This window comes from Amblyomma maculatum, chromosome 8, assembly GCF_055883805.1.
Source record: "Amblyomma maculatum isolate TAMU_Amacu chromosome 8, ASM5588380v1, whole genome shotgun sequence".
In the NCBI taxonomy this organism is placed as follows: Eukaryota; Metazoa; Arthropoda; class Arachnida; order Ixodida; family Ixodidae; genus Amblyomma; species Amblyomma maculatum.
Window position 1 is genome coordinate 42,333,266 of NC_139351.1, and position 144,179 is coordinate 42,477,444.

Here is a 144,179-nt window from a genome sequence, read left to right on the forward strand (position 1 = left end):
GGATATAGCTATTCGAGAAAACGAACCAGCGAAACGAAAGTAAGACACTAGATTTAGGAAAACTAGGACAGCAGCCCCGCCATTGTGGTGGAGCGGTAATATGGCACTCAAGTACTGTGAAAAAAATGCGGGATCGAATCCGTCCGCGGTGGGCGCTTTTCGATTGAGGCGAAAATCAAGGAACCTGTGTGCTGTGCGATGTCAGTGCACCTAAAAGAACCCCAAGTGGTCTAAATTTTCGGAAAATTCCTCTACGGCGTGTCTAATGGCCTAAGTCGCTTTGAGACATTAAACACCAAAAGCCAAATCAATCCACCTAGGACAACACAAAAAGACTAGCAGGTGAACTTAAAGTCATACATAATCTAACGAAGGCTTCGAACGCTGCAGGAGCCTCACTCAAGCCAGCACCCAGGCATCTGATGTCTGTAATCAATGGCAAACCTATAAAAGAGTGCGTCGACCTCTGTCAAGCCTTTTTCTGGCTTTTTGTCAAAGCTCCAACATCTTCACGATGTTCAATAAAATTTAACTGAATTGAATACCAACAAAGAGCTATCATTCGACCTTTTGATTAAGCAAGCTGAGCGACTGCAAGTTTTTTCTTTGCAGGCTATGCTGACAATGCTCTTTGAACCGATGGCCGTGCTCATGGGCATTGAGCTCTCCGAGGTGCACTGCGCGGCCAGGCTGCTGTCCACAGGGGTTCTTGCCAACGAGATCGTCGCCTACCGTGACCTCGTTCAGCAGCCGTGCAGCGCTAGCCTATCGGTACAAAGCACACTTGGCCTCAACAGCAATCGTATGAATTATAATGTGAACAAGATGAATCTCACCTTGGTCGCAACAGCTATCTCAACCGCCATTCTAGATATATAATGTCACGCATACATGACTTTACTGACAACGCCAGAGCTCGGTCAAGGAGTAACAATGCGCTCTTTCTTCCTATTACAGTGCACTAAAGGTTCATGTCTTTAGTGCTGCAGAACTAGATAGCTATAGGTTAAGCTTTCGTCGCCTTAAAATTATGCTTCCACTTCTTTGCAGATAGATGATAAATAGACTGTAGTAGGAAAAATAAGTATTTCCAGTAGTACAACAGTGCTTGTGAAATTAAATGTTGGATGTGCAGCGGTGAGTTATTCAGAGCTATAGAACCAATAAAAGTTCCAGCCTAAATCCTGATGAATTTGTTGCCTAGGTTACTAGTTTTATGATGGGCCTCAAATGTCATCATTAAGAAACCGACTGAACTGCATAAGCTGAGACATGTGAACAGATACGCATTACTGGCCCCATTTTTTGAATTTACCAGGCCTTTTGCAGCTTTGTACTCAGCACTGTGAGATTGCTAATATTACCAAATTATGCAGGTAAACTTCTGCAATGCATAACTAATCATGCTATTTATGACTACCATGAATATGTGCATTAAATAGTTTCAGAAAGTACAATAATCAAGACAGAGCTTTTTGTGTAGCAAGAGCTATATAACATAGAAAGACGGGCTAGTTGGTCTTGATAAGTAGAGTGCATAATTTGTCAGCGTAAAATTAAAGACAGGACTACAGAGCGTTTCAGCGTTTGTCCCTTGTCTTTCTTCTTTAGTCCTGTCTTTAATTTTACGCTGACAAATTATGCACTCTACTTAAACAGCTATAATTTCTTATGCTTACTTGTATTCAGTTTTGAATGGCTAAGGATAACTAATATAATTGTGAGAAAATACAAGATTAAATTAAGTAAACCTCAATTTGCAATCGTGTCTCTGTAACTGTGCGCATGTAATATGTGAGTAAACTGTAAAAGAAATACACGACTGCGCTACACAATGGCATTGCCGGTGTGAAACGAGGTTGCGAAATGATTGAAGAAGATACAGTTAACAGTGGGAAGAACTATTGCTTAAAGAAGTGTGAAATTACGAATCTTCAAGTGTATCTGGGATTGAGAGAGGTCTATCATATCTCATGACTACAGAGGAAGCTAAAGGCACAAAGAAGATTGGAGGCAGGTTTCTTCTTATCATAACCTTTACTGGAGGTGTTTTCTTGAATAAAATAAACAATCCAGCTACCTGGCAATGACATCAGCTGATTAAGCACTCCTGTTTTCAAACAGATTGATACATATGAAGATATCGGCTTGTGTTACTTGCCTAGTAATGTAATTTTCAGCTTTCCTGTGCACATATATGTCCGTAAAGTGTACTTGATAGAACCAGAAACAACGGAGATTTCTGCGTATCGGCCTGGCCGATCTTAGATGGCGTCATCTGTATCTCTCCTAATACATCCACTGCGACCAATGGAAATGGCTCATCTCTCCATTTATTCTGTTAAGCGTCAGTTCCGGCTTTTTCCCCGCCGCATACTTAGTAGGGTAAGAGGCCCTTCCAATTTTCCACAGCTCACGAAAGGCGCCGCCATGAAAGATGAACGCTTTCTTCGGAGCGCAATGATGAAATAGGCGGCACCAGCGGCAATAATGGCGGGGGGCATAGGCATTGTGGCGTACAGGCTGGAATAATATCTCTCCTCTAGACCCTATCTATTTCCAGAGGTCGACTCAGGAAAGGGTCCGAGTAGGTTCAATTCAACTCGGCTGAACGGCTCATGAGTGATGTCGATGGGCTGAAAAAGGACTGCTGAAGGAGCTGCAGGCTGCTTGTGACGCTGGAATATATCACAAGCATCGACATAATGGCGGAGTGAGCATTACATACCAGGCAGAAGGGCCGACGACAGAAGCAGGGTTACATCTGCGGAACGCCCAGATGGCCAGCGGTTGGAAGATCATGAAGTTCATGAAAACAATTGTTTGAAAGTTCTTGAGGACGACGAAGAGATCAGGGCCAGCGGGGTGATTGTTCTGATGGTAAAACGCCCTCACGAGTGCAAAATGTCTAAGTGAAGAATAGGTTAGGGTGGACATTAGGCGATATTGATAGAGAGGAGTTCCGCATCCCGAAGCTGTTCTTTGCAATAGTGGTAAAAGAGACAGAACGTCAGTCTCTCAAGTGCTTTCGGGAGTATAAGTTTCGGCAAGACGGTAGCGACAGAAGCAGTGGACATTTTTGTGCATCTGGCTTTAGTTGAAGAGCACGGAATAGCCGCATTTTACGAGTCGTAACGTCCAATGCTCGAAGGGACATCAGACGCTTTAGAGAAGAAGGCAAATGCACTGCGTGACGATTTGTGACAAGTGGGAATGGGCTGACATGTAGTAAAGTTCGCAATTTTGTGACAGACCACACAAGGGCTAAGCAATCTCTTTTGGTATGGAGTAATTATTCTCTGACGGCGAAAGGCGGCAGCTTGCATAGGCGATTACATCGTCAGTCCCGGATTGTTGCTAGGAAAGAAAAGCTCCGAATACTGGCCACTGGAATAAGTAAAGTCGGTGTCACCTATTTGTACAGTGGTCGTGCGGATCATATCGTGCAACAAGTTTGATTAGGAAGCAGCCCACGGTTTCCAGATAACGCACTCGAGCTCCCCTTATCTACAGGTGTGTTTGGATATACGTCCATACAATTGCTACTTCTAAAAAGTGCAGACTGCAACAAAGTGTCGACATTTAAAGAGAAGTGTGCCGGTTGAGCGCACTACACAATGGTGACACAGTCTGTACTTCAGATAGGGTCTCGTGCATCAATATGTACAATGTAGTTGCGGTGGTAAGCTTTTGTCATAAGTTGATCAAATGCTTGGTCATGAAAGAATGTCCAGAAGAAAATGGCACCTCTTTTATTAAATTTTGTGAGCGGTAGAGAAACGTCGGCGAAGCCTTCAACGAAGTAACGAATGTTCCAGCAAAAATATCTCAAAAGTCGTGTATCTTTGAACGCGGCACCGGGATTTGTTTCACTGCTCGGAGCTTATCTGAACCTAGAGGATCGGCCATAAAATCGGCATGAAATACTATACTGAGCTGGCAACGTCTAAATTGCACTTTTAAGATTTCGGCTACAGTAGGACAAACTGGAAAAGCGTAAGAATTTTGTTAATATATGCGCTCTGAGAAGAAAACGTTTGTTTAAACACAATGACGTCGTCTATTAGCAACTATTAAAGGCTTGCAGTAGGGAGCCAATCATGCGTTCGAATGTGGCTGGCGTGTTACGTAAGCCGAAAGGAATAACCATAAGTGGTATAGCACATCTGGCGTGAAAATTGTAGTCTTCCCCCCCTCCTTGTCATTCACCGCAGCTCGCCACTAACCGGATTGGAGATCAGTGGAGAAGAAGAATTTGGTTCCATGGAGGCAATTCGAGGCATTGTCGATTTGAGGAAAACGATATAATGTTTTGATGACCTCATTGAGATTTTTGCTGGCCTTGTCCACGGACTGTGAACTGATCAAATAATGTTCTCAAAGATTTCGCCGCCTTTGTCTGAATAACCTCTCGTTCAGCACACTTTCATAGTTATGGCCGGTGGCAGATAGGAGTGCCGTCACCGGTTACGAGGCTGTGCATGGCAGTTAGACTTTGGCTCAGGGCGCTGCTTTACAGTTCGATGTCGTCATAAGTCTCGAGAAGACTAGAGAACTGACTGGAACTGGCCGGATGCAAATAAGCGGCCATCATCTTGAATCTGTTCCTTCGAAGATTTTGAGTAGGTAGGCTCAGCAGAAATTTGATCATGGGTAGTGTCCACTTAACCAACTTGACAGCAATCAAAGTGAGAGCGTCGCCGCCCAAATGCCGGATGAAAGCACTTCGGCTAGTTGCTGATGTTCAGGTATGGCGGACACACAGTGCCAGCAGTGATCAGTTTTCTGAGAGATCGGTCGTAAAGGGGGGCATCCGGGATGAGGGGTGGGGTGCGGGAATAAGAATGTACTGCCTTCTGGATATGGGGAGCGGGCAAGCGACGTAGGTGCAACTGGTCGAATTACTCTGGTCAGTATGGGTTGAGGAGTAAATCGGCGAGGTGTTTCTGGACAGCAGCAACACAAAACTCACTGCAAGGAGTCGAAAGCCACCTGTGACAATGCTACGAAATGTGGCCGACGGGGGAACATCTGATGAATATTTTGCGATGATCAGCCTGCCACCCTGCCGGATTTCTGCAGCGAGGTGAACGAGCCCCGGCTCGAAAAAAAACAATTGGGCGGACAGGTTGGAACACAACTGCGATAGCTGAAAGCCTCTATTGCGTTGTGGTCCAAAGCCCGGTGATACGGCACCTCTTTCCTTTTCATTCCCACCTCCCTCATTTTCTTTGCGGCTTAGTAAAGGTGTCCATGGAGCATTGTGACAGATAATGCACATTTCCTTTTCTGTAAACCAATTTGAAACGCCGCTGATGCCTGCTGTACTGCGTCTGGTCTGTATGCTGAATGATCCTGCGTCCGAGGAGGCGCCAAATGCAAGGCGCCGCACGGACGCCTGGCATGCGCAGTGCGAGGGGGGGGGGGGTAACTTTTATTGCCGCAGATTGAAAGAGGTTAGTTCGGACTGGGGCGAGTCTAGGGTGGCCTCCAGTCGGGGGCCGCCTCTTGGGCTTGCGCAGTGAAGGCAGTTGCGTTGTTTTTCTTAGGCTGGGCATCAGCTTGACCCATTCCTCCGGTGAGGGAGCTGGCAAAGGCAAGAATGTTGTCAGAGGGAGATTGCGGGCGCTTTCCCATACTATATGGTTTTTGGTGGCGTTCGTCCTATCACCGCAGTGACAGCATCGAAGGGTGTATTCAACGTTTGTATTTATATATAATTGGTAGGGGGTAATAGTGACGTTTGTTTGCAGGCGTCTGTGTCGTGGCTTGCACCCGCTACAGGTCGGAGTGATGAGCGGGATACGTGCATCTTAGCTCGCGATAAAAGTTGGTAATCTCCGCGTACGTGCGCGGCGCCTCGTCTGGCGCGTCCGTCCCGATAAATCTGCCATCCGCCGGTTGGATAAGCCTAGGGCTAGACGATCGTCCGCTTCGTTTCCGTGGTTACCCGCGTGAGCCGAAATCCATTCGAGATTGATGTTGGGATCGAGAGATCGGTTGCACATAATGCGTGTTGCGAGCGCGCTTACAGAATTATTGGCAAAATTTTTGGAAGCCGCTCATTGAGCAGCTTAGAAAAGTTTTGGTGCGCGGAACCGCGATGGCAAGTACTATCACGGTCCTCGCAGAGGATCAAATGGAAAGCGTCGTATGCAATTCCTTTCAAGATGTTGCGCATCTTCCCCTGTTCTCACATAGCGGCATAAACATAGCGGCATAAACATGGTGGCAATGAACTAGCGCATCATACATGTAGGTGATGTAGCCTACAGGCCAGGACTGCACACGCGACTGTTTTTTGTTCGCGGCGAGCTTCAAACCACCTTCTAGTCATATGGGATCCCTAAGCTTCTCTTTCAGAACTGTCAGATTCGTTAATTCTTTCTCGTGCATGTAATGGCTGTGTGTGGCTGTGCCGGACAAGTATAAAACTTTCTCCATCTTGAATGGGATCCAACCTTTTCTTGGTAGTGCCACGTTCGTACATAGACATTTTTATTCAACGTTGGCGCCATAAATGATGTCACAGTCACCGTGATGAGCCATGGCCATGAAAGTAGGGGCAACAGACTTCATGGGTCGCGGTGGTGAGTCAATAATGTCCGTTTCGTTGTAGCAACCTCTGTGAAGCTCCATAGTGCAGTGCCATAAGATCCAAGAAGCACAGGATTGGAAAGCGCACACCTCCACCAGGATGTTAGGAGGAAGAAGCGTCTGCAGTACGTAAAACACTGATGTACAGACACCACGCAAGACAAAAACACATGGCACAACAGAGTCAAAGCAGAGGCCACTGCGAAGGATTCGGCTAACGAGCCCGCGCCCAGCGCACACATGCAATTCGTCCGCCTCATCTTCGTGCACTCGGCGTTAGCTCTGACTGACCCCTCCACCAAAGTAGTCGTCAGCGTTTCTCAACAAGCAATTAGTAACTTTGATGCAGGTCGTATATTCCGACAGGCACACACTATCCTCCGATCTCTCCCCTTACCGTCTACACCTCGTCTTCCCATATGGGCCCCAGCCCACTAGGCGCTCAGCGGAAACGCACAGGCGCATGTTCTAGCCCGAGAACTCAGCTGCCGGGCGGAGCACCCTCCTAGGTCTGTCGCTTCCTTATTCACGCCTTGTTACGTACATTGAAATCATCCAGCATTATCGGCTCGAACGGTGTCTGTACCACCCTGCACAGCGGGAACTGTCAAGACGCGAGGCCGTCCATTGGCGCAAAACAACAAACAGGACACATTCCAAACCCATGGTAATACAGCAAACTTTTCCCAAATCTAATTGCACCTACGGGCAAACACTGCTCACAACCGGGCCACATTCATTCACATGCTGTGGACCTGTACACAACACAGCTCCAACAATTAAGCTAGACTGGATGCGCGGGAATCCCTCCTGAGTACCACCGAGCTCGCCCAACCGCGCCAGCTCATTTTGCGCGCATTGGAGGTCGCAGAGTTCCAAGCGATCCCTGCTGACCTCCTCTAAGCAGTGCAACCAGTCTTTCGGCTCCTGCCCTATTTTGCTGTAAATAAAGAACTTATCATTATCATCGGCTCAGCAATATTTTTATTTCAGTCATGCTTTGCTGTAAGCAGGAGAAAAAGAAAAAAAAACTGCATACTTCATATTTTGTAAAGTGCCGGCTCCAATTGCGTGTTTGATTGAGGTGCGGAAAGTTTCGTAGCAAAAATGTGAACTTTTATTTCGGGAACATGCACCTTGAAAATGTGGCCTTAATGCCCACTATTCAGTTGACTGTGTTTTCACGATGCAGAATAAAACTGCATGATCAAATAAATGCTCCTCAAATTTGAAAGGCAGTTTGCAAACCCAACAAAGTATCCAGCTACCACATGTATAGAAAATATGCACAGGCTTTCTGAGCTTTGATGCTGCTGAGGCTTTTAGACAACCTTGGCGTTTTCAATACTGGTTATAAAAAACCCTCTACTGAATAAAACAGGGCATTGTGGAAGTACAACAAGTACGATGCCCTGAGAGGTATTTGGAAAAATAATTACGGTGTCAGATATTATTTTCAGGAATGTGGTTTTGAGCTTTAATGCATCATCATCATCATCATCAGCCTGATTATACCCACTGCAGGGCGAAGGCCTCTCCCATATTTCTCCACTTAACCCGGTTCTGTGCTAGCTGCATCCACTTGACCCCTGCGAACTTCTTAATCTCATCCGCCCACCTAACTTTCTGCCTCCCCCTGCTACGCTTTCCTTCCCTTGGAATCCAGTTTGTTACCCTCAGCGACCATCGGTTATCCTCTCTTCGCACTACATGTCCTGCCCACGTCCATTTCTTCTTCTTAATTTCCACTAGAATGTCATTAACTTGAGTTATTTCTCTGACCCACTCTGCACGCTTTCTATCACTTAATCTTACCCCTACCATTTTTCGTTCCATAGCCCTCTGGGTTGTCCTCAACTTAAGTAGAACTCTCTTGGTTAGCCTCCACGTTTCAGCCCCATAGGTGAGTACAGGCAAGATGCAACTGTTGTACACTTTCCTCTTGAGCGATACCGGTAAGCTGCTAGTCATAATCTGCGAGTGCTTGCCAAATGCGCTCCATCCCAATCTTATTCTTCTTGATATTTCCTTTTCATGGTCTGGATCTGCGGTTACTACCTGTCCTAAGTAGACATATTCGCCTACTATTTCCAGTATTTCGCTACCTAATGTAAACTGCTGTTCCTTCCCGAGGCTGTTGAACATTACCTTAGTCTTTTGCATATTGATTTTCAAGCCTACCATTCTACTTTTTCTGTCTAGGTCATCAATCATTATTTGCAGTTCATCCCCCGAGTTGCTTAGCAAGGCAATGTCATCAGCAAATCGCAGATTACTGAGGTATTCTCCATCTACCCTTATCCCTAACTGCTCCCATTCCAAGTCTCTAAATACTTCCTCTAAACAAGCTGTGAATAGTACTGGGGAGATTGTGTCTCCTTGCCTAACACCTTTCTTTATGGGAATTTTATTGCTTTCTTTATGTAGAACTATGGTTGCTGTGCAGCCACTATATATATCTTCCAGCACTTTCACGTACGGCTCGTCTACCCCCTGATTTCGCAATGCCTGCATCACCGCCGAGGTTTCAACTGAGTCAAATGCTTTTTCGTAATCAATGAATGCTATGTATAAGGGCTGGTTATATTCCGAGCATTTTTCTATCACCTGATTGATGGTATGGATATGATCGATAGTAGAGTACCGTTTCCGAAACCCTGCTTGATCCTTTGCTTGATTGCAGTCTAAGGTTGTCCTGATTCTATTGGCGATTACCTTAGTAAATACCTTATACGTAACAGACAGTAAGCTGATTGGTCTGTAATTTTTAAGGTCCTTAGAGTCCCCTTTCTTGTGAATGAGGATAATGTTTGCATTCTTCCATGCTTCCGGTACCGTCGATGACACCAGGCACTGCGTATACAGGGTGGCCAGTTTTTCTAGCACGATATCCCCCCCGTCCTTCAGCAAATCTGTAGTTATCTGATCCTCTCCAGCTGATTTCCCCCTTTTCATAGTTTCTAGTGCTTTCTTGACCTCGTCCTTCGTCACTGGTGGAACGTCTGACTGTTTTTCCCTACCGCCAATCTCACTACGGTCCTGACTACTTTGGCTACTGTAGAGATCTGTATAGAACTCCTCGGCTACTTTGACTATCTTGTCCATATTAGTGATGACGTTGCCCGCCTTGTCCCTTATCGCATACATCTGGTTTTTGCCTATGCCCAATTTCTTCTTTACCGCTTTAAGGCTTCCCCCGTTCTTTACAGCATGCTCAATTTTCTCCATGTTATACTTCCTTATATCGGCCACCTTGCGCTTATTGATTAGCTTTGATATCTCGACCAATTCGATCTGGTCTGTTGGATTGGAAGCTTTCATACTCTGCCGTTTCTTAATCAAATCTTTCGTCTCCTTAGACAGCTTACCGGTATCCTCTTTAACTATCCTACCGCCTACTTCTACTGCGCACTCAGTAATGATATCTCTGAAATTATTGTTCATTGCCTCTAGGGTAATGTCGCCATCCTCAGTTAGAGCTGAAAACCTATTCTGTAGCGAGATTCTGAACTCTTCTGCCCTCCCCCTCACCGCTAATTCGTTGATGGGTTTCTTTCTTACTAATCTATTGCGTTCCTTCTTCAGATTTAGGCTAACTCGGGACCTCACCATCCTATGGTCACTACATCGAACTTTCCCGATTACCTCTACATCCTGCACAATGGCGGGGGTTGAACACATTATGAAGTCGATTTCATTTTTAGTCTCTCCGTTAGGACTTTTCCATGTCCATTTCCGGTTCTTCCGTTTGCTGAAGAAGGTATTCATGATTCGTAAGTTATTGCGCTCTGCAAACTCAACTAGTAACTCCCCCCTGCTATTCCTAGAACCAATGCCATAGTCACCTACTGCCTTGTCTCCTGCCTGTTTTTTCCCTACCTTGGCATTGAAGTCGCCCATTAGTACAGTATACTGCGTCTTTACTTTTCGCATTGCCGATTCTACATCTTCATAGAAGCTTTCAACTGCCTGGTCATCATAACTACATGTAGGTGCATAGGCCTGTACAACCTTCAGTTTATACCGCTTATTAAGCCTAATTACGATGCCTGCAACCCTCTCATTAATGCTATAGAATTCATCTATATTACCCGCTATATACTTATTGACAAGAAAACCTACCCCTAGTTGTCGCCTCTCTGGTAAACCTCGATAACACAGTACATGCCCATCCTTCAATACAGTATATGCCTCATTCGGCCTCCTAACCTCACTAAGCCCTATGACATCCCATTTCATGCCCTCTAGTTCCTCTAACAGCACTGCTAAACTAGCTTCACTAGCAAGGGTTCTAGCATTAAACGTTGCCAGGGTCAGTTTCCAATGGCGGCCTGTCCAGCGGAGCCAGGCTTTCTTAGCACCCCCTGCTGCGTCACAGGTCTGACCGCCGCCGTGGTCAGTTGTTCCGCAGCCGCTGGTGACTGAGGGCCGGGGTTTTATGGAGCTTATCATAGGAGGTGCATGATAATGCACCTCCTATGATAGGAGGTGCATTTAATGCATAATGCTGGTGAGATTAGAAATAAATCTGAGAGCTGTGGAAGTTTTTCACTGGGTGCAGTATGGTTTGGGCTTTGCATCGTTCGAAGTATGCGAATTTCAGGATAAAATACTATACGAGGAAAGCCTAAGGGGCAAATTGACAGAAACAATTTGGCACCTATAGTATTTTGATAGCACTTAAATTTAAATAAAAAGAATTAGCTTAAACGGAGAAATGATCTAGGAAACTGATGAGTAAATATATAGGGAATATGGGCAGATAAATAGCGATAAACAGTAGGTAAAGGTCCCAGAAGATAAAAAATGGCTACTCGAAACTGGAAAAGGCAGATCAGGAAGGAATATTTCTCACTCACTCAGAACTCAGTAGGAAGTGCTCTATTTTTTGAAGCCGGATCTTGGAGCATTAAAAACGCAGGTACAAAAAGAAATTTTATCAAGACGATTACACATGTGCAGTGAGAGGTAAATCCTTAGAAACTGCATTTCTTATATTCGAACGCAATGGTATCCATCCGAGTCTCGATGCAGGCGTAGTCACTGTAACTGAGGCATTAGGGCATAGATGCACCAGCGATTGCGCGAATGAATCTGCGGCGCAAGTTATCAAATGTCGTTTAGGACATTGCTGGTTGAAAAGCAGAAATATGTCGTGGTTGAAAAGCAGAAATGTGACATATCTGTAGAAATAATCATTTAATAGATTAAATGAGAAAATAGTTTAGAGGTTTATACCCGCATTCAAAATATACAAAAAAAACAATCATGGTTGACACTGCTACCACCTCCTTTTAGGGGGTGCTTTCATGATCGATTCACCATCTTAACAGTTCATTTAAATGGTACAGAATCGTGTTTTCTTCGCATAGTATACCTAATGCAATATTCAAGCAAACAAATAAAAAAAAACGTTTTTATGAAGCTGCATTTTTTGCTACTTAGGGCAGGTAGTTAGCGCAGATCCGGACCATGAAAAGGAAATAAGAAGAATAAGATTGGGATAAAGCGCATTTGGCAAGCACTCGCCGATTGTGACTAGCAGCTTGGTGGTATCGCTCAAGAGTAAAGTATACAACAGTTGCATTTTACCTGTACTCAACGTGGAGGCTAACCAAAAGAGTTTTCTTAAGTTGAGGACAACCCAGAGGGCTATGGAACGAAAAATGGTAGGGGTAACATTAAGAGATAGGAAGCGTGCAGAGTGGGTCAGAGAAATAACTCAAGTTACACACATTTTAGTGGAAATTAAGAAGAAATGGACATGGGCAGGACATGTAGGGCGAAGAGAGGATAACCGGTAGTCGCTTTGGGTAACAAACTGGATTCCGAGGGAAGGAAAGCGTAGCAGGGGGCGGCAGAAAGTTAGGTGGGCGGATGAGGTTAAGAAGTTCGCAGGGGTCAAGTGGATGCAGCTAGCACAGAACCGGGTTAAGTGGAGGAATATGGGAGAGGCCTTCGCCCTGCAGTGGGTATAGTCAGGCTGATGATGATGATAATTATGATGATTATTATTATGATGATTGTTTTGCTAAACCCAAAGCTACAAATTCAGGGTGGCATGTATTGCAAATACAGTCAAATCCACTCTTAACAAATCGAACTGCGAATGAATATTAGTGCTAAAACCGATACCTGTTATTACCGTATTTTACCAAAAAACGAAATTAAGAGCTTCAAATTATTTACTGACACGTTAGTAGCTTACAATATTGACTTCTATGCAGGAAAGAATAAAACATTCCATATCAGTCAGCCATGACTAATTCAAAAATGTCCTGTTCTCCAACTGGACAAACTAACTACTGCAGATACACCAGGAGAAGACCAATAGCAAAGATGAAGTCCGGCTCCATCGTTTACATTTAACTTTGATTCCAGTTCATTGTTGCTTTAAGCACTGTTTACAGAGAAGAGGATTGCCGCAACGATGAAATCTTCACGTTTCGCAACTGAATCATCGCCAGGGAAGAATTCAACTCTCGACGCGCCACTGTCATCAATACATCAAGTAAAAAGAATTCCGTGCTTGCAAGGAATTTGCACCTCAGAGATTGGCGCAGTTAGGTGTGGTGCACGTGACCTCATCAGCCGACCATCGGCGCCGGAACTAGAGTGTTAAGTTGAGGTGCACTCTCAGTGATCTTACTAACGGACAGGTCGAATATAGAAGAGCACTGAGTGTTTTCTCACCCTCAGCGCCGATGTGGCATGTTGTCCTCCCCCGAGCGCACGAGTTTCGTGCGCTCAGTAACAAGGTCTCTTCATACGCTCGCTTTCGCATTGACAGCGCAGCTTTTCCTGTGTGATTGCAGCATTTCCTATGTTTTGTTTCATGTGAAGTTGGCTGTTAGCTACCATACTGATTTCTCATTGCCTCTAATGTATCTTAACAGCATTGTTATAAGCAGTATATTCTACAACAGAAAAAGTGCAGAAGGGCATGATTCTGTGATAGTTCATTGTTATTTCCAATATGTTGTTTTTGTCGCTATCGTTATAATTTGGTTTGACTATGCATTTTTTTTTCTGATGGTCGAGAACATCGATATTTACAACGGAAGGACTACAGCAATAGCTCAAAAACCTAAATTTTGACGATACCTGAGAGCACTGCAACGTGGAATGAACGTTACGTATGGCGGATTTCCTTCTCTACATCCGGTTGCGGTTCTCAATTCGAGCAAAAACCCTATCCTGTGTTATCCACGTTTCTGTCGCATATGAGAGTAATGGCAGCACAAAGCGGTTCGATGAATCTTTTTTTTTTCTGAAAAGATGGCTATAAATTACCGTTAATGATCCCGTAGATCGAAAACCGAGCCACCCTATTACCTTTCCTCTGATCATTTTGTGCTCCCTATCTGATTTAACTACCTCTCCAAATAATTTTTTCACCATGTTTAAAATTTTAAAACTTGCTGCAAACTGCTTTTCTATAGATAAACTGTTAAATAGTATACTATTCGCTTACGTGACTGTTACGTGACTGGCCAGGAACGATTTGGCCAGCAGGCTTCACTATGTTCAGGGGACTACCATTGCTTTTCTGGGTATTTCGACCACTATGCAGTTTTGTATTTGACGCGGAAGCTTTAATACGCCAGCCAGCTTGTACCTTCAGCGTCAGCGTCGGTGAGTGTCTGAAAGAGCGCCAACTCGGGTGTCTCAATTCATATGGAGGGTGACATACCCTGCACCATGTAGGCAAGTTCATAACAGACATGAAACTGGGCTCAGCGTAGAACGCCGGTGAACTTTGATGGGTTCAACGGAAGGCTGGTTGTGTTCGCTGCAGCCCTCGTGTTCGTTGTTTTGCTCAATGCAGCGATAACTTTCGCTCTACATTCGTTTCCGCAGCGTTCAGTCACTGTAATTTTTCTTTTACCCTGAATTTGCCACCTAATTGTTTTGCTTTTAACCTAAGCCGGATACACTACGTCAACGTCATCACTCTGCCACCATATATGACAGGATCCAACATTTTAACGAAGCCGCCATTGTTACTCAAGGACCGTTTAGCATGCAAAGCATGGCTATTAGCCTAAAAGCAATGCGTTCACTCGCCTTGCACTTTTGTTCGATTGAATCGGAGAGATGCCTCAGATATGAAATTTTGTCACTTTTTCCTTGATTGTAATCCTCTTGTTTTCAATCAAGAGGAAAATGTACCCAAATTCATTTTCACGCGTATGAGGGGTATTTGAGAACGCCGGAAGCGGAAATGTTTACAGCGCAAATATAACCCAGTGTCTCCGCGCATGTACTTTGTTCCGTAATCCCGTTATAATACGGCTTTTAGGGCCTTGCACTCGGCTCGTATTGTCCCTCAAACGGTAACGGATATTGTTGAAACGATCAGGCTTCATGAGATTTCTCCAGTTGCCATTAAGGCCTAGCCAGTATTCCTCATAACCACCACGTACGTGCGAAACGTAACGCATTTAAATATCTCCTGAGTGCAGGTGCGCACCCGACGCCTGATGACGTACGCACTCTGCAGCTTTGCCAACGTGGGATCGACTGCTGTGACGATGGGAGCCCTCAGCGCCATTGCGCCCAGCAGGTCCGCCGACGTGGCCTCACTCATCTTTCGGGCACTGGTCGCTGGATGCATCGCGGACCTCATCACCGCATGCACTGTCGGTAAGCCTGCGCTTTGCACTGCGGTGTAAGTCGTTGAGCAAGCGATTCGTTTCGTGGGCATAAAAAGAGCTTAGGCCGGCAAGATAAAACTGCACGGAACCAAACTCCTGTAGAACTTGTAGACGCGACCATGCTTGTTGATTTGTCGTTGATTAGTATTTGTCTGATTATTAAAGGAAATACCTCACTCGTGCTAGCCGATTGTTAAGTTTGCTTTAGTTATGGTTGTGTACAACGGCGTTTACTTTGTGTGGAAAAATTGGGTGCACATAAGACAAGGAAACTTCAATATGTATGAACTTTGGGGAAATTTTCCACCCGGAAAGGGGAAGCAGATTTCGGTACTGGCACAAGCCAAAATACACGGCTCAGAATGAATATGAATGTGTTTTAAAGATGTGACCACCACCAGAGTGTATATGTATTTTCTTGGCGAAAACACGTTTAAGAATAAGTTTGTAACGGAATGAATACAGAATAAAGCGAAACAATTTCATCTCTCATGAATGGCGCCAACAGATTCCGTCACCATTTCGCGTCTACAAATCGAAACTTATACTTTAAAAAGGTATTTATTTCCACGCCCTGAATCGCAGCCCCCTTTTTACCGTGATGCTGTTGTAGACAATGATGCTGTTGTAGACAAGAAATGCTGGCTGTGCAGAGTATTTTGCTCGCCTGTTTGACCTAATGTTGATTGGCGATATGATCTGTCATCAGCTTTAATGTTGAACGCAGGCAGTCTGAGAGCCGCATCACAACCTACTCTTCAGTACATTTGCCAATTTTCATACGTGCGAAGGCGCTTCGGTTCCGAGCCGCAGTCATTTCCCTTTAGTCACTACACTTACCTAAAAACAGTCATAAAAAAACTTTTACATAGGACTAAATATCTTGCTTGAGGTTGCTTGGCTTGAATTTATGTTTCGATAATTTTGAGGAGAGAAGGAAAGCTATCACCTTCAAATGAGCAGATCTTTGGACGTTGACGTGTAAAATGCCGATCACACTTGCCAAGAGCTCTTCAATGCAGCTCTACGAAGAAAGGTTTGAAGCATATGCCGACTCTTAAAGATTACATGCGCAGCGGCAAAGTAATTTTACCCGCATATCCAGAAGTGCATTATTCTTACTCGGCAGTTGCATCAAAGTTGGCATGATTTGTTTTCCAGTGCACCGCTCGAGCACTCTGAACAAGCCTGAGCGACTCTGCATTAGATGATCGATATTCCGCTCAGGAGGCGCAGTGTTTAGTCACTCGCCTGTGTGTACCCAAGGACGCAAGGTCGAATTCCATCCGATGGGGCCGAAAGCTCCTGTGTCTTGTGCAATATCGGTGCTTTTAAAAAAAACCAAGGCGGTAGAATTTTCCGGAGCCCTTCTCTACAGCTTGTCTCATAGCCGGAGCCGCTTTGAGGCGTTATACCCCATAAACAAGAGTAGTTCATTGAACAGTAACTACACGGTCACTGGTGACTGTGGAGGGATATCTGAGAGCCTTGTTCTTAGAAAAAGTATTTTTAAGCAACACAGGTTAAGAACAAAGCATAAAAATCAACGTTGCGCCAAGCGAGAAACCTTATTTTTTCTTCGCTTCGCAGGGACCATGATAACGAACAAGTCAAACCCTGCTGTGGCCAAGTTCAACGCCACAGATTTTCTCCACGGATGACCTATCCCGCATAGACGCCACATTGCAAGCTACAACGCGAGCGCAGAACACAACTCTCTACCTGCTCACAAAACTAATAGCTACCTGCTTACTGTCACTGGTCGCATCTGCAGATGCATACAAAAGATTTTCGGAAGTTCTACGTTACAGCGACGAAAAACCTATTTCACTTTACGATTTCATGCACGAAAGGAAAAGTAAGTTTTGTTGTGTTTAAGGGCAGTCGGAAGCGAAAGCAACATATTTCATCTCATGGGCGGACATTTAATTAATTCAAAAGCTCACGTGATGAAGCGGAAGATACCCATAATTGTAGCTGCTTCCTCGTTTCTGATGTGTCCGACTGCCATAGTCGGTACCACTTGTGCCATTGACGGCGAATACTTAATGGCACATTTAATAAACAGATTTCGTCGCTCGCAAGGTCTCGGTGGTTGAGACGGTTGACGGTTTATCCAAAGGATACCGTTCAATACCTACTCGGGCAGCCGCTTTGCTATTATCGATTAACGCCAAAAGAAAGGCGCCCCAGTATATTTTCAAAGGAATGTATGTTAAAGAAACCTAAATGTTCGAAATTTGTGAAGCCTTCCATAATGGCGTCAATCATAGCGACAGTCAATTTCAGAAGTTAAACTGTATAAACAAACCAAAGCAAACACTTTTTTAATCACTTCTAAGAATTGCTAATTTTCTGAAGTGCGACCAAACTACCAGTTGCTTACAAAAGGGTATGCATGCAAACTTACTCTCTCCATGGTGCATTAAATAACAGATGTCCTCATTTGAAGCAAGAATAAAGAGGTAAATTCTTGGCTGCAGATTGTCGCATTGATTTCATTTTTATTTTTTTTATGAACTGTTCAGCGAAAACATGGACGTCAGTGCTGGTTATATTGAAAAAAAAATGACCTTTCCTGTGACAGATGATGACTGACTGGCAGTGCCTCATGGTGAATTTTAGGACGCCACGAGAGAACATCACAGAGTTTGGCAATTGTTGTGGGATGTGACGGCGCACTGAATATCTGGTTCTGCATAAGCGTCAAAAATGTTCGAGTTATAAGTGGAGTTTTCATGTATTTGGAAGTTCGGCGTCTAATAAAACTATTTAGATGGGAATCGAGCCCGGTTCCTTGGATAGCCAATTTCACGGTACAGCATAAACTGGAGGACTAGTTGGTCAGCTATAACTTAAGATGACGCAGATTGTCACCACCTGAAGTTGCAGTGCCACAGCAAAAGCGAAATTGTAATCGAGTAATCGAGGCTTCAGAAATCATGAAGCTTTGTGCGAAAGGTATCAGCACACAGCGCATATTGTCATATCTCAGAAAAAGAAAAAAATATCAGCTTTCTTGTAATTGTCGGACATAAACTTCTCGACAGTAGAGTGATAAGAGGTGATATTTTTGCTACATGTGTGTATTTTTTGTTTTTCTGCGTTGCCGAAGTATATATAGCGATGGTATCCTGAATAAACTCATGTCACTTCAGCGCTGAGTTTGTCCCCTTCTCTTTTCTAGGGTTTGCGCCGTTGCGCTGCACCACCTGAAGAATCGGGTGGCCTACTCTTAAGCTTACAGTTAGTCAAAGCGGGGCTCTAAATTTATCTGTTGTTTTTGAACATGTATAATAGTTTGGAATGCGAATTAATGCCAATCCTCATGTGTGAGATGTTCTCTGCACATATTAGGGTGATTTTAAGAAAATATATTAGCGAGTATCTGAGCACCGAACGTCAGCGAGGATCAGCAAGAGAATCTGTAGACGGGAGGAAAGCAACGTTGTCGCTACGTCTTGCGCTTATGCCTTTTAATACTGTTTGGAGCACTAATATGTATGAGCATGACGGTTACTGCGTGCGGAGTTGTGTTTCAGTCATATTCAGAGAGCATAAATGTATTCTTTATTTGGAAAACAATGTGTTCATTCCACAGTCGCCGCTATGTACAACGGCTGCCATTTAAATCAAGGCCACCGTCATAGCTCGGCAGCACAGTAAAATACATTCGTTGGAGCCACTCAGAAATATCAAGTGCGGAGAGACGAAAGCTTTTCTTGCGAATTTTTCCACTTATTTTTCGCTTTTAGATTCATTTGCATCTTTCTTCGTCTGTTTTGCTGTCATTATTTTTCTTTTTTACTCTTTCTACGTTTTCATCTTTGGGTTGGTTTCATCTTTTGTTACTGTTCTTGCTATTGTATTGCTTTTTTTGCTGTTACGTTTGACTGACTGTTTTTGATGTTGTGAAGCTTTTCAACGTGTTTGAAGGTTTTTGCACGATTTAGACGTTGTTTGAACATTTTTTACATGCATAATTTTTTTCACATCCGGACGCTAAATCGACGTTCTTTGCTATTTTCACGTCGAATTCAGGTTCCTGACTCTACTGAGTTACTAATTAATCCATATAAAATGAATTATGCACAACCATTACTTTACTCATTTATCAATGCATTATGCGAAAATGACTGACACGTACCCTCCGCGCAAACACAAATCCTGCCCATACTCACGAGCCTATAAAAGCTTTCGCCTTAATGTCTAGTTGCATCGGCATTGGCGGCCTAACACAAGCATGTGCAAATAACGCGTTGAATTCACACAGCGGAAACATGTTATTACTTTAATTTCCGAAATTGTGTTATTCAGAGTGTTCTGTGCTCCAACGTAGAACGCTTTATATGTAAGGTTCTGACACACGAAAAAATGTAACGGTCACGCGCAGTGTTCTCTAATCGCTCAAGCGGTGCTTTTTAAATTGAACCTCATTTGCTCTCCTCATTTAGCTATCCGAGATCAATCACTCGCTTAACGTTCGAATGAAGATCTCAGCATTACCAGCAAAATTCAGGCCAAGGCTTGAATTTTTCTTGCACAAAACGCCATTCGGGCAAAGAAAGCAGGCAGGCTCTGAACTGAACCGTAAGGCAAGGGAGCCAGGAGGGAGTGAAAGAAGAGCGAGAGAAAAAGGCGCCATATTCCGTATTGGAGGGCTGCTGACCAAAGCTATAAAGGCTTTCTCCTCCTAACTCTTTAGTAGTCTCATGTGTGCCCTAGATTTTTTCTGAAATCCCTGGGAGGCAAGATGGCTATCTTCCTGTTTTATTATCATTATCACTTGGTAAGCTTATGTTCAATGCTCAGTGCTTTTGTAACCCAGATAACAGCGTAACGGCGTGATGTACCTGAGTTCGCCAGACCACAGAAAGGTGACTTTTTTTTGCAGGAGTGTAATCTATGTACTTATGGAGTGAGTGATAACTTCAGTGTGTGGCCGGGATTAACGCTATCGAGCATAGGACTCCCTCGTGAGTACGTCGAGAGCCCTTGTCTTCACAGTTTATTCTGTCATGCTGTCATTGTGTGGTGGTAGCAGTATTTAAGCACAGTTTGCTTCATGGTAGGCGCTGTACAATAAACACTTAAGCATGTGTTGTCGTGCTTTACTTTTACTATGGCAAATGTAAATCAGGGGTAAATATGTGTATGCGCCGGCTGCCTGCTCCCCGACCAACGATTTCTTTTTTCCTTTGTCACCTTTCTTGGACAGCTATCCATTTTTGCTTGTGCAATTTTAATTGGGCTTAATATTGACCTTGATACATTTGCAATTAAGGGCGTCGATCAATGACGCATACTGCTTAGTTGCACTCATGGTGTCCTCTTCCTTGTATGTGTATGTGTTGTGCTGAAGAGCTAAACGAAGCTGACAGAATCCCACCGGCGTGTTATAATGTGAGCTTAGGGGAATAGCGGTCACCAGAACGCAGTCATGTCTCCAATTCCAGCGTGATTGCTACTCCTAACTGTTATGTTAACAAGCACTCGTCGCTGTAGCATTGCGGCTCCAAACGCCTCATTATCGATCAAAAGGCATTACGTCTTACACTAGATGACGTCACCACGAAAAGAGCATCGAAACAAGCCGCAACAGTGCTGAGGGAGGATGGCGAGGAAAGTTTTAAACGACGCAATATAGAACGCGTGTTATACAATTGTGTTCTATGAGCTGTTTTGCTACGAACAGTGTGACACAAGCACAGAATGCTCAGAGCGTGTTGCGCACTTTGCTTGCAATCTCCAATGCTTAGAGGATGACGGAGTTTTCTCGATCATGCGAGTACACTGGTAGTGAAGTGTAGGAAGCCATGCACGGCATGAATTCTGGCATGTTCCCGGGAACGGACGACCACCCCGTAGAATTTTAGAGGGCGGTTTGGCCCCAGATTCAGTAAACTCTTATCTGGCCGACACTGAACGTCGCACTGAACAGAGAGTTCATCCCACACTCTTTTGACCGAGGACGTATTATGCTGCTTCCCAACCCTGACGCGAACCAATGAAACCCATTGGTACGTCGTTTTATTATGCTGCTCAATGTCGGTTACAAGTTCCTCACAGCCCTCCTTCTTGCCCACGCCAAACGTGTCTTACTTAAACTAATTATAATCTACAATTTTTCTGTTTCGGGCCTAAGCTAAACTCTATCTGGGATCTGATAGCCAGCGTCCAGCAATTGTGGGGATAGGGTAATGTAAGTCATCGTTGACCAAGAGAAGAATTTGATTGTCTGAAACATGCCTATCGTGTTGACGTCCTTGCAGGTTACATTCCCTTCTATGGCTTTAGTACGTAGCAAAGTCAGCTGTACGCCATAACAACGGCAGATATCTTTCATAACTTGCCACGCCGAGCTTTCCGGTCACTCGGGCTGTTAGGCGGGGCTGTCCCCTACCACCCATTATAATCGTCCTTGCTATAGATCCTTCTTTCGCTGCGAATGGTCTCAAAAGAAATGCGCGGCTGTCAATGTCAGGTACCGCAAGTGTCACAGTGCTATCATATACAGACGATGTCTTCCTGTTGGTTAGTTATAAAGAGCGTTTTGTGGAAATTTCGCTCTTACGCAGAGTACGCCCTCCTTTCGAACGCCAAGATCAACATATGTAAACCTCAGACGCTATAATAATGTCGTCACGTTGCCTCACTGCAGATACTCGCCCTCGTTGAGCACGTCACTCTCCTCGGCATGACGTTCTCTACGGGCGGCGTTAATCGGTCGCGAGGCAACTGATTGTGAATGCCAATCGAAATTAGGCAGCCGCGGTATTTGCCGCGCACTTTCCGCTATAGGATATTTCATATTTTGTGAAAAATGCCATCTGTTCGAAACTTGTACCACTCCCAAAACTCCGGTCCTACGGAAACTTGACTACTAGCCTTAAGCCCAGATTTGAGAAGGCAGAGCTCGTTGAGCACACACACGTTCGCCTCGCCCGCGAAGACGGGGGATGAAGCCCACTGAGCCTTGTTAAATTATGCCGACTGTTGTGTCTTTAATGGGTATGCGAGATAGTCGACCATAAACATTACGTTGGGCGGCCTTTACACTTACACTGGCTTGGAGCTAGCCAGACGATATTCGTACCGCGTGTTGTCCAGAACGACGCACCTACATCTGTCACCCCTCTTGCATTATCTGCCGCTTTGGCGCTCATGTCCGTACAGTTAGAGGAGAAAATTGCAGACGGAGCATGGAGAGCAATAGCCGTGCGGAGATCAATAGCAATAGCTCTGCCAGGTGCTTTGTTACTCTGCGTTGAGCCTAGACATGCGCCACAGGTACGCGCCGAATCAGAAAAGGGCAGATGCCCATTGCTCCAACTTTCCGCACGCTGTGAGAGATTTGTCACACTGATTGGAGCCTCCACCACACAAAAGGGAGGCTTTACAAAAGGGTCATAGTTCCTGATACGCGCTTTATTTACAGTGGCCAGGTTGAGTCTCACACGCAGGATTTGAAGACTGCATAACAGCTCGGGAGATTCTGCTCGCTAGCGCTGGGAGCTTTTTCCATTCCGGTGTAGTGCTGAGGAAGGCCGCGGGAATCTTTCGAAAAGCATTTAGCAAAATCCGTAGGGTTGATGATTTGGCAGAATAAGAAAGCGCCCGTATACTTTCGGCGACCACTTCATTTAATTTATCTCATGCTAGTCCGTCTTTCAGTACTGCTATGGGGTTACTTAATTTGCCAGCTGTTTCCTCCAGGAGTCAAAGCTTTCCCCGGAGGTTGTCAACGTTTTATGTCTACAACTGCCGTCGGAGGGATATGAACAAGATTCTTGCCTCGAAAATCTCGAGAGCTCACCTACGTACTGTCGCGGACTGAAGAATCTAGATCCCGCTTTGACAATGAGTCTTATCACGTGTTAGTTAGCAAAACCTAACACATGCTTTTTGCATACGCTTGTAATATTTACTTTTGTTTACTCACGTGAGGACAGCAACCTTTTATTTTATTCTAGGACATGAAAGAAGCGTTTGAATCTGGAAGCGTGGTCTATTTTATTCTTTCCGCGACTGTACATCTATGATCCCAAAGGAGTACGCACGGCAATAAATATGTTAGGCGGTCAGAGCTCCCGACGGTGTATGTTGCAGCTGCAGTTTTGATATACGGGGTGCGACCATATACCCACTGCAAAATATTTTGTCGCTTCCTTATTTATTTAGTATTGTGTGCTCTTTTACAGTAATATTGTACATTGTTGTCCCAGTGTGTTCTGCTATTGTCATGTTTTTGAAACTTTTTTCGGAAAGCACACATTGAAGATATTTTGTCCACTAATTCAATTGTTCCATATTCCCACATTTTCTGGTCAACCAGCCAACCTATTTCTCATTCCTTCTGCACTGCTAGTTATGATTTATCATTTCACCTACTACAATGCTATGCGCAAATATTAGGTCTAGAGCTCGTTTATCGCTTTATCTTATACAGATTGTTCAGCCGAACAAGTGCTGCCAACGCCATCGCCCATGGTTAAGAAAAACATGAGAGGAAACACAGGCGACTTGTCACTTGTGACACAGCAGCTGGTTATGTAGCCTGTAGGTTGACATCATACCGCAGCGGGTACTGTTTAGCATCCATCTAGTGGTTAAGATGATCGCAAGGATCAAGTCGATGAGCTAGCACCGAACAGGGTTTATTGGAGCAATATGCTGGAGGGCTTTGCTGCCACATCGGCGACAGTCCGGCCGATGATTATTAGGATGACGACTAGTTATTTTGAAGTTTTGTGTGTGGCAAGGCCTCAAACCGACAACAGTTGTACCTCCAATAGGAAGCGTTCAAGTGTAAGTGTAGGTGTACTCCGCGAACTCGATACACACTGCGCCTTGCCGGGAAAACGAACACTATTGCATCAACTATTAGGCATTTTCGATGAGTATTCAAAGGTTTTTTCAACACCTGCGAGTATGTGGCAAAAGTTTGCTGGTCCAAAGTGGCGGTACCCTCTAAGAAAATTGCACCATTACTGCGTCTATAACACCCTTCAGGATCGAAGGGTGGCCTAAGGCAAGGGTGTAGCAAACAACACTAAAGCCATTAAAAGGAGCATAAGTGCCTGAAGCACTCTTTTCCGATACTTCTGAAGGTTGTCAGTTATAGATAAGAGATGTGCATTTTGTAGTATGTGTGAGTTCCGCTAGGTTGCACCACTGCTTCCCCGACTATGTATTTGGGTGCAATAAAGCCTGATGGTCTTTGACTTGCTTAGCGGGGATGGGATCACGAAGCTATTGATTCGGCGCTCTTCAGCTCTTCTCAATGAACGACGCCGCCGCCGCCTCACTCGGGGCGGTGCTTCGCCCACCGCAGCTGTTCGACTTTAACAGCCCAGGCACCTGGCCGACATTTCTGCTACAGTTCGGCGACTCCTGTTATGGAACGAGACTGTCCACCGCTGCACATGAAGTCCAGGTGCGTTCCATTCTATACTGCATGGAGCCGCAAGCAAGAACGGTTCTTGCTTCAACGACGCTAGCAGAGGCCGATGCCAGTGACATAGCAGCTGTCAAGAAGGCGTTAACAGACCAGTTCGTCCACCCGCTCAACGGGTTGTACGAGTATGCCCGTTTTTATTGTCGGACGCAGCAACCGGGTTAGACCATTGATTCATTTTTCACCGCGCTTTGCACCATGGTAAAGCACTGCAACAACTCATTGTCAGCTACTGAAGATAGGCTGGTGCGCCACCATTTCGTCGTTGGTTGTGTTGGACCTCAAGTTCTCAGACCAACTTTGTCGAAGCCCGAAGTTAGTTTTGCAAGAGGAATTAACGCAAGCACGTCAGCACAAATACGCTGATAAACAACGCAAAATTCATGACTAGAACCGCCATCGCTCGCTGTTGATGCAACGCCCATGCGAAAAGGGAAGCCACCGTCGGTTAAGCCTACCCATCATTGCTTATTCTGTGGCCGTGCGTCGCATCCGCGTACGGACTGCATCCTGTACATTCTGCGGCAAGAGTGGTCACTTTTAAGTCGTCTGCATGAAGAAAAAGAAACGCGGAAAACAGGCTCAAAAATCTTCGGCTAGTTTGGCGGAGCTCCACGCAGTCGCGGAAGCACTTCTTGAAGGGGTTTTTAAGGTTTTTAAGGCATTCTGTGCATTCTGTGTTTCTGTGTTCTGTGCATTCTGTGTTTCATGTATTTCATGTTTGAAATACACGATGCCCAAGAGTTTATAAAATAGAACGTGCATTATCTTCCAAACCACGCGGTCACGCTGTGAGCGTGACTGTAGCAGAAGACAGAAGATGAAGTTGACCTACAGAAAATCGCAGGGGCTCGTCTTTGAAGGCGTTCGATGAGAAGATTGCAGCAGTCCTACATCGCGCACCAGGTAACGTGCTCAACTATTGCAACTTTTCTACTCCACAAAATCGTATTCCTCAACACTGATGCATCGTTTACAGTTTTAGAAAGTGTATTCTGTCGCCTCAAACTAGATTTATTTGGTCGCGCAAAGCGGTTTGCTCCCTGCCTTACGTCCTGTATTGATTGGCCTTGAAAAACAAAATCCTTAGTTGGTTCTTCTAGTCTTTGACAGAGGGCACAAATCGCTCATTAAAATCGCTTTTTTGGCGCATCACGTATGCTTTTCAATACGCCATTACTGTACTCTAATACTGGGCACATGTCCTTCGGTTATCAATTCTATTCAATTGCCGGCAGATCTATCAGTAACAGTATGACTGGACTTTCCGTGGACGTAGAAAACAAATCAGTCACTTTGTGTACATTAGTGAGAGCATCTCGCACATAACGTTACATAAAGCATCACCCTCTGCCGACCTCTATAATACCTGTAGTGCGTCAGATTTTGTTAGATACAGCATATCGTTGATAGAAGTAGCCAATGAAGGAACAGATAGATTAACCTTAATGGCTTATATGATTTTATTTCAATGTTTTATTATTTATATAACTTTTGTTCTCGCTCTTTTATCTTCTTGCATTCTGTAGTGTCCAGCTTGATATTGACCGGAAAACGTCACAAACAGAGACTAAAATGGCGGAAATGTCGATGATGCGTTCGGGGATGATGCGATCCTCCATGCGATCGGGAATGTCAAGGATTGCCATCCAACAGCCCCCGTGAGTATGTCAGCAGCCGATTACAGAATTTCACGAGGTAATTATCATTTATTGAGTAAAATGATTCAATCGAATTCATCAATGACTCCTTCTAAGGGGCGACATGTATTAGCGCTTAGACCACGTTCATGCTACTGTCATTTGTAATCTTTAGCAAATGAAGCTGAATAGAGTACCAGAGTTGAGAGCTGCGGTAAGCAGTCGCGATTAGCTTTATGGTTTTTGATAGTGCGTTAAGCAGGGTCATGCGTGATCATTTACCCTGATACATCAGGTAGGCGCCCGGTTGGGTGAAAGGACGTCCGGCAAACTAACGGAGGCATGATTGGGTGCAACTTGCGAAGCACACCTGCGTTATAAAAAGACATTGCTGGAGTAAGAGAACCTATTCTAGCTGCACGAACGGCAAATAGATTCAAATGCTAACCTTGTCGGCTTCGCCCACTAGGGGTGACGACAGAAAGGTTAAATACATTAGTCTTGCGCAATTAGTCATACTAGAGGCAGATCACGGAGATATAAAAGGCTAGACAAAATAAAATTTCCGCAAACATATGTTTAGTACCCTAGAACGTTTTCCCATAAAAGCAAAGATGAACACTTTTAAAATTTGGCTCATTAAAACATCGAAAAGCGTCTTCATGTTTAGAACACGTCATTGCTTCCCGGAAAACAAAACATGAATACGTCGCGAAGGTTAAGCTTACATATGTGACATCCGAGGTAATAATCAGGGTCGGCTGCATAGTCGCTACTTGCTCACCAAGATTTTCTCCTGATATCTGCATATCTGACCTCATGTGTCAGCGGCTGCGGTGCAATTTACTGGACAATAAGGGCATAATCTTACTCTACACTCCTTCTTTGCCAAGATGAGAATATTTGCATGGAACAAACTGTCATTCGTTCCTAGGGCAACGCACAAAGTAAGTTCTTATCAAGAAAAAAAAGTATTTTTAGCATCGAATCGTCACTCTGTTTTTCTTACGAATATGCGTTCAAAGCAACACAAATATATTGTAAGATTGGTTTGGTTAGGTTCGGTTTGTGAGGTTTACCGTCCCAAAACGACTCAGATATGTCGACGTCGTAGTGGAGGACACCAGATATTTAGAAATCCTGGGGTTCTTTAACGTACACTGACATCGCACAGCACACGGGTGCATTGATGTCCGCCTGCACCGAAAAGCTACCGCCGAGGCCGGGATTCGAACCCGCATTCTAGGGCACGGTAGTTGAACGCCGTAACAAGTGCGACACCCCGCGGGTTATATATAGTAACACTGAACCAGTCAGAAATAACAAAACACTCCGTGTTAGTGGAACGCACAAAACGCAACTCGAATTAAATGTAATATAAACTCAGAGCAAAAGTCACCACACGATCAAAATTTTTTGACATCGTATTTGTTGCACTTGAATTCCAGGCCCGCCAGCAACGTGGTAATGCAGTACTGCGTCCTGATTCTCATCATATTCATGACCATGTTCGTGGTCGGCGTCGGTGTCTGGTTCGCCTTCCTCAAGAAAAGTAGGCCCATTTTAAAACCTAATTTTTTAGTGTGTTCTCAGTCTGTTCACACCCTATGCACAAACCTACGCCATCTTGGAGCATTACCCTAAGAAATATTTTATCTATCATTAGAGAGATTTAGCTTACCGTGATCCGCGATCCGCTACCGTGCGTGGGCGGGGAGCACAAGCTGATTGGTCCCGACGCGGCAGGTCTATGGGCGGACGTCAAGTATGTGGCGCTATCTATCGGCCTCAAGGGGATCTGGGCATGCGCAGTGGAAAGCGCGGTGGCGGATTATGGTGGCGGATCGCGGATCACGGTAAGCTAATTCTCTGTATTTGGATGCTTGGTAGACAGCTAAAATGGCATGAGCACAAGAATAGACTGGAACAGGTTCATGAAGCACTGCTCAAATATTTTCAAGACCTGTATTTACCAGACGGCCAGTAGAGCCACATTGCCCCTATATATGATGCAGTTTCCGTAAATACAGGTACTGACCGTGTCAGAGTTGAGTGTCGCCTTTATTATGTGTATTTACTTGTTCTAACGCCAATCTAGCTAGAATCACTCATGCCACATCCTGAAGCCTCACTGTGCACTGTACTCACCAAGACGCCATACTTCACCTACAAAATACTAAATGCAAAACTTCAAATGAGTGGTGGTTCAATGCACCGGATTCAGAAAGCGTGGTTTTGTAATAATCATAGTTTTAGTTGCACTTGGTCAACTGGCATTGGTCGCCGAAGTGAGAGCCCTCATTTTTCCAGGAAGCATGGTTTTTTAGTTATTCATTCTTTAGTTGTACTTTGTCCCCTGCAATTTATCGGCGAAGTGAGAGCGCTCATTTTGCCGCTACACTGAATAAGCGCTTGAGAGCCCATTGGCGCTTTCGCTCACCACCGCCCACGATGCGTATGATGGAGCACGACTAAGTGCTTGACACGCCTGATATACTTCACGGAACGCCTTGTGCTTAGAAAACCAAAATCTGCCATTATTTTACCTCAGATTCCTGCATGGGCTCTCCGAGACCAACCGAAAGAAACCATAGGCATACTAGCGGTATTGCCACATCGCGATCATGCTGTGCTTAGCGTTGGACATTCACTTCTGTACTGCTCTTCCTCCTTTCATTAAATTCCATTCACTTCCCAACGAGACAAGCTAAATTAATGCTAAAGAACTGTAAGAAAGAACGCATTTTTTCTAGCGGCTGGTTTGGATGTGCTAAATGACACACCATGAGTCTTGATACCTGTCGTCAAATAGGGCAATTGATATAGAGTGACTCACAAAATTTAGACCATTGTCACTGTGTATCACCATTAGCAAGGTCATGGCAATGTCATCCAATATATTCCACTTTGATAGCCTGGCCAATAATCCTGGGCATTATTATTTTATTTTCGAAGTTTGAGCTTCCTAAACGTATTCGTTATTTCGAACTAAATGAGTAATGTTGATACCGTGAAACTCCTCCCACAGACAGCGATTGGCATGTTAAAATGCTTAGTTTCAGACAACGGCCGCCACGTCGTCTCCTGCGGAACTTTGTCTGATAGACTGGCGATAAAATGTAAAGCAATCCTTCCAGCTTACACAATTTGCGGCATAGCGCACAATGGCTTTACTCAGAATATTTCCCAAGCAGAAAAAAACAGTTAAACGCTGTCTAGTGTTTATTTCCCAAAACATCGACCTCGAGCCCCCCCCCCCCCCCCCCCCTTGCTGCCATAAACCCACCTAGTTGACCGAACCGACCGTGCCTACCGTGCCGTCTGCGCAAGTGCTGCGGCGGATCCCCTGCGCCAGTAAGTGAGAAAATTAATCAGAACAGGTGGCAGGAAAACAATTTAAAAAATAAAAATTCTTGAGGAATCTCCCTTATACCGTGGGAGTTGCTGCTCCCAGCCGCAAAGCCTGTGTCCCCGGTCGGGCTCCAATCATTGCTACAACCGCTGCTAAGGCCTTGCCGCAAATAATCTCATGTTTCTTTTGCTACGAAACTGCGGGTTTTAAGCGTAAAGAAGGTTCATCACAGAGTAGCCCATTTACTATATAACGAGGTGCTGATCATTCACAAAGTACTGTTCGCTGTGTGTACGATGCGAAGAAATACAGGTCTAGCTAAGATTCTGGAGAAACAGTCATCTAGAGCGCCGCCATCCGCCACACTCGCGGGCCGCACTATTGCGCTATGTTTGCGACATCCTGTGCTGTAATCCTTCTGCGCTTATCGTCGTCTTCCATGACGCGGCTGGTGGCAGACCTGAGACTGAAGGTTTCAAACGATACTACAAGGCACGGGGTATTCGGCGCGCGGCTTTCTCTATGGCACAGCGCCATAGACCGTACGCTGCTGCCAACGTTATTACTGCTGCGCCGTCGGCTGGTACTCGAAGATTGTACAAAAACGCGGTCGGTCGGCGCTCGGTCGGCGCTATTTTGTCTGTTGATGTTGCGATGTGTTTGTTTATATTGCGTACTATCTGATTGAGCGTGCCAGGACGCGCGCCTTATTTCGTACTTGGCAGTTGACGTGCATTTGAATTCCACCCACAGACGCCGCTATTTTCCAGGCTAAAACCTCTGTCAGCGACCACAAACCCCGTTTGCAGCACCAGCCGTTTGTTCTGCCGCAGTTGACGCTACGAGTGCACAAAACATGCAGAAGACGACGCGGCGTCGATATATATGTTGTCGAAGGCTGCGAAGGTGGCCAGATCAGCAAGGAGCACACGAAGAAACGAACATACAAGCCTAAAAATCTCTACCGCTCCAACTGAGCTTAGTCTTTGAGGCCTAATTGCTAGGCACATCAGGAATAACAGGCTATAAATGGTGTTTGTTCTAAACTTGTTGTTAAGACCCCTTTCTGACGCCATCTTCCCAGCAAATAAGTAATGCTTCATTTGAAAGAAAGCTGTAGTGTCTTCAGCTATAAACTTATACACTATGATGCTTCCAGCTATTTATTTGTCTTGCAATTTTTAAGTTAATTAATCTCAACAGATGAACTTATGAGTTCCTATGTTTGCCTGTGCTTCAATTGTTCGGTTGTTTTTGGCGAACGTGACGGTGCCTGGAGCAGTGGAGATGCAGTTTATCACTACGCCGCTAATACATCGCCTTTCTTATCCCACAGATCCCAAGCCACCCACTGACGACGGTATGGTATCGAATTATTTTGGCACCTCTTACTCAGCGCTGTCACTGAGAGGAGATTCCAGAGGTGCACATTTTACATGCTCCTACTTTTTTTTTTTAATCTTAGATGACGTGACTACCGTCTCCCCTGAAAAATGTAAGTCGCTTACATATGTATTTATACCATTTGTTTCGAGTAGAACATATAATCCCTAATCATAGAAGATAAAATGCGAAAATAAATTAAATATAGACGCAAGCTATCCTCTATTTTCTTCGTGTCGCTCGCCTTACTGATTTCCTCTTTCTGATCCTCACTATCTCTTTGTTTCTGCAGCCCAGTTCAGGTGCTTGTGGCGATTAATACCAAATACCGGGGCTGGTGAACAACTTTTTACTTTTTTGAATATTTTGCAACAAAATACAACAAAAAAAAGAGAAGCAAACAAGCGACGGCGCGAAACCTAAAGATCGAACGATGGAGGCAGACTTCTAGCGTGAAATCTACGTACAGTCTTTGGCAGTAGTCGCGTAGTATCTTTTGCATTCCAGTCGAATGGTGGAGCACGTACGGTGCTCCTCAGGGCTTCATGATAGAAAGGAAAGCATTGCACCAGCTTGTAAGGATTTGTTAATTTTAAAAATATTCTGTAGGCTACACTATATAATTCAGAGACAAAGCATGCGTCCAGGTTGCTTTCTTCAAATACGTTACATAATATCTTCTCTCTGTGCCACTAACAAACCGTTTGGTGAATTACACAAAACCTGAATGCATTTCGTGTAGCAATACAAGCACTCGATGTTTTCCTGTCGGTTAGTTTTCCGACGTCTTCGCAAAAATTCCTAGGCTTCAAGCTGATTTTAGCGTTCTTGCTTCAAGCACTTAATTAAAGAGCCTGTGCTGTTATATAAACATATTCGGTAGTACTGCTTTACTATCTGCATATGTTAAACCCATTATACAATTCCTTGGCCATATATGGCTATATAGGCTATAGGCATCGCCTCTATAGACTATAGGGCCGTATAGAAGGTCGGCAGCGATTTTGCACCCTCTGTTTTATAGCCATTGGTTGCTTCCTTATAAAGAAATCTTGAAATTGGTTTTGTTTAACGCGAATGGTCAGCAAACCGGAACTTGGTTTCCAATTTTGGAAGCGAGAAAGAATTGCAAATACAATTTAGCATCTAAACGATCGGCGTGACCCGGTACCTTCACGCTAATCTCCCCCGCAATATGGCTATATGGCTGTAGGGTGATCCCCGTAGCGCGATCTTCTCCACAAACGGCAGTTTTTAATGCTTAAGGTTCTCTTTTTGTTTTTGGTGACGTCATCACGACTGTTTTCTCTGCAGCGATTTTTTCGTCATGCGCTGCAACTTCGTCTAGCTGCATCGTCTATCAGCGTCTCAGCATCTGTACGATGTCAATGCACAATAAATAACACCAGGTAGTCGAACTTTCCGGATGCTTCCACTGCTGCGTCTCTTACAGTCTGAGTCGCCTTGGGTTATTAAACGCGATGAATAAACTCTTCCAACTGAACTCAAGGTTCGTATACAGGCAACATTAATACCCAAGAAAGTAGCAGGGGGGAGCACCGGAAGCGATATTCGGAGATCGTGAGTTCGGTTCCCACCCTCGGCCCGTTGTTTTTCCTTCTTCTTTGTGTTTAATTATCCTTCCCCTAAACAGATTACATTACTCATTTATGTGATAATAGAAGTAAAAATAAAAAAAAAGACAAAGTACAATCCCCAATGCTTTCCTTAGCCTCGCCGACTGTAGGCTATATATATATATATAGCCTACAGTATATATATATATATATATATATATATATATATATATATATATATATATATATATATATATATATATATATATATATATATATATATATATATATATAGCTACCGCCGTGCAGAAGCCAGTAACCAGTCAGCCATGGAACATAGTAAAGCGGCTGAACTGCGTAGGAGAGCCGAAAAGCTTACCTCTTAATAAGGGAAGTGTTTGCTTGGCAGATGGCTCGGTGGATAGTAGCCCTCCACTACGGCACCTCCATCAACCTCTCTTTCACGTCCACGTTCGTCCATTTCTTTGCGGCTTGGCACATGTGAGAGATACTGCACCTTTTTGTACGCTGTAAATCAATTTCAAACGCCTCTTATGCCTGCGGTACTAACGAGCCCTAGGCATCTGGGTTTTACTTCTGTTAGCTGTGTGGTGCAGTACTTGAAGAAGCCACAAATTAAATGCGCTGCACAGACGCCTGAATCGAACGCTTCTTATATGCATGAATCGCATGGTGACGTCATGGCCTGTCATGACGGTATAATGTGCGCCCCTTGTCGAACACAACCAGCATTTCATTCAACGCATCAAAGTTCACCGGCGTTCTTGAAAAAGGAAAAGTTAAAGGAAAAGTGCAGTATCTGTCACGCGGAATCTCGCTATCATCCTCACGGTAGACAAGGGGAAGTGTCAAGAGCGTTTCACAATCCAGGGCGTGGCGCAGTTGGTAAAGCGCTGGGCGGGGAATACAAGGGACGGAGTGCCAATTTTCGGTGGACCAAGATGAAATGTGAATAAATCACCATGACTAGCCTCTTTAATTCAACCATAAGCTTCAACCATAGCGAAACAATAAGGCCTAGCCATAGAAACACAGCAAGCATAGACATGCAGATGTTGCTTTCGAATCCTCCAGGTTTAACCAGAATTAGGCCACAGCCGATTTTTATTATTTCCTTTTAATGCATCTTTCCTGCCCTACTTAACGGCGCGGCTCTGGTGTATAAGGAGAACGGTGAGAGGTGATGCATATTTCCTTTACAGAAACCAATCAGTCAATTAGTGCTTCGCTCGTTATAGGTTGGGGAAGCCAAATGCAGCAAGTGATTTTTACTGCAATTCAGCTACGATTGATAAGCTTTAACACAACAAGGTGGGCCAATTTAAGAGAAACACCGATTTAAAGAGTAGCCAAACACCCCACGAAATGTGGGCATTAGAACATTTGATTACATCACGCAATGGACAGGTGCCTTGTTTTCCGGTTTCATCGAAGAACAGCTGCCGTAGCTGGGATTGAGCCCATGACATCGCGTTTACCAGCCGGCCGCCCTAAAGACTAAGAGACCATAGGGATGTATTGTATTCTAAGTTATTCCGTCATTTATCGCATGAAACCTATAAACACCTTATGCCTGTGAAGAAACAGATGATTGATTACTACACCACTATTCTCGCCGTACTCGGTTTAAGAGAATTTTATTTGTACTGAAGGTTCTGGTGCCGTACTGGCCAATTTCGCAGATGAGGGGCAGTGTTGTATTAGAAACCATGATATCCTATTTTGACCTCTTTCCTCAATCTTCAGAAACGCTCAATACCTTCATGAGTAGTCGCAGGTTCACGTGGTGGCATAGCTGTTTACAGAATATAGCCATCGACCGCGTAGCTTGGATAAATACATGGTTTAATAAGCGGCTTTACCTTTTTACAGGCAACGAGGTGGATTTCACGCGTAAGTTTTCATATGGTGTATTCCGCAGATATTCCAGAGTTCTGACGTAACGCAGAGGTCGTGGTCTTTAATAAAGCAAGCAATGGTATACTTCTTCATAAATCAGCTTTGGGTCACAAAATCAGGTCTCGATATCGTACTGAGCGCAAAAGACAACAGAGGTATTGTACTCCCCAGATGGGGCTGGGACATGTAGGTCACCGCCACTTGCAGCGGTGGCTAACCTGCCACAGAATTTTTCTGTTGTAGGCCGTCATTGCATACACCACAGTTTCGTTGGTGGACGACGGCTGTTGTTGTGGCACACGTCTTTCTCGCCCTCTTCCTTTCTTTCTTCTCTATTTTCTCTTCTGTCTGCCCCGCCGCGATGGTACAGTGGTGAGACGCCCGACTACTGTGCCGGAGTACCCGGAATCGAACCCGACTTCGGCGGCTGTGTTTCGATGGAGGCGAAACGAAGAGGCGTCCGTGTGCTGTGCGATGTCAGCACACGTTAACGATCCCCAGGTGGTCGAAATTACTCCGTAGCCCTCCACTACGGCTCCTCTTTCTCTCCCACCTTCCTCCCTTCCCTTACGGCGCGGTTGCGGTGTCCACAGAAAACAAGGGACACAGTTACCGCGCCTTTCCCTTCCTATAAATAAATCGTTTCTGTCTGCACGAGGCAGCGGCAGTGCCTTTGCTACAAAGTCAGTAGCAGGCCCGTGCCTTTTCTTTTCTTCCTACAGCCACAATAACAAGAGCGCAAAATATCACGCAAACGATAGACGGCCTCGAATGGCTTATAACTAAACTGGTCTCTTCTGTGTTCCCTAATGTTGCGGGAGCGGGGGCAACGAGAAGATATATCATAAGGCTATTTTATTTAATACATGGTTTCTCGACCCACTTGGCTGCGTGGCACCTACTGTTTTTATCCTGATGCCTCGCTCTTTGTAATTTTAGCATTTTGACAGCCGGATCGTATTCAGACTGCTTTCGTTACCAAAATGCTCACTTCACCTTGATTTCAAAACACCTCCACACTGATATCTTCATAAGGAATTATAGAGGGTCGTCGATGCAGCAGATATTCAGTAAGCATTAGAGCTCTTTTCGGTAAAGCTGCCATTGTGGAGGAAGAGCTATGATCAATTGTCAGTGCATGGCGTCGTGCCGTCTGTCATCGCCATATGAGATGCCATCCTCCGTTGCAATCTACAGTTCCGTGCTACTAATCATGTAATCACACACTGTGCCTCTCTGCTAGGCTGTTTGCCATATGAGGTGGAAACACAAAGCTAGAGGTAGGTTTTGCCATTCAATGAGCTAGAGGGATACCTCATATTCCTCCTTGCCTGATACATTCTCGTAATTAGCCTGTTTTTGCATTACTGTTACTCGCGGGCGTCCGGGATTCAGTTAAATACATTTTTTTGCATGTTATTGCGCAGCCAACAAAGAAGAGCCACCTCTGTTGTGCTCTTTGGATGGCAGCAAGAAATATGCGTATCCTGGTGAATTCTGTTCACATTTTGTCATCCTTTCCGCTACCATTGATCGAACGAAGCTGACGGCTGCCCCCCTGCTTGGAAGTGAGCTTGTGTTTCATTTCTGACTTTTCTTTCCTTCCTTCGTTTAGTGCCTCCTCCTGAATAAAACTTGGAATTAGTCGTTGCGTTTTATAAATGGAAACAACACTTATACGCCTCTCTACGTGACTAAGTGAACGTTAAATCCTGTTTAGTAGTGGTGAGGACGGAAAGGCCGGAAGGTAGCTATGAGGGAATATGCACCTCCTCTGACAGGGAGGAATACGTAAACCCGTCAGTGAGCAAGATTACCTTAGAACGACTCAACAGAAGCAAACATTGCTCAGCAAAATTCAATAATAATCGCTCAATAAATAATGAAAGCAACCTCGAATTACAAAGAAAAACGCACTGACGAACATTTCGCACAGGAAAATGTAGCAGTGACACATTAATGGTATATAACTATATCCAAGAAAACATCAGAAGATAAGCGAAGCTAATTAAAACGGTGGGCAAATCCAGCTCCAAAGCAATAAAATTGGTCCATCGACAATGACGAGGGGCAGCAATAGTTATGCGCTATGGTTCCAACAACGCCATCATCTGCAGCCTAAATACTAGTGGGACAAATTCTAATGTTATTTAAACGTAAACTACAGGTTACGGCAGGTATTTCGCTGCATTTTACGCCAACTGAAAATAATAATGAAAGAGGAAAAAGAAAGAGCGACACGAATGCTGGTTATATTTCGGCGGGTCGTGTCTGTTTTTTGCTCGGCTGCCTATTTATTTCAAAATAAACAGCTTGAGGGGCAAGTTGGTGCTGCATACTAACCAGAAATGTGGCGCAATCAGATAAAAACTCAAATGACGTTCTTTTCAATCTAGAGGACTTGCCCTGTCTACTGTTGTCACTCTGATATAATTTTTCATGCCGAATTGAATCAATAAAGCATGTTGCCGGGCTAGTGTGCGTGTGAATGTTTTTACGCCACGATGTCCGATTGATTATTTTAATAATTCCCAAAGCAGAACGAACACTCAGCATTAATGAAAATGTTTCATGCTATGAAAATATGTTCTCTGTGAGGTGTTGTTACACGCGTATAACGTATAAATATCAAATTTACTAAATAAATTATGTTGCCAAAATAAAAGGTGTTCGGTGTATCTGACACTTTGGCACATAATTAGGAAAACATCACTTTTCAAAGCTAGCATGATCAATATACTGCCCATTATTTTATCGGCAGTTATCCTCAATTTTACGCTTAAGAAAATGCGAGTCGTATATTTAAGGTTCCTGGGGTAAACATATCACGTTCTGCATGAGCGATAGCAATGTATTTGCAATAACGAACAAAATTGAGGTGAGTAACGTATATCTACATGTATCTTAGCAGAAACAAAATGCATCACTTTCTCTTGTTAGAATACTGGCATACAAGTAAGAACAGCGAAAGAGTATCTGCAACTTCTTTAGAAATATTTGCGACTATTCGAAGCCAGTGCTTTTTTTTCTTTCACTGTGTAACTGACTGTTAATCTATTTAAATATGTTCGATACGAACTAATAATTAGCAATTCTGGGTGTGAAGAGCTCCCCTATTTTGAAAAAAAAAATCCACAGTTATCAGCTCTCAATAAATTTACTGCCATCTTAGGATATTGCTTTCTCGTTCTTTATGTGCATAACGTCATAGCAGGAAGTTTTTCTTTAAACTAATGCCGCTACTATATGTTTGTCATGTAGTACTAGCTATCAATTTGCAAAGGCAAAACAATGTTTCTGTATCATAAGAGGAAAACATTTTTATCGAGAAATTCTAAGCAATCAGAAAGGGTGCGTCTGAACTGATAGATCCACACCTCCTCTACCACGCTGTGAATGAAAATGCCAATAAGTACGATTCATTGGTGGTTGGTTACTGAGGCAGTTGTGGTATATTGTATAATGATGTTGAACAAATTGAAGGGAATGGTCCAATCCTGCGAGGAAGAGCAAATTTTTTCATCTTAAGTTTCTCCATCACTCGTATTGAGCAGCAATGTCTGCCATATAAACACAAATTACAACAGTTTTCATGGCAGAAGAGTGGTCAAAACGAAAGCCTAGTAATCTTCATAAGGAAGATCATATGATAAATTGAATATTGTGGATTATAGAGAAACTGAGTTCTTAAGTAAGTCAAGTAGAAAATACAGTCCTTTAGAATTTATTTAAAAATGCAAGTAGTGTAGTATTTGAAATGTAAAAAATACTCAAACAATTTTAAAACCAACTTTTTTGGACTCATTCTCTTAAACAGCCCTAAAACATCATGGTAAAGCGTAGAAAACCAGCATGTAAATGTTTTTCCGGGAAAAAAAATCTGTGTCACGCTTGTGCGAGCAGGCGCTGTACAAAATATCACGCCTTACTAACCCTGTTCGCACTCTGCTCAGGTGGCCCGAATTTCGGCGCAATATAGCTTTTAATGGCCACTACTCTTACGAATTTTTATAAAGATACGCAAAATCAATTATTGTTTAGTCACTGAAGCAAGGAAACAACTTATGTACCATGCCGAAACTTTGTTTTCAAGGCGAGCAAGGATTCCAGAGACTGAGGGAGTTAAGACGGCATATTCCCATCAAGAAGTTGGTGTCATTTCCCCTGCACGAAGTTGAGACAATGCCCATGGCTGACATTGACACCACGTTCGCCTCAGTGCGACAGAACTGGCTCGACGGAATTGACATCCGCTACATTCAAGGCACGGAGCCATCGATTGAGTTGTTTAAGGTAGGGTAAACAGTATTCGGTCACACATTAATGAAAACGGCACTCGACAATGTGTTTCCAAAATATGGTGAATTGCTCTCGCCGGATGGGTTTTCGTCACCCTCAACTAAGGCTTGGTGGCCTTGCTGTGTGGTCGGCAACTGTTGCGGAATGCAGAGAAACAAAAGGACATGAATATTTAGAAGTGCCGAGCTTCGAAAGTGGGAAAACATTTTGGTAAAAAATAATAAAACAGTTCGGAACAACCACTAAATCCTAACAGAATGTTTTATGTTCCATCGACATAAATAGCATAGTCGCTAATTTTGCCACTATTACAACCTCACTGTTAGCAGTGGAAACCTTAGTGCTAAAGTCCTCTTTTGCTAAGGAAATATTTCAATGAAGGTACTAATTTGGTGCAATAAAAGAATATGAATAATTCATCCAGTATTAACATACTGGGCGAATGCAGAATCCATTGTTATAATGTGCTAATAGTCGCTTAATACTTATTCAAAAATGTTGCAGTTATTTCGGCTCTCAATGTTAGTCTACTTGCCACCATTAGGACCCCGTGGTCTTTAACTGCCCCCCACAAACGCCGGGACGAAGGCTGATTCAATGCTTCAATATGCATTTTTATAGCGCTAAACAATATTTATTATCTGCAACTATTCAGTAGCTACCACACTAGTGGGAGACTCGCATTCGATTTGAGAGAACCACTATTACTAGTGAGAATAGCTGAGCCTTCATCACACTGTGAAAAGAAAGAATGGCCTATACTTTCAATGGTAACACAACAAAGCGTCTCGAGGGCAATGTTTGACTCCATGTATGAGTCGATCAACTTTAATTGTGCTTTTCATGTTTCATTGTTTATGTTAGAGCTATAAAAGCCAGCTGGACTGATATGATGTGTAGGGCTGCACAGATGGAATTTCTGGCATGGGTCCTAAATATTAAATATCGAAACGTCTTGCTACGTTTTCTGAATGGCGCCCGAGTCGCCACCAATCCGTACAACGGCTGAGCTAGATATTTCCTTCACTATAATTGCGTTAAAATATATATTCGTGTTAGATGTAACTTGCATGAGACAGACCAGTTACTTTAATTACTAGGAGACTTGGTGTGAGTCGTCTACTGACGCCTCCAATAAATCATTAGCTATCGTTTTTTTAGCCTTCAATAAAATTCGCTTCAATACCCCCTGAATTTCTTATCGAGCCATTAGCATGAACGGGAACAATATTTTAAAACTTGAACCTTCAAGCTTTGGCTCAAGTAAACTTGTTTTTCTCTTCCAAGGAACTCCATGACCTGGCACAACAAAAGGGATACATCATTCATGGCGTCTTCGACAAGGTTCACATGAATGTAATGAGGTACATACCAAACCGCTTTATGGAAAATGTATTTTCGCATTTATTTTTAGACCTTCAGTTGGAGTAGATATCGCTTTAATCAGTGCGGTGAACAGCTTTAGAATATCCGAAGCCACAGTGACTTATGATAAATTCATACCTGAAGCAAGCACATGCAAAACGGCTGCAAACGCGCAAAATAACATCGTAATCTATTCGCCCGGTACGTTTGAGAGTTCCGAGGTCTCAAAGCTGAGAATGATCAATTGGAGATGCTGTAGTGGAGGAGTGCCGATTGAATTCGACCACCTGGAGTTCCTGACATGAACTGAAATCGCACTGCAGGCGGTCGTTTTTGCATTCTGTCACCGTTTCAGTACTTTCTGTCGACTCACTTCTACAGGATATTTCTGCTTTGGTCTTCTTTAGCGACCAAACACCCTGGCCAGTACGTCGAGTCCTCACCCACAAATATACTCAAGAGCATCGGTATCTCCGCTAAATATAGAGGTGTTTAGCATAACGGTAACGTATGGCGCTTGGCGTGTACAAGATTACCGGGCTCTTGGCAATGGCATTTGTAAAGGCAAGGCTATGTGAAACAACTGCGCGTGTCCGGCAGCTGCCCAATAACCTTAGCACGTTTGTCACAAACGCTGGAGCGCGTGGCGTCGACTAAAGTTAGTGCTTCTCAGTACTTTCGGATGGGTTCGACATCATATTAAGGTGATTAAGGAACAACCATGATCACCATTTGGACCATACCCACCCTTCAACTGTTTTTGTACGTAGCCGCAAGCTTTAAGCGGCGGTTATGGGCGTCATATTCAAGTTTCCGAGAATTCCTGTTAAGCATATACAACGGGTGAGATTTCTTTGGCTAATTTTTGCTTCTTTTCCGGAGATAAAAGATTTCTGGCTGTTAGTAGATTTCCCACAAAAATGTTATCTCATAACGTGGAGAAGCCGGCAATCCTTTATCACCTTCGTAATTTGTTTTTGAGGGACAAATCTTAGTGATTCGACTCCCAAGTTCATGATACTCTCATCTCCTCCATCTCCAAACAGACGCAGAGAGTGTGGAAAGATATGCTTGATTCTACGAGCTTAAGATCAGAGCCAGATTGTGCACAAGCCTATTTAACAGTATCTGCACGCTATTCTTAATATCCTGCCTCAAAAGTCTATGAAATAAACAGTCTTTCCTATTTAAGAAAAAAACTTATGTTAGGCAATAATCTCACGTAAGAAAACTGGCTCAGTTCCATTCAAATTGAAGACAAATCTCATACACTGTACTTATTATCGTAACATATATTGAATAATTTATCGAAATATGTGAGATTATGATATTTTTCTATGCGACTAGATGAGAAAACTTTATGATTTTATGGTCTCAGAAACGTTTGGACTCAAAGATGTTTCATACCTAGACGTAGAAAATAAAGTAGTCTGCCCTACTATATTTCAGAAGGTACGTTCCTCACGCTATAAGTTTAAGAATTTGAAGACGCAAAACTAAAAAAAAAAAGTTAACATTTTAACGGCGTCACCTATATATTGCCTTGATGTGTCAGCCGTCAGAAAATAAAATCCGTACAAGCGTAAAATAGGCCTAAAGGAAAACAATTCCCGAACACACAATTAAGAGAACAACACACGAGGCTTGGCATGAAGCACGTTACTCAGGTCCAGGTCGCCCAACACCCGTGCCTCACTTGTAAATAGCAGTGATACCACCTGAAAGGGCATATAGGTGCATGTATAGTAATTAGGCAAATAATTACAGCCCATTAGGTCAATCGCATTCGGACCATGAAAAGAAAATAACAAGAAGAATGCGATTAGGATGAAGCGCATTTGGCAAGCACTCGGAGATTTGGTCAGCAGCGTACCACTATCGCTCAAGAGGAAAGTATACAACAGTTGCATGTTACCTGTAATCACCTATGGGGCTGAAACGTGGAGGCTAACCAAGAAAGTTCTACTTAAGTTGTGGACAACGCAGAGGGCTATGGAACGAAAAGTGGTAGGGTGTAACATTAAGAGATAGGAAGTGAGCACAGTGGGTCAAAGAAATAAGTTACTGATATTCTTATGGAAATCAGGAAATGGGCATGAGCAGGACATCTAGTGCGATGAAATGATAACCGATGGTCGCTTAGGGTAACACACTGGATTCCAAGGGAAGGAAAGCGTAGCAGGGGGCGGCAGAAAGTTAGGTGGGCGGATGAGGTTAAAAAGTTCGCAGAGGTCAAGTGGATGCAGTTAGCACAGAACCGGGTTAATTGGAGAAATATGGGAGAGGCCTTCGCCCTGCAGTGGGTATAGTCAGGCTGCTGCTGCTGCTGCTGATGATGATGATGAGGTCAATCTGACGTCGAAATAGCCGCGCAGAGTAACGGCGAAATCCAGACGGGTTCTTGTGGTTCTCGACTTCGTCCGACGAAGGCTTAACTTCCGGTGGGTGAAATTTTGAAATGTTTGATCGTGAACGTGAGGGAAAGGACGCGATTTACGTGCTAAAAATGAATTAGAATTGTTCGAAAGTGTGTAAAGAATGGTAGTCAAGCTATTGAAGATTAAAAATATATTTATTGCAAGGCACTGTGGGATCTGCAGTGGAAAAATGCGAAAACCTGAGCGTCGCTCTCGCACACGGTACATCGCGAGCGCGGTTTGAACACAACAGCGTTCCATTGAACAGATCAAAGTTCACTGGCATTCTATAACTGGTTTACTGGTAAGAAAGGCGCTGTATCCGTCACTCATGAAATCTCGCTGACACATCTCGCCGACAACACAGCAATGCTCAGGCTTACACATTTCGCCAGTGCAGATTCTGTACTGCTCTCGGAATTATTTGTAAGAAATACAATGAAAAAAAAAGAGATGTGGTTGACAAAGCAGTTTTACAAAGGGCATCGCTGCAAACTCGCAGCCTTTAATTGCCCCACTCCCCCGCCTCTCTCTCCTTGCTATGTTTAGAAGCTGGTAGCGCCTGCCAGGTTGGCAAAATGACTACAAACGCAACTAGCGGAAGACAGAGTAAACCTTTTTGCTGTGAATATTTTACCTCTACAGATAAGATTCAATATTAGTGGAATATTTGTGGGAATTAACTAGCACAACCATTCGCAGTAGCAGAACAAATTCAAAACGTTTATCAAGTGTGTTACTTATTTAGCAATGTAGACGAAATGTTTCGAAAAATATTCAAGTGGCCAACAGTTGTAGGATACGCATGGCAAGCGCTTCAACCCACACTTTGTAAATTCTAGCGCATCCCTCGTCTTTTTCCTTTCTCCTCTATTTTCTCTTCTTTTTGCACGAGGCAGTGGAGTTGGCTCAGCTACAGAGCCAGTAGCAGGCTCGTGCATTTTCTTTTCCTTCTTCCTACAGCCAGAACAACAACATTGTGAATTCTCGCAAGCAAATCTCGCTCAATCTTTCTCTCATGGCACGTATTCCCCGTTCCCTAAAATGGAATGTCATTAACCACATTCCTCATAAGCGAAAAGAAAATGCTGCAGTCAGGGAGAATTTTCGCTTCGCTCCCCTATATATTTTTCCCAAGTGTAATGGGGATTATCCATTTAAGCCGCAGGAATTCGATAATCACTCAAATCATCATGCACTGTTCCAATTATATTTCGAACTCTTCTTCTCTGCATACGGACAGACACTTTCACATAGCGTCGCTGCGAGTCTACAAGCCACTGGCACAGGGACCGTTCGAAGCCGGACCAGTGCAGCCATTACCAGCTGTTGTAAGTTTGAATGAGCTACACTCCGACACCACTTTCGCCATTATTTTGGAGTCCACCGCCAGTTCAGTGAGGCATCACGGCTTTACGTTTGAAAAGTTGGTTTTTAAACGGTCATGATATTTCGAACTGCATCGTTGGTAATAAGTTGTTCATAAATTAGAGCAACACTTACATTCCGTCGTTAAGGGGCCGACGCGATAGCGTATCACATAAAGTTGGTGTTTCTCTTTTTATTTTCATTTCATTGTGTTATTAAAAAAAAATTATACATCAATGCATAGCATCAGCAAACACTGGCCTTTCTTCCGAGCAGTTTCGCACATTTGAACGCATTTTTCTTTCTTTTCAGTTATTTCAATTATGTACTTGTTCATTAAGTCACTGCATTTTTTTAATTACCTGATAGAGCATTGCCTTCTTATTTTGAGTATTTTGCCACCTTTCATTCAGTTATTTCAATTATGACTTGTTCAGTTAGTCACTGCATTTTCTTAATTAACCTCATCGAGCAATTGGATCTTATTTTAAGCCTTTTGACACCTTTAACTCTCTTCTTTAATAATTTTGATCTCTTAAGAGGGCCATGATGTCACAGCTATATGACCACGGCAATTGCATGGAGGAGGCTACAAGGGGGCAATCATATTAGTTTCTTTTGGGTATATGCTACAATTTCAAAAGATGAAAAGGATCTACATTGCATAACATATGGGAGATGGGGCACTCTAGATCATATTTGGGAATGTAAAAACAGCCCAGGAGCTAAAGAAAATATAGATAGAGACGCCTGCGAGACCCTGCTGCGAAGCGAGGACCCCGCTCAGCAGCAGCAAGCCATCCGCCCGGCGGCTGAGGCCGTGAAGCAACAATGCATATTCACCAGACCTTAGTTCGCGAGGCTCCTAAGTAAGGCTCCATCAGGCCTGCGTGCCGGGGAGTCCGAAACGGAGCTTCTTAAAAGTGATACAAAGTTAAATGAAGCTTGCTAAAACATAGCATATTTAATGAGAAATGGAGGTCGCCATATATCCCCAATATTAACCTGTCATTCAAGTTATTGTCCCTTAAACAAATATTTACAGATCCAGCCGAATTGTAAGCCCATATCCACTCACGTTGCGAGACAGGACAACTGCCGTTGTACAAGGCACGGCAGTAGAGGTCGGGAACAGGTTCAATGTTAATATGCGTCGTATGGTCTTACACGTAGTCTTGAGTTGACTCTACCATAATAAATATGTGTGCAAATAGAAAGGTAGCAACTGTGAAAGTAACAGCTGCGCTAGTACAACAGTGCACGCTGCTGTCTCTAGTCGGCCTTTCTATTGAAATGTTTTCGCCCGCAGTGGACAACTGCAATCCCACTCGATTTGTTGCACGGCAGATCCAAAACAGATGCCGTATGCAAGCTATGAAAATTAGTCGACAATTTTCATTAGTAAAAATTGCTACTGCTCTCTGAGCATAGTATACAGGCCGCTGTCTCGTCACGTTAGACAACTTTAGCAGACCCTGAACCCTTTCCATTCTGCTTTAAATAAACCGTCTATGTCCACGATGCTTAATTAGTTGCTGTCTTAAATTAGTGAATATGAACAGTAAAGAAAACACGCAGCACAGGAGAAACACAAAGGGAACTTAAGACAAGAGAACGAAATAAAAGGCATTACAAAAGTCACAAAATCACTTATTTAAATCTGCTTATGGGTGAAAATTGCGAGAGCTACTTTACGGCCGAGTTATTGAGTCATAACAGTTGGATGGATGGATGGATGGATGGGTGGATGGATGGATGGATGGATGGATGGATGGATGGATGGATGGATGGATGGATGGATGGATGGATGGATGGACGGACGGACGGACGGACGGACGGACGGACGGACGGACGGACGGACGGACGGACGGACGGACGGACGGACGGATGAACGGATGGAATGGATGAACGGATGGAATGGATGAACGGATGGAATTGATGAACAGATGGAATTGATGAACGGACAGAATGGATGGATGGATGGATGGATGGATGGATGGATGGATGGATGGATGGATGGATGGATGGATGGATGGATGGATGGATGGATGGATGGATGGGTGGATGGATGGATGGATGGACGGACGGACGGACGGACGGACGGACGAACGGACGGACGGACGGACGGACGGATGGATGGATGGATGGATGGATGGATGGATGGATGGATGGATGGATGGATGGATGGATGGATGGATGGATGGATGGATGGACGGACGGACGGACGGACGGACGGATGGAATCAACTTTATCAAAAAAAAATAAAAGGATAGTTCATCCAGGGTGGTCTCCTACTAGTCCAGGAGTCCACGACTTGTTCTTCACATAGAGCCTGATCCACCGGCTGTTTCTGGCCGGTGAGCTGAGCGATCCGCCAAACAAAATCCATGGAAGAATAAGTGGGATGGGGATTAGGGGTGCTGCCTGGGGGAAAGAATATTCCCGCAGGTATTAGAAAAGTGTGAATTTGGGCATGCCACATATGTCATAGTGAAGGGCCAAGCTGGGGTAAAAGCACGAGAAACGGTAGAGGGAAATGCAGCAACCTGTCGCCAGTTGTCGCCATGTGGCACTGGAATAATGGCGACAAGGTGCTGTAGGGTGGGGTGGCTTCCTACGGCTGAGCCTGTGGTTCACAGGAAGAGGAAGGCGCTGTAACTGTCACACTTGATCTGTGGTCACCTGAACCGCGCCGTAAGGGAAGGGAGGAGGTTGGGAATGAAAGTGGACAGAGAAAAAGAGGAGCCGTAGTGGAGGGCTACGCAGTAATTTCGACCACCTGGGGATCTTTAACGTGCGCTGACATCACACAGCACACGGTCGCCACTTCGTTTCGCCTCCATCGAAACGCAGCCGCCGCGGTCGGGTTCAAACCCGGGAACTCCGGCACAGTAGTCGGGCGTCTTACCACTGCACCACCCCGGCGGGGCGCTGAGCTTGTGGAATGATGTTGCGACGAAAGGAAGAAAAAAAGGAAAATGCATGCGCATGCTACTGGCTCTGTAGCGGAGCAACCTCCGCTACCTCGTGCGGACAGAATAGTAAATAGAGAAGGAAGAAAAAGAAGAGGGAGAGAAAGACGCGTGTCGCAACAGCCGTCGTCCACGACCGAAGCGATGGCGGGTGCAATGACGGCCTACAATAGATAAACATTCGGTAGCAGGCTAGCCTTCGCCGCAAGCGGCGTTTGCCTTCCATTCCTAATGTGTCTCAATGTCAACGCCACCATTCAGGGTGATGCCATCCTTTGACCGGCCCCATGCCGCCTCTTTCGCGCTGCGACGCCATGTTGAATCACGGCAGGCGCTCGGAGTCTTCCTTCCTCCATGCTTCGAGCGGTCGCAGTTGCGTGGTGCAAGCAGCTAAGCTTGCGTTGTTTAAGGCAGTCGATAACTCGCTGGTGGTTTTGTTTGAGAGTGTTAGACCGCGTTTAATGCCGGCTTGTAATGTCCACCGAGCGAGTATTACGAGCGTTTTTGTGTGCTGATGTGCGCTGGATGAACCTGTGAAGAACTAGCAAGTTGTTTTAATTTCCCTTGGCGCTCAAAAGGAAAGATAGAAATTTGATCGACCGAACGCCACTGAGAACCTATATACCGACGTGGTGAGTTTCAGGATAGTTTTGACCTATATTTCATTTTGAATATTATTTTTTTTTTGCGCGCGCGTAGTGTCGTAGTTGATGTAGAGCCGAATGAAGATGTTTTTTTGGCATCGCTGTCTCGCGGATCTCAAGTCAAGGCTCCTAGTGTATATCTTTAGATTAGTGCATATTGCGCCGCTGTAATCACAAGCAATGTAGTCAATGTTATACTGGCGGTTACATGTTCGCCATTCGATATATGCGACCTTCATTCCCGACCATGTTTCCAATTATGTTTCGGAGCTAAATGCGTAAGCATGGTGTGTCACATGTAAACACGCCGTCCACACGCATTATATTACTCAAATTTCTCCTGGGTTTTCTGGACCGGTGTCTGTTCTAGTCTGCGCATTGTTTATAAACATGCGAGGCTCGGTAATGTACAGCAACATTTTTATGAAAGCGCTCTTTTCAGCACTTGGAATAATTCAAAGTATTTTTTTTCTATCATTATAAATTAGCTTCAGTAATACCGTTGGGGGTTTTATCTTTCCTAAGCACCACTCTAATGAGAACGGGCTCGTGAGAAATCGACAGGATGGACGCCGCCTGGTATAGTTCAGAGGTTTCACCGTACTGTGACTTTGGCTGTAATCCTAGTACTGGACTGTACATTTTTTCTCAATTTTCAGTGATTCCAAACAATAATCCTTATTTTTTTATTATCCATTCAGCTCAACAGGAACCTAGTAAACTCTATGCGAGATTTCCTGCAAAATGTAAACCTCCTGGAGAGAAAGACTCCTCATCAGCTTCTACGGCAGAGGCTGGCTAAGCGATCCTGGCGATTCTGAAGACTATTATGCCAGCTTGACTGTGGCTGACGTCAACTTGCAGTAGACTGCTTTGTTCTGTCATACCATACTCTACACATTAGCTTTACCAGTCTTTCTTGGTGCAAATTTTGTTTATTTTTGTTTTATTTTTGTTGCGAATGTTACTTCAAACTGAACAAATCAAAAGTTTTTCTTCACGTTTGTCCCGCCACTCATGGTTTGCATCTCTTTTCACGCGTGCTTTCTTATCTTATATATAAAGGTTACAGCAGATTGTACAAGCACGATATATATGCCCTTCTGGTTTCGGAATTTATATTATACTTTACTGTTTTCCTATGTTAAATTGCACTCAACATTTGAAAAATGATTTGCATTGTACGGGAAAAATAATCCAGCGGAGACGACGCGTTCATAAGATACGTACAGGGGCTGCGCTGGAAGCTCAAAATAAACTTTCAAATAAAAAGAAAATTTCAGTGGTATTTTTAGAATGTTACGAACGCGCTGTTTCGGCTGTTTTTTATTTTTTTCCCCAAGTACCATGCATCAATTTGATCAGCAAGCTTACGCTTTTTCAAATTCGCATCGTATTCGGTTTTGCTCTCTTTACTCTCTGCTAGAGTGAAGTTGATAAGCTTCAATTCAGTCGGCAGGAAATACAATTCCACATAGCCATTAAAATACAGTTCTTACACTGATCCTTATATGGGTGCTTCTGCTTTTCGCAATGAAAAATTTTTAAAGTCTATTACTCTTATTTCGGTTTTACATGTTTCAGAAAACAACGTGTATAGTTTATGGTGACCTCAAATTCATTTTTTGTGTAGGTTCATAGCATACTTTATTATTCAGTAGAGATCACCGTGAATAAAGTATAAGAAAGGAATTCCAGTCGAGCAACCGGTGCGCAGGTCCATGGTGCAAGCGAACTTTGCATGCTTGCCAATGCACGGACTCCTGGCGAATGGAAGCCCATGAGAAAAACTAAACAAATGAGAAACTTGCATAATCATTTATGCTATCAACATCTACAAAAGTCGGTTTTCGCGGGCGCCGAGAAAAAGAAAAGGCGCTGTGGCAACGTTCGTAGACTGACGTTCACGCATGATTAGCATATACCAGCACCACCCGTAAACATGGATTTGCTTCTTGTAAGCAATATACGGCAGAATAACTCGCAGTTTTACTTCGAAAGGTTAGAAAGCAGGCCGACATCAGTTTCTGCGAGCACAAAGAAGAGAAACAGCCCACGCGGCGAAAGCGAATCCAACCGCACGGCGCGAGCGGCTGAGTGCGGCCGTCATCAAAGCAACGGATTTAAAAAAAAACAGCACGATTTGAGAAACAATAAGATATCTTATCTACTTAGGACAGGTAGTAACCGCAGATCCGGACCATGAAAAGGAAATAACAAGAAGAATAAGATTGGGATGCAGCGCATTTGGCAAGCACTCGCAGATTATGACTAGCAGCTTACCGGTATCGCTCAAGAGGAAAGTATACAACAGTTGCATCTTACCTGTACTCACCTATGGGGCTGAAACGTGGAGGCTAACCAAGAGGGTTCTACTTCAGTTGAGGACCACTCAGAGGGCTATAAAACGAAAAATGGTAGGGGTAACATTAAGAGATAGGAAGCGTGCAGAGTGGGTTAGAAAAACAACTCAAGTTACCGACATTCTAGTGGAAATTAAGAAGAAATGGGCATGAGCAGGACATGTAGTGCGAAGAGAGGATAGCCGATGGTCGCTGAGGGTAACAAACTGGATTCAAAGGGAAGGAAAGCGTAGGAGGGGGATGCAGAAAGGTAGGTGGGGAGATGAAGTTAAGAAGTTCGCAGGGGTCAAGTAGATGCAGCTAGCACAGAACCGGGTTAATTGGAGAAATATGGGAGAGGTCTTCGCCCTGCATGGGTATATTCAGACTGATGATGATGATAATATTTTTCCAGCATAGTGTAGCACAACATGGCGGCGAAAGGATCGGTTAAATATTAACATGCTTTTCAATTCTACGCACAAGTTCGGCTCTTCAGGCCGTAAACTTAGGTCGTACAATTGCGTATCCGACAATTGGGTGTTAAAATGCCTATTAAGAATGAAATTACTGGAAATGCGATATTGATGAAAAAGAATATTGAAATTGCAACACTGTGGAACGCCGAAATCAAGAACAGCGCCTATACGCATGCTAGCGCTGCAGATCCCGTGTACTTCAAAAATGAAAGATGACTTAGCTCTGCTATGCCTGGATATACGTAGCGACAAGCAGTGACTACCTCGGGATCAGATGAAGTTAATTTATCCAGCCTTCTGCGCCGTTCACCAGCAGCTAAACATTTTTGGTTTCTATGTCGAGCGCGTCTACGTTCACCGGCATTCTGTAATTAGTTTACAGGAAATCAAAGGCGCAGCATCCGTCACTTGCGGAAGGAAAGAAGTGCGGCCCGGCGGCGTTAGAGCGCACTCGTGCCCGCTGGGTCCTCATAGCTGACGGCAGATGGGTGACGTCACATGTTCTATGGTGCGGCCTTCGAGGAAGCGCCAAATAAGATGCCCGCATGGACACAAGGATGAAACGCCCGGCGGGGTCAGCTTTGTATATTCGGGAATCTCCTGGTGACATCACCACCAGTCATGACGTCATTACCGGATGTGAGGCCATTATTACCTTCGTTTCTTATGCACGACCAGGTGTGACGTCATGATGGCGTCACGGCCGATGACCTCACGATGTGATGTCTATGGACGCCTCAAACGTCTAACCATTACTATTGGTTAGAGATAGCTAACCATGACTTGTACTTTCTGAATACTAGTTGATGTCGGATTAGTGTTAGTTGCACACCCCTTATTTAGTAAGTGATGGTTAGTGATAGTTACGATGACCTCCAAATGCATGGATTCCTATGGGCATCTTCAGCGCCGACGGAGCTTTACTATTGATTAGTGACAGTTAACCATCATGTGCACTTTCTGAATACCAGTTAACGTCTGAATAGGGTTAATTTAGCACGCCTTATCTAGTAAGTAACGATTAGTGATAGTTATGGTGACCTCCAAATGAATGGGTTTCTATGGACATCTGCAACGCCGGCGGAGCTTGGCGAGGGGGCTGCGCAGCTCATGTGATGTGCTCAAAGTTTATTTTTCCACGAGATAAGGAGGCCCCTAATCCCCGCCTCCGGCACGCAGGCCTAAGGAACGGGTGGCGAGACCTCCGCGAGTAGAAGCAGGCAAAGAAGTCTTGGCCCTTCGCGGCTTCTTACGGCAGTCGGATGGCTTGTTGCTGTGAAGAAGGGACCTCGCTCCGCAGCAGGGCTTCCCAGGCTTCTCTACAATTCATATTTGGTTTAGCCCCTTAGGAGCTAGCATACTCCCAGATTATATGGTCGAGGGTCCCTCTCTCTCCACAGTGCTTGCATTTATCGTTTTTTTTCTATCGTCCATCTGGACACAATATGCCCAGACCGGGTTTACAAAGTTCCCAGCTTGCAGGCGCAGCCATGCGACTGCCTCCCTATTGTTTAGACTTTTATCCGGTGGTGGCACTAGTCTCCTGCTTAACCTGTACTATTGAAGAATCTCCGTAAAATTTTTCCTACGCTCGTTCATGTTCCGGCAGTCTGATGGCTCCACAGTTACCCAAAAGTAGAGAGCTCGGGCCAACTCGGGGGCCGCTTCGTTGCGACGAACGGGTCCAAAATAGGCGAATTTTTAAACCCTTTCGAAAATTCCAAATAGCCGTTTTGCTATCACTGATTATGAAATTGACTTGCGTTCCGACGCAAGTGAGCGCTATTGCAACTTCTTCAGCCGTTGCGGCTTCTAATGGTGGCGGCTGATACCGGGGCACCTCGGCCGTCGACCATCGAGACGACCGCCACGACCGTTTTGCCACTTGCCGCATCCACGTACGCAACCAACTTTCTGTCCATCGAATCGAAGCGTCTAATTAGGGCTTCTACTCTCTTCTCCCTCCTCTCTGTGTTGAATATGGGATGCATGGTACGAGGGAGGGGGGGAATGATGATATTTTCTCGGCAGTCCTGTGGGATACATGATTTTTCAAGTAGTCCCCTATCTGTCTGCAGGCCTACCGTTACGAGTATAGTTCTACCCGTTGTCGTTCAACTTAACCTTTCCAGCTGCGAAATTTTGACAGCCTCCGCTATTTCGTCCCAGCTAGTGTACACTCCCATAGAAAGGAAGTTCTCTGTGGATGTGGTAATTGGTAAGCCAGGGCCCTCTTTATTAACGGTCGAATTAGAGAGCCCAATCTCTTCTTCTTCTCCGACCTGATATTTAAGAACGGCGTGGCATAGCTCACGCGACTTATTACGTAAACTTGCGATATTTTAAGCAAGCTTCTTTCCTTCATTCCTTGTCGTTTCAACGCTATCCTTCTAAATTTGTCCATGGCTTGCGTGGCGAATCCCTCAAGCTTTTTGATTGTTCCATCATTACATCCATTCTCCTGAATGAATAGTCGTAAGATTCTGATTTGATCTACCTTTGGAACTGGTTTCCCTTCTACTTTAATGTCAAATTCCCAGCTGCGCTTGCGTCGGAGTGACTTAGGGTTATAGATTAATAATTCCTATTTTTGCGGAGAGCATGATAGACCCTTACTGGCAGCGTAGTCTGCGACAGTGTCCGCCGCAGCCTGCAGGTGCTCCTCAATGCTCGCATCACCACCCTGGTTAATCCAGATATTGATGTCATCCGCAAGAATACTGCGATTTAGCCCCTTGATGCTCCTCAGAGATTCTGGGAGGCTCTCATCGCCACGTTGAAAAGGAACGGGGAGAGAACCAAGCCCTGCGGCGTGCCCCTGCTCCCTAACTTCACTATGGGGGACTGAATGTCTTCATACTTCATAAAGGCAGTTCAGTTTCACAAAAAGACCTTGATGTAGTCGTATGTTCGTGCACTTTCTCCGATTTCTTGGTGACCCTCGAGAATCGCTTCGTGTTTTACTTTATCAAAAGCCTTTCTCACGTCCAGGCCGAGAATGACTCTGGCGCCAGTCGATTATGTCGTATTTAAGTAGGAGCATCACGTCCTGCGTGCTCAAACCCGGTCGGAAGCCGACCTTGGCTTCCTGCTTGGCAAAAACTCAGATTATTCGCTCTGGTCACAAGTGTGCGACGCCGCCTACAATACCTTACGCCGCTTCCTCACATCCCCGCCAATCCTGCGCTATTTTGACCCCCAGGCGCCCACCGAAGTGCACGCAGGCGCCAGTGGTATCGGCCTCAGCCATGTGCTTGCTCAGCGCCCCTCTAGCTTCGGCGAATACGTAGTCGCTTACGGCAGCCGCATTCTCATGAAAGCCGCAACGAACTACTTAGTAACGAAAAAGGAATGCTTGGCCATTGTCTAGGCACTCACAAAGTTGCGCTCTTACCTTTACGACCGTCCTTTTGATGTAGTCACTGATCTTCATGCCTTTTGCATGGCTTTCATCGCTCAAAGACCCCTCTGGCCGGATGGCATGACGGGCTCTTCGTCTCCAAGCATATGATATCCGTGTCGCTTACCGATCTGGTCGCAAGCATAAAGACGCCGACGCTATCTCTCGCTCGCCGCTTCAAGCCGACCTTGCCAGCCTCTCCGTCTTGGACCCCGTAGCGTATACGCTCAATGTCAGTGACATGCATGTCCGCCAAACAACGAAAGGGCACATGGATCGCCTCACTTATTGACTACCTCTTCAACAATTCGGAGATTACCCCTTCACGGGTCCTTCGCCGCCAAGCTTCCCACATTCAGATTCGGGATAACCCCCTTTATCGGCGCAACTGCAATTCAAGTGGACGGAAATGGGCCCTCGTGATCCCGCGCCATCTACAATACGGACCGAAATATGTGCAGCTTTCCACGCCTATCCGCAGTGCGGTCATGCCGGAGTTTCCAAGACGTACACAAGAATCCGTCTTCGCTACTATTGGCGCGGTATATACAACTCGATTCTCAGGTACTTTCTATCGTGCCTTACTTGTAAACGCCGCAAACCTGCCTCTCACAGTTCGGCAGGTGAGTAACAGCAGCTAATATGTCCGCTTAGACCCATCGCATTGGCATTGATCTCTACGGCCCTCTTCCCGACACGCCTCGCCGGTGTGGCGCAGTGGTTACGGCGCTCGACTACTGTTCCCAACGACGCGGGATCGAATCCCGGCCTCGGCGGCCTCTTTTCTATGGAGGTGAAAAGCAAGGTGCCCGTGTGCTGTGCGATGTCAGTGCACGTTAAAATAAATACCCCGGGTGGTCAAAATGCCAGGCGTCCACCACTGCGGCGTTTCTCATAGCCTGAGTCACTTGGGAACATTAAACCCCGCAAACCAACCAAAATCTTCCGTACACAGCTGACGGCAATCGCTGGGTAATTGTCACGGTCGACCATCTTACGAGATATGTCGAAACCGCAGCGCTAACAGCTGCAACAGCCACAGATATGGCCGGTTTCTAATTGACGAACTTCATTTTCCGTCACGGTGCCCCATGTGTTTGCTCTGCGACAGAGGCCGCATTTCTTCTTATCTGACGTCGTTCGAGCCCTGCTCGCTCAGTGCAAAATCACCACCGCACTTCCACCGCAGCCACCCACAAGCAAACTGTCTTACAGAACGATTTAGTCGCACCTTCGGTGACACGTTCGCGAAGTACGTCGGGTCCAACCACACCAAATGGGACATTGGCCTTCCTTATATCTCCCATGCATAATACACAGCTGCGCAATCAAGCACGGGTTTCTCTCCGTTTGTTTTGCATTATGGTCGGCATCCATCTGCTCCCCTTGATACTGTGCTCCCCTGCAACCCTGACGGATGTGTAAGTACCATTGTTACCAAAGCTGCACAGCACGCCGAAGAATGCCGCCAGATTGCGCGGTCGCAAAAGAACGACCCTCAATGGCGCCAAAAACAGCAGCATGACACCAATCAGATGAATGCACCACACTTCGATCCCGGCTCACTCGTATGGCAATGGGTTCCATCCGGCAGCCCCGGCCTCTCAACAAAACTGGTCTCCAAGTACCATGGGCCCTATCGCGTTGTCGAGCGCATTTTGACCAGTCAATTACATTGTTCAAACTCTTATGCCATCTTGTGATCTTCGGCGCCGTGGCCATGAAATTATACATGTGCTGCGCCTTAAGCCGTTCTACGACCCCATTGTATCTTCGTCCCCTTAAGTCGTCAAGATGGCTCCTTTTTCTCTAGGGGGGCATTGTGAAGAAGTTGGACCCCTTCGCTGGACTTTGACGAAGAGGACGCAATTGTGGAATTGCCATCGGGTAGATTGGGTTGTTCTTGATCGCCCCGCTTCCTCGCCGACCTTGACACTGTCCTCGACGATCCTCTTCTACAATATCATTGAATTTCCTGCACCAAGGACTTCACCCCTCGGGATTTCCATTTTCATTAACGGCGCGGATTCGGAAGGACCCCTGCTTGTAGTTTCCCAGATGCTACCTCTTCTCTCTTTTAGAGTTTCTTGTGTGCCCTTGCTTACAACTGCCGTTCTAAGCTGTAATAATTGAGACTCTCGTGATTCGGGCTCAACTCTTCAACAAGACACCTCTGCGATGCCGGAAAGTAAAACCTCAGGTCAGCTTGTATGCGTTCTCGTTTCCTTTTAACCCTTATTGAGCATGCGTCCAAACCAGCGCTGCCTGCGTTGTCAGAGCTTGGTCGACTGTGGCATATTTTGCGCCTATCGTAGATATTCAGATTGCCTCATTAAGAATCACTATAATCTTGGCCTCACATTGCGCCGGCTGGGAGGCGACCCTGCTAGGCTGCTATGACCTGCAGAACTAAAAGGCCTTGATCGAACGCTCTCGGGCAGCGGCCAACGCTACTGGGGTTCCGTAGTAGAGACCCCACCTAGTATTTGTAAGGAATAGATCTTCAAAGCCCGGCTCATGCATACCTCCACACCTTTTGAATCAATAAACGTTTTTCTGCAATGGCTCCCTCCTCCACGTTCGGTGCGTATCAGTGTGTGGTGCTGCATGACGACACTGGTTTTTCAATCTCCCTGGAAACCACCACGGCGTAACCCGTGTCATAATAGTATATTCCGCAGCTTTCGTCAGGAATACTTTCTGCCTAACTTCAAAACTAGCCGGTACTGTTCGCACTGTCCCTACGTCTGCTCTCGTTATAAACTGTGTGCAGATTTCGGGGAATTAGAGAATTGTAGTAACATGAATCAGGAATAATTAAAGAAGGTGGTCCTCGCCAGGTGTCAACGTGTTTCAGGTTTTTACAGATAACAAGATTTTATTGTTTACCGCGCAGGAGGCCACTGTGCAGGAATACGCCGCGGCGGTGGCCGCCGCACAGCTGTCTTCTGCCGGTAACCACTGCATCGCCTTCAGCGTGGCGGCCGTTCGATTTGAAGGTGCGAAGGATTCCGGCGACTATGGCCAGGCGGTTGACAAGATTGAGTACTGCAAGGTCAGTGCTGGCAAGCTGGATCCAAAAGGGCATAGCTAAGACAGCACGTTGCCCCTCGAATGTTGCTTGAATATTGAAGGCGTTTTCAAATGTGAATATATACTTCTTATCTTTAACAACAAACACTGGAATCATTTACAATATTAGGTACGGTTTAGTTATACATGACAAAAGAGGCGAAGCGCTAGAACCAAAGTGACTTATAAGGAAAAACGGTAGCGCTTGACTGTCACTTAAAGTCATATTTAAATATTATTGCCATGGGAAGAGCCGATTTACTTCACATGGAGACACTTTTGCTTGACCGCATGTAAAAGCTGAGAATAAAAAGCTGTGTAGACGACTGCCCTTTGAAGCGACATATAAGCAAACTCTGAAGGTGCACTGTAACAGATGTCCAAGTTTTAATATAGAAAAAACACTGTTATCGGGAATTCCACAGCATCATATGGAAGTTCGTTGCTGATGGCAACAACTTTATACATAATTTTAAATATTTCTTAAGTGAAAGATTATCTAGCTTAGGTTGACGGGGTCCTGTGCAAAGAACGTGTTCGTCGCCGTTGTGTGGTCCTCGGAAGGGTTAGGCTCAGATGTGTGGTTGGGATCGATAGAGGAAGATATGAGGCACCTGGATAAAAAAAAAGTTGTCAATAGGGTAACTAATTAATTACAGCCAAAAATACATGAGTAAAATCGATAAGATGTCAAAATATACATACCAGTAATGTCAAAGTCAAAAGGATGTGACATCACACCAACTGGAAGTGCAGGTGTTTCTGAAATAATCAGTCAAATAAATGCGTGATAGTGATGAGAGGTAGGCAATGAGTGTCCTATATTCTAGAGCGCATTTCAGACCACTAAATTGCGATGAGTAAAATGCCTTTGTAGCGCGGTGGTACTTAGCCCTCCACAAAGGCACTTCCTTCTCTTTGCATTCACTCACACTTTCATCTTTTTTTTACTGCTCCTACGGCGGCTAAATGCCTCATCTAGCCACCCCACCATACTTCTCTGTACAGGTGTCAGAAGTGTGACAGATACTGCGCCTTTATTAATGCCACTTCGTAAGCAGAAGCTCACCCTGTTGAACACTCTTGTCAGAAGAGCGATCAAGGCAGCCATGGGGCTTCCTCAAAGCACGTCTACAGACTACTTATCCCAACTTGGCATTCATAACACCACTGAAGATTTGCATGAAGCGCATCGCCTGCGCAACTTGTCCGCTTAGCCGCCTCGTGAACTGGAAGGCATGTCCTTCAAATTCAAAATATTGCTCTGCCCTATACCACCCAAAACCACGAAGATCTGCTACAGAATATCCGCCGAGCCATTGTCGTCAAACCTCTCTCCAAGCACATGCATGCAGAATATCACCAAGACCGCCGACAAGCAAGAGCCACTCAACTCTCTCGAATATAGGACAGCCAACCGAATTCTCTGTACGTAGACGCTGCTGGCCCTGTTAACGAATATCTTTCCATTACCGTTACATCTCCAGCGGGCACTTTCATCAACTATGCCTCTCTTCGCACCAACGAACCGAGTATTGCTGAAGGAGCAGACATCGCTCTGGCCACCGCCACTAATGCACAAGCTACCATCATGTCACATTAGCACACGGCCTGCGGTAACTATCTGCGCGGACGCATCGGTGCCGCAAGCCGCCGAATCCTCGCCGCATGCCCTCCAAAGAGGATCAGTGTGATCTGTATTCCAAGACACCAGTTGATGCCCGGCAGTGAAGCTGCCTATCGCTCCAAGCGCTCCTTACTCATGCCTCCCCTCTTCCGGATCACGCGTATTCCTCCCCGATCCTTGCATACACAGAACTGCTTGAACACTACAGGCTGTCTCGCCGTACATTAACACCCCCTTAACCCACCCTGCCTATTCAAGAAGCAGCAAGGGTGGATAACGACAGGGGTGGATCGAAGAGGCATACAAAGAAACGAAAAAAATTCTGCTGTCCACACGATCCTCCGCACGCTGTCGGCTCCTTCGCCGCAGCGTCGAGGCTCCGCGCTGGCGACCTGGTAACCGCAATACTGCGTGAATGCTTCGGGTGGTCGCTGCTGGTTTTGCGCATCTTTTATTTTGCCTTCCATGCTTGCTCTACATAGTTTTCTGAAGCAACATTACAAGGCAAATGTCGAGTGTATAGCCCCTCCCGCAACCAGCCAAGCAGAAAAAAAAATCCGGGTCGATCACGTACAAGCAACACCGACTGCAGCGCATAGTGGGCTCTAACCGGGAAACAGATGCATTAACAAAATAAATGCACACCTCACAGCATGAATTGCGACGTTCCGACTTGAAGTAGAGGAGAAATAATAAATTATTTAATTAATGAAATACGGTAAGCGTCTGTATGTGGCGGCAAAAAGAGGAAGGTTGAGAAAGTTCGAATTATGGACTAAAGAAGAAACCTGTCGCGATGTATAAAAGAAACAGCGGGAGAAACCTGGCTGCTGAGAGACGTGGGCCTTGGGAAATATTTGCCGAAAAGTTGAACATAGGGTTGTAAGAATATACGAAAAAAAAATGAATCAGAGAAGCAAAACATGAGGCCATTTGGGGGGGGGGGGGGGGGGGCAGGCCAAAAAAGCATAATTTAGAAAGGAGAAAAAGAACCACCAACGCGGACTCGAGCTACAAAGCGCACAGTGCATTAAAAAGCGTATCCGACGATTACGTTACTTCCTTATGCGAAACTTTAGCGCAGCTCATCAGCTGTTTGATCTTTTTGATAGATTGAGGCAAAGATTTCGAGCAAGACACGCATGCACAATTACAGACTTTTTTTTTTTTTCCACGCGTATGCCTTCAAGAAACACTTAATACACGCCACACGCAATGGGGACACACCTCAGACGCATGCAAAGGTAACCTAATATCTACCGCAATGGCTGATCATAACCTCGGCCTGATGACAAACCCCACTGTTCCCACTCGCATCGGCACAAGTGTCACTCGAGATACCACACCGGACCTCACATGGGCCTCACCAAATTTAATTGTTAAATCTCATATGGTGCTACAAGACAGCCTTGGGAGTGACCACTTCCCAGTGTCCACTACTATCGCTTACGATTCCAAGATTTTCAGCCCTCGCACACACCTTCTCACCGACTGGGATAAATTGCGCTCATACTTGGCAGCTGACTCTATCGAAGTCCCTACTGCCACCGACTGGACAGACCGCCTGGTGGAGGCCATCCGGGTGAACTGCAAACGGATTAAAAATACTCCTACTGCACCGCAGGTTGATCCGCACCTGGCTCATCTATGGGAGGCCCGACAGGGACTTCTCAAACGCTGGCGTCACCAGCGACACAATCGTAAATTGAGACTCCGCATAGCCGCTCTCACTCGTGAGGCATAAGAATACGCCAACGCCTTAGCCCGTGCAAACTGGGCAACCTTTTGTAACGACCTCAAGGGTACATTAAACACTAAACGCACGTGGGCCCTCCTACGCGCTCTTTTGGATCCAACAACCGCTAAAGCACAGACACAAGTAAACACACAACGTCTGATACAGCTAGAACTCCAAAAAGGCACCGACGTAATTGGTCAACTACGGGACATCTATATACCCATATCCCTTCAGTCAGCAGATCCACTAAATCCACCTCCGCCTAACTTCGAACTTGATGTTGACATCACCTTAAATGAAGTTCGCCGAGCACTCTTTAAGATTCGCCGCTCCACGGCGCCAGGACCGGACGGCATAACGTACAAGGCATTACTCAATCTGGACGAAGTCTCTCTCCAGGAACTCACGGAACTCTTTAATAACCACTGGCACGCTGGGACGCTCCCATCAACCTGGACCCACGCCAGCATGCGATTTATACCCAAACCGGGCAAATCCCTCACTCTTCAAAACCTGCGCCCTATATCCTTAACGAGTTGTGTCGGCAAGCTCTTCGAGCATGTCATTCTCAATCGTCTGCAACCGTTCCTAGAAGCAACAGGCTTTCTCTCCCATGTTCAATTTGGATTCCGCCCAAACCTCTCGGCACAAGACGTACTTCTCGCCCTTAAAGAGTCTCTCTTACACACTAAGCGCCGTACAGCCTCTACACGCGCCATACTGGCCCTGGATATTCACAAGGCATTCGACACGATAAGCCATGACCATATCCTGACGACATTAGCCACCACGGGCTGCGGCACGCGCATATGGCAGTATGTTCAGGCCTTTCTTCAGGGAAGCACGGCACAACTTTACCTTGGGGATATTGCCTCCCAGCCTTTCCCCCTGCCTAACCGCGGAACACCTCAAGGGGCGGTCCTATCACCGCTACTTTTTAACGTGGCCCTAGCGCCATTAGCAAAGGCCCTTGCTGCTATCCCAGAGCTCCACACAGCCTTATATGCAGATGATATAACCCTCTGGACAACAGGCGGATCCCTTGGAATAGCCCAGGATATCTTGCAGTCTGCCATAGACATCACCACCACCTATCTAGAAAACACAGGCCTCCGATGCTCCCCAACTAAATCGGAACTAATGCAGCTTAAACCCATACCCGCTGATCCCCCCATTGAACTTCACATGTACGGAAACCCAGTGCCCATTGTGTCTCAGATGAAGATTCTCGGCCTTCTCATTAACAACGCACTTGATGCAACCGCCACCCTTCAACTCTTGCAAAGACAGACTAACCAGGTTGCTGGACTAATCAGGCGTATGGCTGCGCGCAACCATGGGCTGTCGGAACGCGAAGCCCTCAATATGACCAATGCATTAATAATTAGCCGAATCACATACCACCTCCCATATCATATACTCACTCAGCGCCAAACAGAGCAGGCGGACATCCTAATACGCATGGCCGTAACCTCCGCCCTATGTCTTCCACGGACGGTTAGCACAGAACGTCTGCTGGCCACTGGTACTCACAATACCGTGAACGAATTATTAGAAGCTCAACGCACCAACCAATTAGTCCGCCTGAGTCGCACGGAAACAGGACGATGCCTACTGCGACAACTCCGTCTCAATCCACCCATCACCACCCCAGCAAGTGCTACACCTTTCATGATCTCTCCGGGCACGCAGGATCAAATATACCAGAAGCCCCTACCACGCAACATGGGCGCTTGCCTTTATCACGGAAGGCGGAAAGTTAGAGCCAGCTATTACACCAAAAGATACCGCAAGCGGTCAGATATCCTCTATGTCGACGCGGCACGGAATTCTAAAGTAGGATTTTTCACTGCAGTCGCTCCCTACGAGGATGGCAGAGTGGGGTCCGCCGCCGCTATCCGAACTAATTCGCCTGCAGAAGCTGAAGGAGCCGCCATCGCAGTCGCGCTTGCCCATTCAGCCATTGACGAAGCCATTACCGAAATTTGTACAGATTCTCAGGCGGCATACCGCCACTACCTAAACGGCGTGGCGACACTGGCCGCGCATCATATTCTTACCACCGCCACCTCTCTCGACCGAACGGTTAATCTAACGTGGAACCCAGGTCATGCCTCGATCCCCGGTAATGAACGCGTTCATGCGCTGGCTCGAGAACTCTCTACCCGAGCCCCGGATGATCAGGCACCCAACTCCGCGCAGGAGGCCGCATCGGTTCTTTCTACATACCACCAAATCACCACATTCTACAAACACAAGCGCATGACACTGCCACCACCCCACAGCATCTTGTCACCCTTATCCAGTGCTACATGGCGACAATTGCAGACTGCTTGTTTCACTTCCCCCTACCGTCTCTCATGCCATCACCCTGGCTTGCCCCCTCACTGCGACACCTGTGGCGAGCCAAAATCCTAACTTTTCCACTACCTGTGGGAATGTCATTCACCCCAGGCAGTGCCCCCATCCCCCATCCCACCTTTTCTTCCTAGAGGCTGCTTTGCGGACAGCTCAACCCGCCGATCAGAAATGGCTGGTCGATCGGGCTCTTTGTGAAGCAAAAGCCCGTGGACTCCTGGACTAGTAGGGGACCACCCTGGAAGACTTTGTTTTTATTAAATAAAGTTGTTTCCATCCATCCACTCCACTAACAATTCTTGGCTGTCATGATAGAAACTTTGGGGTCGGAGAAATGAAGAGAGCAAATAAGTTATGGGGAGGTTGCGGGAGGCAGCGCGTGGGCCCATGGGAACGTTGCGCGACGAACAGATGGCAGCGAATGACTGATGCCGCTGACGCCGCTTGCGAGTGAAGCAAGTGAGAACGGTATGCACGCACCATGATGAGCCGGCGTTTCGGTAACCGGAGAGCACCCTCGTCGCCACGCAGCTAGCGCTGCCTCCGGCGACCCCCCCCCCCCCCCCCGCTTCCTTTCCTCGTGCTCTGCGGCTGCTGCGCTCGTTCGCCGCTGACGCTGAGTGTACACTCCCACCCCCTCTTCCTGCAGGCTCCGGTTGCCGAAACGCCGGCTCTTGCTCGGGGGGTGAAAGGGGGAGGGGGGGGGGGGCAGCCGGTTAACAGGCCGACGCCGACGCAAAACGGAGGAACGGGCGCCACAGACGTGCACTCTAAAACGACGTATTTACATTATGCTTCAGGCTCCTCCTGATTCGCTATCTTCGAGAATATAACCCGCCGGGGTGGCGCAGTGGTTACGGCGCTCGACTACTGTTCCCAAGGACGCGGGATCGAATCCCTGCCTCGGCGGCCGCTTTTCGATGGAGGCGAAAAGCAAGGCGCCCGTGTGCTGTGCGATGTCAGTGCACGTTAAAGAGCCCCAGGTGGTCGAAATTTCCGGAGTCCTCCACTACGGCATCTCTCATAGCCTGAGTTGCTTTGGGACGTTAAACCCCACAAACCAACCAACCAGAATATAGGAGGGACCTCGATTCAGTTAACCTACATTCTCTATATCATATCACTCTTAATATTGATTTACAATCAGTAGACATGAGATTTTGGGCTATTCTTAGAAAGTGATGGCTGCAAGTATTTATTAGGGATAATTCAGCATGACGGTAAAGATTGTTCAGATATTTTTTACACGATAAGAAATGAAATAATTCTTGATGAATGGGTGCACCTCCAGTAAATATAGCGGCCTTAAAAAGAAAGAATCGCATCTAAAAAAACAAATATTTTTGTTTATAGACCCCCGCGGTACATAATATACACACGCGATTGCAGTATACGGCAGGAACGCCATAGCTAGGCGCTTCTGAACACGTATCCGGCTGTACAACCTGCGCCTGTGCGACACGTCGATCTTTGTTTCATTCTTGTTAAAATCTTCGAGAATATCAAATACCGCCAGTCCATTAAGCGATGACGCTACAGTAGTGCTCGTTTATTGGTCTAGCGCACTACATGAAATAAAGGCAATGCGTCATAACTGTCTCTTTTGACAGTGGGTTAAAACGATTTAGGAAGAATTGAGAGCCGATATTTCGACCTTCACGATGGCACCTAAACCTTGAAAATAGCAAATAAACAAATAATCTAGAAGTTGGATTATAATTATGGCAGGTACGAAAAACAAAGAAATTTTTGGGATAGTCTGCAAGTTTACGCTACAATGGGTCACTAAATCTGTCCTTGAGGCCAGCCAACTACATCGGCAAAATGACTAGCTGCGCCTGAGCACCATCTTGTTTAGAGCGATGCTCTGGTTGTACACGTACGTGGTGCTACATATGTTTGACTTCGGAAACGCTGTAATATGAATACTTTCTCTTTCTCTAATTACTCTAGCGATTGTGAATATAAGGTCGATTTTCCTGCTTCCAGCGGCATAAGCTGTTACTGGTCATGTCAGTTGATAGTCCTATAACTCTTTGTTCCTTCTTTCAGGAGGACGAATACAACCGAAAGGCGGGCACAAAGGAGAGCACAGATCCGTCGTATTTCGTCCGCACAAAACGTGGCGTATACACCTTCGATAAAGACAACGATTTCAAGACCAAGGTGAGTTCTGTACGTTGTGAGAAGAGCGGCTAATTCAAATAAATTTACCCATGTCTCATGTGCCCAAGCTTGCATCGGTGGTTTAGAGTCTCGAAATGTGCATCGTTACTGTTTTACGTTTATATGTGGACTAACCATGTGACTGTTGTTTTCTAAAATATCTGACACAAGGGGAGCTACGACGTAACAGTGCAAGAACAGCCATATGTTAAGCAACTTTGAAAACGCAGGTTTAAAAACCTCGTAAGATGAACTTGTAATTTCATTTATTAAAACTCTTTTCACTGAATAAGCATTGGAAAAAAATTAACAAGGCGTTTCACCTTCCATACGTAAGCCTTGTTTGCTATAAAGCTTGCATGGACAAAGGCGCTCGAGGCCGTTTCAATACTTGCAGAGGTGTATTACATACGTTGGATTGATTTTGGCGTCGATACGATTAAGTGGTTTTCCAATTTTGTGTATCATCAATGACTCGAGGTAGCGGCCAGAAAGCCTACTTCTTTTCTTGGCGATAATGGAGTCCCTTTTCCTGTAGATATCAATTTTAATAAGACGTGCTCCGTTGGTTCGTTGCAAATAACACTTTCCTTTCTGGACGACCCTAATACTCTCTTTGAAACACTTTTCAAATTTATCAGTTATAGTTCCACACAGAACAGTCATTTGCATAACGCTTGAAAATTTTCAATTTTAAACATTTCCTTAACAATCACCACATCGTGCTGCAACTTGCCGGTAAGAAAGTGTGTAACGCGTACGCCGTACGTAGGCAGCACATGGCACAGAACCTCTTGTACGCCAGGTACAGCGTCGTACACCCTTAGTGCGCACACTCGAGGTCTCTTTAAAGCGTCATTGCGCCTGAAGCCACCCGACATTTACACAGTGTTGCTGGCAGAGAGATATATGGAGCTTATGCTTTCCAAGGCCCATCACGTGCCTTCAGTGCGCAGCTGTGTCATACGTATTGGCTCAGTCAAGAGCCCTCAGGCTTGAGGGTAGAGGACCCTGTACATAACGTGTGCTGGCACATCAATGGCAATAGTTTCAGACCGAGTTATATGACTCTACCGACTGATATTCATAATATCTAAAATGACTTGGGTAGCCGGCAGGTGGAACTGGTAATCTTAAGGCCCAATTGCACTAGAGTCCGACGTATGGTTCCGTCATCGGAAGAAGGAGATATTTCGCGATAACTTGTTGAGCAAAGCCGCAATAAAGTGTTTTTGGCAAACATGGGTTACATAACTGAAATGACTGTGCCGGAGTTCCCGGGTTCGAACCCGACCGCGGCGGCTGCGTTTCGATGGAGGAGAAACGAAGAGGCGTCGTGTGCTGTGCGATGTCAGAGCACGTTAAAGATCCCCAGGTGGTCGAAATTACTCCGTAGCCCTCCACTACGGCTCCTCTTTCTCTCTTTCCACTTTCATTCTCCCCTTCCTTCCTTCCTTCCCCTACGGCGCGGTTCGGGTGTCCACAGAGCTAGTGTGACAGTTACTGCGCCTTTCCCTTCCTGTGAACCAATTTAATTTAATTTAGGAACTTGCCTGTGCGGATGCTTTACCTAATGATTATAGGGAGGAAAGATAGTGCCCCTCTCGCACCGATAATGAAAGTCCACAAAGGGCCGTCATTTTACGCACCCTTTTCGTTGACAGTAAAATAGGTGGACACCTACATGCGTATCCCATTGTAGGCCGGTAGTTACTAGTGCAGTATAGACTCGAAACGTAAAACATGGGGAGGACGTTCCCGCAGCTCTAGTTCCACCATAAAGTTAAGGTCCTTCTTGAAGGCGATATCGGTTCATACTAGCGTTTAGTAGAAGCTCTGACTTGTCTTTCTGAGAGAGAAAACATCTTGCAAGACACATGTCCTACTAAAACGGTTGAAATCTAGATTCCAAAACAAGTTATTTGTCCATCCAGGGACTTCCTACAAATGGGTCCGTGGAACTGCACCGGACACCGTTTTTTGTAAAGAGTGCAAAGCAGAACATGGAGACCAAAAAAAAAAAAAAAACATTGGCTCTGCCTTCTTTCCATCTCTGGGCTAAACTCCTCCTCTACTGCACTAACGATTGTTTCCCCATAATAAAGAACGCACTCGTCGCTTTTGCCGAGCCTGTCAATAGCATTGAAGATCCCATACGCTCACCCCCGATGAGGAGGTTACAAACCTATTGCCTTTACCTGTTGTATTAATGTTGTGAGATGGCCACAGGCTCTCCTTTCAAGTGTCAAGAAATCACACCCACAGAGGCAGGTAGTACTCCTATTCCAAATATACAAACTAGTTTTGCTACAGACCCGCTGTTGGGGCTTCGCTCATTCGAAGATCTCGAATAATTAGATCACAGGCATACGGCCACTCCTCGGTCCTGGTTCAAGTATGACGTGAACTGACCAATTTCGGCTACCCTAGAATATATTTTGAATTCACAAAATGTCCGTAGGTTAAAACAGAGAAATCTATCCGCAGCCATTGCCAACCAGGTTCTACAAAAAGTTATGTATATGGTATAATTAGGTGAAGTCCTTGAGTGTGTGCTACAGACAGTATGTCTGTGGCACACGGAACACGAGGAAGTTGCCTACGTTCCTAGCCACCAGTTACGGGACGAGCAGGTAGATATGAAGCAAAATCTCATATATAAAAAATTCAGCGCGTCGCTTAAAAGCCTCCTCGCGCTGGGTACTGCTACATTTACACAGACGAGGCCGTGAATTCCGGATGGCCATTAAAATGGCACATGAGGGACGTCCAAAAATTGCAGACGTTCAACTGTCCTTGAACCATAGAAACAAACACATGTTTTAGAGTGTTGTCCTATTTTTGTTGTTGTTGTTTTCTTGGCTATGGCCTGTATACGTGGAAACATACATGTGTCCTAAAATCGAGACATTATGCACAAAAAGTGTAGCTTTATTTATAGCGGCACCGAACAAAAACTGAGATGCAGATTTTTAAAGCTCGGGTCAAAGCTCCTGTATTTTGGCGCGCTTTCTATGCGCGGTGTAGCCTGACCTGGCGGGAATTAGAATGCGTGTAAATGTTGCCCTTCTAATGCCCGTACAAAAACAGTAGTATTTTAAAGCGTCGTCTAAGACAGGACTGTGCAGGAAGGAAATCGATGCTCTTTTTGACCTCTAATGCAACTCCGACGATGATTCTGAGGCGAGTGATTGGGAGAGAGATTCCTGCAGTTCAAGAAGCAGCTCAGAAGAGCACGGTAATAAGAGCGAGGTTCTACATACTAACGACGCTTCTGTAAATTCTGTCTAGAAGCTGCCTTGAGGGCTTCTACTGCGAGAAAAAGCAGCACAATTTGGATCGATAATAAAGAGAATCACTATGCAGGGAAGCCTGCTTGTATTTTGGGGGTTCACAGGGTCAACATGCATAACAGACATATCGATTGATTACTTGCAGTAATTGCTAAGTCTTTACTTTAGAATATCGTTTTCCAAACGAGTTCGTATGCAGTTCAAGTAGACAACAGGAAAGAGCAATGCAACCGAGGTCACGAGGCCGCACTCCATAGATGTTTACAAAACGCATGGGAGGTGTTGAATTCATGAATTCTTTGATGGCAATGTACACAAATAACGTCTGGAACAAGAAGGGTTACGTAAGAATGATCTTCCATCAACTAAATGCGGCAGTCCCGAACGCCTCAACAGTATGGAGACGCAACAAAGGCAAGAAAAGCTATGTGGGCCCAACTTGAGTTCCGAATTCTCGTCGCGATTCCGCTCATAAACCGCGTTGAACCAGCTCAGAGCTCGGGGCGCGGGGCAGCTAATCCCATGATCCTGCGCTAGGTTTTATATAGAAGAGAGTGCTCCAACGCGGGGTCTCTGGAAAAAAACATGCGACGTAGAGCAGCATTTTTTTAAACACGAGTAACTACAAGTAAGAGAACTGCTGTCCACGTCCTGCCTGCACCCCGCCGGGGTGACGCAGTAGTTACGGCGCTCGACTACTGTTCCCAAGGACACGGGATGAAATCCTGGCCTCGGAGGCTGCTGTTCGATGGAGGCTAAAAGCTGAGCGCCGGTGTGCTGTGCGATGTCCGTGCACGTTAAAGAACCCCAGGTGGTCGAAATTTCCGGAGTCCTCTACTACGGCGTCTCTCATAGCCTGAGTTGCTTTGGGACGTTAAATCCCATAAACCAACCAAACCAAACCGTCCCGCCTGCCGTAGCGAGACAAGATACCTCCGCAGCTGCTGCAACGTCTGTCTCAGTACGAAGTGATCCGAGTCCTTCCACAGGGCATAAGCGGCGTATGCAAAGCGCATCATCAATCTTTGACTTCGAATGGTTGTTTTAGGTTGTTGTGGGATGAGGGTCCTGTATATTTGAGAGTAGCACTTTTCTATTTTGTACTTAGACCAATTACCTCGACCACCTTACTGAATATGTCCGCATACGGGGACACAGTGAAAATATGATAAGGAAGTGGAATACTTCAAATCTCATTTTTTCAAGACCTTTGTTTGTAGGGCGAAAATATAGGGGGAGAAAATATTTTTTATCCATTGTCTTTATAATTCAAGCACTATAGCATTATAGAGACCAAGTAACTCATTAATCACAGCGGCTTTCGATCTACTGATGGGTAGAGAGAGCGTATACCGAGCACAATCAATTTCTTTTCTTTGTTTTCAGAAATAACTCCGTAAAGCTAGAGTCAGGCGGAAATATTAGAGAGAATTACTGTAACCTATGTATAGCCTTATAACGACATCCCTTAAGGACATCCAAGTCGAGATTTTGCCCGTCTTGTAGAGATCTGAAATAACATCACCCGTCAGCGTGGATATACTTTCCGGCTGATATTTACACCAAACCCTTAGCAATCACGAATATATCATATACTTTCCTTAAAACATTAGCATCACAGCTTTGCAAGGGCTCACTGCCGGAAATTTCTGGAGCTATTTGTGCAAGGTGGTTGTGCAATATTAACAGCACTGTGACACATTACTGGGTTTCTTTGTTTGGTATTTTGTACCTTTTTTTTCCTGATGCTGCTTTTTTAATATGATTATCCCTCTACTTATGAAGCAAATACTAATTTAGAATATGAGAGCTGTGAGCACAAGTCTTATCGACAAAAGTATGTGAATATTCTTATTTCTCTTTCTCTCCACTTCGGTAACTATGTTAGGTGACCAAGATCGGCGGACTGCCCAACGCCTGTGTGCTTTTGGACGATGTATACTACGACCATCACAAGTGCGAGTGTGACGACAGGAACTACAAGCTTCTTCGCGCCGCACGCTTGGTGCTGTGGAGAGAACTGAAGTCCAAGGGCTAGCGTTGGGGGTATATAAAAGGACTCCGTCCACATTCATAGTCCAATATCTATATGCTCCATTGATAAATGTAATTTAAATTTATTATGTTAAACGACGTCCTTCCTTCCGAATAACGACAAGATAGCAATATTTTGTAGCGCTGGCACTTGGCCTTCCAAATACATTATCCTGGAGAAGTAGAAAATTTTAGGCCAGGATTTCTGTACGGCTCTAGCTCGTGCTATGGAAAATGCACAAGCAGACATCCCTAGCTAGCGCAAGGTTTGCCCCAGCAGCAAGACCTGCTGCCCCGTGTACTTCTCTTCTTGTGTTTCTGTGTCTTTTGCTGGTTCAGTATGTTAACTTCGCACCAACTAACCCACGGTAACCATATTAGATCATCCTCGCATGTAGCCCATAACGATGTCCTCTGCATTCGCTCTTTCATTCGATATTCAGTGCGGAAACTTCTCGTACACGCGCCAAGCCTTTGATGGGTCATCGTACGCTAATAGTATAGCAAGCTCATTTGATGCCAGACATTGGACAAACTTCTGAACACGGAAAGGATGCTTCCTCGAGCTACAAGTTTCGCCTTCTCGTGGTAGTGGTTTATCACTACCACAATTGGCAAATCGACACTGGAGCTCAACCACACTTCCTGCCAAAGTATTCAATACTCCTGCGAATGGCTATAAGCTACGGCGCCTGCAGACACCTCGCATTGGGTGGATACTGAGGCATATAGTGTAAAGGAAGTGAGTGAAGTGTTTGTTCTAAGCAGGCCAGAGATGTTTAAAAAGAACATCTTTACGCTTGCTCTAGTTATTATTCGCGAATTAAGGCGCTGTTAAGGCGTGCGTATTCACCGACGCAGCGCGCGCGTGCGTTGGCACTTGGCATGGCTACGTCGCGTCGGACAAAATGCCACTTGCTACACTCCAGCGGCTCGCGACACTGGCGCGTTCGGCGGCTTCCGGAGTGGTTCGACGGTGCCTGGCGAAGAGTGCAGCCGAATGCATTTCGCGCAGGCCGCGCCGGGGTAAGCCGCGAGTGTGCGCAGCCTCCGCACGAAAACCTCCTATTGAGCCGCTGCTTTCTCTCTGTTGCGTGCCATGAATTCTTGGAAGTTAGCCAACATAGTTTCTAGATTCAAAAGCAGCAAGAAGCATGGTGTTCTTAGCGACTTTTTATGCCCCAACGGAAACTGTAGTGGAGTTCACTGCTGAAAGTTGCGCGTCTCGTCGTTTATAGATACACTGGTGAGAACTGCAGGTAACATTTCATCCCAGGGTTCATCAGGAAGACTGGGAATTCGAAATAACGTTGCAACCTAGGGAAGCTGGCTGCAGCATTACGTGTATTTTAGGTCTCCATTTTCTAAATGAAACGATTTTCAACTCTAACAGTACATGCACATGTCCTGACAAGCAAACGTTTCGCTTCTCGAGGAGTGCGCGTAACAGGATACTCCCGATGGAGCGACAGCCCTGGGCGATATATACCCGTGTAGTTGCAGCATCCCGGCAAGCAACATTTCATATGACAGTACTTGTTGTTGGGCTACTTGGTTTGATTCGATGCTTGCGGTTGTCAGCGCAAAAAGACGAAGCTCAAAAACGCGAAGGGCGACACGACGATGCTATAATCAGCGCTTTGTCTTCCCGTCTTTCTTGTTCTTGTGCTTCGTCTTTGTGCGCCGCACCCCGCAAGCATTTATTATGACGCAGTTGAGCGAAATACACGGGTGCACTGTGACTGCGGTAGCCCCCAGGGCATCGGCCCGTCTAAATGCCCTAACTTCCATACATCGTCAGCGCTCAGCGCGCAACTCACGTTTCTAGCTCAGGCGTCGCGTATCGAAGGCATTCTTTCAGTGCGGAGCGTCCGCAGCCGCTACCGAAAGCAGCTACCACCTGTCGCTTGCCTCTCTAGTGTTTGTTTCCTCCATGCCACATGCTCAAACTTTCCCATCGGTGCTTCTCGCCTTCCGCGCATGCCCCTGCCCCACTGCAGCCGTTTTGCCGCGGTGGAATCGGTTTCACTTTAGGGGACTGGTTTTGCGCCTAACGTGGTGTCGCTGACGTGACGTATTCGACTTCGAACAGTGCTCCCCTGCTCAACGAAAACGTTGGGGTAAAACGTTACCTTCACTAACCGTAGCCAACTCGCAGTCATTTGTTCTCTCCGCATTCTAACCAACAATAAGCCTATAAGGGAGTAAAAAAGGAGTAGCATTTCGTTCTAGTGCACTCCTGTGTGGGGCACGGTATTCTCTTCAAGCCCTCAGCTGGGTTTTCACAACTAAATATACGTAATGCATTACTCTGGAAGCCTAGGGATATTTTCTTCGTAAACAATATTTATTTAATGTAATTAGCTATGAAAGGAGGCTTTTAACAGCAGCGTGCACAATTATTGACCTTATTAATTAGAGAGCGTAGACTTCATTTCATACCTTCGTAATCGATGGAACTTTGCGTATTTTAAATGTGAGATTTGGCTTCCGTATTGCTAGTGATGAAAATCTCCCCCACGGCTCGCTCGGTAGCATGCCCATACTTTAAAATGCAGGGTGCTAGACGACAAGTTACTCCCTTTTTACTCCTTATCGGCCTATGTTTGTCTCTTGTAGACCCATTGGTCTGTAAAGTATTCATACTGGTGCCGCAGTGTAGTGAATTGAACAAGCTGCAGCTGAACACTGATATACTGAACATCTCCTGGCTGTCTGGGTGAGATGTGCTTTCATGATGACACAAGAACGCGGCGAAGCTGTTTCAACAGCACTCCTGCGAACATATTTTTATTTACGCCAGCTTTCTCATTTGGCGTCCCTGATCTCAGTAGTTTACCTCAAGTGTGCGGGCCCCTCAGATTTGCAATTTATTGCCATCATGATGATGTGATCGCCCAATTAACATCACATTACTCAATAAAATTTCTGGTCGGCTACCACTACCAACTTGCTCCATCAACCAATCAAGTACTGTAACGGAGAGCAGAATAGAACATGATATGCTGGCAGAATTTGAATATAAAAAATGAATACTTGGTGCAATTTTGAGAAAGATCACAAAATAAATTACTTCATTGTGCAAACATGCCTGAAAGCTACATGAATAAACTTTTTATTTTTTCTGTCTTTCTGCACGTTGTTTCTTCTTTTTATTCATGCAATTTTCACTATTTCTCACTGGTTATTTTAATCCAATTTTTTGAAGGTTAGGAGGATGTTTTTCGCGGCTGCGCCCGTTGTCATCTTTTTCTCTCATCTCTATCGTTTTATTCCTTTTCACACAAACCCTGCATATCAATTATTCTGGGTCTGGCATTCCTTACTCACCGCATTCAATTCACACAAGCCCTTGCTCTAGGAGCTGTTACGTCGCCTACTTCACACTTCACCTTCGAATTATGACTATGTGCACGGTCAGGCGTTGATACAGTTCATTCTCATCCATTAGTTTTGCTATTTTTATTTAATATTTGGCGCCCTAACAAAATTTTCATTGAGTGTTCTAAGTTGTTTATGTTTCTTAGCACAAGCCTCAAGTTTAGAGATAAGTACTTTTCATTGTTAACATTATTTTTACTGCATTTTGGTTTGTGCAAAGGTAACAAAACTATCACAAAAGAAAATAATAACAAAAGCACTGAGCAGCATATTGCAATATGCTAGTAGTTCAGTCCCCAGCCGTCGGCGGGCAGGCAAGAAGGCTTATATAGGCGGCAACTTTTACAAAAAGGCAACGCCACCGCCACGTGCCAACCGGCACCAAGGTAGCGATGTCATTTTGTTTTCCCGTATAAAAACCGATTCCCCTTCTTCCAACCACGTTTCTGTGACATCGATGACGTCATATCGGAAAGAAAACTGTGGCAAGTAAGTTACAACATCAGAATTTTTGCGGATGCTTCGTGCGTTACAATACAGAATAGGTAAGTCGTCAAAAGCAAGTCTGGCTTGCTCTATCGCATATATAGTGGTATGACATCAGACTAGACAACTCTGCTTAGGTCTTATAAGCATGTTACGTAAAGTACATTTGTTTTTTCTGCTTTCCGCATTAGAATTTTTCATTTCGTCTTTTTCCCATTTTGCCGCCTGGGCCTTACATAGAAGCAGTTTATTCGCCGGACAAACGTGTCATTAATAAAAATAGGACCCTCTTCCTCCAGGCCCAGTATAGATGGATAGACGTGTGTGGCCGGCTTTTCTTAGCTCGTTTCAAGACCCGATCTCCAACTTTCAGGGTAGCAAACTTCACAATGATCTTTGATTTGCTCTTGCTTCTTGTTGGGACACGGTGTATAGCTTCTATGTCTGCTTCTTTAAAATCCAAATTCAAGGAAGAACAAATGGTCTTCATTGTGTGTAATAGATTCTCGTCTTGTGTCGATGGAATGCCCTTTATTTCTAGATTTGTCTTCCGACTGTACTGCTGGAGATCAACTACCTCTCTCTTTATCTCCTTCAATGCCTTTGTAAGGCGATTGTTCTCCTGTTTAAGGTGGTTATTTTCATCTCTTATAGATGCAAAGTCTCTTTTAAGCGTTACCTTCTCAGTTTGAATTCTTCGAACGCTTCGTTCATTAGTTCCATAGACTGTTTCACACTGTCCAGTTCTCTTTGAATTACACCTTTGAGGGCCTCCTTCCATCTCTCTTCCTTCTCATTGAATTGAACCTCGAAAATGTGCAAACGCTTTTGCCAACTCTTTTATAGTGGTAGGTGGCTTTTCATTCATTTTGTTAGCAAAGTACACACTAAACACTAAGAAGACAGAAAACACCGAGAGACCAGGAGCTAGATATTCACTGGTTAAATTTCCAACATACCTGCACAAAAGATGAACAGCAGGTAAATTGCTGCGCAACCCTGCGGCTGCCTGGTCTGCTCCAGAGTAATGGTCCCCCCAGGCTTGTTCAATGTTATATAGGCGCCATGCCGCCCGACGTCAGCGTCCCTTCAGGAAAAGCGTAAGCGTTGTTCGAGGCAAATCTGTAGAGCTCGCTGTGGCACGTGTGTAGCCCAGGATTACTGCGCAGGGTAGGCGATACGTCTGGTCATCGGCGCATATGATCGATCTGCAAAATTCGGCCAGTGGGAACTGCACAAAAGGTGAACAGCAGGTAAATTGCTGCGAAACTCTCCGGCTTCCTGGTCTGCTCCAGAGTGAGCTACGCTGGACTCGACGCCATACGCAATCTGGGAATAAACATCGTCGGTTCAACTTTGACCTGCCGCAGTGTCGCGCACGCCGACTCTCCCCTCCTCGCTCCCCGCCGAGCGGTAGGATCAGTTTTCACACCTCTTCACGACGGGCCTCAAGCTCGTCCACATCCAGCGTCGCTCGTCCGTGTCTCCGGTTTCTGCAAAACAGTGGCGCCTGCCCTGAATTCTGCGAGAGCAAGTTTCAGAGGAGGTACGCCATCTGCAGTCGCCGGGGGTGATATAACACGTGTCTGCGTCGGAATACGTCTCCCTCATGGTCGTCGTGCGAAAGAAAGATGGCTCGCTTTGGTTTCGGTTTTGCGAGGACCTCCGCGAGGCTAACAAAGCTGTCATCACCGATGCGTTTCCTCTCCCGCACATGGAAGAACTTCTGCATCAACTAGCAGGTGGGACGTGTTTTTCGAAGCTTGACTTGGCGTCTGCGTACCACCAAGTTGAACTTACACCCGAGAGTCGCGACCTCACAACTTTTATTACGCATAATGGGTTGTTTCGATTCAAAAAAAGTAATTTTTGGCCTGGCCTCTGTTCCTATGGCTTTCCAAAGAATGATGCAGCTGTTGTTGAAGGACTGCAAGGGTGTGCTCTGTTACATTGACGATATAATCGCGTCAGGGGAAGGATACGCCAGGAGAATAATGAAAATTTGAAGCAGGTACTTTAACGTATAAGCGCTTCAGGATTGAAGCTAAATGATAAATGTCTTTTCTCTGTTCCTGAGCTGCACTTTTTGGAACATGTCATTAGTGGGAAAGGATCGTGCCCATTGCCTTCTGAAGTAAACGCTGTTGATAAAACGCCTGCCCCTCATGATCACTCAGCATTGCGTTCTTTTTTGGGACTTGTAGGGTACTACTCCCGTTTCATTCCGCGATTTGCTGATCTGGTCGAATAGCTGAGAGAGCTTTTGGGGTCAAATCAAAAGTTTGATTGGAATGAGGAAGCTCAACGCAGTTTAGATCTCGTCAAAGGCTTCTTACCAGCTAGTCCAGTCATACAGATGTTCAACTCAGATTTAGATGTAATCGTCACCACAGATGCTTCGGAAAAGGGTTTGGGTGCTGTGCTTCAGCAACGCGATGGTGAAGAAATGCGCGCCATTGCATTTGCATCCGGAACCTTGACGGCGGCGGAACTAAGATGGTCTGTGGGTGAACGAGAGGTTTTGGCGTGTCTGTTTGCATGCGAGCATTCGCATGTCTACCTTAGGCGAAGCAGGTTTGTGTTGCGCACAGACCATCAAGGTTTTGTAACTTTGCTTTCGTCGGCTGGCGCAGGACATCGGCCCCTTCATTTATCCAGATGGTCTGCTCGCTTACTGTACTACAACTTTTCGATGGAATATATGTCAGAAGGGGTCTCAAAACGTCATTTCAGATGCCCTTTCACGCCTATTGAAAGTGCTTCAAATGAAACCGTAGACGAAGAAATAGTCTCAGTCGTGTCCTCATCCGTGACAAAAGAGCAGCTGCAGCTTGCTACCGCTGCAGACGAGCTATTGCAAAAGGTAGTGGGGTATGTCAAAAAAGGGTGGCCGCCGAAAAAGTTCGTGGCACCTGATGTCTTTTCTTACTTTGACGTGCGAGAGGAATTGTCTCAGGTGGATGGCTTATTGCTCAGAGGAGAAAAAATTGTTATCCCCGATATGCGGAAGGCTAGGCTTGTCAGCTTCGCACACGAAAACCACCCTGTCATAGTACGAACCATGCGAACGCTGCGGGACATCTATTGGTGGCCCCGAATGGAAAAACAAGTTGAAGAAGTTATAAGTCACTGTCACATTTGTCAGACACTCAAGTCTGCTAAACCATCTTACGCGCCTTTGTTTCGTGTTTTCTTAAGCGGGAGGTGATGTTGCATCCCGCACAATTTTCAGTTTCGCTGCCATACACCAGTGCTATCATCATAGACACATTTCTCTCTCTCTCTTCTCTCGAGATCACACTCTCCGTCGTAAATGAACAGTCTGCCCTCAGCTGCGGTCTGCGCCTGTTCGTTCCCTCCGTCCGGATACCGGACACCACACCCAGGTGGCGAAAGTTCCGGAGTCCTCCAATATGGCGTCTCTGGTAGCCTGAGTCGCTTTCGGACATTAAATCGTATACAAACTAAACTAGTCCGCCGTGTACGAAGCCTCTAATTGTAGCCATGGAGAATGTATGATTATTTATTGCTCTTGTTTGCAGTGAAATAGCCGCTTTATTCACGTTATATGTATTCGTCGTCCTAATTGTGGTGCGACATTATTTCCCTTCATTGCCGACTGCTGCTGCTGTTGCACGTTTGTTATTCCCCCTATTTATGTAGTCTACATATACGACGTATTCGACCTCCTACTCTTTCCTTCCTCCCCTTTCTCCTTTTGTCAATTCATTTCGCATGATGTAATCTTTTTTACGGTTGTGTTTAGTCTGGGGAAGAGAGTGCTAACACAAATAAATTCTCACGAATTACAGACTAGGATATTTATAAAGTAATATACATCACTGGATAAGAAGCTAACTAAAATCAAGCAAACAATCGGCGCACGTTAGAAGGAAGAACCTCCACAAGCCTCAACATTTTAAACTAGAGACATGCGCAGAAGTGCAACAAAAAAAAATGCAAACATGCGGGCCTGTAAAATGTAAAAACATGTTATCCCTGAAATATATTATATCAACATGCAAAGAATTCAAAATGATAGAATTAAATCATCCACAAGTCGCATGGCATGGCCACATTACCTGCATTCCGTACATGAATCCGAGGTAACCGTACGTCAAGACATTAGTGCCATTCATCGCCGTAGTACGGGGCTGAAAGGGCAAACACAGAGATGGAAATCACGTTCGTCATAGGGTTGTATACAGCCAAGTATGCCTACTGCAAACGGAAATCCGCAGGCTTGCCTGGTACTATTCACTCCCCAGTTACTTTTGCAAATTCTCGCGACTCTTGCGGCAGTGTTAGAAGAAACTCTGTTCCGTTCCGTAGTCGCGTGCGTAGAGGACTTAAAGGCTGTTGGTGAAGTATTCTTTGAGAGGCCGCATCACGGTGTTGTTTCTCTGAAACCGTGAGCCTATAGTGCGGAGTGCATTGGTTGACAGGGTGGACAGGGAGCAGACCTCCACCAGTACTCTCTTGTGCCCGTTGCTAGAAAGGTCCATAATATCGAGTCTTTGGGCTGTGGGCACCGACGTGTTGTCGACACTAGATAAAATGACTGTGTACACTAAGGCTGCAATTAATCACCTAGACATTGGGTAGAATAAATTACAGCGCGAGTGTTTAATGAAGAAACTTCGCAGTGTGTCACTTGTGATAGAGCCGAGGAGCTGAATGAGCCACCAAGCAATATGGCAGGTTACTTCCCGTGCTGAGTGAGAAAAGAAGAGGATATGTGTATCATCAAGCAAGATCCCGTAGGGGGCGACCAGTGTGTCGTTTTCAGTTAGTGGCGGTTCCGCTTTGAAAGCTGATTAGAAGGCATCGACCCAGTCTCGAGCTTTAATATTCAAAACAATCGCTGGTAACTCAAGAATAAATAAATGACGAGGCCTTGGATGCGTCGTATTGAATACCAGTGACAGGTTCTCAGTATAGAGCGCTGAATGTCAATGCTTGCTATTGCGAACTCGGTGAATGCAGGCAAGGTGCCTGGTTTCGAAAAAGGCGGCTGAGGACGGTCATACAACCTTTGTATTAAGATTTTGTTTTTATTAATCTTTAGATTACCCTTTTTCGAATTTATAACATTCCCGAAGGGCTTATGGACACTGACCTACGGTGGGCGGTGCCATACCAAGCCTCTATAAAGTCAAGAACACACAGCGGGGTGGCCCATAGAACGCACAGCTTAAGGAAAGCACACGAAGGCTCTGAGTAATCACCAGAGTTTCCGAGCCGAGCGTCAGTATCATCTAGCAGCCACGTTAACAGCTCGTTGCTCATGAACTCAATAAGGTCTCGCGAGTCCCCGGTGTTTGTAGTGCTGTCTTCTAGACGAAGGCAAGCGTCGATCGTCAGCCTCACTCATTTCGTTGTGGGAATACCAAGCTACTCGCGAAGTTCGGCTCGTCCAGAGAGCAAGCGCGACAAGTGAAAATTCTCCGTGAATGCACCAGCAAAGGTGCCATTGTACGGCCACCCAGAGCACACGAACTGACCAAAATCTTTGCAGGCCTGGGAGCTTTCTTTCATGCCCAACAACTGTACGTGATGCAAGCATGCTAGTGTGTTGCAGCTCACGAGGACAACGTAGGGGCATGGCGCAGCACATCCAAAGTAGACGATGACTGCGACGACGATGATGATGACAAACAGCAGGCATACGATAGCTGCTTCATATTTTTTCATTCAATAACTTTTGTGATCTTAAAACTTATGCTTTTATTTAGTTGTCAATTACTTTAATACACTAATTCAGTTTGTGTAGGACATTTAGCAGTCCACACTGAACCCTGGCCAATCCCCCTTCGTGGGTATGTGCCAAATATCAAGGAAGAAGAAGAAGTTGCTGTGCCCTTGAACGTGCCGTGCGTTCCTTGAGTTCACCCGGCAAACGACGTTGCATACAGAGACCACACGCCACCCTGAAGAAGAACCACAATCTACGCGTGGGCACCATTTTGTCGGCGGTAGGGACGTTACAACATCGAATAACATTTCTAAGGGCCGATTATATGCATCTACTATGCTGTTACATTCGGATTAACTGATAAAGTTCTGTCAGTAGTGAAGTAAGTTGATCTCCATATAAAAAACTAACTATTTTGCATAGATATCAGCAATTATGTTGTTTATCGACGTAAGAAATAGAAGGGCTGTGTTGTGATGCCATTGAATTCTCACCTCTGTTCTGTCACTCTAATATTTCGCTCTCACTTTTTTCGGCGTGGCTTCTTCTTATGCCCTGATATTTGGCACATACCCACGAACAGACACGCGAGAGGCTTTTGAAAGCTTCGTCTTCTTATAACTTCTACTCGTTATAACTATAACCTCTTCTTCTCAAAACGTCTTCATATAATTATAAAATATAACTGCTAGTTAGCAAAGTACTTTGCGATCTTCTGTTTTTAGTTTCAAAATCGCAAAAGTTCGCTCTTTGAAAAGCTCTTTAGATAGTTTACGCTAATTTGTTATTTTATTGCGTAAGCAATACTCGTAAGCAATCACATACTGCGCACCAAACATGGTCCAAGCAGGAGAGGCACGGTACAAAACAAAGTACAAAAAAACGGATCCTGGACAGCATTGGTATTGACAAAACACGCACAAAAAACAAAACGCGAACAATGATATACTTATACAAAACTAAATGGGGTGAAATCACGCATCAAAAGACTACTCTAGCTGAAAGAAACACTGCACAAAGTCAACAACACACCGCCTTACCGACAGTGTCAATTAATGAAGCAGTCACTCGTTCGAAACTAGCAGTGGGAAATCATGCGGCAGTGCATTCCAATCAGAGATCGTGTGAGGAAAAAAGGAGAAATTATAGACATCTGTGTGAGCGAAAATAGGTTCTATGTAGTGCTTGCACTTATGACGAGACTTCCTTGAGGAGTGTTTAGTTATGTATTCATGTGGATCAATACCTAGTTTTGAAAAATATAAGCGATTAAGGAATTTAATTTGCAAGTATTCTCTCCGTTCATTCAGGCACTTCAGGTTTGCGTTATTTAACATAGCAGATGGAGAGTCTCGGCGCTTATAGCGGTTATAAATAAAACGAACGGCCAACCTTTGAAGTTTTTCTAGTTTTTCTATTTCTACCTTTGTGTGAGGGTCCCACACAATGCTCGCGTACTCCAAAGAGGGTCTCAGCATGGTTTGTACGCCTTGTTTCTCAGTGCAGCTGTTGATCTGCCTTATAACTTATATTCAACTTCTTTAATTATCTTGCCATCCATGCTGTAAAGAAATTTACTGATGCTTCGCAAGTAGGTATCAGTAATCAGTAAATTCAGCCATGTTAACGAATAAATAGATTTTGGCATAAATGTTTAGACTTGCGAAAAGTAGAGTAGAGTCTAAACCAGATTTTCTTGATTGGGGAGATATCCTGTCCTATGCGATAATTTGCCGAAAACTCGTGGAAACAAACGCATGCATGCGTATGTCACTGTAACTCTGAACACGAGCAAAGATATCAGTGCTATTTCTTATAAACTTGACTTTCCAAACATCACACGGCAACATCAGTAGCCGCTCAAGCTGAAAAACAAGGCGGTGAAATTAAAGACATACTAACCCATGAAGCTTTCTCAAACTCGATGTCACTTCTGTTTGAAAACATGCCACATTAATTGGCCACAGACAGAGAAAAACATTGCACTACCTTTTCGTGCAATTGGAAAGACTACATGACAAAAAAAATAAGGCGCTAGGTCCGAGTGTGTTGTCTGGGCTACCCCAAGCCGCCCATTCACAGGTGCTATCCCGCTACTGCAGAGCGCGGGAGCTTTTGCCTGCTGCGTTTCCGCCCTGGGCCGGTTCGCTCCTCCTTAGGCGACCTGGTCGCCACCGAGCTCCCCCGGGGCCACCATATCGGCGCCCAGCTTAGCGCGGACACCCGATCAACATGGGCAGACGTGGGGCAGGCCTCCCAGCCTCAACCCGTAACGCCAGCCTCCAAGCAGCTGGATTACAGGGACACGCCACTGCCCCCGGCGGCACAGTGAGCAATGTAGCCATTTCTTATATGCACAATAGTCTAATTATCTCATCGTTATAGTCCTTTTTTTTAATGGATACTGTCTCCGGCACACATGTTTTCATGTTCCCATGAGGACATTTCTGTAATAAGTCATGGTTTACAGCAGAAATATCAGCATGGTGAAATATACGCTTCCACAAGGGCGTCTGGTTTAATTTTGACCTCAAGAGATGACGCGCTAAGCGCAGCGACCTAGCCTCCTCTCTTGTTCGCTCGGTGGCGCCAACGTCGGCCTTAAACCGGGGCTTCGATACCCGTTCGAAAGATGGGAGGCCGAGTCAATGAGCGCGATGTTTTGAATGGACTTAGCACAAGATAGAATCCGCCATACCTAACATCTCAGACAATCGATCCTCTAGACCGGCTGGTCTTTGTTAGAAATCATAGAATCGAGCGTAGTTGAGCGTGCTTAAGCAAAGTCTAAAACATAATCGGAGGAAGGAAGCTTTTTACTGACGAGTGCGCAGTTGAAATTTTTCAATACGCAAGAAACAGAGCACCGCTCGGTATTCTGTTAAGGATTCACATTATTGCGCGTTATATAAGTTTCGTTTAATGAAATTATTCTTTTCTGCGTTTGCGGTTATTCGTGTGATGCACTTCTGCAAATTATTGTCATTTTTATATACATAAAATGAAAAGCGAATAAATTCTCCTTTTTTTTATAAGATATCAAAATGTTATGAGGAATTATTATCAGCCTTGCTGCTCGCCTGCAAATATTTGAAGTATAAAAATTGTTAGTGTTAAAAAGACTGAAATTCCTGGGGGAAAATATACTGCGCGACTGCGCAACATTTCTCTTTGAGCCACTACGCATTTGAAAAAGTGCCATATTAAAAAGCATCATTTTACGTGCACTGCACAGGTCATTCAGAAAATGTGCATCAGAGTGCTTGAAGGGGAAATGTGCTCAATAACAGTTTCTTTAATACAAAGCAACATTAGAACAACTAAACAAAAATTGTTTTTGTGTAATTTCATATTTCAGTCACACCATAATGATCTAACCGGGATAATGCAACTGAAAAAAAGTCAGACATGTAACCTTTCGTCTGTCAATCTACAAAAAGGCATTAAAACTTTCGCTGGTGACGTGTGACGCCTAAAACGGTGCCCAGTTCAGTGTGCAAGGATTTTCTACGCCAGCATATTCCTAAGTTTGCTCAGCCTTTCACTGCAAACCAACTTCTAGTCATCGCTCTCGGGCGGAAATTATTTCTGAGATACCTCTGGAAGGACAGGACAAAAAGAAACAGAGAAACGACCAACTAACACACTGGAGTCGTTGATTCCCTTTTCTGTTGTCATCCTCTGCTCTATGACGACGTTATTATCGACTATGTACTAGAGAGCTGCGCACTCCAATCGTATTTCTTAGCTTGACAGTGGAATGGAGATAATATTAGAGCACGCACGCAAGCAAGAGAAGCAATTTAATCTCCTTACCAAACATTTCATTAGTATGCTTGAATTTTAACCAAGTTTTCTCAGAAGTGTCATGACTGAGTAAAACACTTGATTGTAATTAATCGTACTCTGTCGACGTGATTTTCTAGGTACGTCGCAAATTCGCACTGCTTGCTGTTATGTTTCTACTAAACGTCCCATGAAAAGCTGTCTACTACAATTATAAAACGCACACTATCAATAGGTATACCATCAATCCTTTCTGCACCGCAAGAATTATTAAGCTAGCATTATTAGCACTGAACATATGGGCGGCCAAAATTGATGTTCCTTCTGAACTCAACCCATGCAGGCCCTCATAAACAAAATAGCTATAGTTCAACTCTGGTTAAGCTACAGGCTTGAGAAAGCTGTACTATGGGTGGCTCTTGCATGGTTTAATTCGGTTATGCTTGGTTTATCATGAAGACAAAGGCTTCGTTTAACTTATGTAATCATTTTATTGTTAGTTCCGATGAACACACATTCATGGCCTGTAAGCAAGTGTGCCTTGGTTTCCACTTTTCAATGCTGTATTTTGACTATAATGTAAATCTTTGAAGAACTAAGTAAAAACTTCTTCCCTAGTGCGCGGTCACTAGCATCTTGTAACGTTCCACCATTATCTTTTGCCTAGGCGCCGGGGGCCACTAGACCTCGGGAAAGCGGTCTTCAGAGTCACTTAGCGTACTCCACGGCGTTAGAAGCAGTTTAGGGGATACGACGACGCCTCCGGAGGTGAGACATATATATATCCCTACTTTCCTCGTCCACCTCGAGATGGCGCAAGCGGTAGTGTTTGCACGACGCATGGTAACAATGTGCTGTAAAAGTGCTTCAGTACATCCCTCAGTTCACCAAAAATCTGGATCGTTGGCTTGTAGGACGGCCATACCATATAGATGAACACGTCAACATTTTATGTAGGGAACACGTAGCTTGTATGTGAGGTACAAACAGTACAGCCTCTCTTTTAGGCTCCAGTAATCAAATATTTTTAAGCTCAGTGAGGGCATCAGGAGTCTGACCTTTGCTTGCGTGGTTCCGAGTAATAATTTTATTCTAACATAATCTGGTACCCTGAGTCTTTCTATCACGTTCACCTTTAATGACTTTGGTAGATTTCAGTCCTATACACACGTTATCATTTCTTTCGAACACATTATTGTGCAGTTAAAAGGCAGACGTCAATGTAAATAGGTTTGAGGGTAGTCCTCTGCAAGGCGCTCAGGTTTGAAAGCGGAACGGCTTTGAGGATCCATTGGTTCTTTTCTTTGTATCCTTGTCTTCTTCAGCAAGTATCCCAGGAAAACAGAGAAAGAAACGTCGGAACGGCTTCTCCAGCCAGAACATCAGTTCGTAGCGTACTTTTCAGCACCTTCCCGCTGTAATCAGCCCGCCATGATTTGGTAACAAAACTGGGTTTAAAGAGCTTCTCGCTGAAAGTTCACTCGGCTGCAGCAAGCGGTCCTTTCGCGGTATTGGGCGCCGAGAAGCTTTTAAGTGGCCCTCATCTTATAGAACAGCGAACATGGAGACCTTTTCAGAGCATGTCCTAATTATACCTGGATTTACATCGAGGGACGAAGAATTTTCTCCTTATGCCGTCATCTTTCCATCATGTAACGATCAGCGACAAAATAATTTCTCTGTGTGCAGGTTCAAGTGAAGAGGGCGACAGCGAAGCCAAATGGCAACCACAGCAAAATATCACGTTCTGTGCACGGTAGAGCCGCAGTTCCGAGACACGGGTGGCATATGTGCCCGCTAGCGTCACGAATTGTTTATGCCGCAAGCGCACCAGTCAACCCTCCGCGCCACAGTGTTCCAAGATTGTCGAAGGCATGCAGTCGAGGGCGCGCTAATCGCGCCCGGCTCAGCCACCAAGGGAGTTTTCCTGGAACCCATGGCTGAGTCAAGTTACCGCAGCGTTCAAAACGCGGAAGGCAATTGTGAACGGGAGTTTTCCTCCGGCAGCGTAAGAAAACATATACCCGGAGCTTTTTGATGGCTTGAGGGCCTCCTTAGAATTTTTTTTTCTGTCGCATACACCCAGCATAAGGACCCATATTAAACAACCTTCACTAAGTCCGCCCCTCAAACAACGAGCGCTGGCTAGCAACTGACGTGAGCATTGCACACAGAGATGTAGTGTGGCGGCTGGACGTTGTAGGTGATGATGATGGTAATGAGTGGTGCCTGCACCCTTTGTATCGGGTGGGCTCAGTAATGCGCCCTAGCAGGAAGAGAATAGAGAAACTAAAAGGGATAGAAAAATGAGAAAGGATAGGGTAGAACTGCTATGCGCACTATCAGTGTCTAATTATTGTCCACCACATGCGAATCCAGGCTTTCGCCGTGCGGATGGCGCCACTGTGCTGTCCGCATTCGGCCGATTCAAATCTCAGTGCGCGCGCTAGCGTGGTGTCCTCTGTCGGCTGGGGCGATAGTTTCGCGCAATGGAGCATGGCCTCCGAGACCACTTCCGCGCTTACGGGGAGAGGGGGTAATCTCGGAGACCATGAACGGAGAATAAAGTGATCAGCCGTCTCGTCTTCGCTCCCACATGCCCTGCACATCACTGCCTGTACTTCTGAGGAGGGGTCGAAGCGACGGCGGTAGGTCAAACTGCGGAGTTCTCCCGTCTATGCAATGAACAGATGCGTGCTACCGACATTACTGTCGTAGAGCGGCTCCGTCGACACTGTTTCTTTGTGTTCCAGGTACATCGTCAGTGTCGTCCTCTGTGATGAAGCATTCCACATAGTGTTCTCCGCTTGGCGTACTTGCGTCCGTATGGAAGTTTTGCACTCGGCGGCCTCCATTGTACCGCTCGACCAAAAGCCGTATTTCCGGCGCAGGGACTATACACGGGTACACCATTGCGCGCGGATGCCCTTTAGGTGCACATAGCGGAAGACCTTCCGTGCCCAGCGGACATATTTCATGGTGCGTAGGCGTGCCTCATATGCGATTGTGCTGTGGGCTTCCCAGGCTTCAAAGGTCGACCATACCATGTCGCCATAAATCGCCTCAACAGCAACTCGACCGCGACAGCCAAGCGCTATCCGGCCCACATCGCGCTGTCCGCGCTCGAGCCAATCTCTTGTGGGGGCAGAGAGGCACACTATGGCGTTGGCACAGGGTAGGCCTCACACATGCACACCCTTCCTTAGGTCACGCACTATCACATATCGGTTGCAGCCCCACAGGCATTGTCGGCTTAAGATACTAGTTTCACGGGTTGATTTTACTATTAGGTGTTTTTTATGTGCAACCTATAGCGCTCCTTCCGTGCACAGCTGTACTCCCAGGTAACGATATTGGGTTGCTTGCGATGTGTTATCTACGTTGAGCAGCAGCACCGCAGGCTTTGCGTCGGACGGGCCCGAGAGCCGCACCACAGCTGATTTTTTTTGGGTTGAAAGACTGTCCCTGTGTAGCCAGATGTTTTGCACACACTGTTACCAGCCGCTGCAGCTGTGCCTCGGTTTCAGCCAACAATTGATATCGTCCGCAAATGCTAGCCCTAAGAGCGTCAATAGTTTCGGCAGATCCGCCCGCAAAACGGGAGTGGGAAGCCTATATCAGAATCGAGTAGCAGCTATTCTACTTCTGACGTGTAGAGCATATACATGTACGGTGTCAGGGGACATCCCTGCTTTAGGCCCCGTCGACGGCGACTGGTTGCAATATGCTGCCATGAAGGTTAGCCACCACTGTCTTACCTGGGTATAGGCGGTGTAGTAGGTTGGAGCACTCCTTAGGCATACACAACTCCTTCATTCCACGTAGCAAAGGTTCATGGGGGACACTGCTGTATGCCTTTGCCACGTCTAGGAAGCATCCAACGAGTCCCCGTGACTCCTGCCGTGCGATTTCGATGCACTGTGTCAGTGTGAATAGGTTGTCGTCCAGTCGTCGGCCGTGTCGTAATTCGGACTGTGGTTCAGTGAGGTCACCATGTGTTGCAGCCCAGGCGACCATCGATTTCTTCAGTACGTGGGCGAAGATGCTGTACAGCCCACGTGCATGCGAGCATTGCCATGCCTACCTTTGGGGAAGACGTTTTGTGTTGCGCGCAGACCATCAAGCTTTGGCAACTTTGCTTTCGCCGGCTGGCGCCGGACATTGGCCCCTTCGATTATCCGGATGGTCTGCTCTATTACTGTATTATAACTTTTCGATCGATTATCTGAAGAGGTCTGAAAACATCATTGCAGATGCATGATGATGATGATGATGATGTATCCGATCTCCTACTCTTTCCTTCCTCCCCTTCTTCCTTTTTTCAACTCATTTCGCATTATTTGTTCTTTTTTATGGTTGTGTTTAGAGTGCATATTTTTTCTAGGGAAGAGAATGCTAACACAAATAAATTCTCACGAATTACTGATTTCGATATTCATAAAGTAATTTACATCCCTGAGTAAGAAGCTAACCGAAAGCGAGCGAACAATCGGCGCACGTTAGAAGGAAAAACCTCCCCAAGCCGGAACATTTTAATCTGGAGGCATGCGCAGAAGTACAACGAAAAAAATGCAAACATGCGGACCTGTAAAATGTTAAAACATGTTATCCTTGAAATATATTCTATCAACATGCCAAGAATTTAAATTGATAGAATTATATAAACCATCCGCAATTCGCATGGCATGGCCATATTACCTACATCGCGTGCAGGAATCCGAGGTCCCCATAAGTCATGACATTAGTGCCTTTCATCGCCGTAGTACGGGGCTGAAAGGGCTAACACGGAGATGGAAATGACGTCGTCATGGGGTTATATACCGCCAGGTGTGCCTACTGCAAACGGAAGAGCCGCAGGCTTACCTGGTACTATTCACTCCCCACTGACTTTTGCAGCTTCTCGCGACTCTTGCGCCAGTGTTCGAAGAAACTCTGTTCCGTTCCGTAGTCGCGTTCGTAGAGGACTTAAAGGCTCCTGTTGGTCAAGTATTCTTTGAGAGGCCGTAACACAGTACTGATTCGCTGAAGCTGTGAGAATATAGTGTGGACTGTTTTGGTTGACAGGGTGGACAAGGAGCCGACCTTCGCCAGCACCCTCTTGTGTCCGTTGCTAGGAAGGTTCATATAGGTGAGTCTTTGACTTTGGGCACCGAGCTGTTGTCGACACTAGATAAAATGACTGTGTACTAAAGGGCCGCAATTAATCAGCTAGACATTGGGTAGAATTAATTAGAGAGCGGGTGTTTCATGAATAAACTTCGTAGTGTGTCACTTATGATAGAGCTGAGGAGCTGAATGAACTACCAAGCAATATGGAAGGTCACTTCCCGTGCTGAGTGAGAAGAGAAGTCGTGTTTGCATTACGCAGGCTTCAGTAGGGGGCGACCAGTGTGTCTTGTTCGGTTAGCGGCGGTTTCGCTTTGAAACCTGATTGGAAGGTGTCGACTCAGTCTAGAGCTTTAATATTCAGAACAATCGCTGCTAACTGAAGAATAAATAAATCTACGTTCGACCTTTAGAGCTACCGCAGCAGTCGGGTAAACCCGGTTGGTAGCCAGCCGCGCCACAGAAGAAGAAAGAACAGAAATAGAAGCTACGTCGGCTTCGCTTACGCATCCTTCCGAGTTTAACTAAAGATTAACCCCAGCTAATTTTTATTGTAAGCTTTCAAACCGTGCGTCTTGGCAACACTCTACCCCTTAAAATAAACTTAACAAGTCAAATTTGCTCAAGTCTCCAAGTGAAGAAATTTTAAGATTTACAATTTCTGTTTTCGTAATAAATGAAAAACTTCCTGCAGTTTTCATTTTTAGAATTTGTGTAATTTTTTGTTTTTCATCAGTTCAGTTCTACGCAGACATATGACCGCATATTCAAACTCTGTGTTGCATCAGACGCCATCCATCCAGCATTTTACGTAGGCTGTAAACGTTTAAGCCGGTATACTATGCAGCTGCCTGGCCTTAGTCGTCACTTGAGGAATTCACTAATTTTAATTTTCATTTCTCCTTGAAACGGGTGTACCATAATTTCAAAATTTGCGCTCCCGCCGCATTTCTTGCGGTTAGTGCGTCTGTGGTGGCATCTGTCGCTGCTAAAGTGAAACTGAACCCGCCTTCGGGCAAAGTTTACTTCCTTTCCGGCTCCCCTTTGCTCAAGAACAAAAGCCTTCAAACAAATTCTTCTTACACATACCGAAAATATCAGAACTATCATTATATTTATAAATGACTCTAAAAGGCATGAATTAATCATAATTTACTGATCCCGTAGAACCCGCCGCTTTTTGGGTTACAATTACTTGAGCCTTGTTCAGGCTCACGTTAGTACAATTGCTCAAGCAGCTTTGTCCCACAGGGCATGAGAACACAGTGTACAAGGCATGTTGCGAATGATGTGAAACGTGCTAAATACCAGCAAAAGAAATATTTTTAAATATGACGCGCTGCGGCAAACAAATTCATTTCCGTACCTCGTTTTCGACAGTTAGAGCATCTCACTAGAGATCACACAAAGAGTCCTCTTCCTGGCACAAATTAAAAACAAATTGTGCAATTGTGAGTGTCCGGATAAGCGGACGATGTGCCTGGATTTCAATCGCCGCCATCCCGACAGGAGTATAACCTGCGCCTTGCAGAGTTTACTACGGTAAAGCATAAGAGCCATTTTTAAAGGCGCAATGCTTATAGTGCTCAAACTAAAAAAAAAATGAATGAACTCGTCACAATTGCGGCTGAAATCTGGGGGTCATAGGTAAATTTTTTCGCAAGTGGGCATCAGTAATCAGTAATTTCAGTCGTACTAACGAATAAATAAAGATGGTTTTTACTGTTTAGACTTTTCTAAATTAGAGTAGAGGGTCTCAACCAGATTTTCTTAATTGGGGAGATAACCTGTCCTATGCGATAGTTTTCCGAAAACTCGTGGAAACAAACTCATGCATGTTCATGCCACTATAAGTCTGAACACATGCTAAGATATCAGTGCTACCTTCTTATAAACTGGACTTTCCAAACATCACACGGCAACATCCGTAACCGCCCAAGCTGAAAAAACAAGGTGGTGAAGTTAGTGATACTAATGTGCACAGCTTCCTTAAACGCGATGCAATATCTGTTAGAAAATATGCGACAAAATTGACCACATATGGGGACAAACATGGCAGTAGCTTTTCGTGCAATTTGAAAGACACGAAAAAAAATAAGGTGCTAGGTCCGAGTGTGTTGTCTGGGCTACCCCACGCCGCCCATTCACAGTTGCTGTCCCGCTACTGAAGAGCGCGGGAGCTTTTGCCTACTGCGTTGCCGCCCTGGGCCGGTTCGCTCCTCCATAGGCGACCTGGCCGCCACCGAGCTCCCCCGGGGGCCCCCATATCGGCGCCCAGCTTAGCGCGGACACCCGATCAACATGGGCAGACCTAGGGCAGGACTCACAGCCTCAACCCGTCCTCTATCGCCAGCCTCCAAGCAGCTGGATTACAGGGGCACGCCACTACCCCCGGTGGTGCAGTGAGCAATGAAGCCATTTTTTATATGCACAATAGTCTAATTCCCCCATCGTTATAATCCTTTTTTCTTTAGTGGATACTGTCTCCGGCGCACGTATGTTTTCATGTTCTCATGAGGAAATTGTGTGATAAATTCTGGTTTAAAGCTGAAATATCAGCATGCTGAAATATACGCTTCCGCAAGGGCGTCTGGTTTTATTCTGACCTCAAGAGATGCCGCGCTAAGCGCCTCGAGCTAACCTGCTTTCTTGTTCGCTCGGTGGCGCCATCCTCGGCCTTAAACCGGAGCTTCGATACTCGTTCGAAAGATGTGAGGCCGAGGGAATGAGCGCGATATTTTGAATGGACTTAGTACAGTATAGAATCCGTCATACTCAATATCTCAGAGAATCGATCCTCTAGACAGCCTGCTCTTTGTTAGAAATTATAGAATCGAGCTTAGTTGAACGTGCGTAAGCAAAGCCCAAAATATAATCGGCGGAAGGAAGTTTTTTTTAATGACGAGTCTGCAGTTTGAGTATTTCAATATGCAAGAAACAGAGCAACGCTCGATATTCTGTTAAGGATTCACATTATTGCACATAATATTTCCTCGCAACAATTTGATATCTTATAAAAAAGGAGAAGATATACGCTTTTAATTTTATTCACGTAAAACTAAAATGACAGGCATGACACGAATAACCCCAAAGGCAGAAAAGGATAATTTTCTTAAACGAAATTTGGATGATGTGCAATGGTTTGGTTTGTTTGGTTTGTGGAGTTTAACGTCCCAAAGTAACTCAGGCTATGAGAGACGCCGTAGCGGACCACTCCGGAAATTTCGACCCCCTGTGTTTCTTCAACGTGCACTGACATCGCACAGCACACGGGCGCCTTGCTTTTCGCCTCTAAATATGTCTCTAAATATAGTCTCCTAATATGTATGCGAAGTTGCATTGCTACTCCGTTATAGTCATTGTAGCATTTATACCACTTCACATCCTTGTTATATTTATGTGCATACTGCTTCAGTGATTCACACGCCTAATCTGTACACATTGCGTAGTTGAAAGGCCGCTTTGTTCTTATGGTCCGGTACTGGGCAATCATCTGTTTTAAGCCCTGTGTTCAGTAATTTTCTTGCAACTTACACGCGCTAATGTTTCTGCCTTTTTCGAATATATGTGCTTTTGATGTGATGTTATACTGAATTATCAGTCGCGGGGCACAATCGCTGCGTATAAGTGTTAAAAAGGAAAAAAAATGCCACTCGCAGTGCGTGATTGGGCGCAAAGCGAAATCCAACACAAACCATGATCATGGAGGAGGTAGAAAGGAAGTTGCGATTCGGTGCTTGAATCGCGGGGACAGAAAAGGGAAGAGGGGGGGGGGGTGCTGCGCCACGCCTCCGCACCCGGTGCGGGTGACCTTATTGACGCCACTGCACGCGGCTACCACCTTACCATGCAAGCAATCGACGGACGGCGTCCGGAGCCCTTTTCAAATGACGATGTCAGAACCTTCGCTAGCGTTTGGCCTAATTGAACCGAACTTGGTATGGTTCCGCACAAGAATCCGCGCCTGACGGTCCCGTGGAAAAACATACGGACGGTTATTTCATATTTTCAGCGGTCTTTCCTGGACCGCCTTTTCAAAGCGCCGACAATGAAGCGTGGCGTTTAAGAAATGAAATTGAAACTGGCATTGAAGTGCAGCGAATCTACGACAGGGTGCGCTAGTGGTTGTGCGCTGTAGTATTTACCCATTGTTTATATTGACTGTTGACAGAAACGGGTGATGTCTTAATGGCGGAACGTCGCGAAATAAGCAACGAATTTGGGAAACAACTCATGTGAAAAATTAATACCGTGCAGAAATCTTCAAGCCAGCCACACTGACTGTGCTTAGTACAACCTTGCATACTGTAACATTCAAAGAAAAGTAATTCAATAGTAGTGTATTACTTTTCTATGATTCTTCAGTTAGTTTTCTTGGGCTATAAGTGACCTCGATAGTCAGTTACATATCAGATAGATTAACAGTAATTGTCATGGGATGTGTATTATCCGTAACGTGTACTACACTTCAAACAACCAGGAAAGTCGTTGAGTGACGCACAAAGCAAAGGGAAATGTCTTGAGACGAAAGGCTTACATAAACAGCGTACAGATGTTGTCCCATCCTTACGGCGTCGACGTCATTGTTAACAAATGCGGCACTCACCCAGTGCTTCGGCTGTTTGCAGCCCGCCGGCGCCGCGAGGGCATTCCAAGACAAGTGCCGCAGTCTGCCAGCAGTTGTCCAGGTACCAGCTACGTGGTGCATTATTCATTATATACGGATCGCATAGCGTACAAGAGCACCGCCGCTGTGGTGCTCGCTGTTCTAGGGCGCTCCACATCTTTGCCCAAGGATGCGGAATCGACTCCTGGCGGAAGCGAAACAGAGAAGCGTCCGTGAGCTGTACGATGTGAGTGTACGTTAAAAAACCTCAGGCGGCAGAACATTCCGGAGCCCTCAACAGCGACGTCTCCCATAGCCTGAGTTGCTTTTCGACATTAAACCCCATAAACTAAACCAAATCATGGCAGACAAGTGTCAAGTGTTACCTTCAGCTTTGCTATAGTGCTTACCTACGCACACCAATCGAAATTACTATATCCTAAGCCGTTGGGGTATTGGATGGTGCTTCGCATGATATAGAAAGACTAGGATGGTAATTAATTTCCGATGTTTTAAAGACGCAGTGTTTAAGTCCTCGATTTCCAGAAAATGTAGCATCGGAGGTGTAGATGTCACCGCTCTGAGCGGAAACAAAAAAGTAGTTCAACTATCCTTTAACCAAGTTTCGCGTTGTGGGCGATTTCTCTGCCCGAGGGATGCGCACGAAAAATACCCAGCGGGCCGTGTAACAAACATCTTTAATCTCACAGGGATCGTCGAAGTCGGTGCTAGGCGGCTGCAGCCTGCGGGTCGTCTTCCGTGCAGAAGCTCCAGGCGCGAAGCAGGAGCAAAGCAGGAACGAGGAGGCCGGGACCAAGAGAGAGCGACGGCAGCGCGTGGCTACCTTTTTTAGCCCCCTCGCGCGGGACCGGTTATCCCCGAACGAGCGGGGAGAGGGAAACAGGTACCGCGCATGGAGCATTGGGATAGTGGCGCGGCCTTCGAATGCGTGGCGCGCACGGGCCTTACGGATACGTGGTGCAGGGCCCCAAATCCCCCTCCCCCCCCCTCAGCGTCCGACCCGGGCTACGCCAACAGCCGGGCCATGTCTATGTTCGAGCCCGGGTTGGCGTAAAATATGAAGGCTTGTCGCCTGGATCTGGCGGGATGCCATGCCATCTCAGCTGGTCCGTGGGACGGGAGAAGCAGCAGGCATGGCGGGACTGTTCCGGCTGGTCCCTCTCCGGCGGGGGCCACATCCTCGGGGTCACAGCAAAGCTGGCTCGGCCACAGACACGCCTGGCAGCGGCCCCGAGCTGCTGCTCTACATTGTTGACCCATTTCCACGTGGCGCCGTGCTGGATGCACATTGCAGCAGGCGTTTCCGCAGGCCGCGGAAAGTCAGGGGCACTTCCGTCCCGTCTAATTCTCCCAAGCGGGGGCGAAAGGAGGAAAGAAAAAGCTGGGAGGAGGACTTTTCCCTCGCGCCTAAATTTTCCCCTCGCACTGACGGCGCCGCCGGCTGCGCTGCGTGGCTTGCTTCGTCCTCGCGTGAACCGCTGCAACCGTTACGACTCCGCTCGTTTTGAATTAGAACCGTCGTCTGCGTCGGTCGTCTGCGTAGCCTAGCGCTGTGAATTAATTCTCTGCGTGTTGGCTTACCGGCCAAAGTCGCGATTTTTCGTCGCGGTTCTGTTACTCTGTGCATCTCATTCCTGCTGGCTCTTCGCCCCTTCGTGAGACGAGAGACTTTTCTGCGTCCACCTCCAGTTCCGTGGACCCATCTCGTCTGCTGATTGTGCTGGCCATTACAGTCGGCGATATCCGCTGTGTTTCGTGTTTTCGAACTTGTTACCTTCACGTACTGTGGAGAGACGTGCGTTTCGAAGAAGACGGTTCTTCCAGGAAGGGTAGCGTAAATTTTTAATCATGCATTTTGGTTATGTATAGCACAGTGACATGTGATTACTTGCATCAAATACTAACCACTGGGTAACTAGAACGCAGGTATTTGCTCATGTTTCTACATTGCTTTGATGGTATGGAATGCGTAGAATGAATATGTGCATCATTTATTTAATTTCATATCAACTATACACATGCTGACAGAAGCAGTGCCGGCAAACTGGGTTCTTTTGTAGTGATAAAGCAAGCATGCAAGATTACAATGTTAGTGCAGAACACATAACACTACTGTAAACTGTTAGCTATGTAAAGTGCGTGTGTGTGAGGGATGCCTTGTCGCATCTTTTCATTTTCTGTTTCACGTGCAGTTAATAAAAAGGAGAAACAATATCTGCTGTTCTCTGTGCTATTTCTTGCTGCGGTCGAGTACGCTTGCTCGCGAGCGCCTGTGCCCTCGAGAGCGCTATGCTTGTGGTTTTTCTTTCCATCGCACTGTTCCTGCCGCGAGCCGGTCGCGCCGCGGCAGAACGATGATGCGGTAGAAAATCCACGGGCAGAGCGTTTTCCCGGGCGCGGGCGCACGCGAGCGCGCGACCCGCGCTGCTTGAAGCAACCTACCGACACCCCCTTCAGCGCACCGTTTTTTTGGACCAGTCCGCTGTACGGCCTCCCCCGTCAAGTTCATTTTTTACGCGCCCCCGCCCGCTATAATCCTATAATGGGGAGTTTGGCGCTAGCGTCTGTAATTCGTGGACGCTGGGAGGTATAGGGAGTTTCACACCCCTGGCTTCCGCCCCGGGCACACCTGACTTCCTGAGGCCCATACTCCAGGCCTGGGCAGCGGGCTCCAATCCAGATTCGTTGAAGACGGCCAGCATGGCCGCGCTGGTCACAATGATGGGCCACAAACCACGACAGGCTAGGGGGTACCCCCTGTTTAAGTGGCCCCTCCTTGAACCATGCGCTGGGTGCGGTTTCCCGCCCCAGCGACGGTGGTTCATCTGGCTGCTGCAAAATCTTATCAGAATGCATTTTGAAAGAAGCAAAGACGTTAGACAAAGTAGTGCACTACCTTGGCCTTAGGTTATAGCGTCGGTTGCGAACCGGGTTGCTACCTGTACGCCTTACTTTGGGGGAGATCGCTGCATCGCTTTGAGCTTCCCCCTCTTCGCAGTTATCGTCCTTGCGAAGGTGGTAAGCTTTCAAATCTGCGGCGTGCACCGGAACAGCGGTTTCACCGCTCGCGAACAACCGCAGCTGGTAGGTGAGTGGCGTAGTCCGTGCCGTAACTTCGAACGGTCCAACCCACTTGTGCGCTTGCGACGCGGCGAAACCAAGCGCTGCGTTACTAAGCGGGTGCGTTCTTTTCAGTACCAAGTCGCCCGTGTTGAAAACGACGTGACGACGACCTTTGTTGTACTGATCCGCTTGCTCCATGCGCTCGACATCTAGGTTTTCACGAGCCGCGCACTGCACTGCCTCAAGGCGCTCGCGGAGATTTGCCGCGTACTGCGTAATCGGAGGGGGCGCGGGCCCCGCCGCGTCAAGTAGGGCGTTCTCTAGCGGAAAAGCGATCTATTTCCCAAATTCAAGTAAGCAGGTGTCATACCCACCGACTTGTTCACGGTTGTTCTAGTGCCGAAAGCCAGTTCGGGCAGCCGTGCGTCCCAATCTCTGTGCTGCTCGGTCGTCGCGACCAGGATACTCTTAACATTCCGATTCACTCTCTCGGTTATGTTGCTCTGAGCGTGGTAGGGACTCGTTTTCCTGTGGCGGATTTGAAGCGCCCAACAGGAATCAACAAAGACTTTGCCTTTGAAGTACGAGGCATTGTCTGTAATCAGGTCGGAAGGGAAACCGAAACGAATGAATGTCTCCAACAGTTTCTCCCAAATCCGTTCTGACACAAGCTTCCTAAGGGGGAAAACCTCAACCCACTTTTGGTCCGTGATTACCAGGATATATTGGTGTCCGCGCGCGGAGCGAGGGAGGGGTCCCATGATATCGCACGCGACCACTTGCCACGGATAGTTGCTAACTACCGGCTTCATCATGCCAGCGGGTTTCCCCGCCCGAGGCTTGGCTACCTGACAAACGGGACATGTACGGGCGTAACCCAGCACATCCTTTCTCATACCTGGCCAGGTCGCGACACGGCATAACCTATCGTAAGTCTTACTGCCGCTGCCATGGCCTGCCAGCGCTGAGTCATGGAAGTACTGGAGGAATCGTTTCCGCAACTTCCTCGGGACCACGACTCGGAAGGGGGATGCAATCGCCTCTTCCTCATCAAGTTGGGGGATGTAGCGGAGCAGTAAGCCGTCATCGCCCAGCAGATATGCGTCGTACTTGCCCTCAGCGTTCCCGGTGCAAGCTGCACTACTCGCAAGCTCTGTCAGCACCCGCTGGCATCGACCGTCTGCTTTCTTGGCCTTAATTAGCTCTTTCCTACTGACCGCTACTCCCCATGACAGATTTCTCTCTGCCTCGCTTCTTGGCAGGCGAGTAGTCGCCGCCACCAGCTGCTGCGCCTTCTCTCTCTCGCAGCACCGCGCAGCAACTCTGTCCGCCTCCTTTCTCTTTTTAACGGCGCAGGGCGCGACACTCGCGTCCGCCCTCTCCTCCGCTCCACTAGCGGCGACGCCACTTTCAGCAATGCTGGTCTGCGCCTCTTCTGCGCTTCTCCCAGTCTTCAGCGGTGCGCGCGATAAAGCATCGGCCACCTTATTCGTGCTACCCCGGCGGTACTCAATGGCGTACACGTAACGTTGCAACGTCAGCGCCGATCTCGCGAGTCTGCCTGCGGGGTTTTTCAGCCTCTTTAACCACGAAAGTGCCTGGTGATCTGTCTGCACGGTGAAAACCGCCCCGTCTAGGTACATGTCGAGCTTTGACAATGCGAACATTATCGCCAGGCATTCCTTTTCGGTCACGGAGTAATTCCGCTCCGCCGATGTGAGCTTGCGGCTAGCGAACGCGACATGGCGCAGCTTGCCCTCGTGTTCCTGCAATAAAACAGCTCCTACACCGGCATCACTGGCATCTGTCTGCAAGACAAACGGCTGGTTCAGGTCGGGGAGGCGCAAACTAGCGGTGTTCGCTATGGCGCGAGCCAAGGCAACAAAAGCGTCGTTCTGTTCCTTGCCCCAGACCCACTTCGAGCCTTTCCGCAACAGCTGGTTCAACGGCGTAGCGAGCTCTGAACAACTAGGGATGATTGTCTGTAGATGGCAACCCTTCCCAAAAACCTCTGCAAGCTTTTCAAGTCCGTCGGGCAGGGGTAGTTCAGAATTGCCTGCAGTTTGTCATCGTTCGGTCTCAAAGTGCCATCATCAAAGCACAAATCCCAAGAGGTTCACTCTGTTTGATGCCAACTGCACTTTCTTTGGGTTGATCGTTATACCCGCACGTCTCATTCTTTCAAGAACGGAATTCAGGTGAATGAGGTGCTCTTCTATTTCATGTCACGCCGAAGAATGTGGGAGGGAGACATAGGAGTGACAGAACACAGGTGAGTATTCAATGGCATCACAGCACAGCCATACCATTTCTTGCTTCGTTAAACAACATAACTGGTGATGTCTCTGCAAAATAATTAGTTTCGTGTATGAAGATCAACTTACTTCATGACAGAACTTTGATTAGTCAATCCCAATGTAACAGCTTATTACATGCATATCATCGGCCCTTAGAAAGGTTATTCAATCTTGTAGCGTCTCCACCGCAGACAAAATGGTGTCCATGCGTAGTATGTGGTTCTTACTCAGGGTGGCATGGGGTCTCCGTATGCAACGTCGCTCGGCGGGTAAACTCACAGAAAGCACGCCACGTTCAAGGGCACAGCAGCTATGGTATGCCTGTTGTTTGTCATCACCACCGTCGTCGCAGTCGTCGTCTACTATAGATGTGCCACGCTAAGACCCTGCAATGTTCCCGTGGGCTACAACACACTGGATTGCTTGGATCACGTACAGTTTTAGGCGTGAAATATTACAAAAGCTCCCAGGCCTGCAATGATTTTGGTCAGTTCGAGTGCTCTGGGTGGCCGTACAGTCACACCTTTGCACTTGCATCCGCGGAGAAATTTCACTTGTCGCACTGGCTCTCTCGATGGAGAGTGCTTCGCGAGGAGCTCGGTATTCCTGTAACGAAATGAGTGAGGCTGACGATCGACGCCTGCCTTCGCCTGGAAAACACCACAACAGTCATCGAAGACTTGCGAAACCTTGTTGAGTTCATGTGCAAGGAGCTGTTCCCGTGGCAGTTAGAAGATACTGACGCTCTGCTTGGAAATCCTGATGATTACTCAGAGCCTTTGCGGGCTTTTGCTAAGCTGTCCGTTCTATGGGCCACGCCGCTGTGTTGTCTTTCTTGTCTTTATAGAGCCTTGCTATGGCACCGCCCACCGTAGGTCAGCGTCCATGAGCCCTTCGGCAATGTTATCACTTCGAGAAAGGTTAATCGAAAGATCAATAACCACAGACATTTATTAGAAAGGTCGTATGGCCGTCCTCAGCCGCACTTTTTCCGAAACCAGACGCCGTGGCTGCATGCACCGAGTTCGCAATGGCGAGCATTGGCATTCAGCGCACTAAACTCGGAAACCTTCGCTGGCATTCAACACAACACAGCCAGGGCATCGTCATTTTTTTATTCTTCAGTTACCAGCGATTGTTCTGAAAATTAAACTCGAGACTGGGTCGACGCCTTCGAATTAATTTCCAAAGGAAAACCACCGCTAATCGAACAAGACACACTGGTCGCCCTATACTGGAGCCTGCGTATTGACATACACATTCTCTTCTCTTCTCACTCAGTCGGGAAGTGACCTTCAAAATTCCTTGGTGGCTCATTCAGCTCCTCGGCCCTGTCACAAGTGACGCACTGCGAAGTGTCGTCATGAAACACCCGCTCTCTAAATAATTCTACCCAATGTCTAGCTGATTAAATTTGGCCTTAGTGTACACAGTCATTTTATCTAGTGTCGACAACAGCTCGGAGCCCAAAGCTCAAATACTCGCCATTATGTACCTTTCAAGAAACGTACACAAGAGGGTGCTGGTGGAGGTCGGCATCTTGTCCACCCTGTCAACCAAAGCAGTCCGCACTGTATACTCACGGCTTCAGAGAAACAGCACCGTGATACAGCCTCTCAAAGAATGCTTAACCAACAGGAGACTTCATGTCCTCCACAAATGCGACTACGGAACGGAACAGAGTTTCTTCGAACACTGGCGCAAGAGTCGCGAGAAGCTGCAAAAGTAACTGGTGAGTGAAGAGTACTAGGCAAACTTGCGGCTGTTCCGTATGCAGTAGGCACACCTGGCGGTATAGAACCCCATGACGAACGTGATTTCCATATCCGGGTTTCTCCTTTAGGCAACGTGCTACGGCGATGAAGGGCACTAATGTCATGACTTACGGGGACCGCGGATTCATGTACGCAATTCAGGTAATGTGGCCATGCCATGCGACTTGCGGATAGTTTATCTAATTCTATCAATTTGAATTTTTCGCATGCTGATAGATTATATTTCACGGATAACACTTTTTTACATTTTACAGCTTCGCATGTTTACATTTTTTTCGTTGTACTTCTGCGCATGCCTTCAGTTTAAAATGTTGACGTTTGGGGAGGTTTTTCCTTCTAACGTGCGCCGATAGTTCTCTCGTTTGGGTTAGCTTCTTATCCAGTGATGTATATTACTTTATAAATATCCTGATCTGTAATTCGTGAGAATTTATTTGTGCTAGCAAGCTCTTCCCTAGAAAAAATATACACTCCAAACACACCATAAAAGAAAACAAATAATGCGAAATGAGTTTAAAAAAGGTGAAAAGGGAGAAAGGAAAGAGTAGCAGGTCGAATACGTCATATATGTTGACTACGTAAACAGCAGGGAGAACAAAAACGTGCAACAGCACTAGCCGTCGTCAATGAAGGGAAATAATGTTGCACCACTATTACGACAACGAATACATATAACTTGGAGGATGTGGCTATTTCATTGAAAAAAAAGTGCAATAAAAGCTCCACTTTAATGATGCATTCTCCATGGCAATATTTAATGGCTTCGTACTCGGCGGAATAGTTTAGTTTGTAGACGATTAATTGTGCGAAAGCGACTCAGGCTATGAGAGAAGCCATATTGGAGGATTCTGAAACTTTCGACCACCTGGATGTGGTGTCCGGTATCCAGACGGAGGGAACAAACAGACGCGCAGACCGTAGCTCAGGGTAGACTGTTCATTTACTACAGAGAGTGTGAGCTTGGGAGCTCGAGAGACGAGAGAGAAAAGTGTTGATGATTACAGCACTGGTGTATAGAAGCGGAACCGAAAATTGTGCGGGATACAACATCACCTCCCGCTTAAACTAAACTCGAAACAAAGGCGCGTAAGATGGTTGAGCAGATTTATCGGGTGTCGGACAAATGTGACAGTGACAGTGACCTATAACTTCTTCAACTTTTCTGTCCATTCGCGGCCACCCATAGAAGTCACGCAGCCTTTGCTTGGTTCTTACTATGACAGGGTGGTTTTTGCGTGAGAAACTTACAAGCCGAGCTTTTCGCATATCGGGGCTAACAATTTCTTTCTCCTCGGAGCATCGAGCCATCCACCTGAGGCATCACGTTTGAGGATGCTACTCACGTTAGTATCACTTTAATTTCCCCGCCTTGTTTTTTCAGCTTGGGCGGTTACTGATGTTGCCGTCAGATGTTTGGAAAGTCAAGTTTATAAGAAGGTAGCACTGATACCTTTGCATGAGTTCAGAGTTACAGTGGCATTTACATGCATGAGTTTGTTTCCACGAGTTTTCGGCAAATTAACGCATAGGACAGGATATCTCCCCAATTAAGAAAATCTGGTTTAGACTCTGTACTATAATTTTCGCAAGTCTAAACATTTATAACAATATGAATTTATTCGTTAGTACGAGTGAAATTACTGATTACATGCCTACGTGCGAAGATATTTACCTATGAACCCCAGATTTCAGACGCATTTGTGACGTGTTCATTAATTTTTTTAAGCTTGGAGCACTATAAGCATTGCGCCATTAAAAATCACCCTAATGTTTACCGTGGTAAACTCTTCGAGATGCAGATTATACTCCTGTCGGGATGGCGATTATTGAAATCCAGGCGCATCGTCCGCTCATCCGGCCACTCACAATTGCACAATTTTTTTTAAATTTGTGCAGGAAGAGGGCTCTTTGTGGGATGTCTAGTGAGATGCTCTAATTATCGAAAACGAGGTGCGGAAATGAATTTGTTTGCCGCAGTGCGCCACATTTGAAAATATTTCTTTTGCTGGTATTTAGCACGTTTAACATCATTCGCAACATGCCTTGTACGCTGGGTTCTCATGCCCTGTGGGACAAAGCTGCTTGAGCAATTTTACTAACGTGAGCCTGAACAAGGATCAAGTAATTGTAACCCAAAAAGCGGCGGCTTCTACGGGATCAGTAAATTATGATTTATTCAAGCCTTTTAGAGTCATTTATAAATATAATGATCGTTCTGATATTTTCGGTATGTGTAAGAAGAATTTGTTTGAAGGGTTTTTTTCTTGAGCAAAGTGGAGCCGGCAAGGAAGTAAACTTTGCCCGAAGGCGGGTTCAGTTTCACTTTAGCAGCGACAGATGCCACCACAGACGCACTAACCGCAAGAAATGCCGCGGGAGCGCAAATGTTGAAATTATTGTACACCCATTTCAAGGAGAAATCAAAATTAAAATTAGTGAATTCCACAAGTGACGACTACGGTCAGGCAGCTGCATAGTATACCGGCTTAAACGTTTACAGCCTACGTAAAATGCTTGATGGATGGCGTCTGATGCAACACAGAGTTATAGTGAACTAGAATATTTTGGAAAATATTCTATTTCACTGTAACAGAGATTGAATATGCGATCATGTGTCTAAATAGAACTGAACTAGTGAAAAACAAAAAGTTACACAAATACTAAACATGAAAACTCCAGGAAGTTTTCCATTTATTACGAAAACATAAATCTGTAAATCTTATCATTTCTTCTCTTGCAGACTTGAGCAAAGTCGATTTGTTAGGTTTATTTTAAGGGGTATAGTGTTGTCAAGAGACGCGGTTTGGAAGCTTATAATAAAAATTAGCTGGGGTTAATCTTTAGTTAAACCCGGAAGGATGCGTAAGCGAAGCCGACGTAGCTTCTCTTTCTGTTCTTTCTTCTTCTTCTCTGGCGCGGCGTGGCTACTAGCCGGATTTACCCGACTGCTGTGGGAGCTCTAAAGGTCGAACGTGGCTACCGGCCGGGTTTACGCGCCCAGCTGAAACCTGGCGTAGTATTGTTTACGCAAAAAAATAACAAATTATTGTATACTAACTAATCTGCTTTTCAAACAGCAAGCTTTTGCGATTTTGAAACTAAAAGCAGAAAATCACAAATCACCTCGCTAACTAGCAGTTATATTTTATAGTAATAAGTAAAAGTTATAGGAAGAAGTATACTTATAATAACAAGAAGCAGTTATAAGAAGACGAGGCATTCAAAAGCACCTCGCATGTCTATTGCAAGTCATGCCGAAGAATTTGGGAGTGACAGAACAGAGGTGAGTATTCAATGGCATCAGAGCACAGCCATACCATTTCTTGCTTCGGTAAACAACATAATTGCTGATATCTCTGCAAAATAATTAGTTTCGTGTATGACGATCAACTTACTTCATGACAGAACTTTGATCAGTTAATCCCAATGTAACAGCATAGTACATGCATATAATCGGCCCTTAGAAAGGTTATTCAATCTTGTAGCGTCCCCACCGCAGAAAAAATGGTGTCCACGCGTAGTATGTGGTTCTTACTCAGGGTGTCATGGGGTCTCCGTATGCAACGCCGCTTGGCGGGTCAACTCAAGGAAAGCACGGCACGTTCAAGGGCACAGCAGCCATCGTATGCCTACTGTCTGTCATCACCACCGTCGTCGCATTCGTCGTCTACTTTAGAAGTGCCACGCCAAGACCATACATTGTTCCCGTGGGCTGCAACACGCTGGCTTGCTTGGATGACGTACAGCTTTTGGGCATGAAACAATACAAAAGCTCTCACGCCTGCAAAGATGTTGGTCAGTTTGTGTGCTCTGGGTGGCCGTACAATGACACCTTTGCAGGTGGATCCACGGAGAATATTCACTCTCCGCGCTGGCCCTCTCGATGGACAGTGCACCGCGAGGAGCCCGGTATTCCCATAACGAAATGAATGGAAGACACCACTACAGACGTCGACGACTCGCGAAGCCTTGTTGAGTTCATGAGCAAGGAGCTGTTATCGTAGCTGCTAGATGATACTGGCGCTCTGCATGGAAACCCTGATGATTATTAAGAGCCTTTGCGGGCTTTTGTTAAGCTGTCCGTGGTATGGGCCACGCCGGTGTATGTTCTTTCTTGTCTTTATAGAGCCTTGCTATGGCACCGCCCACCGTAGGTCAGCGTCCATGAGCCCTTCGGCAATGTTATCTTTTCGAGAAAGGTTAATCTAAAGATCAATAACCACAGAGATTAATAAAAAGGTCGTATGGCCGTCCTGAGCCGCCCTTTTTCGGAAACCAGGCGCTTTGCCTGCATTCACCGAGTTCACAATGGCAAGCTGTGGCATTCAGCGCTCTATATTCGGAAACCTGTTGCTGGAATTCAACACAACACATTCAAGGCCTCGTTATTTATTTATTCCTCAGTTATCAGCGATTGTTCTGAATATTAAAGCTCTTGACTGGGTCGACACCTTCCAATGAGGTTTCAAAGCGAAACCGCCGCTAACCGATCAAGACACACTGGTCGCCCCCTACTGAAGCCTGCGTAATGCATACACATCCTCTTCTCTTCTCACTCAGCACGGGAAGTGACCATCCATATTGCTTGGTGGTTCATTCAGCTGCTCGGCTCTATCATTAGTGACACACTACGAAGATTCTTCATGAAACACCCGCTCTCTAATTCAACCCAATCTCTCGCTGATTATTTGCAGTCCTTAGTACATAGTCATTTTATCTAGTGTCGACAACAGCTCGGTGCCCAAAGTTCAAAGACTCACCTATATGAACCTTTCTAGCAACGGACACAAGAGGGTGCTGGCGAAGGTCGGCTCCTTGTCCACCCTGTCAACCAAAACAGTCCACACTATATACTCACAGCTTCCGCGAATCAGTACCGTGTTACGGCCTCTCAGAGATTAGTTGACCACGAACGCGACTACGGAACGCAACAGAGTTTCTTCGAACACTGGCGCAAGAGTCCGGAAAAGCTGCAGAAGTCAGTGGGGAGCGAATAGTACCAGGTAAGCCTGCGGCTTTTCCGTTTGCAGTAGGCACACCTGGCTGTATACAACCCCATGACGACGTCATTTCCATCTCCGTGTTAGCGCTTTCAACCCCGTACTACGGCGATGAAAGGCACTAATGCCATGACTTATGGGGACGTCGGGGACAATCGCATATGAGGCACGCCTACGCATCATGAAAGACGTTCGCTGGGCACAGAATGTCTTCAGCTATGTTCACCTAAAGGGCATCCGCGCGCAATGGTGTACCCGTGTACTGTCCATTAGCCGGAAATACAGCTTTTGGTCGAGCGGTACAACGGAGGCCGCCGAGTGCAAAAATTCCATACGGACGCAAGTACGCCAAGCGGAGAACACTATGTGGAATGCTTCAGCACAGAGGTCGACACTGACGCTGTACCTGGAACACAAATAAACACTGTCGACGGAGCCGCTCTACGACAGTAATGTCGGTAGCCCGGTCCAGTTCGTTGCAGGGATGGGAGCACTCCGCACTTTGATTTACCGCCGTCGCTTCGACCCCTCCTCAGAAGTACAGGCAGCAATGTGCAGGGCATGTGGGAGCAAAGACGCAACGGCGGAGCACATTATTCTTCGTTCCTGGCCTCCGAGAGTACCCCATCCCCCCGTATGCGCGGAGGTGGTCTCGGAGGCCATGCTGCATTGCGCGAAGCTATCGCCCCAGCCGACACTGGACACTACGCTAGCGCGCGCACTGGGATTTGAATCGGCAGAATGCGGACAGCACGTACAGTGGCGCCATTCGCACGGCGAAAGCCCGCATTCGTATGTGGTGGACAATAATTAGACGCTGATAGTGCGCATAACAGCTCTACACTATCCTTTCTCATTTCTCTATGCCCTTTAGTTTCTCTATTCTCATCCAGCTAGGGCACATTACTGAGCCCATCAGATACAAAGGGTGCAGGCACAACTCATCCTCATCATCATCACCTACAACGTCCAGCCGCCACACTACATCTCTGCGCGAAATGTTCACGTCAGTTGCTAGCCAGCGCTCGTTGTTTGAGGGGCGAACTTAGCGAAGGTTGTTTAATATGGGTCCTTATACTGGGTGTATGCGCCAGAAAAAAAAACAAAAAAACTAAAGAGTGCCTCAAGCCATCAAAAGTATCCGCGAGTAGCTGTTTTCCTAGGCTGCCGGAGGAAAACTCCTGTTCACAATTGCTTTCCGCGTTCTGAACACTGCGGTATCTTGACCCAGCCACGGGTTCCAGGAAAAGTCCCTTGTTGGCCGAGCCGGGGTCACCGCCAAGGTGCAAGCAGCGCCCCCTCGACTGCCTTCGACAAGGCTGGCACTCCGTAGCGCGGAGGGTCGGCTGGTGCTTTGCGGCACAAAGAGCTCGTGGTGTTAGCGGGCACTTATGCCACCAACGTCACGGAACTTCGGCCCTTCTAGGACCGTTCACAGAACGTGACATTTTGCTGTGGTTGACATTTGGCTTCGCTATCGTCCTCTTCACTTGACCCTGCGCACAGAGAAATAATTTTGTCGCTGATCGTTACACGATGGAAAAATGACGGCATGATGAGAAAATTCTTCGTCCCTCGATGTAAATCCCGTTACAATTAGGACATGCTCTGAGAAGGTCTCCATGTTCGCTGCTCCATAAGATGAGGGTCACCTAAATGCTCCTCGGAGCGCAATACCGCCAAAGGACCGCTTGCTGCAGCCGACTGACTGTCAGCGCGAAGCTCTTTGAACCCAGTTTTGTTACCAAAACATGGCCGGCTGATTACAACGGGAAGGTGCTCGAAAGTACGCTACGAACTGATATTCTGGCTGGAGAAGCCGTTCCGACGTTTTTTTTCTCTGGTATCCTGAAATACTTGCTGAAGAAGATAATAATACAAAAAAAGGAACCCATGCCTCCTCAAAGCCGTTCCGCTTTCAAACCTGAGATCCCAGCAGAGGACTACCTGTAAACTTATTTACATTTGCGTCTGCCTTTTAAGTGCACAATATGTTCGAAAGAAATGATAGTGTGTGTAGGACTGAATTCTGCCAACGTCATTAAAGGTGAACGTGAGAGAAAGACGCAAGGTAGCAGATTATGTTAGAATAAAATTATTACTCGGAACCACGAAAGCAAAGGTCAGACTCCTGATGCCCTCACTGAGCTTAAAAATATTTGATTACTGGAGCCTTAAAGGGAGGCTGTATTGTATTTACGTTACATACAAGCTACGTGTTCCCTACATAAAGTGTTGACTTCTGCCTTGTGTTACAACACGTTTTGCCTACGTGTTTATCCATATGATATGGCCGTCCTACAAGCCAACGATCCACTTTTTTGGTGAACTGAGGGATGTACTGAAGCACTTTTACAGCACATTGTTACCATGCGTCGTGCAAACACTACCGCTTGCGCCATCTCGAGGTGGACGAGGGAAATAGGGATCGATATGTCTCACCTCCGGAGGCGTCATCGTATCACCTAAACTACCTCCAACGCCTTGGACTACACTAAGTGACTCTGAAGCCAGTTTGCTCGAGTTCTAGTGGCCCCCGGCGCCTAGGCAAACGAGAATGGTGGAATGTTACAAGACGCCAGCGACCGCGCTCTAGGGAAGAAGTTTGGACTTAGTTCTACAAAGATTTACATTATAGTCAAAATATAGCACTGACAAAGTGGAAACCAAGACACAATTCCTTACAGGCCACAAACGTGCGTTCATCGGAGTTAACAATAAAATGATTACATAAGTTAAACTAAGCCTTTGTCTTCATGATAAACCAAGAATAACCGATTTAAACCAAGGAAGAGCCACCCATTGTATTGCTTTCTCAAGCCTGTAGCTTAACCAGAGTTAAACTATAGCTATTTCGTTTATGAGGGCCGGCATGGGTTGAGCTCAGAAGGAACATCAATTTTGGCCGCACATATGTTCAGTGCTAATAATGCTAGCATAAGAATTCTTGCGGTGCAGAGAGGATTGACGGGGTACCTATTGCTAGTGCGCGTTTTATAATTGTAGTAAACAGCTTTTCATGGGCCGTTTAGTAGACACATAATAGCAAGCAGCGCGAATTCGCGACGTGCCTAGAAAATCACGTGGACAGAGTACGATTTAAGAGTCAAGTGATTTACTCAGTCATGACACTTCATAGAACACTCGGTTAAAATTCAAGCATGCTAATGACATGTCTGGTAATGCGATTAAATTGCGTCTCCTGCTTGCGTGCGTGCTTTATTATTATCTCTATTCCACTGTCAAGCTAAGAAATACAGTTGAAAAGCGCAGCTCTCTAGTGCATAGTCGATAACCAGGCCATTACATAGCAGAGGATGATGGCAGAAAAAACGAAGGAATATGCTGGCGTAGAAAATCTTTAAACATTGAAGTGGTCACCGTTTTGGGCATCACACGTCACCAGCGAAAGCTGTAGTGCCTTTCTTTAGATTGACGGACGAAAGTTTACATATTTGGCTTTGTTTAAGTTGCACGCTACCCCAGTTAGAACATGATGGTGCGACTGAAATATAAAATTATACAAAACAATTTTTTTAAGTTGTTCTGAAGTTGTTTTGTATTGAAATTATATGAAATCCTCACAAGCAAGCGTGAATGAAGAAAACAGAAATTGTATCACACGAAGGCTCTGCAGCTAAAAAGTAATTTTTTGATTTATTAGCGACGGCGTCAGTGCCTTTACGGCTTTTGTTTGTGCAGAAGGCATATAATGAACAGGATGGCAGCACCGAATTCAATACAACGCAACTTGGGGACGACGACAAAAAGAAAGAGGTGCATTCGTTTTATATGATGCCTTCATATTCACGCAATATTGCTCTAACTGGGATAACAGGTAACAGAAAAAAAGCAAAACATTCAACATGGTAAAAGAGAGAAATACTTTTTTTGCGTAAAAGATAGTCCCTTAACGTTTTTCTCTGGCACGCCATTCCACTGAAACTTTGTTGAATTAAAGAAACTGTAGTTGAACACATTTCCCCTTCAAGCGCTCTGATGCATATTTTCTGAATGACCTGTGTAGTGCACGCAAAAATATGCTTATTAATCATCGCACTGTTTCAAATCCGTAGCGGTTCGAAGGGAAATTCTCTGCAGTCGCAAAGTGTATCTTCCCACGAAAAATTTAATCTTTTTAACAGTAACAATTTTTCTACTTCAGATATTTGCAGGTGAGCAGGAAGGCTATATAATAAATATTTAGAACAATTTGATATCTCTTAAAAAAAAGGAGAAAATTATTCGCTTTTGATTTATATATGTAAAAATGACAATACCTTGGAGGCAGGCATCACATGAATAGCCGCAAAGGCATAAAAGGATAATTTCCCGAAACGAAACTTGGATAATGCGCAATAATGTGAACCCCTAACAGAATACCGAGCGGTGCTCTGTTTCTTGCATATTGAAATGTACAAACTGCGGCCTCGTCAGTAAAAAACTTCCTTGCTCCGATTATGTTTTAGGCTTTGCTTACGCACGTTCAACTACGCTCGATTCTATAATCTCGAACAAAAAGCAGGGGGTCTAGAGGATCGATTCTCTGAGATTGTAAGTATGGCTGATTCTATATGTGCAAAGTCCATTCAAAAAATCGCGCTCTTTGCATCTGCCTCCCATCTTTCGAACGGGTATCGAAGCTCCGGTATAAGCCCGAGGTTGGCGCCACCGAGCGAACAAGAGAGGAGGTTAGCTCGCTGCGCTTAGCGCGGCATCTCTTGAGGTCAAAACAAAACCAGACGCCCTTGCGGAAGCGTATATTTCAGCATGCTGATATTTTAGCTGTGAACCAAGATTGATCACAGAAATTTCCTCATGAGAACATAAAAATATACATGTGCCGGAGGCAGCATCCACTAAAAAAAAAAGGACTATAACGATGGGGGAATTAGACTATTGTGCATATAAGAAGCGGCCGCATTGATCGCTTCTCCGCCGGGGGTAGTGGCGTGCCCCTGTAATCCAGCTGCTTGGAGGCTGGCGATAGAGGACGGGTTGAGGCTGGGAGCCCTGCCCCACGTCTGCCCATGTTGATCGGGTGTCCGCGCTAAGCTGGGCGCCGATATGGTGGCCCCGGGGGAGCTCGGTGGCGGCCAGGTCGCCTAAGGAGGAGCGAACCGGCCCAGGGCGGAAACGCAGCAGGCAAAAGCTCCCGCGCTCTGCAGTAGCGGGATAGCACCTGTGAATGGGCGGCGTGGGGTAGCCCAGACAATACACTCGAACCTAGCGCCTTTTTTTCTTTTTTTTTTCAGTTGTTCGAGTTGCACGAAAAGCTACTGCAATGATTTTCCCCATATAATGCCAATTAATGTCGCATTGTTTCAAACAGACGTTGCATCGCGTTTGAGGACGCTGCACGCGTTAGTATCACTTTAATTTCACCGCGTTGTATTTTATGCTTTGGCGGTTACTGATGTTGCCGTCTGATGCTTGGAAAGTCAAGCTTATAAAATGGTAGCACTGATATCTTTGCATGTGTTCAGAGTTTCAGTGGCATGCACATGCATGAGTTCGTTTCCACGAGTTTTATGCAAATTATCGCATACGACAGGATATCTTCCCAATTAAGAAAATCTGCTTTTATTTATTTTTTTTTTACAAATACTGCAAGCCATTACGGCCCATGCAGGAGTGGGGCAAAAAGTAGCTGCCAGCTTGATACATCATACACATTGCTCAAGACCATAAAACATGCAGAAACACACAAAAAGCTTGGAGAAAACAATGGTGAATGATACAATTACAGACTACAAATTTTAAAAAATTACTTGAGATAATCTTCGAGTTCCTTTGCGAAATTATTTGATTCCGTTAATTTTACCGACAAGGAATTCCAATCTGCAATGGTTCTTGGAAAAAAACTTTGTTTGAATGCTTCGGTGCGCGCAAAAATTGGGACTAAGGAATTATTGTGGCTATGTCTGGATTTTCGTGCTGTTGATCGCTTTATGCAATTACTTGAATCTAAACTTACCTTACCGGTAGAAATTTTGTACAAAAATATTAACATGCTAACTTTTCTACGAGTCTGTAATAGAGGGATACCGCGTTGCTTCATCATATGTGATGGGGAATCTAGCCTTTTATATTTGCTGCATACAAAGCGAATAGCCTTTCTCTGTACCCGTTCCAACTGATTTATATCTTTTTTGTTATGAGGGTCCCAAATTAACGTCGCATATTCGAGCTTTGTCCTAATAAGTGCATTATAGGCAAGCAACCTTGTTTCAATCGGAGCCGTTTTTAAGTTTCCTTTTAATAAACCACAATTTTCTTAATGAAGAACTGCACATATCTGATATGTGACGGGACCATGAAAGATTGTTCGCGAGTGTAACACCGAGATACTTATAAAACTCAACTTGCTTAACTAAACTGTCCTGAAGCTTATGTAAGAAAAAATGCTGGGTGTCTTTTTTCTAGTGATCCGTAATAGCACCGTTTTCTCCACGTTAAGCTCCATGCCCCATACCTTGCACCATTTGTCAATTTCAATAAGTGCATTTTGCAATAGAGCATGATCATCCGTGGATAAAATTTCTTTAAAAACAAGACAATAATCAGCAAATAATCTGATAGACACATCGTTTTTGAGTACATCAAACAAGTCATTACTATAAATTAAACATAAAAGTGGGCCTAACACACTGCCCTGTGGGACACCAGAAGAAATGTGCAGTACAGCAGATAAACAACCCCCAATGTCAACAAACTGTGTTCTATTGCTAATATATGCCTTCATCCACTGAATTATATCGTGCGGCAGTCCAACTTTCTCTAATTTATACAGCAATTTTGTATGTGGCACCTTATCGAAGGCTTTGAAAAAATCCAAAAACAACACATCAATTTGTCCGGATACATCAAGCACTCGCGAGAATTCATAAACAGTAGACACCAGCTGGGTGACAGTCGACATGTTCCTTCTAAATCCGTGTTGGTGTTTCGTGAAGATATTATTTCTATCAAGAAATTCATGCATATAATTGGCTACAGCATGCTCCAGCAACTTGCAACAGGCACTGGTTATTGACACTGGGCGGTAATTAGTTAATGAAAGGCGATCACCTTTCTTAAAGATAGGAACAACGCGTGCCTTGCTCCAATCTTGTGGTATCTCACCCTTTTGAATACACAAGTTAAAAATATGCGTCAGAAAGCCGGACACTTGTTCCGCGTAGCGTTTTAAAAACATGTTTGGTATCTCGTCAGGTCCGGTAGCCTTTTTAGGATTCAACTTTATTAACATAGCCAAAACCCCCTCTCGTGTTACTACTAACTCGCTAGGGTCGCGAGGAGCTGATACCGGAATCTGGTACTCATAATTCGTGGAATAAACGCTTTGGAAATAACTATTTAGGTGCTTAGCTATCTCTGTTGAATTTGTTATCTCTTCATTTTCTACTTTTATTTTCAAAACTTCTTCTTTGCTCTGACCTAGGTAACGCCAGAACTTGCCTGGACCCGACGTAATGAAATCTGCAAGGTTTTCATTAAAAAATTTGTACCGAGCTTGATTAACGTCTGTTAAGAGCTTTTGCTTTCGCTCCAAAAATTCGCTCGTACCCGTTTTACCCTGCTTTCTTAGCCTCTTTATTTTACGTTTGGCGTGTATAATATCCCGGGTAATCCAGGGGTTATGATGGGTTATGAGGGGTTTAGACTCTACTCTAATTTTCTCAAGTCTAAACATTTATGGCTGAAATTACTGATTAATGATGCCTACTAGCGAACATATTTACCTAGCACCGCCAGATTTCAGCCGCAATTGCATCGAGTTCCTATATATATATTTAACTTGAGTGCTATAATCACTGCGCCTTTAAAAATCGCCCTAATGCTTTGCCTTGGTAAACTCTACGAGGTGCTAGTTATACTCCTGTCGGGATGGAGGCTATTGAAATCCAGGCACATCGTCCGCTCGTCCGGACACTCACAATTGCAGAATCTTTTTCTAATTTGTGCCATGGAGAGGGCTCTTTGTGGGATCTCTAATGAGGTGCTCTACCTGTGGAAAACGAGGTGTGGAATTGAATTTCTTTGCCGCGGTGCATCATGTTTTAAAAATTTCTATTGTTGGTATTTAGCACGTTTAATATCATTCGCAACATGCTTTGTACAGTGTTCTCATGCCCTGTGGGACAAAACTGCCTGAGCAATTTTACTACGTGAGCCTGAACGAGGCTGAAGTAATTGTAACCCGAAATGCGGCGGGTTCGACGGGATCAGTAAATTATGATTTATTCATGCCTTTTAGAGTCATTTATAAATATAATGATCGTTCTGATATTGTCGGTATGTGTGAGAACAATTTGTTTGAAAGCTTGTTTTCTTGCGCAAAGTGGAGCCGGCAAGGAAGTAAACTTTGCCCGAAGGCGGGTTCAGTTTCACTTTAGCAGCGACAGATGTCACCACTGACGCACTAACCGCAAGAAATGTGGCGGGAGCGCAAATTTTGAAATTATTGTATACCAATTTCAAGGAGAAATCAAAATTAAAATTAGTGAATTCCACAAGTGACGACTAGGGTCAGGCAGCTGGATAGTATACCGGCTTAAAAGTTTATAGCCTAATTAAAATGCTTGATGAATGGCATCTGATGCAACAAAGGGTTTGAATATGCATTCATATGTCTGCATAGAACTCAACAGGTGAAAAACAAAAAATTACAAAGAATCAAAAAATAAATTCTGCAGGAAGTTTTTTTTTTCTTCCGAAAACATAAATCTGTAATTCTTAACATTTCTTCCCTTGGAGACTTGAGCAAATGTGATTTGTTAAGTATATTTTAAGGGGTATACTGATGCCAAGACGCATGGTGTGAAAGCTTATAATAAAATTAGCTGGTGTTTAGCTTTAGGTAAAGCCGGCTAGGATGGGTATGCGACTCGACGTAGCTTCCCTTTCTGTTCTTTCTTCTTCTTTCTTCTCCTTCTTCTGCGGCGCGGCGTAGCTACCGACCAGAGTTACCCGATGGCTGCAGTCGCTCTAAAGGTGAAACGTAGCTACCGGCCGGGTTTACACGACGGGCTGATCTGGCGTAGTATTGATTAGGCAATAAAATAACAATTTGTATACTAACTAAAGAGCTTTTCAAAGAGCAAGCTTTTGCGATTTTGAAACTAAAAAAAAAGAAGGTCACAAATCAGCTCGCTAACAAGCAGTTATATTTTATAGTTAGAAGTAGAAGTTATTAGAATAAAGTATAGTTATAATAATAAGAAGCAGTTATAAGAAGACGAGACATTCAAGCCCGAGGCCCGTCGTGAAGAGGAGCGAAAACTGATCCTGCAGCTCGGTGGGGAGCGAGGAGAGAGTCTTCGTGCGCGACACTGCGGCAGGTCAAAGCAGAACAGGCGATGTTTATTTCCAGACCTCCTCTGGCGTTGAGTCCCAGCAAAGACATGCCTTCGGTTGTTATCTGCGTAGCACATTCTCGAGCAGGCCAGGCAGCCGCAGGGTTGCGCAGCGATTTACCTGCTGTACACCTCTTGTGCATTTCTCATTGGCCTACTTTCGCAGATAGATCATCTGCGCCAACGACCAGACGTATCGCCTACCCTACGCGGTCATCCTGCGCTTCACACGTGCAACAGCGAGCACCACAGATTTGCCGCGAACAACGCCTACGCTTTTCCTGAAGAGACGCTGACGTCAGGCGGCATGGCGCCTATATAACACCGAACAAGCCGGGGGGACCATCACTCTGGAGCAGACCAGGCAGCCGCAGGGTTCCGCAGCGATTTACCTGCTGTTTACCTTTTGTGCAGGTATGTTGGCATTTTAGCCAGTGCATATGTAGCTCCTGGTCTGCTCCAAGTATGCTCGGTTTTTTCCGTCTTCTTAGTGTTTAGTGTCTACTTTGCTAACAAAATGGATGAAAAGCCACCTACCACTATAAAAGAGTTGGCAAAAGCGTTTGCAGATTTTGAGGCTCGATTCAATGAGAAGGAGGAGAGATAGAAGGAGGCCCTCACAGGTGTAATTCAAAGAGAACTGGACAGTGTGGAACAGTCTATGCAACTCATAAACGAAAAGATCGAACAATTCAACAGCGAGTTGGTAACGTTTAAAAGACTTTGCATCTATAAAAGATGAAAATAACCACCTTAATCAGGAGAACAATTCCCTTTCAAAAGAATTGAAGGAGATCGAGAGGTAGTTGATCTCCAGCAGTACAGTCGGAAGCCAACAATGCAAACACGGGGGCCAGTTGGTTGATCATACTGTGGAATACTGCGCTACTTGATAGACAGAGAGAAGTGGAGGACGACACAAGAATGAAGCGCAAACTTACAACTATTTATTTTTATCGACAAAACACGTAGATATATACATATAGCATTCTTGTCAAATCACAAACACATCATTCATGCGTGTGATCACGCACGTTATCACTTCGACCACAACTCCGCATCTGCACAGCTATCGTATCTAGCTCCTCTTTTGTAGGAGCTACAGATGATGTATTAACGCACGTATCTTTTTCTGCTGACTCAATTAAGAAGGCAGTTAAGAGAAATCGTAGAAGCCTTCTTAATTGAGTCAGCAGAAAAAGATAGGTGCGTTAGTACATCATCTATGGCTCTCACAAAAGAGGAGCTAGATATGATAGCTGTGCAGATGCGGAGTTGTGGTCGAAGTGATAACGTGCGTGATCACACGCATGAATGATGCGTTTGTGATTTGACAAGAATGCTATATGTATATATGTACGTGTTTTGTCGATAAAAATAAATAGTTGTAAGTTTGCGCTTCATTCGTGTGTCGTCCTCCACTTGTCTCTGTCTATCAAGTAGCGCAGTATTCCACAGCACAGTCGGAAGACTAATCTGGAAATAAGGGCGTTCCCTCGACACAAGACGAGAACCTATTTAACACAATAAAGACAATTTGTTCTTCCTTGAAAGTGGATTTTAAAGAAGCAGACATAGAAGCTATACACCGTGTCCCAACAAGAAACAAGAGCAAATCTAAGATTATTGTGAAGTTTCCTTCCCTGAAAGTATGAGATCGGTTCTTTAAAAGAGCTAAGAAAAGCCTGCTTAACACATCTATACTGGGCCTGGAGGAAGACGGTCCTATTTTCATTAATGAGCACGTTTGTCCGGCGAATAAACTGCTTCTGTGTAAGGCCTTGGCGGCAAAACGAGAAAAAGACTGGAAATGATAATTCTAATGCGGAAAGCGGAAAAAACAAATGTACTTCACGTAAAATGCTCATAAGACCTAAGGTGAGTTGTCTAATCTGATGTCGTACACTATATCTGCGATAGAGCAACCCAGACTTGCTTTTGATGACTTAACTATTCTGTATTGTAACGTACGAAGCATCCGCAAAAATTCTGATGTTGTTGTAACTTACCTGTCACAGTTTTCTTTCCGATATGACGTCATCGATCCCACAGAAACGTGTTTGAAAGAAGGGGAATCGGTTTTTATACCGGAACACGAAATGATATCGCTACATAGGAGCCGTAAAGCACGTGGCGGTGGCGTTGCCTTTTTGTAAAAGTTGCCGCCTATATAAGCCTTCTTGGCTGCCCGCCGGCTGGGGACTGAGCTACTAGCATATTGCATTATGCTGCTCAGTGCTTTTGTTATTTTATTTTGTGATCATTTTATTACCTTTGCACAAACCAAAATGCAGTAAAAATAATGTTAACAATGAAAAGTACTTATCTCTAAACTTGAGGCTTGTGCTAAGAAACATAAACAACTATAGAACACTAAACGGAAATTTTGTTAGGGCGCCAAATATGAAATAAAAACAGTACAGCTAATGGATGAGAATGAACTGTATCAACGCCTTACCGTGCACATAGCCATAATTCGAAGGTCAGTATGAAGTAGGCGACGTAACAGCTCCTAGAGTAAGGGCTTGTGTAAATTGGATTCGGTGAGTAAAGAATGCCAGACCCACAATGCAGGGTTTGTGTGAAAAGGAATAAAACGATAGAGATGAAAGAAAAAGATGACAAGGGGCGCAGGCGCGAAAAACATTCTCCTATCCGGCAAAAAATTGGATTAAAATAACCAGAAAAAAATAGTGAAAAAACATGAATAGAAACAAGCAAGCAACATGAAGAAAGGCAGAAAAAATATAAAGTTCATTCATGTAGCTTTCAGGCATGTTTGCGCAATGAAGTAATTTATTTTGGGGTCTTTCTCAAAATCGTACCAAGTATTCATTTTTTTTATATTAAAATTCTGCCAGCATATGCTGTTCTATTCTGTTCTCCGTTACAGTACTTGCTTGGTTAATGGAGCAAGCTGGTAGTGGTAGCCGACCAGAAGTTTTATTGAGTAATGTGATGTTAATTCGGGGATCACATCATCAGGATTGCAATAAATTGCAAATCTGATGGGGCTCCGCACACTTGAGGCAAACTACTGAGATCAGGGACGCCAAACAAGAAAGCTGGCGTAACTATAAATATGTTCGCAGAAGTGCTGTTGAAACAGCTTCGCCCCGCTCTTCTGTCATCGTGAAAGCACATCTGGCCCAAAGAGCCAGGAGATTTTCAGTATAACAGTGTGCAGCTGCCGCTTGTTCAATTCACTTCCCTGCGGCACCAGTATGGATACCTTACAGACCAATGTGTCTACGAGACAAAAATAGGCCTATAAGGAGTAAAAAGGGAGTAGCTTGTCTTCTAGCACCCTGCATTTTAAAGTATGGGCATCTTAAAGCAGCGCGAAAACACAGGACTAAAAGGAACAGAAGACGACACAAGCGCTTTCTAACAACTGAATTTTTATTTGTAGAAAGGTGTAGTTATATAGGAACCAACCCAGATAAAATCAAGACGAGACACGTGAAAACCACCCCGGTGTTTTCGCGCTGCTTTAAGATGAATCCTATCCAACTCGCCCAGTTTTCTATACTTATGGGCATGTTGCCGAGCCGTGGGGGAGATTTTGATCACTAGAAATACGGAAGCCAATTCTCACATTTAAAATATGCAAAGTTCCAGCGATTACGAAGGTATGAAATGAAGTCTCTATGCCCTCTAATTAATAAGGTCAATACTTGCGTACGCTGCTGTTAAAAGCCGCCTTTGATAGCTAATTACATCCAATAAATATTGTTTGCGAGGAGAATATCCTTCTGCACCAGAGTAATGCATTACGTATATTTAGTTGAGAAAATCCATCTGAGGGCTTGAAGAGAATACAGTGCCTCTACACGGGAGTGCGCTAGACGAAATCGTATTCCTTTTTTACTCCCTTATAGGCTGATTGTTGGTTAGAATGCGGAGAGAACAAATGACTGCGAGTTGGCTACGGTTAGTGAAGGTAAAGTTTTACCCCAACGTCTTCGTTGAGCAGGGAAGCACTGGTCGAAGTCGAATACGTCAAGTCGGCGACACCACGTTAGGCGCAAAACCAGTCCCCTACAGTGAAACCGATTCCGCCGCGCCAAGACGGCTGCAGTGGGGCAGGCGCATGCGCGGAAGGTGATAAGCACCGAGGGGATGTTTGCGCGCATCGAGGAAGGAAACAACTTAGGAGAGGCCCTTGCCATTCCCAATGCATTGGACAAAGTGTGGCGGAAGTGACGTCAAAATTTAGGGTTAGCCAAGTCGGGCCATTAGCAACGGCGACGCTGTTCTTATGAAAACTCGGGCCACTAGCAACAGCGTTGCTAAGGGCCCTAGGCTTGCCCTAGGTACTTGAGCGTCGCGGAGAAAGAAGGGTAAAAGAGGAGGAGAGACGTTGCAGCGCCCGGTCGCGGCGCGGCCGCGCTGGCTTCAAAACAATGACGTCAGGGCCTCTCCTAAGCTTTCCTTCCTCCATATTTGCGCCTGTGGCATGGAGGAAGCAAACACTAGAGAGGAGCGCCGCGGCGAACGAGTGCAGCCTAGTATTACAAATATAATGGACAGCATGGTGAGAATTTGGCCGTCACGTGACACGGTAAGCGGCAGGTGGTAGCTGGTTACGGTAGCGGTTGCGCACGCCCCGCTTTGAAAGAATGCCTTCGCTACGCGACACCTGAGCTAGAAACGTCAGTTGCGCGCTGCGCAGGCGATGTATGGAAGTTAGGGCATTTAGACGGGCCGATGCCCTGGGGGCTACCGCAGCCACAATGCGTCCGTACATTTCGCAACGTCCGGTTGGATCCGCTCAACTGCTCCATATTAAATGCTTGCGGTGTTCGGCGCACAAAGACGACGCACAAGAACAAGGAAGACGGGAGGACAAAGCGCTGATCATGGCATCATTGTGTCGCCTTTCGCGTTCTTGAGCTTCGTCTTTTTACGCTGACAACCACAAGAATCGAATCTAACCAAGTAGCCCAACAACAAGTACTGTCATATGAAATGTTGCTTGCTGGGCCGCTGCAACTACACGGATATATATCGCCCAGGGCTGTCGCTCCATCGGGAGTATCCTGTTACGCGCACTCCTCGAGAAGCGAAACGTTTGCTTGTCAGGACATGTGCATCTATTGTTCGAGATGAAAATAGTTTCATTTAGAAAATGGAGACCTAAAATACACGTACTGCTGCAGCCAGCTTCCAGGGTTGCCGTGGTATTTCGAATTCTCAGTCTTCCTGATGAAGCCTGGGATGAAATGCTACCTTAGGTTCTCACCAGTGTGTCTATAAACACGAAGTAGAATGTAATATTTGTTAAAAAAGTTACATGTGTTACGACGAGACGCGCACCTTTCAGCAGTGCACTCCAGTACACTTTCCGTTGCGGCATCAAAAGTCGCTAAGAACGCCATGCATCTTGCTGCTTTTGAATCTGGAAACTATATTGGCTAACTTCCAAGAATTCATTGCACGCAAGAGAGAGAGATGGCAGCGGCTCAATAGGAGGTTGGCATGCGGAGGCTGCGCACGCTCTCGGCTTACCCCGGCATGGCATACGCGAATTGCATTCAGCTACACTCTGCGCCAGGCACCGTCGAACCACTCCGGAAGCCGCCGAACGCGCCAGTGTCGCGAGCCGCTTGAGTGTATCGCATTTTGGCCGACGCGACGAAGCCGTGCCAAGTACGCACGCGCGTGCGCTACGTCGGAGTATATTCACGCCTTAACAGCGCCTTGAGTCGCGAATCATAATTAGAGCAAGCGTAAAGATGTTCTCTTTAAACATCTCTGGCCTGCATAGAACGATTCCTTAATTTCCTTTACAGTATATGCCTCAGTATCCACCCGATGCGATGTGTCTGCGGCGCCGTAGCTTATAGCCATTCGCAGGAGTATTGAATACTTTGGCTGGATGTGCAGTTGAGCTCCAGGGTCGATCTGCCAATTGTGGTAGTGATAAGCCACTACCACGGGAAGGCGAAACTGGTAGCTGGAGGAAGTATCCTTTCCGTGTTGAGAAGTTAGTCTATGTCTGGCATCAAATGAGCTTGCTATCCAATTAGCGTACGATGAGACATCAAATGCTTAAAGCGTGTATGAGAAGTTTCCGCATTGCATATCGAATGAAAGAGCCAATGCAGAGGACAACGTTTTGGGCAACATGCGAGGATGATTTATCATGATTACCATGGGTTAGCTGGTGCGAAGTTATAACATAAGATTAACATACTGAACAAACGAAAGACACAGAAACACAAGAAGAGAAGTGCACGGGGAAGCAGGTTATGCTGCTGGGGCAAACCTTGCGCTAGCTATCTGCTGATGCATTTTTCATACCACGAGCTAGAGTCATACAGAAATCCTGCCCTAAAGCTTTCTACTTCTCGAGGAGAATGTATTTGGAAGGCCAAGTGCCAGAGCAACAAAATATTGCTATCTTGTTGTTATTCGGAAAGAAGGGCGTCGGTTTATATAATAAATCTAAATTCCATTTATCAATGGACCATATAGATTTTTATACTGCACTATGAATATGGGTGGAGTCCTTTCATATACCACCAACGCTAGCCCTTGGACTTCAGTTCTCTCCACAGCACCAAGCGAGCGGCGCGGAGAAGCTTGTAGTTCCTGTCGTCACACTCGCACTTGTGATGGTCGTAGTAGACATCGTCCAAAAGCACACAGGCGTTGGGCAGCCCGCCGATCTTGGTCACCTAACATAGTTATCGATGTGGAGAGAAAGAGAAATGAGAAGATTAACATGATTTTGTCGATAAGACTTGTGCTCGCAGCTCTCATATTCTAATTTAGTATTTACTTCGTAAGTAGAGGGATAATCATATTAATAAAGCAGCCTCAGGAAAAGTACAAAAACACCAAACAAAGAACCGCAGTAATGTGTCATAGTACTGTTAACATTGCATAACCACCTCGCACAAATATCTCCAGAAATTGCCGGCAGTAAGCCCTTGCAAAGCTGTGATGCTAATGTTTTAAGGAAAGTATATAATATATTCGTGATTGCTAAGGTTTTGGTGTAAATATCAGCCGGGAAGTATATCCACGCCGACGGATGATGTCATCTGAGATCCCTACAAGACGGGCAAAGTCTCGACTTGGATGTCCTTAAGGGATGTCATTAAATGACTGTGCATAGGATAGAGTAATTCTCTAATATTTCCACCAGACTCTAGCTTTACCGAGTTATTTCTGAAAACGAAGAAAAGAAATTGACCCATCAGTAGATCTAAGGCCGCAAATAAACAATTAGCTGTGACTAACGAGGCACTTGGCCTCTATAAAGCTCTAATGCTTGAATTGTAGAGACAGCGGATGAATAAATGTTTTGTCACCCTATTATCGCCCTACAAACAAAGGTCCCAAAAAAAAAAAAGATTTGAAGTATTCCACTTCCTTATATTTTCACTGTGTCCCCGATAAGCGGACACCATTCAGTAAGGTGGTCGAGGCTTAAGCACAAAGTAAAAAAGTGCTACTCTCAAATATACAGGACCCTCTTTCCACAACAACATAAAGCAACCCTTCGAAGTGAAAGATTGATGATGGGCTTTGCATACACCGCTTACGCCCTGTGGAAGGACTCGGATCACTTTTTATTGAGACAGACGTTGCAGCGACTGCGAAGGTATCTTATCTCGCTACGGCAGGCGGGACGTGGCCAGCAGCTCTTTTACTTGTAGTTACTCGTGTTTAAAAAAATGCTGTTCTAGGTCGAATGTTTTTTTCCAGAGACACGCGTTGGAGCACTCTCTTCTATATAAAATCTAGCGCAGGATCACTGGATGAGCAGCCCCGCGGCCCAAGATCTGGGCTGGTTCAACGCTGTTTATGAGCGGAATCGCAACGCGAATTCAGAACTCAACTTGGCCCACAAAGCGTTTCTTGACTTTGTTGCGTCTCCATACTGTCGAGGCGTTCGGGACTGCCGCTTTTCGTCAATGGAAGAGCATTCTTACGTAACCCTTCTTGTTCCAGACGTTATTTATGTACATTGCCATCAAAGAATTCATGAAGTCAACGCCTCCCATGCGTTTTGTAAACTTCTATGGAGTGCGGCCTCGTGACCTCGGTTGCATTGTTCTCTTTCCTGTTGTCTACTTGAACTACATACGAACTCGTTTGGAAAATAATATTCTAAAGTAAAGACTTAGCAATTACAGCAAGCAAGTAATCAATCGATATGTCTGCCATGCATGTTGACCCAGTAAACTAAAAAAAAAAAACAGCAGGCTTCCCTGCATAGTGGTTCTCTTTATTATCGATCCACATTGTCCTGCTTTTTCTCGCAGTAGAAGCCCTCAAGGCAGCTTCTAGACAGAATTTACAGAAGCGTCGTTACTATGTAGAACCTCGCTCTTATTACCGTGCTCTTCTGAGCTGCTTCTTGAAGTGCCAGAATCTCTCTCCCAATCACCCGCTTCAGAATCATCGTCGGAGTTGCATTAGAGGTCAAAAAGAGCATCGACGTCCTTCCTGGACAGTCCTGTCTTAGACGACGCTTTAAGATACTACTGTTTTTGCACACGCATTGGAAGGGCAATATTTACATGCATTCGAATTCCCGCCAGGTCAGGCTACACCGCGCAGAGAAAGCGCGCCAAAATACAGGAGCTTTGAGTCCAGCGTTGAAATTCTGCATCTCAGTTTTTGTTAGGTGCCGCTATAAATAAAGCTACACTTTCAGATTTGAGGACACATGTATGTTTCTTTCTATGTATAAAGGCCATAGCCAAGAAAAAACAACCACAAAATTAGGACAACACCCGAAATATGTGTTTGTTTCTATGGTTCAAGGACAGTTGGACATCTGCAATTTTTTGACGTCCCTAATGTGCCATTTGAATGGCCATTCGGAATTCGTGACCTCGCATGTGTAAATGTAGCAGAACCCAACGCAAGGAGGCTTTTACGCGACCCGCTGAATATTTTATTTTTGAGATTTTGCTTCATATCCACCTACTCGTCCCGTAACTGGTGGATAGGAACGTGGGCAACTTCCTCCTCGTATATCTGTAGCCCACACTCAAGGACTTCACCTATACCATATACATAACTTTTGGTAGAACCTGGTTGGCAATGGCTGCGGATGGAGTTCTCTGTTTGCACCTAGGGACGTTTTGTGAATTCCAAATCTATTCTAGGGAGCCGAAATTGGTCAGTTTACGTAATACTTGAACCAGGACCGAGGGGTAGCCGTATGCCTGTGAGCTAATTATTCGAGATCTTCGAATGAATTAAGCCCCAACAGCGAGTCTGTAGCAAAACGAGTTTTATATTTGCAATAGAAGTACTACCTGCCTCTGTGGGTGTGATTTCTTGACACTTGAAAGAAGAGCCTGCAGACATTTCACAACATTAATACAATAGATAAAGACAATGGGTTTATAACCTCCTCCTTGAGGGTGAAGTTATGGGACCTTCAATGCTATTGACAGGCTCGGAAAAAGCGACGAGCGCGTTCTTTATTATGGGGAAACAATCGTTAGTGTAGTAAAGGAGGAGCTTAGCCCGGAGATGGAAAGAAGGCAGAGCCAATGTTATTTTTTTTTTGTCTCCATATTCTGCTTTGCACTCTTTGCAAAAAAAAAAGGTGTCCGGTGCAGTTCCACGAACCCATTTGTACGAAGTCCCTGGATGGACAAATAACGTGTTTTGGAAGCTAGATTTCAACCGTTTTAGTAGGACATGTGTCTTGCAAGATGTTTTCTCTCTCAGAAAAATAAGTCAGAGCTTCTACAAAACGCTAGTATGAACCGATATCGCCTTCAAGAAGGACCTTACGTTTATGGTGGAACTAGAGCTCCGGGAACGTCCTCTCCATGTTTTACGTTTCGAGTCTATACTGCGCTAGTAACTACAGGCTTCTAGGCTACAATGGGTAGGCATATTGTTGTCCACCTATTTTACTGTCTACGAAAAGGGTGCGTAAAATGACGGCCCTTTGTGGACTTCCATTATCGGTGCGAGAGGGGCACTGTCTTTCCTCCCTATAATCATTAGGTAAAGCATCCGCACAGGCAGGTTCCTACATTTCAGTTATGTAACCCATGTTTGCCAAAAACTCTTTATTGCGGCTTCGCTCAAAACGTTATCGCGAATATCTCCTTCTTCCGATGACGGAACCATACGTCGGACTCTAGTGCAATCGGGCCTTAAGATTACCAGTTCCACCTGCCGGCTACCAGAGTCATTTCAGATATTATGAATATCATTCGGTAGAGTCATATAACTCGGTCTGAAACTATTGCCATTGATGTGCCACCATACCTTATGTACAGGGTCCTCTACCGTCACACCTGAGGGCTCTTGACAGAGCCAATACGTATGACACAGCTGCGCACTGAAGACAAGTGATGGGCCTTGGAAAGCATAAGCTCCATATATCTCTCTGCCAGCAACACTGTGTAAATGTGGGGTCGCTTCAGGCGCAATGACGCTTTAAAGAGACCTCGAGTGTGCGCAATAAAGGTGTACGACGCTGTGCCTGGTGTACGTGAGTTTCTGTGCCGTGTGCTGCCTACGTACGGCGTAACCGTTACCCACTTTCTTACCGGCAAGTTGCAGCACGATGGGGTGATTGTTAAGGAAATGTTTAAAATTGAAAATTTTCAGGCGTAATGTAAACTACTGTTCTGTGTGGAACTGTAAGTGATAACTTTGAAAAGTGTTTCAAAGAGAATATTAGGGCCGTCCAGAAAGGAAAGTGTTATTTGCAACAAACCAGCGGAGCACGTCTTATTAAAATTGATATCTGCAGGAAAGAGGACTCCATTATCGCCAAGAAAAGGAGCAGGCTTTCTGGCCACTAACTTGAGTCATTGATAATACAGACAATTGGAAAACCACTTAATCGTATCGACGCTAAAATCCACCCAACGTATGTAATATACCTCTGCAAATATTGAAACGGCATGGAGCGCCTTTGTCCATGCAAGCTTTATAGCAAACAAGGCTAACGTATGAAAGCTGAAACGCCTTGGTAATTTTTTCCGATGCTTATTCAGCGAAAGGAGTTTTAATAAATGAAATTACACTTTCATTTTAAGAGATTTTTCAAATCTGAGTTTTCAAAGTTGCTTAACATATGGCTGTTCTTGCACTATTACGTCGTAGCTCCCCTTGTGTCAGATATTTTAGAAACCAACAGTCACATGGTTAGTCCACATTTAAACGTAAAACAGTAACGATGCACATTTCGAGCACCGAAACCACCGATGGCAAGCTTGCGCACATGAGGAATGGGTAAATTCATTTGAATTATTCACGTTTCTCACAACGTACAAAACTCACCTTGGTCTTGAAATCGTTGTCTTTATCGAAAGTGTATACGCCACGTTTCGTGCGGATGAAATACGAAGGATCTGTGCTCTCCTTTGTGCCCGCCTTTCGGTTGTATTCGTCCTCCTGAAAGAAAGAACAAAGAGTTATAGGAGTATCAACTGACATGACCAGTAACAGCTGAAGCCGCTGGAAGCAGGAAAATCAACCTTATTTTCAAACTCTCTGGAGTGATTCGACAATGAGAACGTATCAATATTACAGCGTTTCCGAAGTTAAACATATGTAGCACCAACGACGTGTACAACCAGAGCATCGCTCTATACAAGATGGTGCTCAGGTGCAGCCACTCATTTCGCAGATGTAGTTTGCTGGCCTCAAGGACAGATTTAGTGACCCATTGTAGCGTAAATGTGCAGACTGTCCCAAAAATTTGTTTCTTTTTCGTTTCTGTCGTAATTATAATACAACTTCTAAAATATTTGTTTGTTATTTTCAAGGTTTAGGTGCCATCGTGAAGGTCGAAATATCGGCTCTCAATTCGTCCTAAATCATTTTAACGTACTATCAAAAGAGACAGTTATGACGCACTGTCTTTATTTCGTGTAGTGAGCTAGACCATTAAGCTAGCACTACTGTGGCGTCATCGCTTAATGGACTGGCGGTATTTGATATTCTCGTAGCTTTTAACAAGAATGAAACCAAGATCAACGTGCCGCACAGGCGCAGGTTGTGCAGCCAGATTCGTGTTCAGAAGCGCCTAACTATGGCGTTCCTGCCGTATACTGTAATCGCGAGAGTATAATAAGTACCGGACCGTTTACACAACCGCCCTACCTGCCGAGGACGGCTCTTCCCTTTGAATATTTCCTGATTGAAAACTCTCCGCGTGATTACTAGAGCTTTAAAGGCCGCACCTTGAGATGCGCAAAACGGCTCACTAAAGTGAGCGGCACAGAACGGCTCGGCTCACTGAAATGAGCCGGCTAATTTAAAAGGCTCACCTGCTCACTTATATCTTGGTCGCTGAGGAGCGAGCAGTGGTTCTATTGAAGAGAGAGAAATCTATTCTGTCTCCCGCTCTCTCGTCAAAGGGGTCACAGATCCGCGACTGCTCGAACTCCTGAACCTCATTGAAAGTGTGGAAATAAATGTCTTCATTATATCTCTTACGCAAAATTCATCCCAACAGAAATGATTTGTGGTTTGTGGGGTTTAACGCCCAAAGCTACTGAGGCTATGACAGACGCCGTAGTGGAGGACTCCGGAAATTTCGACCACTTGGGGTTCTTTAACGTGCATTGACAACGCACAGCACACGGGCACCTTGCTGTTCGCCTACATCGAAAAGCGGCCGCCGAGGTCGGGATTCGATCCCGCATCCTTTGGAACAGTAGTCGAGCGCCGTAACTACTACGCCACACCGGCAGAATCTATAAACAGAAATATTTGTTTTTTTAGATGCGATTATTTCCTTTTAAGTCCACTATATTTACCGGAGGTGCAGCCATTCATATAGAATTGATTTATTTTATTTCTTATCGTTTAAAAATTATCTGAACAACATTTACCATCATGCAGAATTATCCCTAATAAATACTTGGAGCCATCACTCTTTAAGAATAGCGCGAAATCTAATGTGGACTGATTATAAATAAATAAAGATACTAATATGATAAAGAGAAAGCAGATTAACTGAATTGAGGTCCCTCCCATATACTCGGAGATAGCGAATCAGGAGGAACCTGAAGCACAATGTAAATACGCCGTTTTAGAGAGCTGCTCTTTGGCGCCCGTTCCTGGTTTTCGCGTCAGCGTCGCCGTCGCCCTGGTAACCGGCTGCGCCTTCATTTCATCCCCGCAGTTCGAGTCGGCGCTCGAACTGGGGGAATGACAGCCGGCGGTCTAAAGCAGTCTGCCATTATTTTATGTCCTGCAAAAGCATATGTCCCAACAGTGCTTGGTGGACAAGCTATGACCTCTTGTATTATTTTACAAGCTTGACACCTCATGGGAGCATATCACAACTAGGGCACGCAAACTGGAGCCTTTGTTTCAATCATAGGATATCAAGCATTTGAATTTACGGCCCCCTTAGTGATCTGGGTTGTAAAAGCAATTTTGTGCACTTGTGGTAAGACGCCCGACTACTCTGCCGGAGTTCCCGGGTTCGAACCCGACCGCGGCGGCTGCGTTTCGATGGAGGCGAAACGAAGTGGCGTCCGTGTACTGTGCGATGTCAGCGCACGTTAAAGATCCCCAGGTGGTCGAAATTACTCCGTAGCCCTCCACTACGGCTCCTCTTTCTCTCTTTCCACTTTCATTCCCACCTTCCTCCCTTCCCTTACGGCGCGGTTCGGGTGTCCACAGAGCAAGTGTGACAGTTACTGCGCCTTTCCCTTCCTGTGAACCAATTATTATTTATTATTAAAGCATGGGCTGTGGATTATGCGCGGATGTGCAGAAACGTATATTGATTTCCTGCCTAGTGTATATATTTAAGGTTATTTTAGAGCGCAGCTCTTTGGTGCCCGTTCATGGGTTTCGCGTCGCCGTCGGCGTTGGCCGCGTCGGCCTCGTAACCAGCTCCGCCCTCTTTCATCCCCCAGTTCGAGCCGGCGCTTCGGCAACCGGAACCTCGTAGGAAGAGGGAGGGGGGTACACTCAGCGGCGAACGATGGGGGCAGGAGCGCGCGCAGCAACCGGAAAACACGACGAAAGGAAGGGGGGGGGGAGGGGTCGTCGGAGGCAGCGCTAGCAGCGAGTAACTGGTGCCGCCGACGCTGCTAGTGAGTCAACGCAACGTGACTGCGTAGAACACCGTAGCCGCCAGGCAGAAAGAAGCGGGGGTCTTCCCCCACTTCCTGCGTGGCGGCGAGGGTGCTCTCCGGTTATTGAAACGGCTCATCACGGTACATGTATCCCGTTTTCACTCGCTTCGCTCGCAAGATGCGTCAGCGGCATCAGTCAGTAGCAGCTAACTGTTCGTCGCGCAACGTTCCTATGGGCCCAGGCGCTGCCTCTAGCAACCTCCTGAAAACCTAATTGCTCTCTCCATTTCTCCGACCACAAAGTTTATTTCATGACATCCAAGAACTGTTAGTGGAGTGTTTCTTGAAGGAATACGTGTGAAAAGTTCAAACAAAAAGCTGTCTGCAATTGGACATGCGTGTCTTGCTCGAAATCTTTGCCTCAATCTATCAAAAAGATGAAACAGCTTATGATCTGCACTCAAGTTTCACACAAAGAAGTAACGTAGTCGTTGAAAATCTTTTTTTTAATGCACTGTGCGCTTTGGCTTTGTAGCTCGAGTCCGCGTTGGCCCTTTTTCTCCCTTCTAAGTTATGCTTTGAACGAGAATTTGAAACTTATGTCACCAAGCTTAGCCGGTAACAATGGCATCAAACATGCGACCACGTAAACGGACAGCAAGGCTGTAAAAACGTATGGTATATAGTTAAACATCTCCTTGGTGCGATCCACATTAAGGTCACATCGCACAGGAACCTCGCCCTAGTAATACCCGCTTTTTAGGCACAAATGAGGAACTGCTCAACACTGTGGCAGATAAATACCTTAACACCTCGACAGAAATCCCCATCCCCGCAGCATACACGGGACTTCCAAATGCCGACATGGACAGGGACATTACAACAGCCGAAGTTCATGCTGCCCTCAATCCCATCAAGGCTACTGCCACCGCCGGTAATGGTCATATAACTAACAAAATGCTCGGCAACTTCGATGACCAGTCGATCGAAGCACTCACGAAACTTTTCAACACCCACTGGCATGATGGTACGCTTCCGGATATCTGGAAGCATGCCAAAGCGATCTTTATACCTAAACCGGGGAAATCAGTTGAGCTGGGCAATCTCCTACCTATTTCCCTTAAATCTTGTCTCGGTAGTGTCATGGAACCTGTTATCACTAAAATGATTAAAAACCCCACAAAGATCTCTTTGCGTCCAATATGATCGGGTTCAGAGCCGGACTCTCCACTAAGACATCATGCGGCAAATACAACATAACATACTCGACCCACGTTCCATTCTGGCCACACGAACAATTTTCGGCATCAGTATTAGCAAAGTGTTTGACAATGTATCACACGCCTCCATTTTGACAAATCTCGCTCAGATGAATGTAGGCACCCGTACCCACATTTACACCGCAAACGTCCTATACAACCGTACCGCAGAACTCCGAATTGGCGAACTTATCAGTGACAAGATGACCCTGGGCACAAGTGGAACTCCAAAAGGTGCAGTCCTTTCCCCTTTCCTCGTTAACGTCACCATGAGGGCCCTTATCTCACTTTTAATGCCATACCTCACGTAACACACTCCCTATACGCCGAAGATATCACCCTCTGGACCATTCTGGTTAAGAAGGGGACATCCAGAGTTCCCTCCAGGCAGCCATTGACACCCTCCACACCTGCGTATAAGCAAATGGCCTCACATTCTCCCCAGCAAAGTCGGAGCTGTTTGTTATTCGCGAGAGGAGAGTGCGCCGACCCGCTCCGCAACGCGTGAGCTCATCACGCTTCACACTATCACACACTCTATACCTTCCGTCCAGATCATTCGTGTCCTGGCTATGCTAGTACAGAACAATACACAGAACTCGAAAGAAATTCAACGCCTCCGCACGACATCTCACCAAATAATTGGGCTTCTCCGCCGCATCTCCACACGTCGTAGAGGCATGATGGAGGATGACCTCTGCCGGCTAACACAGGCACTCTTTGTTAACAGAATAGTATACTCTTATCCCTACTATCACCTTCGCCGAAACGATGACGAGGCAGTTAACAGAATCATCCGTTCGGTGTAGAAGGCTGCCCTAGGGTTGCCACAATACGCTAGCACACACCTCCAACTCGGCATTTGCATCTCTTTCCGAACTTTAAATGCACACAAGACAGCCAAAAGTATCGACTCTAGTAAAAATCACAGTCGTCTCATTCGTGACCGGTTAAACGTCAACCAAGTAAATCCCCAAGCCAAAACCACCCTTTTGACAGGTGTACACAGCCGCCTCGTTGTCAAACCGCTACCACAAAAATTAGTTTGGCCTTAGCTTTCGCTAAGCGTGGAAATTGCGAAAGCAATGTCCGCTTGGCTACGCAAAGTGTTTCGCTTGTGGTGGTACACATTGCTAATCTCCTCTGTACCCACGAAATGAAAGGCATATCTTTTAGACGTCTCCAAACTGTATTATTCATTCTCAGATTCTTCTTTCTGTAGCCCAATGAAACGCAGCAAGGCCTGTAAGCTCTTGCAACTTGTATGACGTTAATCGCTTGCCGCCGTTCGCAGGTGGTCGACCGGCCGTGGAGCGTACCTGTGACGCGCTGAAGAGCCGACTTGGTCCCCCGTCTCTCGCTCTGGTATGACGTCAGTAGTCACGTAACCGACCGCCGTCGTCACTGGACCTTGAAGCGCAGCTACGGCGCGCAGAAGAGCCGACTACCCTGTCCCTCGCTATGGCATGACGTCAGTTGTCACATGACCGACCACCGACCGTGAAGGGTAGGCTCCGGTACACCGAAAAGGCGAAACGAGGCGTAGTATTGCTTTCGCAATAAAACATGCTTCCTGCCTGACACGACACACGCGGTCAGCACAAAGCACGAGAACTCAACGGCATCTACCGTACCGACGTACACGCAGCATACGTGACGTGGCAAGGCAAGATGCAACAATCTATGTGGCCTGTGCTACCAAGCCGCAATCTACCCTTATCTCCGCCGCCACGGTCGCGCCTCCACTTTCACAGCAATCGAAGAAACAGCGATAGCGCTGGTCATCGCTGACCCACGTATGCGTACAGCCCTCAGCGACTCAAAAAGAGCTATTCTAAATTTATCGGCAGGCTACATCTGCCTTCTTGCCGCATGCATCCTGCGCGGCTGCACTGCCGACCACAAAGGTAACCTAATATGGATACGAAGGTTCCGACCAACTTGCACGAGGATTAACAACCCGGGCGGGTGGCCTCATGCATCTAAACGCGCTCGCTGAAGCCCCCTAGACTTTCGCCGAAATTAGAAATTTTCACAAAAAGATGCGACGCCTTCTCCTGCCTCCTCACCCTGACCTCGACCGAGCAAAAGCCACCCTGCTTTGCAGATTACAGACACATTCAATTCTTAGTCACTCGAGGCTATCACTAATTACAAACGACGAATATGACCACGCATGTCCAAATTGCAACAACGGGGAACCCTCCACTCAGGCGCATATCTTCCGGGGATGCGAAAATAACCAGCCCCAAAGGGCCTTCCTGCCAGCTCCCTCTGCGGTAAAGCTAGGACCAATTCTTCCCCAAGCCAGAGTTCCTGGCCCTACGGGGCTGCGAGGGTAGGTCAACGCCGCTTACGGCGGTGGCTAGCCAGCCACCAAATTTTATCTTTTGTAGGCTGTCATTGCACCCGCCACTGCTTCGGTGGTGGACGACGACTGTTGTTGCGGCGCGCGTCTTCCTCTCCCTCTTCTTTTTCCTTTCTTCTCCATTTTATCTTCTGTCCGCACGAGGCAGCAGAGGAAGCTCAGCAACAGAGCCAGTAGCAGGCCCGTGCATTTTAACGCGGTAGCGTTAAGGAGGTCGTGTCGCAGAAAAGCCGGTGTCGTCGGCGGCGTTGGACGTGAGCGATAAATCCCGGCATGCACTTCATAAATAAACATGCATTTCATAAATAAAAAGCAACTTCCAAGATGGGCTGGGTGGGAATCGAACCAAGGTCTCCGGAGTATGAGATGGAGACGCTACCACACAGCCACGAGTTTTTTTTTTTCTTTTATTGCCTGCTTAGACATACATCGCTACACAACAAAAGTGAAAGAACACTTGAGAAGAATGTACATAGCGTCGGTATGGGCTAAAACTTCCAGCCAAACCTTGACTGATGAAAAGGGGCTAAAAACTTTTCATGTGCATAAGGGGCTCAATTCTCGATACCCATTCGGGCACCGGGTACACATTCTTGTGGGTTGCCACGAACGCCGCAACGGATTCGCAGAAGTACTGGCGTGCCGGCCTTGCATCAATGTCGGCGTGTCGCGCTGCCATGCAGGCTTTCCATATACAGTGCAATCCCATCAGCATTACTGCGTCGAAAGGGACGCCTTCATCATTTTCCACAGCTAGGAAACGAATTCCTCGGGGGTCTAGTGGCAAGTCTTTTTTCAGTGTTCTTTGCAGTATGTCCCAAAAGAACACGCCACCCAAACACTCCAAGAAGGCGTGCTCGACGTTTTCGGGCTTTCTGTATAAAAAACAATGCACACCCCAGGGAACGTACAGTCCCTTTTCCTCCATCCAGGTTTTTGCCTCTAAGGTTACGGTGTGGAGCCTAAAGAAAAAGGACTTTGGGCCTGGAGCCACGTGCATTCTCCTTACGCGCATTAAAACGTCGCTACCGGGATTGGCACTGTACATGGTGCGATATAGTGGTACAGGAAAAACTACGTCTGCAAGGTCCTTGTACAACTTTTTACGCTTTACTACAGCTAAATAATCGCGTGAGAATCGCGCACTTAAGAAATTACAGGCAGCCACGACCTCCTTGAGAAAACTAACAACACGTGCTGTTACGTATTCGGTAGAAACAACAAAATCGGGTAGGAGTTTGCTTAATCTGATCTGTAACACAGTGCGTAAAAAAGGGTCCTTCACGTCCCACGAGTTCGATGCTTGAAAGCGGTACAACAGCGCTTCTAGTGAATGCGGTGTTGCCTTAGAAACCTGCCGTAGAACGTTATACTGCGGTGTATATCGGTAATTATGAGCATGTTACTTACAGAAGTCGCAGTTACACGAGTAGCGAAGTACGTTTCCGCTACATTTCTTCTACGCTCTGCGCACATGCAGAGCCATCTTGCGGCAAACACAGAAGAACCCCTCCTCGCAATGTGCGGCGCTGCCCCGACACGTGGCGCGCCACTCGCCCCTGACGTTTCGCCGTGCACCTTCACGGGTTGTAGAATCAAGTGTCTTTCCTTTCTTTAGATCCCTCACCCGCTTCTCCCCTTCGGGCCGCGCGGGTACCGGTGCGAGGATGCCCCAATACCCTTGCGTTTAATAAGTTTTCTCGACGAGGTGCAATAACGCTATCGCGTTCCACCCTTGAAGGCGAAGCTTAAGCGTCCTGCAAATTTTCTTTTCCTTCTTCCTACCACCACAACAACACATTAGGAGAGCTCCATTCACGAAGGCCGACGCATGGTGAGGGCTCGCGTCCTACATGCTAAGTACGGCCGACAAGTCAATGAAGCGAACGTGGACACGGCAGAATATCGGCATAACCAGAGACAAGCATTCGCACTGGCCGCTGTGAATGGGAACGGTTCCCCGTTGGCGGCCGCATCAATCGCAATCACCTACTCCGAGACGGCGGAAGAAGCGGACATAGCCTTAGCTATTGCAAACACGTCCGCTGATATTATATTCAATAATTGTGAAACAGCCATTTGCAATTTCATGAGTGGCCGCATCACGTCTACTTCCCTCCGCCTCCTCCAAAGCGCTCCTGCTCCGATTAGAGAAATTGAACTAACCTGGGTCCCGGCTCACTCGTCTAATCTGGGGAACAAGGCGGCTTACGCGCAAGTCTGAGGTTTCATCGACCGGCAAGTGAGTGCGCCCTCTGACGCGAATTTCACGAGGGACGGGCAAATTGTTTTTCATGATATTACCCACCACTTCAGGCTGGAAAGGCGCACATATCTGCCTCCCCACAAATCCTTAACAAAGGCGCAGGAAGTTACCTGACGCCGATTACAAATGCGCTCCTTCCTAAATCCGGTGGTGCTTGCCCTGCTATATATACCCAGGCCAGGAAACTCAAAACTGCAATAAATGCGGGGAAAAAGCGACTTCAACTTCAGCTAACAGAGCAAAAACCATGGACGGGACAGGAGCAAGAACACACCACGAGAGCGACATACGGCCACATTATGTGGAACTGCGCAAATGATCCGCCGCAGGCGTAATTATTACAGCTCCCTTCTCTCAAGCAGTGGGTCCGAGCTGACCGTGCTGGTCAACTCGGACCTGAAGATTCAACTACGGCCCATCGAGCGAGCTAATGAGGCCGCTGCCAGCCATGGACTAGCGGCCATCTGGTACGTCTCTCCTTTGGCCTGCTTGAGTGACGAAATAAATGTTTTGCAATCCAATGCATTCTACAGTCAGCAAGGAAGGGAGGGGGGGGGGGGACCTCATTCCAGGGTCCTGTTGGTCATGGCTGCAGTAACAGCGCGCCAACCCAGCCATTGCTGGCGCTCCGGGCAGGGTTCCTGCAGGGAGGCCTCCCAATCTTTCATGCAGGGGTGGGGGAGTGGGCTTAAGAGACGGGATAACTTGGCAAGCTCAAAGCGTGCGGTAGAGCGTTGGCCGCTCACCGCAATGTGGAAATCAGGGAATAAAAGGTGGGGTACCAGAAGTTTAAGAGAAATGGTGTAACAAAGATATTAGCTTGCAGGCGGCGGTAAGTTGCTGCTTCTTGAATAGGCAGGGTGAGATAAGGGGGTATTAATCTACGGCGAGACAGCCTGTAGTGTTCAAGTAGTTCTGTGTAAGTAAGGATCGGGGAGGAATACGTGTGATCCGAAAGAGGGGAGTCTCGGGTAAGGAGCGTTCGGAGCGATGCGCAGCTTCATTGCCGGGCATCGATAGGTGCCCTGAAATACAGATCACAGTGATCCTTTTCGCATAGTTAGCGACAAGGATTCGGCGGCTGGCGGCACCGATGCGTCCGTGAGATAGTTACGGCAGGCCGTGCGGGAAACTGACATGATGGTAGCTTGTGCATTAGTGGCGGCGGCCAGAGTGGTGGCTGCTTCTTCAGCAATGCTCGTTTCGGTGGTGCAGAGAGAGGCATATTTGAGGAGTGTGTCTGCTGAAGATGTCACGGTAATGGCCATATGTCCGTCAACAGTGCCAGCAGCGTCTACATACAGAGTATTCGGTTGGCCGTCCCATATTCGAGAGAGGTGAGTGGCTCTTGCCTGTCGGCGGTCTTGGTGATATTCTGCATGCATGTGCTTGGGGAGTTGTTTGACAACAATGGCTCGGCGGATAATCTGTGGCAGATCTTCGCAGTTTTGGGTGGTATAGGGCGGAGCAATATTGTGAGTTTGAAGGACATGCCTTCCAAGAGACGAGGCGGCTAAGCATCAATTCTCATTTCTTTTCTATTCTTTGTCCAGAAAATCAAGCGGCGTTTGGTCTTTCAATGTTGAAGTCCACGGACAAGTTACGCAGGCGATATGCTTCATTCAACTCTTCAATGGTGTTATGAGCGCCAAGTTGGAGTAAACGGTCGGTAGACGTGCATTTAAAAAGCCCCAGGGCTGCCTTGATCGCTCTTCTGACAAGAGTGTTCAATCGGTTGAGCTCCTGCTTACGAAACGGCATTAATGGCCTTGGCCTTAAAAGGTGCAGTATCTGTCATACCTCTACCTGAACAGAGAAGTACGGTGGGGTGTCTAGATGAGTCATCTAGCCGCCGTAGGAGCAGTAACGCAAGAGAGGAAAGTGCGAGTGAATGAAGAGAGAAGGAAGTGTCTTAGTGAAGGGCTAATGACCACCGCGCTACAAAAGCATTTTACTCATCGCAAGTTAGTGGTCCGAAATGCGCCCTAGAATATAGGACACTCATTGCATACCTCATCACTATCACGTATTTATTTGACTGATTATTTCAGAAACACGTGAACTTCCAGTTGTTGGACGTCACATCCTTTTGACTTTGAAATTACAGCTTTGTATATTTCGACGTCTTATCGATTTTACTCATGTATTTTTGCCTCTAATTCACTAGTTACCCTACTGACAACGTTTTTAGCCAGGTGCCTCATATCTTCCTCCATCGATACCAACCACACTTCTGAGCCTAACCCTTCTGAGAACGACACAACGGCTGCGGACACGTTCTTTGCACAGGACCCCGCCAACATAAGCTAGATAATCTTTCGTTTAAGAAATATATAAAGTTATGTATGAAGTAGTTGCCTTCAGCAACGAACTTCCATGTCATGCTACGGAATTAACAATAAAAGCGTTTTTCTACATTATAGCTTGGACGCCTATTACAGTGCATCTTCGGAATTTGCTTACATATCGCTTTAACGGGCATTTGTCTACACAGCTTTTTATATTCTCAGCACTTACATGTGGTCAAGCAAAAGTGTTCCCATGTGAAGTAAACCGGCTCTTGCTATTGGGATATCATTCAAATATGACTAAGTGACAATCAAACACTATCGTTTCTCCTTATGAGTCATTCTGGTTCTAGCGCTTGGCCTGTTTTGTTATGTATAACTAAACCCTACGTAATATTGTAAATGGTTCTAGTGTTGTTTGGTGTTAGATATAAGAAGTATATATTAACGTCTGAAAACGCCTTCATTATTCAAGCAACGTTTGAGGGGCAACGTGCTTTCTAATTAGCTATGCCCTTTTGGATCCAGCTTGCCAGCACTGACCTTGCCGTACTGAACCTTGTCGACCGTCTGACCATAGTCGCCGGAATCCTTCGCACCTTCAAATCGAACGGCCGCCACGCTGAAGGCGATGCAGTGGTTACCGGCCGAAGACAGCTGTGCGGCGGCCACCGCCGCTGCGTATTCCTGCACGGCGGCCTCCTGCGCGGTAAACAATGAAATCTTGTTATCTGTAAAAAACTGAAACACGTTGATAGCTGGAGAGGATTACATTCTTTCATTATTCCTGATTAACGTTACTACAATTCTTTATTCCCCCGAAATCTGCACACAGTTTATAAAGAGGCAGACGTAGGGACAGTCAGAGCAGTACAGGCTATTTTGAAGTTAGGTAGAAAATCTTCCTGACGAAAGCCGCGGAATACTATTATGACATGGGTTACACCGTGGTGGTTTCCAGGGAGATTGGAAAACCTGTGTCGTCATGCAGCACCAGACACTGATACGCACCGAACGTGGAAAAGGGAGCCATTGCAGAAGAACGTTTAATGGTTCAAAATGTGTGGAGGTATGCATGAGCCGGGCTTTGCAGATCCGGCCCTTAAAATACTAGGTGGGGTTTCTAGTACGCAACTCCAGTGGCGTTGGCCGCTGCCCGGGAGCGCTAAATCAAGGCCTTTTAGGTCTGTAGGTCATAGCAGCCGAGCAGGGTCCCCTCCCAGCCGGCGCGACGTGAGGCCAAGATTATAATGATTCTAAATCAGGCAATCTGAATATCCACGACAGGCGTAAAATATGCCGCAGCCGGCCAAGCTCCTACTAAGCAGGCAGCGCTGGTTTGGACGCATGCTCAGCAATGGTTAACAAGAAACGAGAACGCATACAAGCTGGCCTATGGTCTTACTCTCCGGGATCGCAGAGGTGTCTTGTTTGAGGACCCCCTAGGCCCTATAGGTCGTGAAGAAATGAGCCCGAATCACGAGAGCCTCAATCATTGCAGCTTAGAACAGCAGTTGTAAGCTAGGGTACACAAGAAACTCGGAAAGCGAGAAGAGGTAGCGTATGGGAAACTACAAGCAGGAGTTCTTCTGAATCCGCGCATTTCTAAAAAATGGAACGCCCGAGGAGTGAAGCCCTTGTGCAGGAAATTCGATGATATTATAGAAGAGAGACGTCGGAGATCGGCGTTGAGGTCGGCGAGGAACCGGGGCGATCAAGAACAGCATGATCTGCCCGATGGCAATTTCACAACTGCTTCCTCTTTGTCAGTGTCCAGCGAAGGGGTCCATCTTCTTCTTCCCCATGCCCCCCCCCCCCCCCCCCCCCCCGAGAAAAAGGAGCCATCCTGGCGACTTAAGCGGACGAAGATACAATGAGGTCGTAGAACGTCTTAATGCGCTGCACATGCACAATTTCACGGCCATGGCGCCGAAGATCAGAAGATGGCATAAGAGGCTCAGCAATGTAATTGACTGGCAAAGTGCGCTCGACGACGCGATAACGCCCATGGTAGGTGGAGACAGTTTTGTTGAGAGGCCGGGGCTGCCGAATGGAACCTATAGCCACACAAGTGAGCTGGGCTCGAAGTGTGGTGCATTCTTCTGATTGGTGTGATGCTGATGATTTTGGCGCCAGTGAGAGTCGGTCGTGAAAGACCAGGCAATCTGGCGGTATTCCTCGGCGTACTGTGCAGCTTCGGTAACAGTGGTGCATTCAGATTCGTCAGGGGTGTAGGGGAGCACAGTATCAAGAGGAGCAGATGGAAGCCGACCATAAAGCAAAAAGAACGGAGAGAAACCCGTGCTTGATTGCACCGCAGCGTATTATGCATGGGAGATATATGGAAGGCCAATGTCCCAGTTGGTGTGGTTGATGCGACGAACTTCGCGAGCATGTGACCGAGGGTGCGATTAAATTGTTCGGTAGGACAATTTGTTTGCTGGTGGTAGGTGGTGCAAGTGCGGTCGTGGTTTTGCACTGAGCGAGTAGGGCTTGAACGACGTCAGATAAGAAGAAATGCGGCCTCCGACGCTGAGCAAACACGAGGAGCACCGTGACGGAGAATGATGTTCGTCAATAAGTAACCGGCCATATCTTTGGCTGTTGCATCAATTAGCGCGGCGGTTTCGACATATCTCGTAAGATTGTCGACTGTAACAATGACCCAGCGATTGCCGTCAGCTACGTACGGAAGAGGGCCGTAGAGGTCAATGCCAATGCGGTGGGTCTAAGCGGACAAATTAGCGGCTGTAACTCACAAGCCGAACGGTGAGAGGCAGGTTTGCGGCGTTTACAAGTCAGGCACGACCGAAAATACCTGAGAACTGAGTTGTACATACCGCGCCAATAGTAGCGAAGACGGATTATAGTGTACGTCTTGAAAACTCCGGCATGACCGCACTGCGGATCGGCGTGGAAAGCTGTGCATGTTTCGGTCCGTAGATGGCGCGGGATCACGAGGAGCCATTTCCGTCCACTTGAATTGTAGTTGCGCCGGTAATGGAGGTTATCCCCAGTCTCATATTGGGAAGCTGGGCGGCGAAGGACCCGTGAAGGGGTAATCTGCGAATTGTTGAAGAGGTAGTCAATAAGTGGGGCGATCCATGTGTCCTTTCGTTGATTGGCAGGCACGCCACTGACGTCCAGCATAAACTCCACGAGGTCCAAGACGGAGAGGCTGGCAAGGTTGGCTTGAAGCGGCGAGCGCGAAGAGCTCGGATGAGAAGAAGAGATTAGGCTCTTTCATTCGACGGTGCATAAAGAGGGCCCTGGGCTTACCAAATACCACATCCACAGAGAAGCTCCTTTCTGCAGGAGTGCACAATAGCTGGGACGAAATAGCGGCGGCTCTCAGAGTTTTGCAGCTGGAAAGATTAAGTCGAACGACCACGGGCAGAACTATACTCGAAATGGTAGGCTTGCAGACAGATAGGGGACTACGATAAAAATCAACTACCCCGCAGGACTAAAGAGAAAATATCATCATTCCCCTCTCCCTCGTAACATGCATTCTATATTCAACACAGAGAGGATGGAGAAGAGAGCAGAAGCACTAATCAGACGCTTCGATTCGATGGACAAAAGTCGGTTGCGTACGTGGATGCGGCAAGTGGCAAAACGGTGGTGGCGGTCGTCTCGGTGGTCGACGGCCGAGGTGCCCCGGTGTCAGCCGCCACCATTAGAAGACGCAACGCTGAAACTTCTGAAGAAGTTGCAATAGCGCTCGCTTGCATCGGAATGCAAGCCAATTTCATAATCAGCGATAGCAAAACGGCTATTTGGAATTTTGGAAATGGGAGGGAAATTCGCCTGATTTGGACCCCTGCACACAGGTCCGTTTCTGGCAACGAAGCAGCCCACGAGTTAGCCCGAGCTCCCTACTTCCAGGTAACTGTGGAGGCGTCCGACTGCCGGAACATTAACGAGCGCGTGCAAAACTATACGGAGATTCTTCAAAATTACAGGTTTAGCAGGAGACTAGTGCCACCACCGGATGAAAGTCTAAACAATAGGGAGGCACTCGCATGACGACGCCTGCAGGCTGGGAACTTTGTAAACCCGGTCTGGGCATATTATGCCCAGATGGACGATAGAAAAATTTGGAGGACGCTTAAGCTTCGCCTTCAAGAGTGGAACGCGATAGCATCAGGGGCGAGTGGCGCGCCACGTGTCGGTTCCCCGCACATTGCGAGGAGGGGTTCTTCTGTGTTTGCCGCAAGATGGCTCTGCATGTGTGCAGAGCGCAGAAGAAATGTAGCGGAAACGTACTTCGCTACTCGTGTAACTGCGACTTCTGTAAGTAACATGCTCATAATTACCGATATACACCGCAGTATAACGTTCTACGGCAAGTTTCTAAGGCAACACCGCTTTCACTAGAAGCGCTTTTGTACCGCTTTCAAGCATCGAACTCGTGGCTGAGTGGTAGCAAAAATGCATGTTTTTGAGGAATGTGAAAAATCCATTTCTTCGTACGGTCTGTCAGTTACGCCTGGGTCAAGCTCTCCCGGGAATTGTCGTTTCTTCTGACCGCATGTCAGTAGGTGTCCACGGGTATCTAAGGGAAGTGGTCTTGGCGTACAGGTTCTTGATGGTGCGGTTTACTTTAGACTATTTGTGGAGTGTAAACCGGAAAAAACTGTATAAGGACTTGTGCGATGTGGTGCTTCCAGAACCGTTGTACAGAGCTGTGTACTCGTCTACCGGGGGCAAAAATGTTCTTAAAAGAGTGAAGAGGATGATGGTGCCGGCAGGGGTGAAAACGTTCTTTTTTAAGCTGCACACTGGAACATTGGAGGTAAAGAAATGGAAGGAACAGAAAGGGCTTTTTGTACCCTGGGGTGTCCACTGCATAATATGCAGGAAAGAGGAGACGATTGAACACGTGTTTCTCGAATGCTGGGATGCCGTATTTTTATGGGACGTGCTCCAGAGGACGCTTAAAAAGGAACTACCAATAAGCCCACATGGTATTCGATTCTTGCCAGTAGAAGCGAACAATGATACACCGTTGGATCTTTTGATGCTACTGGCTCTCCACAGCATATGGAAAAGCAGAATGGCTGTAGAGCATGGTGACGTCGATGCACGTTCAGCGAGACAGCTCTTTAGAGAGAGCATACGGGCATATGTGGATGAACAGAAAGCTTTAAAACTAGAGTCAGAATGGTTGGTTAGTTTTGAAGGGTTGTCACATATGAGGGATTTTTAATCCGACAACTTCAGCTAAGGAAGGCCGAAGCTTTAAGTCAATGCTTGATCTTTTATTTTGTCATGTTATTGATGTCACATGTGTCTTTTTTGTGTACGTCCTCGGTCAGGAAATAAAGAAAAAAAAACTCGTGGCTGAGTGGTAGCGTCTCCGTCTCACACTCCGGAGACCCTGGTTCGATTCCCACCCAGCCCATTTTGGAAGTTGCTTTTTATTTATGAAGTGCATGCCGGGATTTATCGCTCACGGCCAATGCCGCCGACGACACCGGCTTTTCTGCGACCGCGTTAAAAACGATAAATGCAAGCACTGTGGGGAGAGAGACAGACCCTCGACCATATAATCTGGGAGTAGGCTAGCTCCCCACGGGCTAAACCAAATATAAATTGTAGAGAAGCCTGGGAAGTCCTGCTGCGGAGCGAGGTCCCTGCTCCACAGCAACAAGCCATCCACTGCCGTAAGAAGCCGCGAAGGAACAAGACTTCTTTGCCTGCTTGTTCCTTAGGCCTGCGTGCCGGGGGCGGGGATTGGGGGCCTCCTTATGTGGTGGAAAAATAAAGTTATCACATCACATCAGCTGCGCAGCCCCCTCGCCAAGCTCTGCCGGCGTTGCAGATGGCCATAGGAACCCAGTCTTTTGGAGGTCACCGTAACTATCACTAACCATGGCTTACTAGATAAGGCCTGTTTATTAACACTAATCAGATATTAACTAGTATTCAGAAAGTGCAAGACATGTTTTACAATCATTAATCAATACTAAAAGCTCCGCCGGCGCTGTAGATGCCCATAGAAACCCATGCATTTGGAGGTCATCATAACTGTCAATAAGCATCACTTACTAAATAAGGGTAATTAACACTAATCAGACGTCAACTAGTATTTAGAAAGTGCAAGTCATAGTTAACTATCACCAACCAATAGTAATGGTTAGACGTTTCGAGACGTCCATAGACTTCACATCGTGACGTCATCGGCCGTGACCGGGAGAATATCGCCGGAGGCGGCCAGAAGCCTCACCCAAAGAACGATAAATAGGAAAATTCCGTTAATTTGGACACCCGCTCACGCTGCCGTCCCTGGTAACGAGGCGGCTCACGAGCTAGCCCGAGCTCTCTACTTCCGGGTAGCCGTCGAGCCCCCCCGCTGGGCATTCGACGAGCGTCTGCAAAATTACGGGGAAATCATCGACCATTATAAATTGGGACGTAGACTGGTACCCCCGCCAAATGTTAGATTAAATAAAAGAGAAGCTGTCGCGTGGAGGCGGCTACAAACTAATACGTTCATGAACCCGGTCTGGGCGTTGCACGCGCTACCAGACTTTAGGGACAATGATCTGTGCAAACACTGTGGGGCGAGAGGGACCCTCGACCACATAATTTGCGAGTGCCCACAATCTCCAGGGATAGGACAAAATATTACAAGTAGAGAAGCCTGGGATACCCTGCTGCGAAGCGCGGACCCTGCGATCCAGCACCGCACCGTCCATCTGGTGGAAGAGGCCGCAATAAGCCAAGGGCTACCTGCCAGCCTCTAATCCGCGGGCGTACGACTCCCCGTTTCCGATGGAATTAAAAGTTGTACAGCCAACCAACCAACCATCATGACGTCACACCCGGTAGTGCATAATTACTGGAAACCATATGGACGTTACATCCTGTAATGACGTCGTGACTGGTGGTGACGTCACCAGGAGATTCACGCATATGTGAAGCTGACCCCGCCGGGAGTTCCATCCTTGTGTCCGTGCGGCACATTTCATTTGGCGCTTGCTCGAACGCCGCACTATAGAACATGTGACGTCACCAATCCGCCGTCAGCTATGAGGACCAAGCCGGAACGAGTGCGCTCCAACGCCGCCGGGTGGCATTTGTTGCCTTCCGCAAGTGACAGATGCTGCGCCTTTGACTCCCTGTAAACTAATTACAGAAGGCCGGCGAACGTAGACGCGCTCGACATAGAAGCCAATACTGTTTAGCTTCTGGTAAACGGCGCAGAAAACTGGAGAAATT

General features: G+C 46.0%; 1 protein-coding gene and 3 non-coding genes across 4 annotated transcripts; 2 read left to right on the forward strand and 2 right to left on the reverse strand.

Moving 5' to 3' along the window:
* The first annotated feature begins 24,537 nt into the window (after positions 1 to 24,537).
* Positions 24,538 to 58,544, forward strand: LOC146181047 (uncharacterized). Its single transcript, XM_084575685.1, has 11 exons — positions 24,538 to 24,836; positions 26,241 to 26,372; positions 27,800 to 27,903; positions 31,169 to 31,198; positions 36,011 to 36,151; positions 38,677 to 38,876; positions 40,170 to 40,246; positions 43,908 to 43,995; positions 56,766 to 56,924; positions 58,297 to 58,369; positions 58,429 to 58,544. Exons 1-11 carry the CDS (start codon positions 24,538 to 24,540, stop codon positions 58,542 to 58,544), a joined length of 1,419 nt encoding a protein of 472 aa, XP_084431811.1.
* Positions 58,545 to 81,747: 23,203 nt separating this feature from the next.
* LOC146181048 (signal recognition particle RNA) lies at positions 81,748 to 82,041 on the reverse strand. Its single transcript, XR_014700478.1, has one exon.
* Positions 82,042 to 90,707: 8,666 nt separating this feature from the next.
* LOC146181049 (signal recognition particle RNA) lies at positions 90,708 to 91,007 on the reverse strand. The gene has a single exon (XR_014700510.1).
* A 19,303-nt stretch (positions 91,008 to 110,310) lies between these two features.
* On the forward strand, positions 110,311 to 110,609 carry LOC146181050 (signal recognition particle RNA). The gene has a single exon (XR_014700461.1).
* Positions 110,610 to 144,179: the final 33,570 nt, after the last annotated feature.

Coding starts and splice junctions, on each gene's coding strand:
- LOC146181047 (XM_084575685.1), top strand. CDS start 24,538: ATGAACGACGCCGCCGCCGCCTCACTCGGGGCGGTGCTTCGCCCACCG. Junction 43,996..56,765: donor TGCAGCCATTACCAGCTGTT/GTAAGTTTGAAT, acceptor TTTACCGCGCAG/GAGGCCACTGTGCAGGAATA. Junction 58,370..58,428: donor GACAGCCAACCGAATTCTCT/GTACGTAGACGC, acceptor TTACATCTCCAG/CGGGCACTTTCATCAACTAT.